The 142,354-nt window shown below is 39.8% G+C and overlaps 8 protein-coding genes across 13 annotated transcripts; 5 read left to right on the forward strand and 3 right to left on the reverse strand.

The window, feature by feature from the left end:
- Positions 1-1,655: 1,655 nt before the first annotated feature.
- Positions 1,656-29,464, forward strand: LOC102781217 (alanine and arginine rich domain containing protein). Of its 3 annotated transcripts, XM_087843282.1 has the most exons (45): positions 1,656-1,738; positions 1,985-2,950; positions 3,265-3,379; positions 3,491-3,664; positions 3,805-3,911; positions 4,016-4,153; positions 4,415-4,572; positions 4,690-4,716; positions 5,236-5,272; positions 5,361-5,430; positions 5,509-5,560; positions 5,918-8,049; positions 8,269-8,449; positions 11,470-11,531; positions 11,615-11,699; positions 11,949-12,053; positions 12,492-12,559; positions 12,644-12,713; positions 12,801-12,845; positions 13,461-13,727; positions 13,896-13,994; positions 14,078-14,148; positions 15,589-16,215; positions 17,206-17,381; positions 17,655-17,870; positions 18,506-18,536; positions 18,698-18,839; positions 19,005-19,218; positions 20,504-20,678; positions 21,173-21,319; positions 21,441-21,903; positions 22,183-22,688; positions 22,811-22,963; positions 23,089-23,264; positions 23,427-23,520; positions 23,628-23,654; positions 24,066-24,143; positions 24,304-24,438; positions 24,530-24,642; positions 25,113-25,254; positions 25,403-25,693; positions 26,000-26,235; positions 26,379-26,610; positions 28,550-28,595; positions 28,700-29,464. In XM_087843282.1, exons 2-45 carry the CDS (start codon positions 2,751-2,753, stop codon positions 28,825-28,827), a joined length of 8,811 nt encoding a protein of 2,936 aa, XP_087699408.1. In that variant the 5' UTR covers positions 1,656-1,738; positions 1,985-2,750; the 3' UTR covers positions 28,828-29,464. The 3 variants fall into 3 exon arrangements, with proteins under 3 accessions (XP_087699408.1, XP_087699406.1, XP_087699407.1); XM_087843280.1 differs by lacking the exons at positions 5,918-8,049; positions 23,628-23,654 and adding an exon at positions 5,638-5,837; XM_087843281.1 differs by lacking the exons at positions 5,918-8,049; positions 23,628-23,654 and adding an exon at positions 5,641-5,837.
- Positions 29,465-34,522: 5,058 nt separating this feature from the next.
- On the reverse strand, positions 34,523-38,857 carry LOC148102004 (uncharacterized). Of its 2 annotated transcripts, XM_087844387.1 has the most exons (5): positions 38,732-38,798; positions 38,345-38,443; positions 38,127-38,216; positions 37,635-37,871; positions 34,523-34,794 (listed from the first exon to the last, which is right to left on the reverse strand). In XM_087844387.1, the coding sequence occupies exons 1-5, from the start codon at positions 38,790-38,792 to the stop codon at positions 34,523-34,525; spliced, it is 759 nt and encodes a 252-aa protein (XP_087700513.1). In that variant the 5' UTR covers positions 38,793-38,798. The 2 variants fall into 2 exon arrangements, with proteins under 2 accessions (XP_087700513.1, XP_087700514.1); XM_087844388.1 differs by lacking the exon at positions 38,345-38,443 and having other exon boundaries at positions 38,732-38,857.
- Positions 38,858-41,578: 2,721 nt separating this feature from the next.
- Positions 41,579-52,226, reverse strand: LOC102780930 (forkhead box protein P2-like). Its single transcript, XM_006782469.2, has 15 exons — positions 52,059-52,226; positions 49,962-50,066; positions 48,742-48,822; positions 48,207-48,318; positions 47,785-47,962; positions 47,222-47,326; positions 46,447-46,534; positions 45,373-45,504; positions 44,451-44,634; positions 44,290-44,360; positions 42,946-43,047; positions 42,717-42,838; positions 42,014-42,083; positions 41,799-41,929; positions 41,579-41,708 (listed from the first exon to the last, which is right to left on the reverse strand). The coding sequence occupies exons 1-15, from the start codon at positions 52,224-52,226 to the stop codon at positions 41,579-41,581; spliced, it is 1,779 nt and encodes a 592-aa protein (XP_006782532.2).
- Positions 52,227-57,841: 5,615 nt separating this feature from the next.
- Positions 57,842-63,593, forward strand: ppp1r3ab (protein phosphatase 1, regulatory subunit 3Ab). The gene is made up of 4 exons (XM_006782468.2): positions 57,842-58,683; positions 59,220-59,284; positions 59,393-59,481; positions 60,224-63,593. Exons 1-4 carry the CDS (start codon positions 57,842-57,844, stop codon positions 63,134-63,136), a joined length of 3,909 nt encoding a protein of 1,302 aa, XP_006782531.2. The 3' UTR covers positions 63,137-63,593.
- Positions 63,594-66,855: 3,262 nt separating this feature from the next.
- Positions 66,856-73,703, forward strand: samtor (S-adenosylmethionine sensor upstream of mTORC1). 2 transcript variants are annotated; one of them, XM_006782466.3, is made up of 5 exons: positions 66,856-67,082; positions 69,626-69,767; positions 69,891-70,019; positions 70,353-70,467; positions 70,774-73,703. In XM_006782466.3, the coding sequence occupies exons 1-5, from the start codon at positions 66,923-66,925 to the stop codon at positions 71,404-71,406; spliced, it is 1,179 nt and encodes a 392-aa protein (XP_006782529.1). In that variant the 5' UTR covers positions 66,856-66,922; the 3' UTR covers positions 71,407-73,703. The 2 variants fall into 2 exon arrangements, with proteins under 2 accessions (XP_006782529.1, XP_006782530.1); XM_006782467.3 differs by lacking the exon at positions 66,856-67,082 and adding an exon at positions 67,622-67,756.
- A 1,482-nt stretch (positions 73,704-75,185) lies between these two features.
- tmem168b (transmembrane protein 168b) lies at positions 75,186-79,453 on the forward strand. Its single transcript, XM_006782465.3, has 4 exons — positions 75,186-76,706; positions 76,808-76,950; positions 77,098-77,372; positions 77,893-79,453. Exons 1-4 carry the CDS (start codon positions 75,573-75,575, stop codon positions 78,438-78,440), a joined length of 2,100 nt encoding a protein of 699 aa, XP_006782528.2. The 5' UTR covers positions 75,186-75,572; the 3' UTR covers positions 78,441-79,453.
- A 730-nt stretch (positions 79,454-80,183) lies between these two features.
- Positions 80,184-111,945, reverse strand: ptdss2 (phosphatidylserine synthase 2). 2 transcript variants are annotated; one of them, XM_035914618.2, is made up of 13 exons: positions 111,915-111,945; positions 110,900-111,233; positions 107,268-107,369; positions 98,490-98,572; positions 91,974-92,041; positions 91,184-91,318; positions 89,504-89,554; positions 89,142-89,255; positions 88,568-88,686; positions 88,358-88,472; positions 87,460-87,605; positions 86,382-86,567; positions 80,184-83,338 (listed from the first exon to the last, which is right to left on the reverse strand). In XM_035914618.2, the coding sequence occupies exons 2-13, from the start codon at positions 111,103-111,105 to the stop codon at positions 83,185-83,187; spliced, it is 1,479 nt and encodes a 492-aa protein (XP_035770511.1). In that variant the 5' UTR covers positions 111,106-111,233; positions 111,915-111,945; the 3' UTR covers positions 80,184-83,184. The 2 variants fall into 2 exon arrangements, with proteins under 2 accessions (XP_035770511.1, XP_035770509.1); XM_035914616.2 differs by lacking the exon at positions 111,915-111,945 and adding an exon at positions 111,737-111,907.
- A 6,595-nt stretch (positions 111,946-118,540) lies between these two features.
- LOC102778937 (cyclin-dependent kinase inhibitor 1C-like) lies at positions 118,541-120,910 on the forward strand. The gene is made up of 3 exons (XM_035915236.2): positions 118,541-119,235; positions 119,396-119,513; positions 120,071-120,910. The coding sequence occupies exons 1-2, from the start codon at positions 118,722-118,724 to the stop codon at positions 119,509-119,511; spliced, it is 630 nt and encodes a 209-aa protein (XP_035771129.2). The 5' UTR covers positions 118,541-118,721; the 3' UTR covers positions 119,512-119,513; positions 120,071-120,910.
- The last annotated feature ends 21,444 nt before the right edge of the window (positions 120,911-142,354 follow it).

The raw sequence follows: 142,354 nt of genomic DNA on the forward strand, positions 1-142,354 counted from the left end.
TTTATAAACGGATTTTGGCGGGATTTACTGTAATGGAGAACCCACGCCTGTGACGTCTAAAACAACCTGTTATGACATTAACTAAAAGCTAATACTATAAAAAATATTTCAGCAACTTCTAGTTTTTGTTTGAATTTCAGGACAGTTCTAATAGTCTAAGGTCGCTACGTCTATTAAAGACACCATAAAACGCACAACATACCATCAAAATAAGCAGTGAAGAACCTGACAGCATATCAGGGAAAACAACTTGTTGGTTTTTTATTTGATATATTAATATGCATATGATACAAAATATTCTCTTCGGACATTAATATATAACAAATATATTAAATGCATTTACTTTTTTATTACAATAAATTTCCGATACCATTTGATCATGAAAGGTTCATTCTTAAATGGAAAAAAAAAACTTAAAATAAGGTTCAGTTATAGATTTTTCAAAGGTTGGAAAGAAATGGTGTTGTCTTTAAAAAGAAAGATTAAAGCAAGAATATTATGTCAAACGACAGTATCCATTAATTTTTTTCTGAAAATGATAAATGACTGCCTTGCACTATAACGTGATGTGAGTGGAACTTTTTCTGATTTGAATAGTCATATTTTATCTGAAGTGTAACCTAGAGCATTGCTTTGCTGCCTTGACAAAATAAACCACTGTTTTACATCACTGAGGCATAATGGTTTCCAAATGCTACACTTCCAGCAGTGGTGTCACGGCATCTTCTGCTGGATGTAATAATTTTGAGAAGCTGTGCTTCAGTGGAGGTGAAAGAACTAATGTAAAGATTTTTATGCAAGTGGCCTGTATCGTTTTTTTGTATCATAATTGTTATCCAACTGTGATATTATCCAATGCCTGAAAAATGGCAGTCATCTGTGGTTCTTTCTAGATAGTCTGCTTTAAATAGTGTAAACACATACACTGGTAATTTTATAACTTTATACAGGTGTTCTTGATATAGCACTTACTCACTACAGGATCTAAGAATGTTATTGTATCCTAAATCATAACTGAAAATGCAGAGGCAGTAATGACTTGGGATACATTAAGATCGCCTTACATCTCACAATGAAAGGCATCCTCCGCATGTTTAGGGGTAGGATTTTCTTCCTTCTGCTTTTGAAATTGCTTCCATTGTCTCTTTCAGTATGCTCTTTTAATTTCACAAAGGACATCAAATTAGCTATGGCCTTCTACTTCTACTTCTAAAAGGATTTTTAGCTCCGAAACGTCTATCCCTCCTTACAACTCGTACTTTTTGGTTTCCCGACTGTTATGGGGGGGAAAGCAAAATATATAAATGGACCTGCCATAACAGAGACAACGAGGGGGAGGTGTGTGTGTGATTGATTTTAAAACTGTGTCTGCATTTTAGAAATTGGTATATGTATTATATATGCTGATTTAGCATGTTGCTGTTTTTTTGTAATGTAAGTCGTTTTGTTGAGATTAAACTGTGTGCAGCTGAGGTATTTTTGGAATAACTATATAACTTTAGGATTACAGTCAAATGTCTCCAGCAAGTGGTAAAACTCTGCTATTACACTATGGACTGTAATGACTCTCTTTGCTTTGTAAACCAACCTTGTGAACGAAGTTAAGAGGCCTATTGGCCCATCGTTGCACCCAGCTCATTTTTGATTGGTTACCTGAAAACCCCAACAACCAGCAAGGTTTTGTGAGCTGCTTCGCTTTCGTCTAGGTCTGTGATGGTTTGAGTCTGACAATCAACAGGTTAGTGTTTGACTTCGTGTGCTGTAGTTACACGCATGCTCGCATTAAGTAGGGTGTAATATCTTCAGATACATTATTCGTCTTCTTTGCTCTAGTTAACCAATTATCTACATCAGGTTTGATTTTCAGCGTCTTAGCTAATTAGCATTGTGTTAGCCGAGTTAAGGTTGAACCATAGTTTTTGAGTTGTATGCGTGCACAAGTGGGGTGTTTTTAAGCTGAAAATGGTCTTTATGTTTTTTTCAGACGTATAGCGACAATCCATGTTGTGCTCAACTCTACCACACATTCATTTTAAATGTGGCGGTTTGCATCAATGCTGAAGTGACGACGTGGGAGGCGCAGTAACGAGCCAGTTGAAGCTACATGCATATTTTTTTTTTTACAATAACTTCTTTTGAAGTGATAATACATGCAGTAATATAGCAGTATTACACAACTGCGCTACAAAAAATAGGTTTAGGCAATTTTGAACAGTAGTAAATTGGAAAACCTCAGCTACGTATCAATTGTACAGTCAGTTACCATGGCAACAGCTCTTAATCTCAAACGCTAGCTAAACGCCTGATAAAAAAAATCCCGGCGACCTCAACTAACGCTGTCTACTACAGGTTCTCTGCTTTATCGTAATCTCGTAAAAAGCAGCTTACTCACGATACCTTATCGTTAAAGGAATCCTCTGTGTAAGGTATGACTCAAAGAATGTCGTTAGCATGACAGCTAAGTTCTGCTGTCATCCAACACCGCGATGAAGTACTCGATGTTGCGTATTGCCTTCTGATATATGCACTCGATTATTATAGAGTAAACGTGCGAAAGCCACCTAATTCTGTATGTCGGTGGTTGCATTATACCTTATAATAAGCGACGCTGTAGTGCTTAGTACTGTTTCAAGGGCTTCTAATCCGCTTTGAACGTCTTATTTTAGGGATGGGAGTGTCGGCTGTGGTTGACCTCCAGATGAGTGGCAGGTAGCGACAGGTGCTAAAGTAATGTTTTAGTGCCATATACAATGAAGAAGATATTCAGCTTCACTAAAAAGAAAAAACACCCGTCCGACACCCCAGACAGTGCAAGCAGGCTTTCTGTTGGCTATGAAGTGAAAGACAAGGACCTCGGGAAGGTTCACAAGGCTGCCTTAGCGGGTGATTTGGCAAAGCTGAAGCAGTTGGCTAAGAAGAATGATGTCAATCAACTTGACAAGGAGAACAGGTAAGTGGGGATGAAAACACTAATAAATATTTTTGCATTTTCTGGATTTTGGCACTCACTTAAATGTTAGCATAACGCTGCCAGCTGCACCCATACATGACACTGCCTTTTTTTCTTTTCCACTTATGTGTCAAGGTAGGATCTAGTTACCATCTACAATTAGTAGGTGTCAGAAGGAAGTGAGTGAATTGAAAATGAATGTAGTTTGGCCTGAAGAAACAGCCAACCAAAGTTGTAAAACACCTATAATCTTGGTAAGGTCTGTTAGAACAACAGTGCTTGCATATGTAACACTCTTTTTATTACTGTTGCAGAACCGCACTGCATATTGCCTGTGCTAGTGGTCATGTCGAGGTGGTACACTTCCTCGTTGAGAGCAAAGCCAAGCTTAACCTATGTGACAATCAAAATAGATCTGCCTTAATGAAGGTAATCTTGGATGATGGCGCTTCAAGTTGGTGACTCTTAATAAATTGTAAAAATTAATTTTTCCTCACGTCTTGTTTTGGCCCGTTAATGTTAATTCTCATCTAATAACAGGCAGTTCAGGGCCAGCATGACAACTGTGTGAGCATACTGCTGGAAAATCATGCTGACCCTAATCTGATGGACATCAATGGCAATACGGCACTACATTTAGCGGCAAACATCCCATCCGTCCCCACTGCTGTCCTGCTGCTGCAACATGGGGCTCAAATCAATTCCCAGAACAAGGTGGCTTTTTTCTTTCTGTCCCCTACTTTGCAGTTTGTCTGCTTTAGGGTGAACATCAGGATACTCTTGAGTGCGTATGGAAAGCACTGTCCAGTGGGCAAGAATTTTAACTGTGATTTTAACTGTAATCTATATTTTAGGAGGGTTTCACGCCTTTGATAGTAGCAGTGCGAGAGAACCATATTGAGATGGCTCAGTTTCTCCTCAAGGAGACTGCTGATGTGAATTCTGTGGATCAAGATCAAAGGTTAAGCGATGACACCTTTGTGATTCACTTTGGATTATGTTAATGTGTGTTACTCATTATTTGGCATGGTTGAACATGTTGCTGCAATTGATTTTTACCTGCAGGTCCCCATTAATGATAGCTGCTGGAAATGGTGAAGTCTGTATGGTAAAGCTGCTCCTGCAGTTTGATGCAGATACCACACTAAAGGATACCAAAGGATGTTCAGCTGATAACTATGCAGGAATAAATGGGCATCACTCGTAAGCACACTTTTTCTAAAGAATATGTCTTTGTGCTTGTATATGGGTATTTCTTCTGTAATTTATACATTTATGTTGGATTTTAATACAGAAATGAAAGAAACTAAATAGCCAAAGCCCACAAATGGGTTGTAATAATTTATTTTTGATGTTATTTTATTTTAATAATTTATTATTGTTTCTCCTTAACTCTTAATTTGCTAAAGTTTCTCAGCAGTCATGACGTTATGACATTTTAGGTCTCTCCTCTCTTTTTGTCAGTTGTTCCCACCTAATCATAGAACATGATACCCAGCGTTCGGACAGGGCCTCCCTATCACATCAAGACCTGAGCAAGAAGAAGAAAAAAATGCTGAGCGCTCCTTCCCAAGATCTTGAAGCAGGCTTCTCTTTGGGAGGACCAGCCACTGACAGAGATGGTATGCAATTTATTTTATCACATCAAAGCGACTGAAAATCATTATTTTCATGTCTATTAATAATTGACTTTGGTCATTTTACTTATTCCTCATGCATTACCTCTTGACTGGCTCTAGAGCATGGAGCAGATGAAGCAGGGAAAGGTATTGCTTTCCTTAGCTAGACTTTGTTAGCAAAATCTGTCTGTTTTTTGTCCCCTTTTTAAAACCATTAACAGCTATGGGGATGATTATTAAATATAGGGAAATTTGTTTTGGAAATGCAATTTTTCCTGCTGCCTCTTAGGCTCGATTAAAAAATAAAATAGCAATACAGTGACAGCAAATATTTTAATAAATACAGGGACACTAACACTAACTAGGTTAGCCCATAAATTTCACTTTCTCACATCGCAGTTTCATGACTTTTCATGTTAGCTAGTATCAATGAAGAACAAAAACTCACTGGGGCAAATTAGAGGGATAACTGAATGATAATACATCTGCTGACACTGTTATGTGGTGAATAAATATATATATAATTTGTGTGTGTGTGTGTGTGTGTGCCAACATTTAAATCTTCTAAAGATTTCACCATTAAAAAGTTGTCTTATTGAAATATTACTTCAATAATTTGTTTCAGATCAGGCTGAGCTGAAAATATGTTTTCCTGCTTTCTTGCAGATTTTGAAGATAATTCTCAGTCAGAGTCACTAAGTCGGTGAGCTAATTTCTTAATGCTGTCTACAGTTTATACTTACAGCCGACTTCCTTGCTATGACCATTTTCTTCCTCCTCCTCTTCTTTAGTGTTTCAAAAAGGGCTGCAGATGATTGGCCATCATCAGATGATGATGATGAATCTGTTTTAATTGAAAAGGTTGGAACTACTCATTCTTCTTTTATATTGTATTATTGTAATTTTGCCCTGACTTTCATTTAATTTTCTGACTTGCAGAAACCTCTGAAAGTTGACCTCAGCAAAATAATTGCATCTAAAAAGGGAGAAGGTACCAAGAATCTTTCAGCCTTTTTTAATCCATAGTTTGTAGTTTTAGGTAGTAACCTTCTATCCCTCTTTGTCCAGTAGCTTCGGCACGAGCTGACACATCGTTGAGTGGCTCAGACTCTGAGCCAGAAAGTGAAAATAGAGTTCAGAGAATCCCATCCCTCCCAAAGGCTTTGTCATCCAGCAAAAGTCTTCAGCATCCAGTAGATCCCACTCCTATTACCTTCCTTACCAGTGCATCCCACATGACTTCCACTGCGCTTCCACACTACAGAAAGGTGAAAAATTTCTGTTGAACCTTTGTTACATGCTTGTGTCTGACAGATTTTTGTCTTTTTCCCTAAAATCTTAAAAGAAGCTGGCTGTGCAGCTGAACAGGGGAAAAGAAAACACTCTGAACAACCTCTAGGTACTAAATCAAGACCATTGTCTCAAGAAAGAAGTTCAGATGCAGATGACTCTGAAGAGGAGGATGGCGAAGAAGAGGGAGAGGAAGACGATGAAGAGGATGAAGAAGAGGAGTCTAATGAAGAGGAAGAAGATGATGAAGAAAGTGATGAAGGGGAAGAGGAGGAGGACGAGGAAGAAGAAGAAATAGAAGAAGAAGAAGAAGAAGGCTCTGAAGAGGAGGATCAGGAGGATGATAGCAACTGCGTGGCTAGCACTACAGAATTTAAAGCCCCTCAGATCACACATGATACTGGCATCACTTCAAAGAGTGAAACATTTCCTGGAGTTGTACGTGAGAGTGCAGATACCTCAGAGAAAAATACCAAAACAAAGACTTTAAGCACCAACCTCATGCACCCCGCTGGGACATCGAGCTTTGTTACTCCAGCCACATTACATATAGTGGAGGATTGCGTTGTGTCAGCCATAAGAGTAGAATCTAAGTTTTCAGATGAAGATGACAGCCTCGGAAAGAAATATTTGAGTTCATCGGATCAAAATGTAATTTCAGGCCAGGATTCAACACGACATTGTCTAGAAACTCATTCATCAGGCGAGGATATGAAGGAATGTGAGAGAGACACAGAAAAGGATGATGAAGACTCATGGGGCAATAAACAGAATCGTGGTGATATGGAGTGGAATGACAGTGATAATGAGGAGGACAAACATTTGCTTGCTAATCAAACAAATGTATTACCTGAAGTTGGCATAAAAAATACAGACAGTACTTCTGATGGTAAAGATGATTGTGGATCGCACAACAAAGTTTCCACAGGAGTGAAACTTAGGTCCTCATGGGGATCTTCATTAGAGGACAGTGATATTGACATACCTGAGGTAAGCAATGAGGTTTTTGATCAGAAAAGCACTGTTCAAGCACCAGAAGCATCATTATTGCATTTAAAAAACACATTGCTCCAGTCAAATGAAGAACATCCAGATAGACCATGGGATCCTTCATCACCAGTTGCATCTCCAAAATGTTTTACACTTAAGGAGGTTATAGACAACCACAAGTCACTGTCTGGTCTAGGTCCACAAACCTCTTCTCAGTCCAGAAACCAAGCAGTTGTAGATGAATCAGAGTGGGATTCCTCTGAAAATAAAGACCAAAATGATTTTGGCACTAACTCTAATTGTGAAGTGGTGTCACCAGTTTCCAAAGCAAATGAGACCGGAGAGATGCAATTAGAGTCTAAGGAAGAAGAGGTCAGAGAAAGTATTGAGAAAGAGTCAGATGACCCCTCACCAGTACTTTCATTGGCACTGGATGATGAAAACCAACTTTTGGGGAATGATGAAGTTGAAGAAGATGAAAGCTGTTGGGATGATGAAGATGAAAGCAATGGCTCAGAAAAGCAAGAGAAAATTGCAATGAATGACAGTGATGTTTTACACAGTGAGGATATTCTGAAGATACCCGGCTCAACCAAGCTGTTGTCTCCAAAATTGAAGTCCACAGCTACAGTACACAAGAAGGTGGCAGAAGACGCTAAAAGGGATAATCACCATGATGAAGATGGTGAATTGGTTCCTCAGTCAGTTATCGGTGAAAATGATATGCTTGCAGAAAATGTTGAACTGGAAGAAGAAAAGCTGGAGGTTGTTAAGAAATACAGTGTCCACAAAGATGATGAGACGAGTGAAGACTCTGACAGCAAGATCCAGAAGCTGCAGTACGATTTTGTCAATGCTACAGTTAAAATGTCCACAGTAGGAGACGATTCTGATAAAACTGTTGATGGAGGCCTTTGTGAAGGTATCGATGCAGATGATGAGCATGAAGCTAGATTAACTGCATACGTTCCATTTAAAAACCAAACTAGAGTGTTGTCAGAGGAGATTAATGAAAAACCAATAAAGGAAAAGACATTTTCATGCCCACCCATCAAACATCAAACCACAGCTTGTCGGCACAGTGATTCAGATGTGAACACATTTTCAGATGAAGCACTACCTCAGACTGACATTGATGACGTTGATGTAGACTCACCTGATGAGGCAGAAAACATATACATGATATGCTCTGGCATTCAGGTAAAATGGGAATATTTTTACTTGTGTTTGTCTCATTTAGTTTGGCTATTAATAGTCTGTCCTCTATAGCTAGGCCAAGACCTTTAAGACAGTTATATTTACGTCCTTGTTCCTAGCTTAGCTTGTATGTATATCAAAGGTGACCTGTGGATGCATACTCACAGAAAATGGGATTTACCATGCACAGTTTTGAATATTTCCATTTTTTCCTGCACACAGAAGGAAGATTCCACTGAGGATGAGGAAGAGGATGAGGGTGATGATGACAAAGAGGGGGAACAAGAGGAGGAGGAAGAAGGAGACGAATCAGCTGAGAATGATCAGCTTGAAGAAAGTGGAGAGTCTTGTGACGCCAATTCGCCTGCTCCTGCGGCCGAAGTTTCTAAAGAGAAGAAGAGGGGTAAGGAGGAGTTACTTTCTACAGAACCAGCAAATGCTCATACAGGAGTTAACAATACTAAAAACCATTGTGCAGAAGTGCTTATTGTAAGTGACTGTTGGATCGGTCGGAGGGTAGCTCTGTAATTGCTATTAATGTCTAATGTGAGTGTGGCTGTACTGTGCCTAGAACTCCGCCATGGCAATAAAACACCAGTCTACCAAAGATCAAAGACCTTATAGAAGCAAATCTGTAGTATAATCAGTCAGATCTGATTAAACTCCTCAAAACTGACACAATCTTTATTGTTGCAGGATTCTCCGATAGATTTCAATTCAGGATTCTTTTAGTGCCAGTCTCTCTCATGCCTGGGAAACTACTAGTGACTTCAAAGGCCACAGCATATGACTCACAAAATTTTCATACTTATTAGTGAACCCATGTGAGGGGACAATTTATAAATACTTTGTCATAGGTTAGAGGCCATCATTTATAAACTTCACGCTCTCTTTTTTAAAAGCTTTTCAAAGCATCATATTCTAGTGACCCATAGATATAGAGGAACCCCACGACGTAACGGTTCTACCATATCTCCTCACTAAATATATAAAGGCTAATTTACGCTATAGAGCCCTGCTCTTAAGAACTGACAGAGGTGTAACACTGCCTGTGAAGCTGAATTTATGAAATAAGTGCTTAAAATTAAAGTTTTTAAAACATGTTTAGCGCCATATTGTATCAGTACAGAATGGTACATCACTGGGTTGTTTGGTTGGTTGTGGTCAATAGACATATTAGTTTGTGTTAGCTAACTAGTAACAGAACCAGTAACCCAGGGGAGTATAAGGAGACTAAAACTAAAAATCAGTTTAAGGGGATCACCTTTGTGCTGCCCCTGGCTCCAACAATGAGTTTTATGTTAAAGTCAAGGATACTGTTCACTTTCACTGTCTGCCTTTTTAAGCAGGAGGTGGTTCCTTGTTGCTTGGCTAGCTGCATTGAAACGGGATGATCCACCTGTTAACCTAATGATGCTTTGTATCAAGCAATAAAAATCCTTGAAGTTTTCACCGTAAAATCCCGTACAAAATAAAAATGAGAGACTTAATCCATGACCTCTACATGTCTTTGCTTTAAAGCACATTATTAACAACTATCTGGACATTACAAAGTTTGCTCAATGAAAATGTCACCTCTCACAAAATACCTAATGAATAGAAAAAAATAGACAGTGTTTATATTGGCAACCTATTTTAAATACTTCAATTAAAAAAATTTCATTTATTTAAAAATGCTTTGCATTTTAGCTGTAGTGCGGTACAATTGAATGTTGCAGTCCAGTAATGTAGCACTGTCCACCAGCTATAACTCAAAAGTGAGATGCAGAGCTGCAAAGCTGTCACTCTTGCCAGACATGGTGTGTAAGAGACAGGCACCCCAGGGGGTTTGCCACTTTGAGCACAAAGAGGATGTAACATAGGCCAGCAGGTGAGCACTAATCACTGTTAGCCTAGTTCACAAGCAGGCCTTCTATAATTACTGGACATTAGTAGACGGATGTAAGCTAAACAGGTAAAAGAGTTTTAAGTCATGACCTTTACTTATTTCTTTGTTTCTTTTTTAGACACTATTTTGGCATCTTTTTCAGTCTAAAGTATGTATGGTTAATGGGAACTGTAATAGGATTAGTAGGATTCAGTAGATGCAGTAGCTAACTTGTCAGTAATTTGTCACGATTATTAATTGATTTTATTAACAGAAACACTTTTTATTGCACTTTCATGTAAATGTAACTCTGCTTTCACATCCTTGTGCTAAATTCCTGCTAATGTACAAATCTTTGCATCAAAATTCACTGTTTGTCTTAGAAGAAAAAAAAAACTTAAAACAGTTAAATCAAACAGTTAAATCAACAGGGTTTCACTTTTACATTATGCTACATTCCTTTTAGTTACAACTTAATGAAATGAAGGTGTTGAAATAGGGTCTCCTAAATACCATCACTTAGAAGCCAATACAGACTTTTTCTCTAGTCACTGTACCTGCATGGCAAATGTGAATGAAACTTGTTACAAAGTACATGACAGGTGTGAGATTCATACAATACAGGTATTTTCAATTTGAAAAAATAACCCTGTGTGGGGGCAACATCTTTTGTCCAGTAAGCTGAATATTTCCCAGAACCTTCATTACTCACTGTCTGTACTGGACAAATGTTTGGTGTTTGCGTTGGTGATTTTGGTGCGCCTTTGTGATCTGGACGAATATGCGGACGTGTTGCACAGGCTCACTTTGTTGACGACCTCTGAGTTGGTGTTGGGAGATTCACGTCAGCAGCCATTGCATTCTTTTCCTTGGCCTTCATGTATTAGTCATGCTAGAGTTAGTGGTGCGTGTTCAGGTGGCTGAATGAGTTACTTCTGTTGCTTTGCAGCACAGACAGAAGTGAGCACTCTTTGCGTATGATTTCATCTTGGTTATAATCTTGTGCTAAATTCAATGTGTTTCTAAACAACAGATGATGATCTTCAGCTTCTACTGTGGCAGACATTAGAAATTTGCAGTGTTTTAACATACTGTTCCTTGTTGAAGAAACCTCAGGCTGTGCGGCGCAGCAAAAAGCTGTAATTGACAAATGGTCAGGTGCTAATTTAAGGTGTACTTGATTTGCTTTACTTTGGTACAGCACGCATTTCCACTATTGTCTGATGAGATTCATGTTATTATGAGAGGCTAAAAATCTTGTATCTCATTCCTGGCTGAATAAAGGATGCATGGAAAAACAAAAACCCTTCCACATTGCAGTTTTAAAGAACATTTTTGCCATCATTTAGTCAGTTATTTGTTTAGCAATGCTCCACTTCTTCACAAAGTTTACCTTAAATAATCAGCCTAGCAAATTTGTTTTGTATAATTTTGTGGACAAACAAAACAACACTTAAACTATAGCTGTAATTACTAGACCCAGGATATGAAATAAGCTGTACTTAAAAGACTTTTTTCGTCCTGTTGCTAACCATCACTCTTAATGTTCTAAACAGATTTCCTGTCTGAGCTGGGTCTAGAGGGGGGTGAGGATGACCAGAGTTCATGGAGCTCTGAGGTACAGTAAAGATAAAGTTTTAAATGACATGCAGGATCCAATGTTTGCCAACCTGATTCTCACAGACCAGCCTCATTTTTCAGTCCCACTCAGAAAACCTGAATTTTGACGAGCAGAAACGAGGATTAAATAGTCAGAATGAAGGAGAGAGAGAAGAGATTAAAAAGAGTAAGTCTACTTTGTAAATTCCTTTATTTGTTTTGGATTTTTTTTTTCATATCATTTCAAGCACCATTTCATGCTGCAGAAACAGTGAGACTTTATTTGATCGTAAGTATAGAAAAGTGTGCTTTACTTTGTACATTTTCTCTGTCAGTTCTGGTTCAAGCTTTAATATGATGTGGAATGTGCAGTGCAATATAACTTGTGTCAATCAAAAAGCCTCCAACATTTTTTTTTTTTACATTTCTTTTGTAGACTTGTTATATTTTCCCTCATTTGTAAGAGGGGATAGAGGCAATAAGATGGCAGTGCTAGAGCCTCGGAGGAGTGTAGGCAGGCCAAGAGTCAGCCAGGGAGGGGGTATGAATATCTTGATTTATAGGTCAGAGGATCAGCATGCAAACCATACCAGAGGCCTGAACTTCACCTCATGATCACAATAATAGAATGCATGCAGTATACTGTACTTCATCCTGCCTGCTGCCCATAAACCCTATTTTGCCAGATTAAGTGGCCCCCAGGGTTGCACTAAGCTTGCTTGTTTTCCACAAGATTTTGGCTTAAATGTTATTCATATTGGCTGATGCTGAACTTGTTACCCAATGAAACTGTGCTGGGAGTTGAAATGCTTTTCTAAAGGCTAAGCATGTGTGTTCATACTAATTAACAATGAGCTCATTTGCATGGGAATGCTTTTTACAGAGTTCTGGCAAACTCATCCAGCTTCATCAATGTTGTTCGATTTTTCATAGACGTTGTGTTTTGGCAAATGTAAGTAAGTCATCTTGCCTCTTACAGTTGCCAGCAGCAGTAATGACGATCTTGAAGGTGAACCTGCTGATCAGTACAATAAAGTACAGAAAGAGGTAGGTTAAGCATTTTATTTTATAAAAAATAATATTATCTGTAATTCAGTTAAGTAAAATAATAATATTTTCCCTTTGTACTAGACCGAGAGGGAAAAATGGGCACCACCTAAGGTTTTGAGGAAGCCTGAAGGCGATGTCAGCCGAAAGACAGGTGAATTTATTCAAAATCAAATGAAATAATTTGTTACTGTGAAAACCTTTTTGATTTTTATCACCATGCTTTGCTCCGCTTTTCTAGATGTAATGGAAGAGCTTGGTCTGGGTGATGTTGATGATCTGGAAGGTAAGCTGTAACAAGGATTTTTAGATGATACATTGTAGAGTTTACTGAAAACGAAATAGTGTAATATGGAAAGCAAAGGTTCCATGGATCATAAAAGCAATAACTGGACTCAAGTTACAGTAACATATTTTTAGAACATTCTTGCATCAGATTTTGCTCCCTTTTCTCACTCCAGGCTCTCTCCTTTTTCTCCCATCTCTATCTAAGAGAACCATATAAGTCAAGCATAGCATCAAAAAACCTTGTCCCACCAAATTTGTAACCATTTGCATCATTACATATATGCTGCCTGCAGTTGTGCTGCACACCATCAGAAACTTTTTTTTAGGCTTGTGTTTAATACTGAGTTTTCTATCTTTTATTTTTCTCATTAAACCTTTTTAAGCTCAAAAAGCAGGTCAGTAAAGATAAATTAAGAAACTAAATAGCCATAAAAACAGTTTTGTAGCTGTGATTTCTTCCCTGAGACCCCAGTAGTAGTTTGGTGTAACAGCCCACCTCTGATCTTTTCCATTGCTGTGCATCAGTGTTCTCCCAGTGTAAACTCTAGTCTTCAGCAACAGATTAGGCTCATTTGGTTGAACTGATATAAAGCTTCCTGCATTAATTTGACAGATGCATCGGACTGGGATTCAGCCAGTACTGCCAGTATGGGAGCCCTGTGTGGTCACAGGGTTGCGTCCCCTGTAGTTGAGAAAATTCCAGAGTGCTCCAGTTCATCTGATAAGGACCAGGACAAAGATGATGTTGCCACAGCAACACTGACGCATCAGAAGAGCATCAGCCCAGACAAGAGACTGCCCAGCACACCCTCTCAAGCTGTTCCTCAGCCCCAACCTCGTACGCGGAAGACGGTCCCTCAGAAACTAGAGAGTGAAGAAGGTAACGCATAGCAAGAACTTTGATGTTCTTTCTTAAACATTGACTTGTTGTTATTATTATGATGATTATTATTATCATCTTTATTATTCACATGAATAATAATGATTAAAAAAGATATATTCCTAACCTATTTTTGGTGGTTTGCCTCTTTTATTTGTTCTAATTCAGAATCTGATTGGGAAACCGAAAACATAACATCTCGCAAAACAGCTGAAAATGACAATCCACTACAAAATATGGCTGAGCCTCAAGCAACGGTTAAACCAAGTAAGGTTCTTTGGTCTTTTTAGCCTTACCTTTTTATGAACTTGTGCCCTTTGCTTTGTCTGATGTCTCTGTTTCTTTATTAGGGTCTGCTGACCCCTCACTGATGGAGAAAGACAGTGAAATCATCACAGAATTTGAAGGGCAGCAACAAAAGGTGAGAAATAGTGGTAAAATGGCCATCCCTACTAAGTATTTCTCTTGATTTATTTTTGTTTCAGACATGGAAAATAAAACGTACCAAGGCATTCCTAATCAAAGGAATAAACAGCACAAAATGATATGTTCTGGTAAATTTGTTCACACATATTTATGACATTGCTTCATCATTAGATCATTTGTAATTCTGGTAGACAAAATAAACATGTTAACACCATTGGGCTGGCCTCAAATAAACCTCAAAATTACATCATGATATTTCAAGAAAAATCTAAATATTTTTTAAACCAAAATTAATGTTTTATTGATGTTTGCAGCATTTATAAGTGTAAGTCAATAAAGAGCATTTTCCATTCTTTTTATTTTATTTTATTTATTTTTTTATTTTTTTTTACTGTGGATAACACTGTGGATCTGTTGAATGAAGTTGCCAGCCGCAAACGCATTATAGTGCAATAGCAGTGACACAGTATCATATCCAGTGACACAGCATAAATGTAATGTACAAAAGTAGTCTAGGTAGTGTTTTCCCTGGACATGTAGGGTAAAAGTACAAAAAAACTTGTATTACCTTGTAACTCATCAGGAGCTACTCAGTATTGTCACATTTTGGGTCAAATTTTTTAAGCAGCTGCTTAAAGCCCTCAATTTCCTCCATGTAACCACATCTGGCATTTCAATCATTTTGCTTCTTGCCACATGGAGTGCATCTACTGAGTTCTCCATCAATACTTGGTGGAGTCTTTGTTTACACTCCATCAGCTGCTGGTATCTATTCCTTTGTGGTGCGTATTTGGCTCATGTTGAAAAACAAGTTATTTCTACATTTAGCAGCAGCAGTTTAAAAAAGTATAAGTGCTATGTTTTGTCAGAGGTTGTTGAAGTATCTCCCACATGCAGCTGTTTCTCTATAGCTACACTAGGGAACATAAATGTATGATGCTATTGCAATGATATGCAAAATGACATTTTTATATCTCATAAAAACATACTGGAATTATCATGGACAAATAAAATGACACAACCCCAAAAATGGAATTTATCCTATACTCTAAAGAAAGACCACTGCCTCTTTCAAGCTTGCAGGTGGCACACACATTATTATGTCTGACATCCTGATTTGAGCTGCTGATTCTATTTGACTGCATATGGTTTCCTGACAGCTTTAATATGTTTACTACTGGCATATTTACCATGCCAGAAATCACTCATTTCAGTCTAAAAAGGGTCAGTCAATATATCAAGTATGTTTTTTAATAATCATGTAAGTATATTTTTATGAACTTTTATGAAATAAGTATTTTCTATGATGAAAATATAGGAAGACGAATGAGAATGCACTGTTGCCTGAATATTTTCTCGAATATTTTATCAAGTCTCGGTTTTTGCATTTTTGTCTTGTCTGTTCTTTGTTTTATGTCCACTCATGCCATCAAAGGAGAAAGATGATGCAGTAGATAGAAGTGAGTTAGATCTAAATAAATCTGACAATAGAAAAAAGGATAACGAGTTTAGAGATCAGAGCAGTGCTGGAGAAAGCGGTGGTGTGCCATGGGAAAAACGTTATGAGAAGCTCTGGGTAGAGGTGGAGAAAAGAGAGGTAAAGTCCACCTTCAAGAGTGTTGCTGGTGAATTAAAAGAAAAGTTTGGAGAACTGTTTAAATCAAGACATGACATTAGAGAAGAACAGGCCACAGCTGGCTCCGCCTCTGCAGAGGAAGATTCAAGTGATGAAGAAGATGGGGAAGTCATTGAGCGTCCTACTGCGAGAGCAAGAAGCACTGCCCTTATCACCATACCTGAGCAGAGAGAGTCTGGACCAGAGGACTCTGCAGCTGAATCGAATGTAAACTCCTTATGCGAGGACAGGATGAAGGAGCAACCAGCTTGTGATGGCACCGTCACAAGCCGTGCTGATTTACGTCAAACTGAGGAGAATACTGCAAGTTCAGAAGACGATCTCAACGAATTTGGTATAAGTCAGCCTCCCTTCAGATGTTCAGCACCTGTTCCCGGTGTTTCTGGTGAAAAGTTGGAAGAGGACATGGAAAAGTTTAAACTTGAGGTAGGGATGCTGAAGGTTGTCTTCCTCGATATGGAGAAAGAAAAAGCCCAACTTCAGAAAGAGGTAGAGGATGGCCGCCCCATCCATAATTCCTTTTGTCCGCCTCGCTTTCTCTTTTTCTCATGTCATTCATATACTTCATTTCCTTCTTTTACTCACCTGTTTCCAAGGGCTCAAAGTGGCCGTTCATCATAGGTGTGTGTGCATATGTGTTTGGGGGGGCTGTAAGATTTTCCATGTCATATATGTTGTCTGTAGATCTCATTTCAAGTAGAAGTGAGGTTGCATGTTTCTCAGTGAATATTTGTGTCTTTAACACACCTTAAAAAAGGTAGAATTGAAGATTTGTTTGAAATTCATTTTCAGTACACCCACCCATCTGGTACCATTTTGTCGATTGTCCTTCTTGATTGCACTTTGACATTACACAAAGGGCAGTCTTGTGTTTTCTTTTGTCATGTCTAGCTTTCTGCTTTGCATGAGTTTTGCATGTATTGTTACATTGGTGTTGTATGAATTCTCTGTTTTTAGGTTTTGTATGAGGTTTGAATAAATAGAGGCCTTCTTGGCTCTAAAAAGAATCACTATAGTGATGATATAAATGTGTTGTTGTTTATTGTCTTTTTATGCATGCAATGCTTCAGTTTTTCTTTGTGCTTGTCTTTATTAAGAGGTATGAGGATTGTATTTTGGTCAGCCTTTTGAGTTAGTTAGTTTTTCTGTGGAAACTGATACGAACTTTAACTCTTTATTTAAAGTTGATGACATTTTCTCATTTTAGTTTCCAAGCATTGCAGTGCATGGAAAATATGTCCTTGTAATTACATTAAAGGTGTTAGGTCTCCAAAGGGAAGGGTGGCACTAAATTATGTATGACAAAGTGAACAAGTACCAACTCCAAAATGGATCTTAAAAGGCTGGACCAAACCTGTTACAGTTAGAGTAAATGTCTAAAGGCCAGCTATCAAATATTTACCTTTTTTTCCTCAGATTGGAGAAGGGAGAACAGAAATCGAGGTTGAGGTACAAAAATCAAGTACTTCCCAGGTTACTAGTGGAATAGCATTGGAGGAAACTGGTATGGGGAAACCTGAGACCAGCTTAGGATGCATGTCAAATCAAGCTGAAGCACTTGACCAGGAGCAGCAGCCCGAGGCCGCCATGAGGTATGTGCAGTTTGCTTTGTAGATTCACAGTTATCGTCAGTAGATGTTAATGATTGCTCCCTTTATTTCAAAGCAACACGTGCACAATCTTCTAATCAGATGTTGGGCTTTTGATATTTTTTTTTCTTTTAACAGAGAGAGTCCAGTTTTAATTTGTTTTTGTTTTGTGATGTCTCAATGTTTTTTTTTCGTTTCTTTTCCATTAAAAATTTATACATTGTTGCATTTAAAAAGCCACATGTTGCTGATTATCAGATTTATTGCTCTCTGTAGCACCAACAGGGCTCCAGTGCAATTGCATCTCCCAGTCCAGCTAACCTGCATTAGCAACAAACAAGAGAAGCAAGCTGTAGTGGAGACTTTACAGTCAGAGTTGGTCCGAGGGGCCCGGGGCAGCAGAGCCCCTCAGACCAACACACATATTAATGGAGATCCTCTCTGTGTGTTTGACGATGGCACTTTAAGTGAAGTGTCGGATGATGAAGGAAGGTATATATACAGTATGCCCTCATATGTATCAGTTCTACCTCTCTGTCACTAACCCGTAAGGTATGTTCAGACTGAACGCAAAATAAATTATACACGCAGCACAAATCTGTATATAGCCAGAGGAAAGTATTGAATAGGTTTGATATGTCAAATATTCAGTCTAGGTGCAGAAACTGAAGGTTTTTTGGATGGTTTTTGTAAAACTTGCACTACTTAATATAATAAACCTTGTATATTTGTACATTTTATACAAGAAACATAAAAATAAAAAGGAGAGGCACGTTATTATTGACACGTTATAAGATCATGTTTGAGCATTAATGATTTGTTAGAAATAAACCCAGATAATTTTGTATCACTGAAGTGGTAAAATTTGCTTGAATAAAAAAACCCAGGTGACAAACATTTTGCCTTAAGTCTGAGCAAAGCTTTACAATGTTGGATCTTGCTGATGATTAGCATGCATTTGTTCTTTATTCTTTTCACTCTTTAAACTAACTGCTACCTTCCTATAACTGGATCGTATACTGCATTATACCAAATACACTTCCAATAACTTGTCTCAGAATTAAGGAACATCCACATTATTTTTCTGAATGACATGATTTTCTTCTTCTTTGCGTTGCTTCGCTCAGTTTGGCAGCCAGTGGACCAAAGAAAGATAAGGTAAGACACCAGTTCATACCTTGAAATGAAAGTTTGAACACAGTGAACAGAAAATGAGAGAAAGAAAATAAAAATCCTTATACACAGAACCCTTGTACATAAACTGATGCTAAATGTGAAAAACAAGTAACAATAATGTTACTTATTGTTTTGATATTCAGGACCGTGAAGAGGTGGGAATGGCAGAAGATTTTGATGAACTCACTCAGTCCTCAGACACAGCCACAGATGATACTGATTCACCCGCTACAGGCTACAGTCACGCCTCCCTCCTCATTAAGAAACTTGACTCAGCTACTTTGGGTACTGATTCACCTTTTTCCACACATAAGTTAACTAATAAGTCTTGCTTTTTAGGAGTTTGTGACACAAGTTGTTTATATGTAACCTACCTTTGAAAGCAAGACCTTCTGTGTGCCGTGAACATAATGAAACTCCCATCCAGCCTCCATCTGCTGTGTGTCACAGACTCAACATGTGTAGTGAAGCTGCAGAACATTTTCCATGAATATGAGCGCTCCATCAAGAAGGGAAAGGATCGGCATAAGTACTTGACTGATAAAGTGGTCCTGCTGGAAACTGAGAGACGAGACTTGAAGAGCTCTTTGGAGGACATTAAAGATACCAAGTCTGCCATGGAGCGGGTGCAGTTGGAATTACAGACTGAAGTTACAAATCTCAAGTAATAAATAAGTCCATTTATTTTATTTTATTTATTTTCAAAAAACTGGAGCACTCTGTAGCCATTGCTTTACAGCTTCCTATCTACTGTTTTGCCCCTTTCAGCTTTTCAGAATAAATTTAGACTCAATTAATTGGTCAGTGCTAGAGGTGGGTTTTAATAATGGATTTTCTGATTTAAAATCGATTTTAGCTTAAATAACGCAATATCAATTCATTAAATCTGAATCTTTTTTAAATATAAATCTATTTTCCCCAACACTCAGACTCTCAGGTTAAACCTAACAAAACTATGTCAACAACCACCAAACAGCTGAAACAGTAAATGAGAGCAGGAATCTGCAAAAAGATGTAAATACAAAGCGCGCACCCAATGCATCAAAACCAGTGAGATGTCAGCTTTCTCACCTGACGGGACGCCCCGTACACAGACATGCTGTCGGTGCTGGACGCCGACATCTGACAGATTCTGATGCTGCAGGTTTTGTCGCTCTCTGACTAAAATTCACTGAATCAGCAGCAAAAGAAGAACAAAACTACGCTTCACATTTCGCTTCACGTAAACATCATCGTCAATTCCTTCTTTTGCTGTTTTGGCACAGCTCTTTCTCTCTCTGTGTAATTTAAGGACAGTTTACCATCTCAAATTTTTGTTTTCTGCATTATTCGCTTGCTTTTTGCCCACCAGTCTACTGTTGTTTACAGCACTGTCAGCCGCAGTTTTTTTTTTTATTTTTAATTTATTTATTTATTTAAATGACTTCTGATAAGACTGTCTGAGGCAAAGTTGAATCGAATCGTGGACTGAATCGGGACCTTGTGAATCAGAATCGAATTAATTCTAGAAATCAGTAACAATACCCAGTCCTAGTCAGTGCCATCTCAGCTCATGGGGTTGCTGACAGAGAAACAAACCCCCCCACACACACACTTTTTTCCATCCAGATAATCACCTACAGAAAAATATAAATCACCTTCATTGGCATGTAAAGAAGCATTTTAATAAACTTTCATAAACGTCCAATGTAAATTAAAAACAAACAAACAAACAAAACAAAAACAAAACTGGTGTTGAGGCAATATTGTACCACAATTGAATTGTATAAGGCACACAAGGCAGGCGAGGTTCAAAGTCAGGATCAGATTGTATACTACATGCTAAGGGTGAACTTCAGCAGGTAGTCTTGACCATAGAACAACATGAACAGCTTTGTCGATCTTTTTAATGTTCTTACTGTTTATTTTGATAATACTGACTTGAACTTTATGACTGACACATTGTGCAGATTTCAGCTGAAACAAGAACAGGAGAATCACCGCCACACCACCATGAAGTACAGTACCGCTGCCGATAAGATGAGGAGGATGGATGAGGAACATCAGAAAGAAATTCAGGAAATGCAGAAGGTTCACATGAACCTCGAGCTAGAGATTAAAAGACTCGTTAACAACATGAAACAGGTAAATTTCTTAAATTCCTTTTTTTTGTGTGAAAGTAAAACTGTGAAAATGTGTTTTTTATTTTATTATAATTATTGTATTGTATTTACTACCGTTGTCATTGTATTAACTGTTTAAGCCATAATTCAATCATGTGAAAAAAAAAAGTACACACTGTTTCAGGTTTGACATATCAGGATATAGCAAACATGAATTTGTCCTTACAAGGTTTTAAAATTAGTATTAAATATCTAATTAAAAAACAACACATGACATATTGCACCATATTATTATTTATTTAGGCGGTAAATTGTGAGCGGTAGTTCTTAGTATTTCTTTTGTTTTAGTTTTGTTTCAGATCTACTTTTATTTTCACATGATTATGTAATTGGCATGGTATTATTTTTAATACTAATTAATAACATTTTTTTTAAATTAATGTTGATGTAATAATGACTTTCAGTATTTTACGTTATTGGTGTATTTATTTATTGTCTGACACGTCATCTGTCTAGCTTGAACAGGCCCACAATGAGACGCAGAGACTGCTGGCTCAGGAGCGCAGTGCACGCACCCTTCAGGAGAATCTTCTGAGCAGCCATCTGAGGAAGAACCAGGAGATAGAGGAGGAAAACAAAAGAAACATGATCAAAAGCAGTGAAGTAATCATCATTTTAGAACTTTTTTTTTGTTGCCTTTAGGTTTTGAAAATTTAGTTTAAATGTCTTAAGGATTTAAAAAAATTTCAATTTTTAATACATTTGGAAATCCTGACGTCCACAGGTCTTATCTCAGCTCACTGAAGCCAGTGACAGGGAGCGAGAGTTACTGCAGCAGACCGCTTCCTTACAGGAGCAGCTCACCCTCCTGAAGACAGACTTTGAGCGTTTGCAGACTCAAAGCCGTCTGAACGAGAGCCACCTTACAGAGGCGAGGGAGATACTGAAAGAAGAGCTTGAAGAGGTACGACGGGAATCCCAGCTTAACAATGAAACCATGGCCCAAGTTGTGTTCAACTGCAAAAACCAGGTTACAACCCTTAAATCTGAACTGGCAATAACAACGTCCCGTCTGGAAAACGAACGTCAGATTCGCGAAAAACTGGAGGAGGAGGTTGAATTGAGTCGTGCTCGTCTGGCTGCAGCTGTAAAGGATGCCGAGCTTTGTCTCGCATCTAAGTCAGAAACTGAGAAGGCTCTGCTCCGGGAGAAAGAGGAACTTCAGCGTCTCAAAGACAGATTCACTGGTTAGTTGGACCATCAATATCACCAAGCAACAGAATTTTATAAATCAGATTTTTTTTTAAAACACACACTTAGTCAACTAGGCAAGTATTTTATGCTTTCTGTCAGACTCATTCTGTTCCTGGAACCATGTGAACCACTCTTATGGCACACCCGTTTGCAATAGCAGAATATGAATATGTCAGGTTTTATTTAGAGACAGCTGTTTCAATTAATCTACACCAGTTATAGGATTCGCTCACTAGGTATTTTGAATTTGTCTCTTGGATTTATTCCTAAAGGTGAATCAGCCAGTCAGCGTGAGGAAGTCAGTAGCCTGTCCCAGAAGTTGGCCACGGCAGAGTCCCACGCAAACAGCATGGAAAATGAAGTTCATCGTAACACCATGCAGCTGACGGAGAAGTGCGTACTGCTGGAAGTTCTACAGCGGGAAAAGGACCAGGCAGTCGCTCGTGTCAAGGAGCTAGAAAAGGCTCTGCAGACTCACAGGGAGGAGGTCAGCTGTAACAAAGCACGTCAAGAAGCTACACAAGAGCGGCTAGTTCAAGCGCAGAGTGAAGCCATGTTACTAAGACAACAGCTAGAAGAGGCCCAAAACAAAGGTGCTGCAAAGGAGCGTGCTGTGACAGATGCCCAAGAGCGCTTTAGTGACATTTTGTCCAAGCTGCGCTCTGACTGTGAAGAGAGGGTACAGTTACTGGAGGACAGAAATAAGGAGCTCGCCAGTAAGGCGGTGGATCTCCGCGATCAGGTCTACAAGTTGGAGGAAGACAAGAATGAAAGAGAGGTAAGACTGAGAATAAGAAAGATTACCTTACTGCTTCTCCAGAACCACTTTTAGCCTTTCTTCCACATATCATTTAAAGCATCCCTTCAAAACCTCCCTTTCTCTGAATTCTGCGTGCACAGACTAGTCTGAGGCAGCTGCAGCAGGAACTCGCCGACTCACTCAAAAAGTTGTCAATGAGCGAAGCCTCTCTGGAGGTTAACACGCGCTATCGCAATGACCTGGAGGAAGAGAAGACTCGGCTGCTCAAAGACCTGGACAGACTCAAAGGAAAGGTATTAGTGGGAAATGAGGCCAACTCAACTTTGACTTAAATTAGATGGTTTATTATCTATATTTTTAGGGTATAGGGCAATGGTGTGGTAATGCTGATGATGTGGATGTGGTTTCTGTCATGCAGCTAGAGGAAAGTGAGGATGAGTATGTACAGGCAGAGAGACGTATTAACAGCCTAAAGAGCAGTTTGGAAGAAAGGGAAAAGGAACTCTCCACTGCTGCTCAGAAACTCCAGGAGGCGCTGTCTACTTCAGCTGCTTCTGACACCACGATCAAACAGCTGGAGGATGCTGTGCAGAGGTACCTACCAACACATGTTATCCAGATATACATTTGAGTTTTCAGTAGATACCACATATACAAACATTAAATATAACATAGTTGGTATTATAGAACAAGCCAACCTTATCACACATAAATAAATATATATTATAATTTAATCAGCCATATCTTTTATGTCAGGCTGGAGATTGAGAATGCCAGACTAGAAGCTGCTGCGAAGCAACAGTCCAACAAAATTGATGCACTGCAGAAAGGAGCTCAGGAAGCTGCCGCGGTGAGTAGTCAAAGTCCTGACACACACAGGGTGTTCATAATTTGCCATATCTACTAGTTTTTGCAGTGGATCATTATTGTATTTTAAGGTTTGCAATCTTTTTCCAGCTATCTGGCTGCTCACCTGGAGGAGGGGTTGGTATTGTGGATGTAGACTTAGCTTTTCCTGTGTGGGATTACATTTTATAGTTTCCAAAATAATATAAGTAATGAAATCAGACTGTATTTGGATGAAGTTTTTTTGGTGCTTAATGAGGATTCCTGCTACACCAGGAATCCAAAAATAAGCAAATAGAGAAGAAATATCTTTGGTTTTGTTGAGTTCTTCTTGTTGTCTGAAAAACAAATGCTAATGCAAAATGTTCTCACTTTACTCTGATCTCGGTGTGTGGGGTTTTCCACTCTGTGTATTCTTGGGTTGCATGGTGCATGTTACTTCCTTTAGTTTTCTCCTTTCCAAAATAATGAAGAAAAGTGTAACAGCGTCACTAAAAAACCAAAATCCATCGTTAGTGTCCATTTAAGAAGCTTTTCTCATTTCTGTAGGTTCGAAGTCACTTGGAGGACATGGTTACGAACCTCCAAAGCAGTAAGATGACCTTGGAAGACCAACTGAATAGAGAGGTTGGTGGCATATTCTGTTTCCTCACTATTAAAACAGTTGCTTTCAATTTCTTACTCTATTCCTCTTTTAAAGCCTTTATGTACGTACGTACAGGAGCTCCCATCTAAAAATTTCCTGTTTAATAGATATATATATTTTTTGTCTTTTTTATTTCTTCAGGTCCAGAAGCAGAGCTTGCTCTCTCACACAGCCCAGGACTCTCGGGCCTTGTGGGAGGAGGAGCTAAAGGGCCGCTCTAAGTTGGGAGTACGATTGGCAGAACTTGAAAAGGAAAAAGGAGAACTGAACAGCCTGGTCAGCAAGCTTACACCTCTGTACACAGCCTAATGTTATGAAAACTGAGATCTAGGACTCGTGAGTTATCTGGCTGTTGTTTGTGTTGCAGATGGAGATCGAAAAGAAGAAAGCCAAGAAAATAGCAGAGCAGAAGAAAGCTGTTGATACTCGTCTGGATCAGGAGATAAAGAGAAACACGGAGCTTCAAAAAGAAATGTACAGGTGACCCCTAACTTTCTCCTCATGCCTTCCTTACCTTTGGCAGTGCCTTGTTGTGCTGTTTAGGTACACCTAGGATCCAGTAGATTGCAGCCTTTCCTTGCTTTTGTGACTGTGGTGCACCAGTGTCTGTATCCGGAGTAAGGATGTGCTTTTTTTTTTTAATTTCCAGACAAAATTTTTGTTTATAACAAGACTTTCTCTTTAACTGATGATTTATGATTTGTATTTGAGTTTGTATTAAACATCTCTGTTTTTTGTGGGATACAGTTACCTTAACTTTGTTGTATGATAACTGGCCTGATTTTAAAAAAGAAAATCACAACTTAAATGACTTACTAATGAAGTTTATGCTTTAATTGATGTTTGTAGTCATTTTCAGTTTTAGGTCAGATCATTGGATTGGTTTGTTTTGATAAATGCTTTGTCTTTATTTCTCTATGTGAAATTGACTTTGTGTTTATGGATTTAAGGCTGCGAACCTTATTGAAGACTGCAAAAAAGAAAGTGCGAGATCAAGATGCTGGAGGTGCTGAGTTTGGCTCTCCTATGAGCAGCATGCGGATGGATCTGGGCAGACACACTGAGGGGCACTTTGGGCGAATGAAAGACAGGGTTTGTCCATCTGACACAGCAGATTTAAACCTTTCCAGTATTACCCAATATCTTACAGAATGTGCTATGGCTCTAGCGTCAGTCTCCTACATGTAGCTTTATACATCAGCTGTCAAACATTGGCCTCAAGCATTCCCTTTGTCCTCAGGTGGACGATTTGCAGGTGCAGTTGGAGAAGGAAGCATCTCTTCGCAGACAGCTAGAGAAGGTGAACGAGGAGCTCAAGGATCAGGTGACTTCCTTGAAGAGCATGAGCCACAGTAATGATTTGCTTGAGAGGAGTAAGAGGCAGTTGGAGGAAGAGGTACTGGACCTAAGACGCCGAATGGAGACTGCTCAGGTTGAGCAGAGCCACGTGGAGCAGTACCGCCGCGATGCAGAGGAAAGGGCTCGGCAAGAAGTACAACAGAAGCTGGAGCAGGTTAACCTGTTCCTCCAGGTACCAAGCTACAGCATGCGCAACACATATACAAAAAACCTAAAATAAATACATTTTAAAAATGAGCATAATACAATTAGAATGAGTGATAATGATAATGTAGCTGGTGTGTGAATGACATATGTACATGGTTTCTGTGATTACTGTCCTGTCCTGTCCATTGTAACCAGTTTCCATAAAAAGTGAAACTCTATGCAAATAAAGAATGATATAGTTATTATTTAATATATATTATTTAATCATATATTTAATTAAAAATAGTAAAAAGACATGGCCTAGAGATCTGATTTTATGTTTTTGTTCCAGTCCCAGGCTGCATCACAGGAAGCTCTCGATCAGATTAAAGCTGCCAATGAAGCTAGCCTGCGCTCTCAGCTGGAGCAGCGAATCCGGGAGCTGGAGGGGGAATTGGGCCGGGCCCGCACTTCCCAGCAGGAAAGCGTTAACCAACGCGAGTCCACACGCACAGAGCTTGAGAGATTCCGCCAACTATATACAGAAGAACTGCACCTACGCAAGTCTCTGGCTGCTAAATTAGAGAGGTCAGAACATCTTACCAGATGTTCCATGTGATACTTTCAAAATCAGTGCTTGTGTCTAAAGCTGAATATGTCATTAAATCAGTAGATGCAGTCAGCTGGTGTGATCAGGCAGGGAGTTTGAATTTGTTGTTTTCCATCCGCAGGGCCAACAGTCGGCTTGCAGAAGCCAATTCCAAGTTGCTCAAAGAACGCAGCAGGTCACTGATCACAAATGGCAGCCTTGGAGCGCCATCACTTGACTTTAGCTCTTTGGCTTCACCAGCCAACTATGGAGCCTCACTTGGGCCCCTCAACAGGAATCTTGGTCTGGGATTCTCTCTCCTCAACCCTGTGGCTGAGGGACAGAACAGCAGGGTGGAGGACTACTTAGCCAAGGTCGGCATTAATCTGCGCGCTCACTCACTCATGACGATTGCAGGAAATTGTTTTTTTCTGTAGACTAGTTATCTATATTGAGCCAATTTATTTTCATAGTAATGGCATCCATGGTGTTATTTTGTAACTAGCGGCATTCAGAAATGTTGCTTTTTCCCATGTTAGTGTGTTGTTATGTTGTCATAACTGCAGAGAACATCTCTGGCTGTTTAGGTGTTTTATCTCAAGTATTTTAGATTGAGAGAAAACATTCATATAGATCTAAAGCTATTTTAATTTTTTTCTTTTCTCCTCCTTTCTGTCCTTTTCCTCCTCTTGCACAGTTTCTGTCTCTAGCTACTATGAAAGTACTTTACATCTAATCTTCTTTTATTTCTCACTGTTTTAGCTTCTAGCTCAAAAGTCTGTCTCTCACCTCTCCTCTCTTCAAAAAGACTCATAATAAGGTGTGTAGATGTGTTTAGCTCAGTCCAGTTGGCTACTGTTTTCCTCTATCTTGCTCATGGGATTACTATGGTTCTTTTTCCCAGCAAACATTAATGTTTGGGATCAGCACAGGGGGAAATGGATTTTAAAAAAACATCAAATCCGCTGAGATTTCTGTCTCTGTCCCTTACCCAGTTAAGGGTTATTTGGAAAGGTAAAAGAAAATTAAGGTATTTATAAATACCTTAATATAAAATATGTTATGTTATGTCAAATGTAAGTATTTTTTTATAGCATTAAAATAATAAAACAAAAAATATTACCAGGGTTAATGGTTAACTATAAAAATGTGTTGGGGTTTCAAAAATGTGAAGAAAAAAATTACTAAAAAAAAAAAATCATAGAAATCGTTTAATTTGACCTGTGAGCTGTGACTGTGTAGTAAGTCAGTATGCCAGCAGACATCTTAAACGTCTTTGCTTTCAGTGGACTTCTCTTTGCTCTTTATTTGTTTAGTAGATTAGAGATAATGTGGCTCTTTGTTTCATACTCGTATAATATTATATGAGTATATTTTGCTTTGAAACCCAAATGATCTGTATTTATCATACAGCGCCTTATTCCAAGCATGTGATAAAGGACAGAAACAGCCGATTAAGATACAAAGAATCATAAAGATCATGATCAAATGAAAAATCACTCACAATAAGATGTGCCAATTTGTTGTCTGACACAACAACACACTAACTATTGTATTTGCATTCTGATGAGGTAGGACAGGCATAAATATTACCAGCATATATCCAACCCTGGTCAGTATAAAACAAAGATGTAGCCCCTGGGTCAGAAAAATTAAGCCAATTAAGAAGTGCCTTAAATTCTATCTAAAGGCTACAAGATGGCGATAGCGTGCCGTTTCTCAATTCCCTCCCTCCTCATCACATTCGTATTTTTGCAAAATGTTGAGAATCCAGTGGTTGGCGTCACAGAAGCTACATCAGTCTTTTTTTTAAATAAAAAAAAAAAAAAATTATACGAAGTATGGATACGAGAACTTAAAGGTTTTATGTGCTTTTGACTTTCAGGCTACAAAAAAGTAGCCAAAAAGCTTCATTTAATTAAAAAAAATTTGTTGTTTAAATTTATAATTTACTCTTTGTATCATTGATATCAATATTATTACACAGCACTGCACTTAAAGCACCAGTCACACAAGCACAGACAACAGTTAGTGGCCACCATGGGGGGAAAATGTTTGCTCTCCAACAGCTTTGAGATGTTAGAGGATCAGCTGTGTGACTGCGGCTGAAGGTGCAGCTTGCATGGTTGGCATGTTCTGCTGTGTTTCATTTACGTGTACTGACTTTCTTGCAGTGTTTTTCCACTATTTAATGTTTGTAATATTGAATCATTGTGCAAAATGTTATTCATGTGTCTGCTGTTTCTTAAAATGTCTTAATACTTAATGTTAAGACCATATTTATTTTCTAACTACAGCTTTCTCTTTTTTCAGATGCAGAGTGAGTTGGATAGAAGCATAACAAAGGAATTAAACAATGGTGAGCGCTGTGAAACTAGAGAGATGACAAAAGCACAGTGGCATTGTCTCTTATGAACCAGAACCTGCATGTAGATGTAACTGTGATCTGTCTTTGGTCCTCAGCCACAGCAGAGCTGGATGTTGCCTCCGCCCGTATGTCACCTGTGGGATCTCCCAGAAGGGAGTTGGACCCAGTTAGCAGAGCAACGCAACAGTACTTGGAGGTACTGAAGAAGAACAGTATGATCTGACTGTCATCTCGTTTCAATCAGACACATTATTTCAGCCAATAAAAACACCTGAATGTTGTAAATCTCTTCTCAGTCCTCTTTTATAGAAACATAAATAATGCACATTGCACTTAACACCTCAGGATCAAAGGACGAGTCATATATGTGATAAGATTTATATATCTTGAAGCATGAAAAGTATTTGAAACACAGTTTAGTTTTTATTTTGTTTGTGCATATTTTGGCATTCATAAGTGTGTATTTGCAAATGTGCTTGTAAGCATGATTAAGATATTTGCCATGATATTACATTTTTGGTACATGCCATCAAATGGTGCAATATCTCTCTTATTTTAGTGCTGTGTTTATTTTATTTATTCTTTTTTCTTTTTTTAATGAACGCGATATACTTGAACAAGACGAGCTGGAATACTCTCCGGTTATAGAAACAGGGTCACTACGCTTCAGCTTTTTGTTGGCTTGTTTTTAAAAGTCACTAAGAGTAAGCTTTTTCCCGTTACTTGTATATGTTGTAACAAAGATGGAATAACTAATGTATAGAGATCATATTCTGTCTAAAGATGTTCACGTAATATTTTGTAATTGGAGCGACTGTGTAGTATTTTTGTGAACTATTATTAAAAATCTTCCCAGTTTACAGTGTTATGAATCATTTCATTCAAATGCTGTCAGACCCTTAAGCAGTACTGCAAATCATTTTCTTTGCTTATGATTCTGAACTGGTAATATTTTAGCTTTTTGGGTAGATGCTGTTAGAGTATTTTTACAGTGTCTGCATTCAGTGAGTGTAAATATTTATTATAATTTCATTTTATAAATATGTTGTGCAGCTAGTTTTAATCCAGTGATGCAACAATTTACCTTTAGAAAATGAATACACGTATTTTCAGTGGTGGTTTGTTTGGGTAAAAGAGGAATGCAGTATGATTGTTGTCCACAATGTACGTATATATATATATATATATATATATATATATATATATATATATATATATATAATTTTTTTTTATTTATTTATATATTTATATTTTTTAAAAACCCTCAAAATCCATCAAATTGACCAGCAAAGACAAATAATATTCAAATATACTGATAAACTTACCTTTAATGTTAACATTTCATATAACAATATTACTTATCGCCAAAACCATAAAATAAGCCTAAATTTGGGTTTTTCTAAATATATATTTATGTGTGTGTTTGTGTGTGTGTGTGTGTGTGTGTGTGTGTACTTAAACTGTGTATTTAATTGTTTTTTTATTTCTTCAAAATGTTTAAATTTCATGTATCTTACATCCAAAATAATAATACCGCTTGTCATCAATTCTTTATACCTATCTATTTTAAACCCAACCCTCATTAGCTATGTTTTGATTTAATTCACTGCTCTCCTGCCTCTCACACTCCGAGCGCATGGGAGTGATGGTATGCGCCGGTTTAGAAACCATTTCCCTCACTTATTAAAATGAGAAAATGTGTTTATGATTGCCCCCCTATGGCACGTCTCTCTTCCCTTTGATCTATCCTCTCTGTGTCAGCATCAAATGTTAGATATTCAAATCTCGTTACATTTATTTTTGTTTCCTTTACAGCAGACGGGCACATCTGACAGACTATTAAGTGTTATTATTTCCCCTTTTTTCACAATAGACTCCACAGCAAACACTACACAGGAACCACAATGATTGAGGAGGTTACAACCATTGTCATGAAGCTTTGGAGGCAGGCGAGAGAATACAAACAGACAGATTCAGATTTTTTTTTTTTTTATTTTAAAGGAAGTGTTGAAAGACTTGTTTTTGAATAGCGACTCAGGATTAAAACAAACTGCTCCACACTGGGTCATCTTCCATCTGTGATGCCCAGTCTTGTTATCTCAGGCTGCCAGTCCAACAACTGTTAAGAAAAACAAGGTGTCGGTTTGAAACCTCGAGTCTCCAGCGCGTGACGAGGTTGTCAACTAAACAGGCCAATCTATTTATAAATCACACCGCTACGGTTCGAATGTGCGAATAACATCTCAGAAACTTTGATTGCGAAGCAAATGAAAACATGACACTCATAATGAATATGTTTGCTCCTCTAAGAAAAAAGTAAAGTCTCAAGTAAGTGTTATGTTGTTTAATTATTAATTTATGTTTTCTGTGGGTTTTTTAAAAGTATTTTCTACAATAAAGATTTTAAATTAAGTATGTCCAACTTTAAGAGTGGCTGACAATTCATCCATCCATCCTTTTTTCTTCCACTTATCCGAGGCCAGGTCGTCAGATGCCTGAACCATCTCGACTGGCTCCTTTCGATGTGGAGGAGTAGCTTCCACATTGTAGATCTTCTTGAACTTTGTACCTTTTTTTTGCTTCTGTTAATTGACAATTCACAGTAACAGATAATTTGACCAGCGGTTCATGGCACTCTGCATAGATCCATTCTCAACACTTTGTTTCTGTGTGGCAGGAGCCCACGGCAATCTGACAATATGAGCTGTTTTTTTGTGGAGGGAGGCATCAGCTGTGGGTAAAGGGTATAACAAATCAAGGGGGACAAGTGGAACAAGCCAGGGTGTTTATCTGATGCTGTGTACTCGCCATGCTCTAAATTAGACGTCACCACTGTTTCTTGTCACGAACAGAATCCAAATGTGCTGTGGGCAAAAGAGATACTTAAATGCGATTTACTTGCTCTAACATGATTTAAATGAGCCTCTTGGCTCGCCCGGACAGATTGACAGCGTTGTCTTTATCGCCACTTTGTTTTATTTTTGGCTGTTTACTTTGCCTCTCTGCTGTCATCTCGTACTACCACTTTAAAAGAGCCTGCTTAGATCTTTAGAGATCTGGAGACAATAAGCATCCTTTTATGTTCTAAGTGCTTCATATGACAAATATGAAAAGGGAGCCAAGAAAGAGCTGACAATTTTTGCGTCGCCCCATTCCTCAGCTGCACAGAGCTTTTCAGGGAGAAGTCAAGCCTGCAATCTTTTAACATTAGAAACCTTGCAAAGAGATAGACCCCTCTCATTCAGGGTCTTGCTGGGTCAACGTCATTAAATGGAACTTTATGTACAAACAAAAAGCATTTCTGTGGAATAAAGCCTGAATCTTGAATACTCTGTTTGCGCACAGTGCAGTGTGAGTCTTTTTGTGCATTTTGTGTTTATGAAAAAGAGATCATTTGTGTAGTAGGAATCACATTATTAGATTATTGTGTTCCCCACTGTTTTCTGCTGACTAATTGAGGATAGGCCTTGAAGGTTTTTTGTAATAAATTCTAATGTTGTAATCTGTTGTGCACAAACCACTCTCAAGATAAATAACTAAGCTAGTCAGTTTTTTTTTAATCAGTAGGCTTGCAGTGAAGTGAGATGCATAGCAGTTGTTTGACATATTACCAAAGAGATGTACTATATTTAAGTGCTATTAACCTAGGGAGATGTTGATTGGACTAGACCAGTGATGACAAACAGTTTGACAGTGTGGGAAAGTGGAAGTGATAAGCTTAGATTAAGCTGACAGCACCTGGGAGCGGACAAATGCGAGGCCATAGATCTATCTATCTGAACTTGCACATGAGCTTCATTAGTTTTTTTGTTACTGGACACTTTATTAGCCGCAGCTTCCGACTACCCGGCTGGACTAGTTGGACCCTTCTCCTTTGGCTTAATTCTTTAACATGCAGATTCAAGAAGGTGTTTGAAACATTCCTTAGAGATTTTGATCCATATTAACACTCACCAGACCAGGCAATACTTTTACATTGTCCACTCTCTTCTATTGTAGAATTTGATGAGCTCTTGTGATTTGCACCCTTAGTTTATTGCTCTTAGCTGACAGAAGCGGTTTTCTGCTGCTGATGTGATTAAGGTTCAATGTGTTATGTATTCAAAGATGCTCTTTTGCATACCTTTGTTGTAACAAGGAGTTAACAAGTTCCTGTTTCCTTCCCATCCACTTAAAGCTGTGTGGCCATTTTTCACATTTTTCACAAGGCACAAACAGCAAATGGAGATTTTCTCTTTTTCAGATAATTTTCTAAATTGTAGAAGTGTTTGCGTGGGAAAAATCACAGTAAATCAGCAGTAATACAAGATCTTCTGGCATTAAGAACCATGCCAAGTTCAAAGCCACTCAAATCACCTCTGTTCCTCACTCTGATACTAAGCTTGAACTTTGTGTTGACCGTGTCTACATGCAATGAATTGCTGCCATGCGTTTGGTTGAGGGTGTGTGTTGGATATGTCACAGATAGAGCAAAGATAGCAGTCCCTCTCCCAAGCTAAGCTAACTATTTCCTCATCTCTTTATATGTAATGAATAAAAACTTTGTCAAACAAAATATTTGAAGAAAAATTCACAGCATTGCAGACAATACTTTTACATTGTCCACCTACTTCTATTGTAGAATTTGGTGAGCCCTTGTGATTTGCGCTGCTATAACACTGTCGGACTAACACTGTACAATTTTTTTTAGAAAGATGCGCCGTCTCTCGAAGCGAATCAGGCATTCTGTCATTTTAATTTCATGACCTGTGCCGTCAACCAAGTTTGGTCAGAAATTATAATATGCTGTGCTAGTAGTAGCTAACAGGTCAGTAACTGCTTACTGTAATGACATTGCAGTTCTCACTAACAATATTAAACTATTATATTACAATTAAAATTTTGTTGTTACTTGCATTACAAATGTCCTTCGGTCATCTGAACTAGTGCTACAGTCAATTTCATTTCGGGTCAGGGGGTCAAAATGGTGGAGTAGTTGAGGAGTGGAGATATGAACATGGATTTTATTTTTATTTCAAGAAAGGATAAGAGCATTAGGGACATGCAAACTGAGTTCAGGACAGAAACAGCAGCAAAAATATTGATACAAGAACTTCAGGTCTTTGCAACCTGCTGCAGACCGGATGTTAACACAAAGCTAGCAAAAAAAAAAAAAAAACCCAGCAGGATGTTAAAGACTTCTTTCTACCTGCTCATGTTTCTAAAGCAGACTCGCTTCGGGGATCGCTCTGAGTTTTCAACTTTGCTTTCTGTTGTTGTATCTCAGTCCTCATTAGGATTGGTGTTGGTGTGTTTGTGTTAGTGTGCGGTTTATATTGTTAACTTGTCGTTATGTTGCAAAATGCGTAATGTCATTTTACAAAGAATTAGGAAAGTAATGTAACGACTAGTGTAACACATTACTTCCTACAGCAAGGACTAGGTAACATTAATGCAGCTTTAGGGAAAGGTTATATGTAATGTATTGCATTAGTTACAACCCCAACACTGGCAGTGGTAGTGTCCAAGATCTGTACAAAGTCGTTGAAGGAGTTCCCTTTTAAATGTGGCCAGCAGCCATGCTGGTGTCCCCTAAATTTCAGTCTTTATGCCAGCCTAAGCTAAAGGACTCTTGGGTCTTTTTCATTGATTCAACTTCTAATATATCATGAAGAAACCCATTTTTACTGTTGTTTTTCCCCAATTGCACAACTGTTGTTGTTGTTTTGTTTTTTTTATCTGGCATACCAAGAATATTTCATTCGCTTAAGACGAGCAGCTTCAAATCAAAGAAAAAATATTGACTCATCACATCTCACATTTACTCATATGTTTACATCACGGTTAATAAAATGATAGTTAATCAAAACCAACATCAGTATACTAATAAATCCCACATTAGTGTTACTTTCTCTTATTGGCCCACAGTCTTTAGTGTCCTAGCTGCGATGGCAGATCTCGCAACACTCCACACAAAACTCGAGACACTCGGTTGGCTCGCAGCAGGACTTGAACAAGACGGAGTGGCAGTGGGCGTGGCAGTTGAGCTCCTCCACGGGAACCTCCTGAACAGCTGAACAGCAGCGGGTGCACGCGTGGCAGCAGGAGGAGCAGAGGGCGTGAAGGCATGACGAGCAAGCCTCCAGGAGACCCAGGAGCAGCACGGAGCAGTGGCACCACAGGCACGCCAGCAGCAGGTGAAAGCACGTGTCTGCAAAGAACACACGCAAAATCAGACACAAAACAGATTCAGCAACGTTCATCACGTGAGGTCAAACATGTTGTGTTCTAAGAGCTTGCCGCATCCCATCACAAACTGGGATTAACGACTCTATTAACCCTAAATTAATCTCTCACATGTTTGTTTGCAGTGGCAGCTGAAAGTTGAAAGATAAACTATTGTGCCGCAATGATCAAGTGTGATTGTGTTTACTTAATCACAGAGCTTTGTTCAGTCCTCGGGGGAAAATAAAAAAGGCCGCAGAGGGCTTCCAGTGATGAACAACAACTAGGAAGATGCTGTCACATGATAATTGTGCCGCTTCCTAAATTAGGTGCAGATGAAATTGCATACATTAACCCCACCAGTGGGTTACAGGGCGTCTCTCGCGATCCCAACAGTTGTATTGTTACGAAGCTAATGTTTTCATCCTCACACGGACTGGATAGCATGTGATATCATGCAAATCAAGCTGTTTTATCCTGTTTACTGAAGGAAATAAATGAAAAGGAGGCGGCAGAATTCCCTGGGGAGTGAGGTTGAGCGTTTTCCTGCTTAGCCGCCCGAATTATACACCCCCCACCTATAACTCATGGTAATACTTGTGCGTAGATGAAAACGGAGCATTATCTGTGGCTACTGTATTGATTTAATGAGTAACTTCATAGAGATAACAACATGAACACAATGATAAACAAGGAGTGGCCCATTGCACACTTGGAGAAAACAAGAGAAAGTGCAGCTTTAAAGTCTTTCAGCAAAACTTGAAACAGCTAAATTTGTATAGAAAGAGTCACTTTTATCTTCTTTGGTAACTCATTTGAATGTAAGCTATATTGCCAAAAGTATTCACTCAGCTGCCTTCACACACATACGAACCTGACTGCCATCCCTTTCTTCAACCATAGGGTTTAATGTGATGTAGGCCCACCCTTTGCAGCTATAACAGCTTCAACTCCACTGGGAAGGCTGTCCACAAGGTTTAGGAGAGGGTTTATGGGAATTTTGGGCCATTCTTTCATTCTTCCCTGTATTTGTGAGGTCAGACACTGATGCTGGATGAGAAGGCCTGGCTCCACTCTTAAATCATCCCAAACAAAGGTGCTTAAACATTAAGAGCTTCTTAGAGCGAGCCATTCTTTCACAAATGTTTGTAGAAGCAGTCTGCATACCTAGCTGCTTGACTTTATACACCTGTGACCAGAGACTGGGAGTCTGGTTACTTTTTTCAAGTAATGAGCAAAGTATTACTATTACTATTGCAAAAAACTAATTACATTACTCTTGCTTTCCTGTAAGCAAAAATGTTTTTGTCAAAAAAATGACAAAAACATTATTGTCGGCTGTACATGTGGGAAGAAAACCTCTTTCTGCAGAAAAAAATTAAACTTCAAATCTGAGCAAGCACCTAGCACGCTGAATGTGAAATTCATAGAGAAAGCCCTGGATCCTCCCACTGACATGACTGTTGTAGCACCTGGCAAACCTCTACTGGCCCCACTCCTGCTAAACAGGTGAAAATAGACTTAGTGCTGCTGAATCTTTGATTTAATTTATTTTTTGGTGTGTTTTGCTTGCATCTATTTGAAAGAATGAGTGTAAACACAAAAAATTATTTTATTTTAGATGCTGGAATATACAGAAAATAGGTTTAAATGTTAAACAAGTTTCTTCCAGTCAAAGGATGTTTCATATAATTTAATTTTTGCTTGATGTAATGTGCATAAAGTTAAAAGATTAAAACTAATAAAACAAGTTTTAAAAACAGACTTTTTCATTTGATTACATTTTATATGATGGATTATGCAGAAAAGAAAAGAACTGGACTGAAAGGTCTATTGCTTTATAAAGTATTCAGGTTGTGTATCATCTTTTTAAAAAGTAACTGAGTAATAAAGTAACTAATTACTTTAGAAAATAAGTAATCAGTAAAGTAAGGGGATCACTTTCTGGGAGAAGTAATCAGTAACTAATTACTATTTTCAAGTAACTTGACCAACACTTCCTGTGACCATGGAGGGTTACAGGTGAATTTAATCATTTGGAAGGGTGAGTGAATACTCACTTGGTAATAGTAAGTAGGTAAGTAAATAAAGTTTATATACAGGGTGGGCCATTTATATAGATACACCGTAATAACATGGGAATGGTTGGTGATAAAGTCCTGTTTGTGGCACTAAAGATGGGTGGTGACTATGGTGGCCATTTAGAAGTCGGCCATCTTGGATACAACTTTTGTTTTTTTCAATAGGAAGAGGGCCATGTGACACATCAAACTTATTGGTAATGTCACAAGAAAAACAATGGTGTGCTTGGTTGGCCAACTTCTAAATGGCCACCATGGTCACCACCCATCTTGAGGAGTTTGCCCCCTCACATATACTAATGTGCCACAAACAGGACTTTAATATCACCAACCATTCCCATGTTATTACGGTGTATCCATATAAATGGCCCACCCTGTATATTGTGTCTATCAATCTCCTCCTGACTTAACTGTATGTTCTCAGTTTATTAGCTTAATCAATTCCTCAGATTAAAAGTGAGAACAGACAGATGTCACAATATAGCCATATAGAAGCAGTAATATAGAAAAATATGAATATTTTTACTGTGTAATAACTTTTGATATTGTGTATGTTAATATCACAGTTAAAATTGTCTTAGTCCAGAAATACAGAACTTGCCTTGTCTTGGAAAGGAACATTGATCTGCTAGCGTATTAAAATTGCTTACTGTGTGCATCAAAATAACCGTTACAGTTTGTACTTTCTGTTCACATCGTCATTGTTCTTTACATTATGTAAATCAAGTCATACTGTAGAACTTACCAGCAGGTGTAGCCGCAGTTTGGTGTGATCCAGCTGCAGCACCTGTCTCCCTTCTCCTTTTACTGCTTCTGCTGCCGCTGTGCACTGACAACCTGGAGCCCGGCAGTCTGTCATCTGGAGCTGTGAGGCCACACCGTGGACACACGGGCTTCTGCTGGTGGTCATATGTACGTTTCTTAAACGCTGCTGCCTCCTGTGAGGCCTCTGCTGGTGGAGAAACAGCAGGCAGAGGCTGAGCTGGAAATGGAAGGATCAGCTCGTGAGATCGTTGCAACTAAATGCTGGATGAAACAGTTTTCTGGCACATGTCGTTATATGTCTGTCTTCATCATTAGTTATAATTTGATTAAGTATTTCAATGATTAATTACAATGTGAATTAAACAGGAAATTTCTTAGTTTACACCTTCTAAATAACCTGATCAGTCAGAGTAACAATGAATTTTTGTTACTGTATTAATAATGCTTCGCAGGTCTCTTTGTTTCCACTTACAGCTGATAAGATCAGTGGTGATGGTATTTCCTCTGCTAACAGGGTCACCCACTGAAAGGATTTCCTGGGCTGATTTTAGAGACGTGCTACCTTGAGACACAAAAAGAAAGACAAGTTAGATGTTGAGTTGGTAAAAAGGCAAGAAGCTCTATCGTGAATGCACTCAGCTCTTATATATTTGCCAGAATATTGCGATATTTAACAAATATAAAGGAGACCTCTTAAGTCGCGAGCTCTTATTGCTGCCCCATGTTGCTTTATTGTGTCCAAAAAGCTTTTGACCCTTTGCCCATTTTCTTGTGGAGAAACACTAAAACCTTTAAATACGGAAAAAATAGAAATCCTTACAAATAGTGAACAGAGAAACCAAATGTTGGTCCTTATTTCTGTATTGGTTGAGAAAACCTATAAAACCTTGCACCTCCACCCTCACACCCACCCATTTCTCGTGATTTCTTAAAAATGACACCATTGTTTACATATGCTAATTAGGAAAAAGAGCGAGACTTTTGTCAATGTCCATCAAATAATCCGTCCTTAATCCTATTAACATAACTCTAAGTTAGTTGAATTATTTGTTTTTACATCACATCATCTGCACTTACCTTTAGTCTGGCTTGTTTTTTGCTCCTCCCCATCCACAGATAAGTGCTCTCCTGGTAACATGTCTGGTGTACATGACTGCTCAGGATCCTTCTTACGCTTTGTTCACTCGATCTCCTCCTTCACCCTCTGGCTTCTGTCCACACCAAAGGGTCAGGAAACCTCCACCAACACCCAACATGCCGACATGAGTCACCACTCAGGAGGCTTTTAGCTGTGCTTTTTGTGTGTGTGTGTTTTGTTGTGAGTTAATAACAATCCCCTTCCCAACAGAGCGGCTGTGCCAAACATTGCTGATCACAGAGCACAAAGAAGGCCGAGGCCTTGCTGAGTGACTTCAAATTGCTTTCTCTGTTCTGCTTTTAGTCACCTAACACAATGGAGACACATACCCCATGAGTGTGTCAGCTGAATATTGTGTATGTTCTCTTCCCTCTTTCTCACACAAGCCAAACCGATAAAAGTTGTCTGCTGTCTAGCTTTTAGTATGCATAACATAGTAATATTTCCCATGTGAAATGAGAAGATGCCACTAATTTCAAGAAAAGTCATATTTTTATGTGTGCCATGAAGCAGGATATTTTCCTGTTTTGTCCATTACTCTGTTTGCCTTTCACAATTGTTCAAATACCTTAAAATGTAAAAAGAACAGAGTAAAAAGTCAACATTTGTCATTGACGAGCCAACATTCAGTCCTGAGCCTGACATGCTTGGTTTTAATCCTAAGAGCTTCTGTGGAGAAACAGAGCGTTAAAGCTGCCAGCTTTGTTTTTCTTTTTTAATCTCCAATCATTCATTTCATCAGGACCAGGGGTTTTAATAATTACCAATAAGGTGGTTACGCCAAGAAGCTGCTCGGAACGTTTTTATGACGTTAAGTTTCTTTTTAATGACTTTAGATGCAATCAGTGTGTAAAATCAGTGTGTAAATGTCTGGCATCATTTCTGAATTGTGATTTTTTTTTTTCAGTTTCTGGTATGTAAAGATTTGCCACATCATTGCATCGTTGGATTTAAAAGATGAAATCAGTAATAAGTAGTTTAAATACATTTAAATCTTTGTATGTGGAGATATTGTTTTTTCTGCAGAAGAGAACTTAGCGAACAGAACGAGCACATGTACGACAGCATCATCATTACCCACTGATGAGAAGATGAACAGAGACCGGCCTTTTTGGAGGGGCTGTTGATTAAGTGCTGTCAAAAGTGCTACATTAAAAAACATGCTGACTGGCCCGCCTCGCAGTGAGTATATGGCACATCAAAGCAACACATAAGTGAAGCTGTTGAAGTTGTCTAGCACCATGCTAACTTTCAGTCAGTACGCACACGGCACGGAGGCAATGAGAAGAAAATGTCATCTAATAGGCTGACAGCAAATCAAAGCAAGACCCGAGAAGGAACAGCAAACCTAAAGTTAACATGTTATCAGCAAAGACAATTACTGACAATAGTCAAAACAGGGAGCTGAAAAACCTTTTGTTCTGTGTTTGGTTGTGAAGTCTACAGTCACAGCTTCACTTCAGGGTGTGTATCAGTTGATGACACAATGTTGGAAGTGTTTATTTTATTATTTTAATTTGTAATAATTTAACAGGGATTGTAGCTGAGACCTCTTATCGGTGATCTTTAGGAGACCATAAAGAAAAAAAGTAAAATATAATATAATATATTCATATAGTAATATAGAAAATACTTATTTCAGGGTATGGTAGCATGATGTAAGTGAATGCAGAAGTTATTTTACTGTGTTTATGGAAATTTAATTAGCTTTATCTCATTTTGAAACAGTTAGCAGTACTGTGAAATTTATGTAAAAATTAAAGTGTAATGTTAAAATGTTATGGTTGTACTGACAGGGGCTGCAGACGTTTTTTGAAACAATGGTTTGGAGAAACCTCAGAGTGTTTAGGTTACAAGTACATGCACCATGTAAAACAAATCCAAACATGACACTACAAATTTGCCTTTTTTTTTTTACTTTGTATAAATCAGCATTAAAAATACCCGACGCATGGGTGTTACATTTTTAAGTATGCAAGTTGATAACTGAAGGAAAAAGCACAATGTTGCACAGCCTTATAAATACAACATTAAACTATTATATATATATATATTATTGTTAAATGTTGGACACAAGCCTACAGACTGACACATCTTTACACACATTATACAGACCGTGTTCTCAATAACAAAAACAGAACCTTTATTTCAGTATACAGACCCTCATTTTTTTTTTAAAAACTGACCTGTGAAAATCCCATATTTTCTATCAATAATCATAACAGAGAAAACAGAAGAAACAGTGCACAACGAATGCTTTTCAGTTATTTAAAAGTGTCTTTGAGACACAAACTATTAACAAACATTATCAACAAACATTATCTATATCATCATAAATAATTAATACAAAAGCGTACGGGTTGTTTTTGGTGAAAAATCACAAATTGTTCTAAATTGTTGCCATTTTCTTGGCAAGATGTCCGTTAGAAAGTGAAACAAAACAAACAAACAAACAAACAAAAAATACTATTATCCTAAGAAATGCGACTAATCTCAGTCACCTTTAAATGCTAGTCAACTTGTTACATGTCTGTTTGATATTTGAATAATAACTGTTATTAAGATATACAGTGCAATATTTAAATATTTGATAAAAGTATTCCCAGTACAGAGACCAGAAGTGGCACTATATTCTTTCTTTTGCTGTTTGGCTGAAATTGAGGAGAAATTGAGGCTGCTCTAATCTGTCTCAAAGCTGAATTTACTTTATTACATTTGCCGATGAATAGAAAATATTCTAAATGGTTTTAATGCTGATTTTACTGCTTTTATTAACAGTCAAAGAGTCATTCAAGGTCAAACAAATGCCTTCCATCATTTTCACTCATGTCTGGCTGCAAACTGACTGGTTTCACTGTCTGTATCAGACATCCTTGGTCATTCACCTTCAGCTCTTTGTCTTCAAGGAAAAGCGGCCTGTAAGAGGTTAAATAGAAAAGACATCAAACTTCAGAGTTATATCGCTGAATTTTTTTGGAGTGAATTTTATATCAAAGCTAAACTCACGTCTGGACACGAGGAGAGAAGTTTTGGATTCTGTGGCTGTCAGCCATGCTGCTCTTTTGTATTTGACTCTTTGAATTTCCTCTTACGTTGTCTTTCTTGAGTCCTGGCAGTGACGCCTCTGCCAGTGCGGTCTGAAAAGAAAAGTGAGCATAAATGAAAGAGTGGCCACGCCCCCAACCTGTTAGCACTCCTGCGTTGAGAATGCATTGGCTCACCTGCAAGCCAGAATTCATTAGGGTTCCATAACCTGCACTGGAGGAAATACTTTTCATCAGTGATGGATTTCTGCAGATAATAGAAAATAACAGATAACAGCAATGAAAATTCATAAAGTAAAGGGCCTCTACTGAATGGAATTTTTCCAACCACATTTATCTATATTTTAAAGTTTTTTGAGAATTTTTTCTCAAAGTCAACATTACCATCGTCGGATTTGAGTGATAAAGGAGAGCGATCAGATTGGAATTTATGGATTGATTTCAACTTAAATTTCAAAGCCGTGATTCCTGGAAATGCTAAAAATCTAACTTTTGTCTCGATTAATATTGCACCTTATATTTCACAGCAATTTTCAGTGAGACTCAGTTTTAAATAAATCACCTGCAGAGATGTCTGTCTTTAAAATAAGGAAACTAAACCTTTCCTTTTGGTTTTTATAATATAGATGATACTTAGCACTGTAGACCATAAAGTTGTGTAACACTGATAACAGTGTTACACAACCACACAACAGTGTTAATAACTATAAATTTGTGAATTTACAAACAGCAGAAGTTTGTGGTGGCTCATGCTAAAGCTGTGTTTTGTGATTAAAATGTGATATTTTGATTATTGTGTAATTAATTATCATTATATTTATGAAATATGTACAGATACCCTGATGGCGGCACTGCGATAAACAAGGAGGATCTACTGTACCCTGTGATCTTCTGGGATCGCCTCCTCTGGTATTCCACCTCATCCACAGTCCACACTGCACCTTTCACATTCTCCACGCGCACGAAACACTTGTGCAGGCTCAAGTTGTGTCGAACTGCATTCTGATCCAGATGAAATCAGAGTGAGGAAGATATTTCTGAATGCATGCTGCATGCATCGGGTATGACACACAGTGGGATACAGAGTTAATTATCTGCAGGTGGGATACCTTCCATGTGGCGGCGTTGCGTCGGAAATAAGCAAATGTCCTTGTGAACCAGTTGTATATCTCGTTGAGGGTTAGTTGCATGTCTGATGCTTCCATGATAGCCTGTAGATGGAAAGGAAATAATACACTGTAGCACAATACAGGATCAAATTAAAGCCTTCACTAGTTTATCGAAGGCAAGGAACAAAGATACGGCTTTTGTGTTTGTTTTAATTTAAGGAATCACCAATTCTGCAAAAATAATGCAATAGTAGAAACAGATGCATGTTTTTGTATCATGATTCACACTTTGCTACGAAAATGTTGAAAAAAAATCAATTACAGATATTTCACAACCCTGCAGGTGAGCATGTATCTGGACCAGAAGGAGACTCCTGACATTTACTGCTTCCAGATGTTTTTGAAGCACCCTGTGATCTATTAGATGTCTCACATGGTTACAAAGTATGAGCTGCTATGACTGCTCGGATTCTCTGGCATGAGTCTGCTAGTTGCTCCAAAGCGCAGGACGCAATGCCTTTGGTGAGGGAACTTTTATACTCCAAGCTCCAAACAGAAATGTAAAACCGACCTTTAATTGGACTCTTAATTGAAGTAGGCAACTACTTCCTTCTTTTTATTTACTTACTTTGTTGTATTTTTTATTGTGCTTAATAGTTTCTATCCAGTTTTTTTTACTCAGTTAATGATTCTTCTTCACACTTATTTTATCGACGTAGTTAAAGTGTACTTGCACAGTTTTTACATTTTGTGCAACAGCAAAACAACATATAACACACATGAGACATCAAAAATGTAAATGAATTGGTTAACTACATACACATATATGAAATCTAATATACAAACATCAACCTAATACAATCTTTTACACACACACACAAACAGAACAAAATTTCTAAACTTGCATATACAAACCGAGGTTAAATATATAAAAGATATAAAAAGAAAAACACAAACAAGCACATTTTTTGATGTCAGGTGGATAAAAATATTGAAAATTAAATTTTTTATTCTGTTTTATAACATTATTCTGTCTTATAGTTAACTAGTGAGTCATGTGCAAACTATTTTTACTTATTAATCAGTTGTAAAAAGACCTCGTGTCAGTTTTTTCCATATTCACGCTCTAAAACCAGCTGACTGCTAAAACAACAGGAAAACATTTATATTTAACTTGATAAAAACTTCAAACACTGATTGAAAATTGTATCACTTCAATCAAGTTATTCAAATTAATATGCAACATAGAGATTCCATGAAAACGTTGTTTATCCATTAATATGGGACCAGCAAATACAAAATAAAAGAAGGCGAATAGAAAGTTTAAAAAAAAACCTGTCATACCTGTCGAATCAGTGTGGCATAGGTGAAAGGTGGTCTGAGATCAGTGTTTTTGTAAAGCTCATATTCATTTTCTGAAACAAGAAGAAAGCAGAATAAAGAAAAAGCAAAGTAAAAAATCTGGAACGAGCTGCTGTGTGTCAAGTGGCCAGGTTACACTTCACCTGAAGACAGCGAGTAGACCAGAGGGTGATTACGACGTCTCATAGGCCCAACGCCTGACGTGTGAGAGGGGAACTCTTTCTCACACCCCTGGGATGGAGTGCCAACAGGATCTAGAGGTCGAGGGGACACCTGGGCTGGGTCTGATGGTCTCAGCGAGGGCAAGCTGTTGGTGACTGAAGTGAGCTGAGAGTGACAAAAGCATGAAGTTAACAAAGGATCGAGAGCAGCGAACACTCTGACAGGGAAACAAAACAGAGTGGGAGATTCATAACAGGGCGTAACGGAGCGATTGGATTCACCTCCTCAGAGGTGATTCCTCTAATATCACAATAAGGAGGAAGCCAATTATTGTTAATTATAGGGTGAAATTGTTTGGTGGGTGTTGTGATTATGGCGCAATATTTGCAAGATTAACAAATGATTAGCTCCCACATTATCACAGCACGTCTGTGCCAACAGCTGGACACGGAGAGGAGAGAGGGCACTCTGTACATTTAGCGTCCTCGCTTTGAAAAAGCACCGAGGGCTCCGCAAAGTAAAAGAGCAAAGATCAAATTAGAGCCATAGTCAAAAGGTGCTTTGTAAACTTTTTCAAAAAATGAATTTGTGTTTCAATTTGAAAAAATATTTCTTACCAGGACCCTCATCCCACATAGCATTGCCTCAGAGCTGTGTTTTGGGGTTTTTTTTGTTCCTAAGGAAATGTCAGCTTGCTTTTGCAACTCATTCAACTGTAAAAGTTCAACAAGTCAATTACAGCCTAGCAGTATCTTCATCAGCACTAGAAGAGATGAGGGTGAAGCCAGATGTGCTGTTTTCTCCACATATTTGGAGTCCCCCCCCCCCCCGTGAAGCCGTAAATATCACGGCTCATTTACTCAACCTGTGTTGTTCGCGCAGCTATTACTGAACGCTGCCTACCTGCGGGCCGCACGGGTCAGCAGCCGTGTCGGACTGTGGCGACTGTGCAGGCGCCGAGAGCGATTGAGCTTCTAAAGATGGCAGATGCAGGTGAGCCATCATTGCCTGCAGACGCTGCCGTTCTTTGCAGAGCTGCAAGAGGAGATGAAGAAAGGAAGCGGAAATTGTAGTGGATGGTGTCACATTGTAATCACCAGACAGAGGTTATTGAAATGGAAGGCTGTGAACCTGACAGATCTCTGGAAGAAAGCGTTCGTTCTGTGTCAAACACCAGGAAAAGCACAGCAGGGGCTGAATGTTGCATGAGGATTTAGCATAAACAGAAAGGTTTCTAGACAGTCGAGCATTGGAGAAATTAATCAAGTGTTTCTTGTTTGAAGTGACTGCAGACAAGCCTTGCTCCAAATATAAACTTTTTTTTTTCTTGGTTGGGTTGGGCATATATAAAGTATATAGAAAAATCCTCTTATCTCATGCATAATATCAGGTATCACCCATGTTTTAAATTATGACTGTATCATCATCTCAGTTCATCATTCAGTCTATAGAATATTACACATTTTGATGACGTAGCAACTAATCCCCCACATGATCCATAACAATTTAGAGGTTATTGTAACATGCGAAGCACCGAAAGAACGCTCTGAAAGTCAAGTCAAAGTTTATTTCTAGAGCACATTTTAAAAAAAAACTCAGCTCACCAAAGTGCACAGGTTATACAAAATGTAACAGTCACCAAATACATACTATAAATCATCAAATACAATCAATTAAGTATAAAAGCTAAGGTTCTCTGCTCAACTAGAACTGAAAGCAAGAATAAGTAGGTTTTCAACAGAGACGTGGGCAGCTGAAACACTGCTGAAAGGCTCTAGCTCCTCTGCTTTAAGCCTGGATTTATGAACACTCGTGCTTCTGGTTTGTAGACCTCAGTTGGAAATTGCACATAAAATGATAAAATCAATGCTGACCTTGAGAACATCTTAACACTGTGCAAGTTTCAATAAATCGGACATAATTCAAGCATCGCTGCTTCCTTTTCTGTCAGTGATACTTATAAGTTAGATTCCCTACCTGAAGCTCAAGCTGCTGAACCACCTGCATCTGGACTCTGCACTGGGCTGTACTTCTGTCATCCAGAGTATGTTCACTGTTTATGTGCCTGAAACATATAGAGCAAATATGTTAGGAGATTTTTTTAAATGTAGAAGTAGAGGAAGAATCTTTCATCTCTTATCAAATACTGTGGATAAAACAACATTTAGATCCACACTGATGATGAAGTGAATGTTATGGGCTATAACAACAGCAGTAAGTATCTAAACAAAAATAAATCAAACCCAAATCAGCTGTGTGGAAGTAAAGGATTTTACAATATTTGCAGAAAGAAAAATTAAGTTTAAGTTTATTTATATTGTTATTCTCATGTCTCAATGTTCGTTTTGGTTTTGAGTGAACAGTAAACAAACAAACAAGCAACACAAACAATAAAATAGTGTTAATTTCTAATTTTAGTTTTAAATAACTAGATTTTTTTTCACAAAGTAACATAACTAACATAATAATTAACATATTTAACTATAAGCTGATCAAAATCATAATTTTAAAATTGTAAAGTTTGAAAGAAGTAATCAAAATGAAAAAAGCAAATCCATAACAGTGGACAACTATTATCTAATTATGTGTCTTTTCAAATGTAATCCATTTCATTAAAAAAAAATGTGATTACATAATTCACATATTATCCATTACTATCTGAAGATGAGGTTAAGAGATGTCAGTTATTCTGCTGCTTTGTTTTCACTGCTATATGTCAAAAATTAAAAGTGTGAAGATTGTTTAAACCTACTTGATAAACTGGCTGAAGTTTTCACAGACGGACTCACAACCGGGCCAATTACACACGCCGTGACCGAAGAGGGCGTGTTTGGCAGCGTGATCACCTTTAACAGTGCTGATCGAGAGAGAGAGAGAGAGAGAGAGAGAAGGGCCTGTCAAGATTAAAGAAACCACAGCAGGCAAACAACAAAACAGCAATAAAACAGATATAAGAGTGTTTTGTTTTCTTTTCAGGTAGCAGAAATGACAGGAGAGAGGTGGCAGGGAGCACTGACAAAAAAGCACAAAAAACAGGATAACTATTTACTTTTGATTCAGGACGTGTACTGCAGTTACGTAAACTTTTTCTTTGCTGATCCACTTCAGGTGGCAGAACACAAAGCAAACAAACAATACAAAATACATCGTCCCCAAGGGGAATTAGAAGTGAAGTCTCAAAAGCAAACATCTCCTCACCCGCACCTTGAGAGAAAAAAAAAATGTCTACAGATGACAAGTCTTTGATGTTAACAGAAAAAAGGCAGTGTCACCTGAGCACTCCTGCTGCTTACAGCGAGAACAGACGGCTCTTACCTTTCAGCTCTGTGAGGACAGGCAGACTGCAGGTCATCGGCTTGTCTCCTTGGGACTTTTGCTGACATTATTTTGCCAGCGGAAGATTCTCGATTCTCTTTTATTGTGGTTTTATCTTCAGTCATTCCAATTGTGAGCTCTTTCCATACTTGCTGCATCTCTGCAGGACTGAGACAAGCTAAAAGATGATTGAAAACACAAAGTCTATCAATACTCCTGCAAATAGCAAAGTAGCTGTGGTGTATTTTTCTAGCGATGTAGCATTTGTTATTCAATGTACATTAATTATACAGTGCCCCTGCTGTTCCTTCAATCTCGAAATGATGACTTAAAACACATAGTATACACAAAATGAAAGAGTTGATTTGAAGAAACTTTTTTTTTAATGTATAACTTTGGAAATAGATGTAAAGAGGAGTGACCTGGAGAGAGGGTGGGAGAGGACAGCGCTGGTCTGTGCGCCCGGAGGAGCTGCTGCTGTTGCTGCTGCTGGAGTTGGATGAGCTGCTGGAAGACGAGCTGGGGAGAGGAGAGCTGGAGGATGGGGAAAGAAAGCATTTCTACTGAGGTAGTAAACACTGCCCTCACTCTCTTTTGCCATACCAGAGTGAGACCAGTCAGTCCATTAAGGGTCACATCTGGTAGATGTTTAGATATTGATTTTGGGCTTTTAAGTCAGGTGATATCACCATTTAATAATAACTTTTAATGACTTCATCAGATACTGAAATGATTTTAAAATAAAAGGCCAAATCCACATACTATTTCTGTTCAAGCTCAGATGTCAAAATTCTTTCAAAATAAAAGCCCAAATCCATTCATTATTTCACTTTAATCTCTACAACCAGAGAAAGGAAAAGAAATAAATATTTATTTTTTATATGTGTATCAATCTTCAACAATAGGATATCCTCCAAAAATATATAGGTGTGTAATATTCTAGCCTGAGACTCTTACCTCTTTGATTTTCTTACTGGACTGTTGCTGAAGCAGCTGAATCTGTTGTTGCTGCTTCTTGTAGAACTCTTTCAGGTGATGCTATCAAAAAATGTAGCATTATCACGATCATTTAGACACTTATAACTGCTACTGGTAGAAATATTTGTTTGTTTTATTTATTTTAGGCTGCCTCACGTTTGCCAATCTTAGGTGTGTGGTACAATTTCAGTATTTGGTATATTACAGAAGGTGGAAAGAATGACAAAAAGGTTTTTACTGAAGATAGAGATTTACAGACACACTAGCTGGGTATAGGCTGTCTGATATTAAACCTGTTCAAAGACTGCGTGCTTAAGCATTAAAACACTTTAACCCAGGCAAAATCTTTATAAAAATCATGATTCTTTGTTGTTTCCCTGCTACAAGAGGAGAATAAAGAACAACAAAGCAACAACAACAGAAACCACAGCAGAAAGGGGTCATAGGCTAACATTGTCATTTTAAACACTGACATCTTGGTGATATGATGGTACTAAGCCAAAATTAATACATTCTATTTAATGAGATGGAGTTAAACCTTAGTGGAGAAAGTCTAGGTAAGTCAAAAGGTTGAGTTAAAATCCAGAAGTGCAGGCCCTTTTATTTATTTTTTAATAATTATACCTTTTGGTTCTCCAAGTCATAATGTGCTAGCACTAGCACTTTTGCACTTTATCTAATGTTAAATATGTATTATGACATTTAGTAAGCTGCTGTGTTATTGTATTATTATTATTATTATTATTATTATTATTATTATTATTATTATTATTATTATTATTATTATACATATTGGTTGACTTTGGAACACCAGTTTGCTTTGGAATGACTAACTTACAAATTAGCTCACCTTGATAGCTTTTAAGCTCATGTTAATCATGGCCTCAGTCTAAATCATTTTGCAGTAACATTAACTCAAATATCTAACCTTATAACAACAATGTATTCTCATTGTCATAAGTTCCCATTGATAAGAATTTTGTAGTTTTTTAACGCTTGCTAGCTAAGTGACTTCTCTTAGCTAGTAAACTAGGCTAAATTAACAACAATCATAATAATAATTATATGTATATGCAAATAATAAATAAACAAATAAATAGTTGTTAAAGTAGCCAATTTACAAACTTTGCTGTGTTATGTAAGTCATGTTTATCAAACACCACCACCCTGACATGTATATATGTTAACTGTGCATATACCTGCTGAAGCAGAAGGGCTTGCTGCTTCTGGTGGATCAGAGCCTGCAGCTGGCTGGGAGCCAGAAACTGCTGAATCTGCTGAGGGGCCATCATAGCAAGAAAGACCTCAAAGAAGAAGAGGAAGGACAACATTTTAAAAGACAGTCGGGAGTGCAGTCAAAACAATAACTGAGACAGAGTGTCAGGTGATAAACAGTAATAACCATCAAATGGGAATCTTTCCAATTACACAACAGTGTTGTCAACCTTTTGTGAACATCATCATGCTGGATTGTGTCACTGACCCAAAATGAGACTGGAGATAGGCTGACCAGTTAATTAGCAACACAATTTCAAGCTTGTTGTGGCTCCTAATAGAAGTGTATGGGTATTAATAAAGGCAAACACTCCCAGAATAATAACTGATCTGCGCTGTCACTGATAGGGTGACAAATAACAGGGCGATTGTCTCCCTTTGTAGTCACACAGAGCCTACAGCAATTACCATGACTGCATTAGGAAACAACAACATGCATATTCCACATGTTGTATTACAAACAACACATAAAAAAGGTGCTACTAAATGATTGTTGGGGAAAATATAATTTATTTGAATTTTGCAGTATGTGGTCTCCTTATCTATATATAAAACATCAACCGTCAACCAAGACTAAGGCTGCTCTTTGGGTTTGGTAAAGCTGTCATATTGAAGTAATATCTCAGCAGCCTGTAGGATGTAATGAAAGAATCACCAAGGACCTCAAGTTTGTAATTTTTCCACCCATCAGTCCATTGAGATGTTGCCCCCTGTGTTCAACCAGACTGAGAAAGTTAAGAGCAATAGGCATTACATGAAGAACAAGGAAGGAAGGAGGTGCAGTGGTCTTATTTAGTGCTGAAACAGCTGGCCTTTTAATTTACTGGTTGATTGGCAGAAGTTAAATCAACCATCAAGATTATGTAGACATACTTTCTCAAAAACCAGGGGGAGGACAAAGACGCTTTACCAAAATTAGCAAAGAAAAAAAAAGCTTTAAAAAAGTTCAACTACCACTGTTAACAAAAGCAACACCCCCAAAAAAACACAAACCACACGGTGGTTATGCCACGTTTTTAAAAATATAAAAGTTTAAGACAAGACTGACAAATATATGTGTCAAACTTTTTTTGTTCTCCCTGAATGTTCTTTTGCATGTAGGTGCAGCTGGCTTCATTATCGCGCTTTACAAATCCCCGTGCATCCATTTGCTGCGTGCAGCCTGGATACAGGTAAGAAAGAAATGCATTAAAGATGACGGTCCCTGCCTTTTATTATCAAAGAAAAAAAACAGTTTTCTACATGAATAGTCCTTATTTGTAATATTTTTAGGGTTTTCAGATTGAAAAAAAATATTCATATCACAAGTCATTATTAAATTCTGAAGACCAGAATCACACTCTGGCAGACAGACAATGTTGCAACAGGATAAAGTTATTATGTCAGCTGAAAATACCCCCCATCTGCCCCCCCCCCCCCCCCCCCCCCCCCAACCAAAAAATAGGATCTTTAAATATTAACACCATGCAGTTGAGTGCTGGCACAAGTTGAAGTCCAGATTTAGAAAGTGAATTAGGAGAATAGAACAGAACAAAAGTGACAAGATGACAGGACGGACTGGAGGAAGCGCTGTTGCTGGCCGCTAATTATCTCGGTTGTTTCATTGATCCCTTAGATTAAGATTACCAGGGATGGAATTGCAAGAGACAACCATAAAATTGTGTTGGGCCATGCTTATTTGCCGTTCACTTGCATCTGTTTGACCTAGGTCTGTGCACAATTATTCCTCCCTGGCTCTGACTCACAAACTAATAATGAAGGACAAACAAGAATTCTGTGTCTCAACTCCCCGCTCCCCTCAGATCTCATATGAAATCTTTGTCACTGTCAACAGAGCCGCGAGCTCTGGGTTTCGTGTCCTGCCAGAGGATATCCAATATGAGGCCATGGGGTATTTCTCTCTTGACATCTGTTTGAGGAAGAGTGTTCTGTTTTCCACTTATGAAGGAGAGGAAAGAGCTGAAGGATGAAGAAAAGGAGGATGAGGGGCACGATGAAGGAGTAGCAGGACACACACATACCTGTTTATGCTGAAGAGTCTGCCAGTCGTCGCCACTCAGAGCGCCAGCGTTCCCATTAGCGACTCTTTCCCCTCCACTACTGTCTGTGTGACTGAGGAGGCTGCTGGCTGGGTTTTGACGGGCTGTTGTGGGACTGAGAGGGGACTCTGGCATCTCAGCTAACATCATAAAAGAAGCTGGTTATCAAAGATGGAAGCTGCAAACTTCTACTGCTATTTGAAAAAAAGAAAATCTCAAAGACAGCATGTGACTAAATGAGGATAAAGAAACTCTAATTAAAAAATATTCTTACAACCAAAACAAAAATAAAATGTTTCAAGAAAGGCCTAAAATAGGCTGAAAGATGCTGCAGATAATATTTAGAGGACTGCTGACCAAAAAATATAGATACATTTTTGACTTTCAAGTAAAGATTTCAACTATTTTAATGAATGCCAATCATAAAAAACATTGGTGCATGCTTTTTTTGAACTGTTATTGACTTCCTAACATTTAAACGATAATACCCTGTAAGATTTAATCATTTAATACCATCAAAAAGCAGAATGATTGATTGTAACCGGATGTATCCAGAAAATCGATCTGTAGATTATAACATGTACAGGCATTAAAGAAAATTAGTCAACATATCTTACCACTGCACAAAGGCAAAGCTAATAAAAAGCTTCCTAACAATAGTTTAAACACATATCCTGTTACATAAAACATGGCTTTAAGTTTTCATATAAAGTCCTAAAATGCACAGGAAGTACAATCTAAGCTCTCCTACTGAAAACGAACAAAAGCTTCGTACCGTTAAGGTGAACAGCTGAATTCAGAGCAGCCAAGAAGAGTTGGTGTCTTCAACTAGGCAGTTTGGAGTGTGGATGAGAGATAACTGATGGAGTTGTGTGACTACCTCGAGGGGAGGAGTCACAGCACTGTGAGCAGGAAAAACAATATTATCAAATCAGCAATAAAAGGCAGGGACCTGCAATGTTAAAAAGCTCCTCTAAAAATTTGAATTGATTAATGTTATTTACATTGTAAGAATACACACATTTATAGAACATGTATTATTCACATTAGTGCATACAGCACACACAGTGTTGTGCTTCCTAGCTACCTGTTTTTTTTGGGGGTTTTTTAAATCCTGACACTATTTTTCTTTGAGATATTCATAGATGTACACAGTGCAATAAGCAAAACGCCCCCTAACACACATCATTTATTGTCTTAAATGAAAAACAAAGAGTCCTTTTTAAATTTCTTAGAGAAGACAAGTATAGTTTTACTTTATTTAGATATTCAGTATCTAAGACGTCTGAAAAAAGGGCTCTCTAACCACACAACTGTCAAACTCTTATCAAAGAGCTATTTACAGTTGCGTCTGCACATTTGAAAAAAAAAACAACAAAAAAACACAGCAGTACATAAAAACAAATAGAAGTGTTTAATTTAGCCTGCTGATGAATGCAGTATACCCTAGAGTGCAGACACGCAGCTGACAAACTGACAAATAACACCCTGAATAACTCTCGACATGTCTGAGACAAAATAAACTTTGTGGAAGACAGTTCTGCACAATCATTATGGATTTATTTTAAAAAATGTTTACTTTCAGCGTGCCACCTTTATCATATAAACGTCCTCGACGAGGGTGAGGACTAAAGACTAAAAGCCACGTCCTTGTAATTTATCTCTTGTTGGTATGAGGGATCACAAGGAAAGGCTCAGAAACCTTTAGTTTTCCCTCAAATAATCCAGACAAAGAATTAATGTGTTAGCTTAAAAAATATTTATAGCAATAATGCACGATAAAACGTGTTAAAAAGAAGCCTTTTACATCGTGTACATTCACAGAAGTAACAGCTGAGGGAAATGGACTTCTTCACAAAAAGTACAAGATTAGACTTCATAGCAGGTAATGACTGACTTGTGTATATTGTTACCAAGGTAACTTTCTGCCACCTACTGGATTAATATTTACCTGCCTTCCAATTTGGATGAAAAAGGTAATAATGTGTTTTTTATATATAGGCACCTTTCAAGACACTCAAGGACACCTTACAAGCAATTAAGTATCAAAATCACAATATGGATATAATAACAGTTGGAAAACACCATCGAATTAAAAGTCAATACATCATTAAATACTACTAGTGTTGTGTGTATTCACATCTTATATTTTTTCTGCCTCCAGCTTGTTCTGTTTCATTATAAAATTATTTAGGGATTTGAAATGAGTTCTTTTATTTGTTTTTGTTTTTCTAAACTCTTTTACTGTTTCACTCTTTCACAGCTGGAGACTGGAAACCTAAAGGGTTACAGTGGTGGTGTCCTAGCCTTGATTGTGTGTGACTCTCTTTCAGTTCAGCAACCAACCCACTGTGATGCTCTAAGGCTCATAATGTGATGAGGTCCCCTCATTTTATTCCTCTACGTGTCCTGCAGACAGCATTGTGGCTCCACCTGAGCCAAGGACTCGGTTCACAAACCAGTCGTTGTGCTCGTTGCTGTTCCTCCAAACAGGACCGGGGTTCCTGAGGTAGAGAAACCTCAGGTTGAGTTTCTGGGAGGGGGGAGACAGGGTGGCTTTGGCAATCAGAGCAACACCACAGAGTAAGAGCTTAGACAAGGTCTATGTGTGCTCAGAAGATTTAGGAAGAGTTAGTAAGGATGCTGGAAAAGGTTCTAACAGCATTTGTTGCAGTTATTACTGCCGCCAAGGAGGTTATACACCAAACAGAGCTCGAAAAGGTTTGAATGAATTTTGAGTGGGGTCATATTAATAACCCATTAAAATTTCACTTCCATCCACCAAGGTCTTTCAGGTCAACCTCACGGATTATTGATTTAAAATGCCAAAACAAAAAGCCTTATGAATTAGAAACTATCATTCTTATAAGTGTAATGTGTATTATCAGCATATAGAAAGTACCTTGTAAAGATGAAAATAAATAATAATAATAGATAATAAAAAAATAAATTATGTGAGAAACTATGTTTTCTAAATATTCCCTATATGCCTATATTGACTACATATAAGCATATAGGGAATGATATATGGGAATTCTAAATATCGCTTTACTGGGAACGTCTGGCCAATTCTTCAGAGTCAAATAAGGTCAAAGTTTCATAACTTTTATCTTTAAAACTGCACTTAAAATTCTACTGCCTTTGTATTGGTGACATTTAGGAAATGATACTGCTATATGAGGACTCTAAATATCACACTATAGTCTACACTGAAATATCATGTGACGCTTGACCTCTGACCTCATTACTTTTCTCATCTGCCTTTCTTTCAAGTTGACCTCAAAAAGATTTCTAGCTATTAATAAAAGTATGATCAAGAGAAAGAACATGAGCTGCCTAGTTATTTTGAAATATAATGTAGTATAATATTATCTACATTCATTTACAAATCACTACCTATTATCCATTACCTACTGATACATAATGTTTACAGTAAACATCTGTCATGCTGCCCTTATCGGATGTTTACTGAGTTACAAATTCTTAGAGCATGTTTAAAAGGAACAAAGAAAAAGAAATGAATGCATACAAAATACAATACTTGTCTTAAAAGTAAATACTGCTTCATGTTTTGTTCTATAATGATGCTGCTCTCCTCTGTCTCAGGTACATGTTTAAAATCACTTCCTGCTTTTTTTTTTCTTCTATATTGTAAAAAGTGTCAATAATATGTAGCACGAAGCTTCCTTCCTCTGTATTCATGGTTTATTTTTACCCTACCTTCCACGACGGAGCACTGCAATAAAAGTATTCTGTCTGCATCACATCCTCTAACAGCCTGGACGAAAGCCTTGTCTCATACGAATCAATCAAGTGCTTACCATTCATTCTTATTCATTGTTAAACATGTTTTACTCACTAATACTAAGCGCTCACCACTTTTTTGGCAATTATGCAAATTTGTCACCTGTAAGATAAATACAGGAAATATTACACACTAGAGCCATAAACTGTATCATGGTATCTGCCAATGTGATAGGTGGATAATAGATAAATCTAGTGTGGAATGACTGTTTCTCACCTTGAGACTTTCACAGCTATTAAATTATCAGATATTTACAAATTGGAAATTATTTTAAACAGGATGCAAGTGCAATGGAGCCCGTTGTCAAAGGAGCTTGCAAAGAAAAGCGTCTGGACTTCTTTAAGTTACTTGAAGACGTTTCACCTCTCATCCGAGAGGCTTCTTCAGTTCTAAGGTCAAATGGTGGGGAGTCCCAGATATAAACCTGGTGGGAGTGTCCCCCCACAGAGGGACAAAAGGACCCCCTGATGTTCCTCTAATCGCCTGAGCCAAGGTGTGGAACTGGGTGTGGGTCCCAATCAGCCAGAGTTTCGGGTGAGTTCATTGTGAAACCTGGCCCCACCTTATCATGCGAATTCCTGAGGTCAGATGGCCCAGGATGTGAGTGGGCCTTAAGGCATCTGGGAAGGGATCTCAAAACTGGATTATAGATGGCAGAGAGTTGGTGTCGTAAACCACCGCCTCTGTTCAAAGATGGTCGCTCACAGTGGACATAGATGGCTTCTTTCACTCCTCTTTCAAACCATCTGTCCTCTCTGTCCAAAATGTGAACATTGGCATCCTCGAAAGAGTGTCCTTTATCCTTAAGATGCAGATGGACAGCTGAATCTTGTCCTGTGGAGGTGGCTCTTCTGTGTTGTGCCATGCGCTTGTGAAGTGGCTGTTTGGTCTCTCCAATGTAGAGGTCTGGGCATTCCTCGCTGCACTGTACAGCATACACCACATTGTTAAGTCTGTGTTTTGGCGTTTTGTCTTTCGGGTGAACCAGTTTTTGTCTGAGTGTGTTGCTGGGTCTGTACTTCAGACCCAGCAAGATTCAGCTGTCCATCTGCATCTTAAGGATAAAGGACACTCTTTCGAGGATGCCAATGTTCACATTTTGGACAGAGAGGACAGATGGTTTGAAAGAGGAGTGAAAGAAGCCATCTATGTCCACTGTGAGCGACCATCTTTGAACAGAGGCGGTGGTTTACGACACCAACTCTCTGCCATCTATAATCCAGTTTTGAGATCCCTTCCCAGACGCCTTAAGGCCCACTCACATCCTGGGCCATCTGACCTCAGGAATTCGCATGATAAGGTGGGGCCAGGTTTCACAATGAACTCACCCGAAACTCTGGCTGATTGGGACCCACACCCAGTTCCACACCTTGGCTCAGGCGATTAGAGGAACATCAGGGGGTCCTTTTGTCCCTCTGTGGGGGGACACTCCCACCAGGTTTATATCTGGGACTCCCCACCATTTGACCTTAGAACTGAAGAAGCCTCTCGGATGAGAGGTGAAACGTCTTCAAGTAACTTAAAGAAGTCCAGACGCTTTTCTTTGCAAGCTCCTTTGACTACGATGACCTGGATGACTGAGAACCTTCACAGACAATGGAGCCCGTTGTGGGCCAGAAGTAACAAAACATAAATAGTTACCATGGTAAATCCCATGTGCCTGTAAAAATAACATAACTCCCTTGGGAGTCATGGATTCTACAAAGATGTCCACAAAGTATTTAGACTTTGGGGTGGTTTGTAATAAGAAACTTAGATGATTATCAACTTATAGTTTAGATTAGGTCATACAAGCCCTCAAAAAAACAAAAAAACAAATACTGCACTGGGTCATACATTCTCTTCAGGAGAAGACTAAGACTACTGCACATAGTTTAAGTCCCTTCTGGCCTATTTATAGTGTTGGCCCTCGCAACAATGTCATCTGTAATTTGACTCCATCTGTTAAGTCAGAGCATGAATGTCAGTTGCCAGAAGCAGCGCAGTTCATTTTCACGCTGAGTCTCTCACAGAGAGCTTCATGGATTTTTGGGGACAGCCAAGAGGATCTGGGGCCTGTAACTTCTTAGGAGTCCCAGTCCTCAGCTCCTGGGATGTGGACGATGATGAGGGCGAGGTGGTCATTGGCATCAGGCCTAAATCCTCTCCTCTCCCACGGAGAAAGAGCTCTGTGTCTGATGAGGACTCGGAGCCTGAGCCTCTCATGTGTGGCTCCAGGAGAGTTTCCTTCGCAGATGCCAAAGGCCTCAATTTGGTTCAAGTGAAGGAGTTTGACACGTGGGATGTGCCCAAACTGCCAAGATACGACACATCTGATGGGGAAGGCAATGATGAAGATGAATACATTCTTTCACCTCTTAATTTTTCTCTCCCGTTATTAGCCGAGGAGCTACTGACCAAGGTCCAGGAGCAGAAAGTAGAGCTGGAAAAAATTGAGTTACTTCCAGGGACCACAATAGCAAAAGGGGTGGTGCGCGTCCTCAACATCTCCTTTACTAAGGCGATATATGTTCGAACAACTTTGGACTGCTGGTCCAGCCACTTTGACCTCCTGGCTGAGTACATCCCTGGTTCCAGCGATGGGCTGACGGACTGTTTCTCATTCACGCTCACTTTGTGGCCTCCATTTCGGGACGAGGGGGCCAGAGTTGACTTTTGTCTGCGGTATGAAACACCTGTTGGAACGTTCTGGGCCAACAACGCCAACAAGAACTACGTGCTGTCATGTTTCCGCAGAACAAAGGAAAACGATCAGCCACAGAAGGAAAACGTGAACAAGAAAAGCTGCCTCAAGACAGCCAGGTGAGAATACAAAGTGATTTCATAAAACATTTTTTAAGCACATTTTTTAGGTTTATTTAATTATAGGAATTGTGCATGGTCAGGGGAATGTCCATTATGCTTGTTATGGAAGATTGTAAAGGCCATTTCCTGCCTTGATTTAAATATCGACTATTCATTAAAAATGTCCTTTGCTAGTTAGTTTTGTAACTTAAGTTTATTTTGGTGACGACTATGTGAGGTCTATAATTTGAATAACTCATATAAATAGAAGAAATATGCTTCTTCTTCTTTCTTTTTTTTTTACATTATAACCAATCTAGACTTTGTGAAATGGACAACAGTCACAGTTAGAAAATACATAATTTCACATCTCACACATATAAATTCTTACAAGTTTTTAATAATTTAACACTTTTTAATCAAAACAATTTGTGTATCTCAGCACTGTCACCTTACGTGCTTTGTTGATTGACGATAATCACCTGAAGCTACATGAAAAAGAAAAGTGAATTAACCCTGACTGATCGCATTTTTAATTAATTAACTTATTACAGTTCGAACTCCAGCGTGGAAAACAGTTCAGGAAAGGAGTCGTCAACACAGGGAAATATTGCAGCAGGTGAAAATTTACCTTTTCTCCACTGTGAAATGAAGAAATGACCTGAAATTGAAGAAAACTGCTTTGATAGCCCAGCAGGATCATAGATAAAATGTTTCTTGTCTCCAGATGTGTCCAACAGTGGACTAGAGGGTGACACTTTGAAATCTAAGAATGATCAGTCAGGAATGTCAGAGGAACATGGACAGAAATTACTGGTGAGTGGGAAAAAAAATGTTGCCGATATGACTGATGACGCAACAGTTTCAATTCTGTCCCGACATTGTAAATCCTCACATGCAAAATGTTGTAAAGCAGGGGTGTCAAACATACGTCCCAGGGGCCACAATCGGCCCAGCAAAGACTCCTATCCTTTTTTTGTCATTCTGAACATTCGTTACAACCCAACAGATTATTTTCATTTTACAGCAATGTTTCTTTATTATGTAGAAAAAATGAGATGTATTATTAATATTGTACCCTTTTTTTAATAATATCTCAGGGATTAAACATGTAGTTCACTGGTCCGGCCCACGAAACACTGAAGTGGGCCATAATGTAAGATGAGTTGAAATCCCTGTTGTAGACTGTGTTAGGTTTTCTACATATATGATGTATTATTAGCAGTGTAAGGGCATTTAAAGGATCGGTATGACTGTGAGGTGCAGGAGGATCAGAGAGCTTAACATGACCCTGGTGCACTTTTTCAGAGAGGGTCACATAACTGGAGTTGGGTACCACCAGTATAACATAATGCGCTGTGCACCTAAAAAAACAAAAATAAGAAGTGATACTTGCAGTTTGTGCTTTCTCACAGTTTCAGTTACATTTAGTCAGACATGTTTTTTTTTTTTTTTTTAATGTCTTCTTGTTGTGAGAAATGCAACTTTAAATTTTACCTCACTTGGTTTTCTTTAAGGGGCATGTTGTTGAAATGAATCTATCTGTGTTGGTGGACAGATTGAGAGCGGAGTAAACAACAGCCAAAGGAGTCGCAGAAAGGCTGCACGGATGGCCCGGGTGAGGGACTACTTTGCTCAAAGAAACGGAGACGCCAACAACGCAGATAGAGACGAATCGCCTCCAGGGGTAACACAGGCAGCTCGAGAAGAAACCCCAAAGGAAAGGCATACAGATGTGCAACTGTTTGCTGAGAGCAACCGCAAACCAGAAGGTTCCCAAGCAAAGTGCAGCAAACCCCTCCTCAGTGTTTCACATGTTATGTCACCAGCACTTGACCGAAAGTCTGAGAACAAGCCAGAGAAATCTGAGAGCATTGCTTTGGCTGCCTCAGTCACATTAGCAGAAGGTGAGAGTGCCACGGACATCCAAGATGACCTGTTTGATAATTTTGCTCAAGCAGAACAGCAACATACCAAATCTCAGGACAGTAGTCAGGAGGCAGACATGGGTCATGAATACATTAGCAGAACAGCAGTGAGAAATGAAAGCCTTGTTGGCCAGACCAGCAGCTTCACATTTGGCACTGTGGTGGCTCCGCTGTATCACCAGGTGTTTGGCAGAGTGGGAAGTGAAAGTCAGAGAGGAGCTGGCTGGGAAAATCCTGCACGGGCTACACTGAATATCGGAGGCTTACATCCTCACACTGGCATGAGACAGATTAGTTGCACTGTTTCAACAGATATTAAAAGTAACAATAGTAAAGCACTTCGAAATGTGATTAATAACCAGAAATCAAACCAGGAATGCACAGACATAGCACCATGCAATAATCGTGTTGAAGAAGAAGCAAGTTTAAGTCTGACATTAAATGCAGAGACTCTGCAGGTTCTGGCTGGGACTGAAAATACAGACCGGAGATGCACAAGCACACTTAAGGGTTCACGAACTTGTTTAGAAGACACATTAAGCTGTCCTGAGACTGTAAACATTTTATCGCAAGCAGATTTGTTGAATCCACAAATACCGGCTGAGAGTTTACATCCCTGGGGAGAAGCACAGGAAGACAGTGTAACACATGACCCCCAAGGCCAAATTACAGCAGAAACAACACAGCGTCCACTCCCAGAGAATCCATGTACACATGATAAAACTAATCTGGATGAAACGCACGCAAAAAGCGATACACATGAAGTCAGGACCAGTCCGCAAACATCATTTGTAAAACTTGAAACCTCTGGGGACCTGCTGGGACATGTTAATGAAGGACCTGACCAACAGAGCGGCGGCTTAGAAGTAAAACGCCATGAATGTGAGTTAATCAAAGCTCTGTGTCCTGGTAACGCATCTTTTAGTGAGGTTAAACCATGTGAAGACTTGCATAAGTTGAATTTGCACCACAATGACAATTCAGTTACAAAAGCAACTGTTCCTAATTGCAAACTTGTGGAGAAATCAGATTTCACAACACCCAAGACACTTCTGGAAGCTCGAGGAGAAACTAACAACATGGGAGAAGGCAGTAAAATGACACACGGCTCACTCAAAGATGAATCAAAATCCTCTGGTGAAACTAAGGTAACAGGGGAGTTGGCTGAATGCGTGACTACAGAGACACAGGAGAAAACAGAGCATTGCAAAATCAAAGCTAAGGAGGAGGGTCTCTGTTTAGGAGAAATCACTGAAGTGAAGGACTGGGAAATGATGGTTAAAGAAGAAGAAAACAACATTTTAATACACGAAGAAGAAAAGGAGATAGTATATTTAAATCCGGGCGTCTGTGAAGTAAGAGAAAAAGAAATTGCAAATGAGGAATTTGTCAAGGGGAGGGCAGTGACAGGAGTAGAAGAGGACAGCGAAACAATCGGAGAGGCTGTCTCTGGAGAAGATGGTGCCAGTACTGAGGTGGAATGTGCTCAAGTCATAAAGATGAACAAAACAGGTGGAAGGGAAGAATTAACTGAGGAGAACCAAGTACAAGAAACAGAGGGACCAGTAGAGACAGAGCTGCACACAAAAAAACACTTTGCAGGAAAAGAGGTCAGTATTGAATGGGCACACATCCAAGAAAATGAGGAGATAAAGGGAGATGGGAAAATAAACTTGAATAAGGAAGGTGAAGGCGGAGCAGACCGGGAGAAAGAACCAAAGGAGGGAAACGGAGAGGAGCTGGATCCACATTACGAATTCCTAAATTACAGAGCAGTAGAGGCGGAGCTTGTAGAATCACATTCATGTGTGGCGAAACAGGAACAAAAAGATCCAGAACTGTGTTTGGAAGAGAAGTTAGAAATTACAGGAAGCAAGGATGGAGAGGTTTTATCTGCTCTGGTGAACAGCAGGCAGGAGGGTGGCGACGAGAGCGTACCAGTGAAAGAAAGTATAGGAGAAGAGCAAAGTGCACACATTCAAACTGAAAAACAATGTCTTCACACCACAAAAGCTCAGTCAGAAGATGGAAATGGTTGTGCCGCTGCAGAGGGGGGCGCTTTAACGGATGAACCTGAAAGTGATCAAACAAGCCAGGACAGCGCTTCGGCAGAGTCGGACTCGGGCGATGAGGTGGAGCTGTACATGCACTGCCTGAGGGCCGTCGGCACAGGAGGATGGTCCCACGAAGACAAGAGCACTGTGAGCAAAAGGCCCCGTCTAAGCAGAACCAAACTGCTGTCTGCCACTATGCCACCCATCACTGAATATCAGGATGAAGAACAACACCTCAGTCGCCTTCAGGAGAAGCTTGAAGACGGCAAGATTGCCGACAATGCCGCTGTATCCCTGGCAGAGGAGCGCATGGGTCAGAGTGTTTTGTCCTGGACAGACACGTTTTCCTGTGGCAATATTGCAAAATCACTGCTATATGCAACCCTGCTGGTGGTGTTTTTAGTTGTGGCATACCATTATGACTTTTTTGCCTGTTTGGGCCTCTACTTGATATCTGTGGTTTGGCTCTGCTGCCGAGAAGAGAAGTAACCAGTTAAAAACGACAACACAATGGGCTGAATTAAAATGTAATAATAATTTAAAAAAACAATCTGTTTGATTTTAAAGGTTTTCAGAGTGTACATGGTACTGATGTGATACCCAATTCTTCTTTTCTATAACCAATGATGACTAATGCATGATTTAGACTGATTTTTGCAGGAGATCTATGCTGTTACTTATGCTGTAAACTCCTTTAACCCTGCACCATAACCTTCCGCGCAACCTGCTGCAAGCCCACCGAAATGTAACTACATGTCGGGGTGTCGCAGCATCGACTCGAACAGCGTGGATGGATGTGGTGTAGGGGGAAAAGGGGCTTCCAGTTACGTCACGAGTTAGGAAGTAGATTTCCAGCAGAAGTCCAAATTAAGCTCAAGAAGACACAGTTAGGCAGATATCACACACGTCAGAATAAATGTTGTCTCTTCCCTGTGGGAGGATGTTACCTGTTTGCTGTCATAAGTCATTATTCTCAATGCTTCACTGTACATAAAACCTACATTACAATGGTTACATTGATCAGTTCTGCAGCTTTTTCAGGGTGAAATACACTACTCACTGTGCTCTGTGTGTGTGTGTGTGTGTGTGACTGCCACAAAAACTCATAGTGCTGCTATTATGATACAATAATAGGTGGTGAAGCTAATGAGGATGTTTAATTTTAATTTTAATTTTTCGATCATGCCTTAAAAAATGAAATATTTTTTGTGTTATACTACATTTATTTTTTAGTGTAGATGTCATGTGCATGTTTTTTGTTTTTTTTTAGGTGTAGCCTTAAAATCAGTATCCATGTGCAGATTCATCCAGGTCAGGGTAGTCTTGAGAGACTAAGGAACGGAAGGAAATTGGAGTTCTTTGGGTTTGTGATGATGTTTTTCTAATCATCCAAGAGGCTTCTTCGGTTCTAAAAAATGGTAGAGGGTCCAAGTATTTAGACTCCGGTAAAAGGCATGAGTCATTACTGTTACCAGGGATTAAGGGCTGAAACCACTATGAGACCTTTCCCCAATCCATCATGTGACCGACTGAGGTCACCTGAGGTGAGGTAAATGGTAAATGGTGCTTTTCTGCTCAAGCTATCAAAACACCGTATGCCACACCCATTCACACACACACACATGATACTGAGATACATCACTTTTTTCCTGCATCTAAGTGCTTTTTAACTAACATTTACAGTCCAGTAAACGCACCGGGAGCAACTCAGGGTTTAGTATCTTCTTTGGCCAGGTCACACTCACCCCAATGGTTTGAGTGGGGTCATTGAAGTTCCTGGGATGAATGAATAAACCCAGATAGAAATCAAGTCACTTGGACCCGTAACTTTTGTTTTCAACTTTGACTTTTAGCTGTGCAAGCTGAACACAGCTGCTGTATGACTTCAGGGAAAAAAGGATTAGCGTTCTCTTTTAAAAAGAAACACCATAACATTTATAAGCCGGACACACAAAAGGTATAAACAGGGGCTTCTTTTTGATTTCAAGTGTTTCTAAATAAAGACGGGATGTTTCCGAGGTATCATGTGAAACACGTTGTAATGCTGTCTTTTGTCTGGAAGCTCACTGACTTTGTTTAGTTTGCAGCCATGAAAATACCCAGTTAGTTTACCTAAAAAGGTGTTTCTCTCAGAAGTAAACCCTTTAGAGCAATAGCAATGCAGTTTTATTAGCCCGGTTGGCATGTTGACTAAACCCTATACCTCTTGGATTGTTTAATAACTTTTACAAAGTGAAGTCAGGCAACTGTCGTCTTTGCCAGACTAACAGGTGCCTATCTGACCTCTTTTTAGATGTTTTTACTCGGATACAATGATAAATCAAATGTGCCGTGAGAATGGGGATAATGCATTTTTAAAAGTTCGTTTCATTATAAATACTAGCATGAAAAATTTATGATTTATATTGTGTATTGTGTGAGCCACACTTTATGAAGCATAGAATTGCTTTAGAAGCAAGGGGAAATCAAATTGATACAATAAAAATCATTTAAACCGAGATGAGATGCAATTTAATAAATTGTAACTCATAGGGCAATTTTTTTCTCCACCAAAATATTAGTACATGTCTCGGGTTCCACAGTACATCTAATAAGCATATCTCCAGCTAAATAAACAGTGCCTTAGCCACCATGTGATGTGTGATATTTTGGGAGAGAGAAATACTTCACTGTCACAGGGTTTAAGAATTTATAACTTCAACAAACGTTTAAATAAAGCTACAGCTGTCCTCACTTCACATGAAATCTGTGTTTAAACTGCAAATAAATAGACACCCTCTCCAAACACTTCATAAAGTACACTGTACTAAAATCAGGTTGGACTCCCCTTATCCCTTCAGAGCTGCCTCAATTCACAGATTCAACAAGGTGCTGGAAACACTGCTCAGATATTTTGGTCCCTATTAACATAGCATCACACAGTTAGTGTGGATTTGTTGGCTGCACATCTATGATGTGAATATTCTGTTGCACGCTCTATTGGACATAGATCTGGTAACTATGGACGCCATCTGAGGTCAGTGAACTGTAAGGCATTACCTCATATTCTGAAATGACTGAACATGCAGTTAATAATAGATGTTGTCCTGCAATCAGCATTGACATATATGGTATTTAACTTTTTCCCCTGTTGTTCAGACAGTGGCAGTTTGTTTTCATTAGCCAGAGTCAAATTACCATCTCAGACTATAATGCTCTCCATCAGCATTTTCCAAGCCAATTTCCAGAAACAATAACCATGGATTGGCATCACTTGTGGGTTTTCAAATTCTTAGCCTATTTTAGAAAACATTGCATCATCTTTTCAAAGGTTTAATATCTGTACAGCTTTAGAAATGCTCCTTCTCAGACTATCCCATTTAACAGGACAGAACATCCTCTCCAGTCACCCTGTCTTAAATCATGATGGGGGTTGGAGGCGGGGGACTAGATCCTATATATGGGTCTGTTATAATATAAAAATCATTTGGCTTCATACAAAGAAGGGAAATTATATATAAGGATGGCACGTTGAACTGTGTTCACAGAGAGATATTTCTGGAAGTGCTCCTGAGCTCGTGCAGTGATTTACATGACAGTGCTGCCATAGGGCATCCACTTTTGATTTTCAGCCTCTTTCCTTGCACACAGAGATTTCTCCAGAGTCTCATCACCTGTTGGTGATACTGTGTATTGTGATGATGATGACGTTGATGTCATTTTGCATAATATACAGTGTCCCAACTTTTTCAGAACAAGGTTTGTATAACATAATGCTAACAACTTTATTTTACAGGAAGTGCTTCCAGTAGTTTCTTCAACACATGTCCAATATTTTAATTGGAGAACTAATAAAAGAAAGCAAACAAGACAAAAACACACAAAAAGTTATTCAGTTCAGTGGGATATTGTCTAAGAACATACATTTTTTGTAATTTACTATCTTTGAATAGTTTTAGGGTTTAAACGAATAAATCAGTTGGCTAAAAAGTTTAGTTTTCTTTTGTAGATAAAAACTTTTGCAAAACACAAAACTACACTGTCTGATGTGTTGTTTACGATTTTTCAGCAATTTACAGATTTCCAAATGCACCTGAACGCTTCGCAGCACGCACGCCAGCTCGAGAATGCTTCCACGCCTGTGATTGGATGACGCGCTGTCAGTTTATGACGCGTGTATGCTCCAGGTAGCCAATCGGCTTCCCTGTTGTTGGCTCGTGCGCCGGTTCGCCGGTCGGGTTGCAGCCTGGAAAAGGGGAAACGACTGGTGGAGGGTAACATCGGTGGTACGGTGCTATGGACCCCAGGGACAATGTCGAGACCGGGGAGACGGAAAACCAGTCGGAGCTATTCTACGTGCCAATTCCAAGTGAAGCACCGTGCAAGAAGGAGCAGGAGAAACTGTCGGGAGTCGTCAAAAACGTCCACAGAAAACTGCGTAGGAAATACAGGGAGGGTAAGCAGCCTCAGTGGGCCCCTCTATTTCTCTGTGGCCCTGCAGCCTATGGGCTGATACTGTTAGTTATCTCACAAATGTTGAAGTAACGTTAAAAAGTTAGCGGTTAATCCGGTAATCACGGATTTGTAAGTTTTTTTTTAATTTTTACTTCTGGTTAGCTGTTGTGGTGGCAGACTTCAGTCGACAGCAGCGGGTTGCACCAAGCAAGCGAGGCCTTGATTAAAGCTCCTTAGAAATAAATTGTGGCAGCTTACACAAGGCTGTTCTGCAAATAACATCTTATCTCTCTCTCTCTCTCAAACCTAGTCAACACACATCTTAATATGTGACTGGTGAAAGAAAAAGAGTAACTTCCGATTGGCTCCCGGGTGTCAATAAAAGATAACTCTGTAGACTGAGCAAACAGTTGCCGCAACTTAGACAACCTAATTAGTGTTGTTTCTGAGATTTGCTACCGTTCAGAGCCAGACAGCGAAAAATAATTTAATTAAAAGACACATTGTGATAGGCCAGAACTCCCCCCCCCCCCCCCCCCCCCCCCTTTCTAGTGGAGGTTTAACTGTGTCTTGAAGGATAAAAAAGCCAAAGGAGATCTTCAACTGCGGAGCTGAGATTGGGGAAAAGAACTTCGTCTTACTTTTTGCCAGGAGAAAAACCACAAAGACGACACAGTAGGTTAAATTCTGTCTGTAGCTGTTGCTTCCTGCTGTTTCTTTGCACACACTCATGTAAAGAAGGAAGTTTGTGCAAGTTTGTGGAAGGTGAATCATTCACTTTCTTTAAATTATTGGGGCCACTACATATGAGAGACAAACGTGAGTCTTCTCCTTTTTTATTTTTTTGATAAATATTCTCATTTTGGTCACAAGGGAAAACACTGTCTCTAATGGAACTTTGTTTACCACTCTAATGAGTTTTATTTCAGGCAATTTGCTATTTGGGGATGATTCAAGTAGCAAGAAAGTGTCTGTTTAATAGGAGATTACTGTGATTTCTTTGATTTGTTAATTTAGTGGGTATTAATGTCTCTTTGTTTGGCAAGCCTTAAAACAACATACAAATAAAATTACCAAATCATTATTGGCCCTTTTTATGCAAAACACAATGCAACCACATGCTCTGATGTTTGTGTTCAAGTAGATGAAATGGGAGGAGGTAATGGATCTTTTAGTTGCAATCACTGTATCAGTTCATAAGCATCCAACCATCTTGCTTCAATTAAAAAAAAGGGAAGTTGGGAAAACCCCGATCTCAGCTCATCAGCATGCATACCTGTAGCATCTGTTGTCTTATTTTACAGCCCAATCAGTGCGGTTAACTCCATGTTTGAGTTAGCAGTTGAAAGATATATTGATGAAAGATGTATTTTTTAACGTCCTCTGAATTTTAAATTTAGCTACAAATCCTACAGAAGCTAGGATTTGTTCTGGTGATGACGTTGTGCTGTGCATAGTGAGGGAGTCCATGTGGGAGGAGTGCACAAGAGGTAAATTTAAAATATCTAGAGGAAATAAATCTTTGGATGAGTCAATGGCCAGGACACAATGGTTTGCAAGATTTCTTTATTTTTTCTTCTTCCAGTATAAACTAAGAATATGAATTAATCTCCTGCTTGAATGCATGGCTAGTTTGTTTCATTTGAATGGCTCTGAATCAAAATTATACAGTTGGCCATTTCACTGCTCAGAAATATGAAAGAAATCCTGGAAAGTTTTTTTTTTTGAATAGTTAAAATAGTGTCATAGTAAAATGCAGGCATATTAAAATGTCAAGTCTTGGTGTTATTTGTGTATGCGCTGCCCTACTTTACCACCATAAAACACTGCATAACCCTGGTAGTGTATTTAAAATGAGCTTGGATTAATTTGTGGTTTGAATAAGACCTCAGCACTGGAGAGAGTAGCTGCTTGTTTTGGAGCCTAGAAGAGCATAAAGAAGTCATCCTGCGAGCAGATCTCATGATTGGTTAATAAGTGAAGCATGATCTGGTAGGCTTGGCATGGAATCACAGTGGTCATGTTTTGAAAGCACTGCTGTTTACCACCAACTCCTCTTGTTGTCCTTTCATTTCTGCAAATCAGATATAGTTTTCTTTTCTCCCTTCTGGTCATGGGATTTTTCCCTTGTTGGCATGTTTGCTTGTGCTATGGGCTGTCAACGTCTGAGCAGCTGCAAATGGAAAATTTTGTGGACATAACTTTTATTGTGAAATGACTGTTTTGAGGGTGGGTTTGTTTTATTTTTATTTATTTATTTTTTTTAGATGCACAGTTCTGCTTCTGTGCAAGCAGAAACAAGTGAGACATAGGCAATATTGAAGTACCAGCAGTGACCTGAGATTTTTCAGCAGTTTTTTTTCCCCCCTTTTTTTCTAAGATCCGGTTTTGGTGATTTAGCGGATAACCAAAACTTGCAAGTAGGTTGTGAATGTTTTTATGTCGTCATACAAGAGTAAGACTTGAAGTACTTGAAGCTGTTTTTTGCCATGTTTTGGTTATTTCTGACCTTATTTTTAAGGGGGGTTTGATTTTCTCACTTAGTGGGCGACTTTGACAAGATCTGGCGTGAGCACTGCGAGGATGAGCAGACACTGAGTGAGTACGCCCTCGCCATGAAGAATCTTGCTGACAACCATTGGACCAAAAAGTTTGAAGGAGAGGGCCGGATTGAATGGTGTCGCAGGTATGAACGCCCCCAAAGGTCTTCGGGCATCTTTTAGGTTTTATAGAGCCTGGTGAAATCGGACTAATCTTAGCCTGTAAAATGAGCTTCTGTAAACGCAGTGTTTTGATGCCACTTCCACAGCGTCTGTCAAGAGTACTTTTTGGATGGTGGAATGAAAAGAGTGTTAGAGAAGGATCAGAAAAGTGCCACGCTTGCTATGGGTGTGGGTACAGCATCTACGAGTGCCCAGCCGTACAGCACCATCCCCAGGTAAGATGAAGTAAGAGTGTTATCTGTCATGAGTTAACAGTATATCATAAAGTCCAAAAAACAAGAAAAATGAATTGGTACGACCTGTCCTCACTCTATAGTAATAATAATGTGCAATAAAATGCACTGATTCTTCTTTTTATTACTTAAGTTACTGTGTTGTGTCGTGTCGTGTCGTACGTAGTGGCGATGTGGGACAGTTTTCCAATTTCATTGTACTATTGTACTATGATTGACTGTGCAATTACAAAGAGTTATCTTATAGTGCATGTAATGCATATGATTTTGTGTATTATACTCATCAGGCATTGCATGTTGTTGTTTGTGCTACAGTTCGATCTCTCAGCTGGGGAAAATGCGCCTTCTTGATGTGGGAAGCTGCTTTAACCCTTTCTTGAAGTTTGACGAGTTCCTCACAGTCGGTATTGATATAGTGCCTGCGGTTGAGGTACGAGTGCATATTAATTCTGTTTTACATTTTAATTGACCATGTGCTTTTATACCATTTGTTTATTCACATGAAATGGATACAGTTTTACACTTGGGTGTTTGCGTTATAAAGCAAAAACAACACCAGAAATGAGTCATGTCCTTTGCCAGTGCTGTGGTTAGACTACGTGAAGAAAGTCAGCAGAACACAGAAAAAATGACGCCCAACAGCTGCAAGTCATGAAAACAAACGAGCTGTGTAGAAATGTTTGCTGGCATAGATCAAGTTTGAACCCTGATTTGTGTTAAATTTCTGCTTTTTCAGAGTGTGTACAAGTGTGACTTCCTCAACCTCCAGCTTCAGCAGCCGCTCCAGCTGGCGGGTGATGCAGTCGAGGCTTTCCTCCGCCAGCTCCATAACCCCATCGATGCTCTGCCCGCTCAGCTTTTCCACGTGGTGGTCTTCTCCCTGCTTTTGTCCTACTTCCCCTCGCCATACCAGCGCTGGATCTGCTGCAAGAAGGCCCATGAGCTGCTGGAGCTGCATGGCCTGCTGCTCATCATCACGCCTGACTCTTCTCACCAAAACCGCCACGCCCTCATGATGCGCAGCTGGCGTGTCGCGGTAGAGTCGCTGGGCTTCAAGCGCTACAAATATGTCAAGTATTCTCACATGCATCTCATCGCCTTCCGAAAGGTGTCTCTGGCCACCACCAGTGACCTGGTGTCACACAACTACCCTGAGATGCTTTACATCCCTCAGGACTTTAATTCCAATGAGGAGGAAGATTGTGAAGACATCACAATGCAGGCGCGCTCCGAGTTTGAGGATGACCAGCTAGCTTGGGGCTTCACGGAGCTACCGGACACACCCTATGATTCCGATTCTGGGGAGAGCCAGAGCAGCTCCGTCCCCGGCTTTCATGAGTTAGAGGATCCCATCTTGCTCCAGAGCTAGGCTAAACCAGCAACCCTTCCCGCCCTTTTCACCACCTAAGCCCCTTTCAGACATGGAAAGTATAACATCGCTGGCTTCAAAAGTCTGTAAAAGCGATGGAATTATATTTAGTTAATATTCCTAATGCTTTAAATCAAATATACCCCTGACAGTGAGAGAGAAGGCTACAGTACAAGCATGAGGTTTGCCACACAGTATTATCAGTGTCAGCTTTTAGAAGTGTAACCACGCTTTTGAAAGTTAAAGGAGGCTCTCCCACTCAAACTCTGAGAGAGGGAGAGAGACAGGGGGAGGGATCTCTCTTCTGTAATGGGAATAGAAATGGGTCACAGAGGTTAGTACTCTCATATGAGACATATTTAAGTCCATGTTATTGCTGTTTAATGCATCCTCTGGTCAGCTGAGCAGCTCACAATGAAGCACGGGACACATGCAGACTTGTGCCGTGCCCGCGCTAATGTTTCAAGGCTTGACCTAGTAAGATTGGCATTGCCGAAGAGCGACCAGGATGCTGATTGAGACGTGAAGCCGACACATTTCGATGCTGCCAGGTTACCGTAAATGGAGAGCGTGTCTGAAAAGGGCTTAATTGTCGTCTCCCCTCCAACTGCTGCGCTGCCAAATTTAATCAGCTGCATTCTTACCCCACTTCTACTCCTTCTTAAAACAATGCAGTTTGCACAGTGTGAAAGAGAAAAGTTTACAGATTATTTTCTCATATCCACACTCCTTTCAGAGTGTGCACGCACACACACACACACAAACACAGACACACACACACACACTAAGATGGATATATTTTGATAAATAGTTAGGTTTTTTAAGAGTTGGAAATCGAATGCCCGCAAGATCTCTGAACTCCCCGCTCCTCTTAATATCAAAAGTCAGCTTGTCTACATTCTTTACTCAGTCTCTGTTTGAAATAAGCTAGAGTCACAGGCTGCTGTGTACAAAAAAAGCCAAATACAGCAAACCTAAGCAGCGTGAAGGGGGTTTGATTGCACTGGTGAGACAGAGATGGAATAAGTAGACGGGCGTGTTTGCTTCTGGCACATACAGCTCAACTTTCTGAAAACTTTTTTGATGTTCATTTTAGGTTTCCAAGACACAAAAAAAATTGTTTGGAAATAGATATCCATAGTCAAAGAGTCAAACATTGGTGTTGTAAATTGTGGTAATGCCTTGGTAACTTGGCATTCTATGAATGATTTTGTGTATCTTTTACCAAAAAAACCCAACAAAAAAATGGTATTTGTAGCATTTGAAACATTTTCAGAACCATACAGTAGTATTAGTAGGTTTACTAATGTGAAACGTTAACTGTTTACTTATTGTGTTTAAAAAGGTACAAGTGCATAGTAGGTACAAGGTTTTTGTCTTGCTCTTCTCTTAAAGACTGACTTCATTCTGAATTATCTTTTTCCTGCTGTTGCATTTAATCTTTTTTTTTTTTTTTGTCTTAAGCAGCAGATTGGTACAACACTGCATGTCAGTGACTTTACACCAGTTTTCTTTGACACAGTTTTACAACTTTGATGTGAAAATACAGCACTCCACAAAAGCAGATGCAGAGTTCCTTAGAAAAATCACAGAGAGAAATGTACACTCACTTTTGTAAAAAAGGTGAAATATTGTAAAATTTAGAAAGCGAGGTCAGATCTGAAAATGCTGTATGCTGCAGGGAGGTTTTAGCTAAGACACTACCAGGTGAAATGTTATTGTGTGTTCCTGCTGGTTCCTGAATAGACTAAATGTGTGGGTGTGGCTTAGACTGTGTGACTGAAGGAGTGAATTTCTAGTGTGTAGATCTTTTTTTTTTTTTGAGGGGGGGGGGGGGGGGGGTTGTTTTTGTCAGTGGCACTTTATCATTGATCCCAAAGGGTGTCACAAAATGTTGTTTCTTTTCACAATTTTACAACCAATGTGATAGGCCCACAAAACGTTACCGATAATAACTATAAGGTGCCTTCTGTGTTTTTGTTTTGTCCATCATATTAGTGGATATGTGTTTATGTAATGCAGTGTGTGTTTGCCATTTCCATATCATTTTCTGGTTAATGCATATCTCTGCTGTTTTGTTTTTGTTTTTTCTTCCTAATTTTTAACAGGAGAAAAAAAATTCACAGTACATATTCAGACTTTAAAGGAGCGTGTTTTGTGATTTTTGTCTTCCAGTGTTTCTTTTGGCCTATTTGCATGATATGGATCATCTTCATTATCAGCATTTTCAACAGTGCAGAACAATGTGTGCTTACAGTACCATTGTATTTCTCTTTTATAAATGAATGTAAATATAAGGTGGCGGTGTGTGTTCCTTCTTTTGTGCTAAGATTTTTATATTTTTAAAAATTCAGTTGTTTACAACTTAGAACGTTATGAAGAGTCTGCGACTCTGTTTTACAAGTTGATCAGAAGTTCTTCATCTTCTTCTGATAGTACTATACAGAAATGTTTTTGTTTTTTTTAAAAACATTCAAACCCCATGGCCGCATAGTTTTTAATTAATAATATTAAAAAAGGAGTGTTAGTATTTTTGTAAGGAAGGGATGTCATATTTATTTTTACATTGTGGTACAGCCCACTTTGATGGGGCTAGACCGTCGAGTAGGCCAGAGCAGTGAAACTCCCCTTTCTGTCAGAGCAGACACATTTAACTAAACTTTTAATCCCTGAGATTATGATAATATAAGAAAAAAGTGCAATTTCATGATAGATGTGTAAAATAACAAAAGGTTCTTGTATCTTATTACCCAGATTTATAAAATCTAAAATTATCAAGTTTATAAAATTTAACAACTTTATAAAGTCTTGTTTGGTTAATTCAGATTTTTCTTTCAGACCCACTTTAGAAAAACTAACATTTCTTTAGTAGATGGTGAAGAAATTGGTGACGTGATGGAATTTTTGGTAATTTCATTGTTTAATTATTACATGCACCACACAAAGATAAACTCTTATGAACTCCTTCAAAGCCATCCAGTTATTGTCTTTGCCAGGCTGGTTCTGACCCTCGCACCGTATGTTTGACTCCCCTGTAAAGTGATGGGAGACCTCTAATCTCTAAAGGGTTATCTAAACACATATATGCGGTCAAAAGAGTAGCTGGTAGGGTCTCACACTGAGCCCACACAGAAATCAGAACAACTTAAGTGTGCTTTAAACAATGCTCATCCACAGTCTCTAAAGTTGTAGTGAAGAGAAGCAGAAATGTAATTGTTCATCTGGTGTTTTAATAATAGTAGCAGAGTGCACTGACTGGCACATTGGTCCAAAGTCTTCCATAAGCGTTCAACTAGGGTTAAAATTTTGAGAATATGAAGCTATGCCACTCACATAATTTTCATGCTCGTCAAACCATTTACCGACCCCTCGTGCCCTGAGGATAGAAGTAAAATCATGGAAGAGACCGCTTCCATGTCCACAGGAAAAAGGCGATTACTAAAAAAAATTAAAGTGTAAATATCTACAAGGGAAAATGTAGGCCTAAACCATGTTTTCAGGGGAAAACGGCAACAACCTGGATTTTCTAAATGCAGGGGTCAAATAATCGGATCTTCCTTGAATGTGTAACTTGTTAGTTACTGCCAGCACGGAGAAAGTTTACTGTTTTTGTCTTTGTTTTGTTTTTTGTTTTGGCGGCGGGGGGTCTTATCTTAGTGTAACTGAGGGAACTCATTAAATAAATGAATAAATAAATAAAAGAAAAAAACTGCATCAACAATACGGTTTGGACGTTTGAACTTTTCAACACCAGTTCTGACCCTTTATGCTTACCGTAGTCTTAGCACAATCATGGCGACTGTCATCTGACTGAAAAGTTTTGATGTGAAACTTTTTGAACTGATGTCTTTCACAGTCCCGCTGGCTGGCGTCAGAATAACCCAACTGCGATCGTTTATAATCGTGCCAAACGTCAGATGGAAGAATACAAACAAGTGACATCCAAGATGTGAGTGTTTTGACCGCTGACACTAACCGTCCTGAAGATGTGCCGCTGAGGAGCTAACGCCAGCTAAGCTAGCTACTTTCAACAAGTTAGCCCGCTGGCTAAACAGAGTTTGAATGTCGCGGGATTTCAGATGTCACAGCGGACAGCAGACCGGGTAATATCTGACTTAAATGCCATTTTTTGGTTTCAGGTTGTTGGTATTTAATTTAAAAGGAAAATGTGTCGTTTTCTACGTTACTGTGTCAGTCACTGCCTTCACGCAGCGATGACCCGGCTGGAGGAAGTCAACGGAGAGATGAGCATGTGGTCATCAGTCCGGTGGCTAGGCTACTTGTCCGGGCTTAACCTGCTCGTGGCCCTGTGCATAGGTCTCTATGTCCGGTGGGAAACAAGCGCGGAGTCCGCTCTTCTTGTCATTTTTGTTTTGGCCCTGGTTGTCCTCGGAATAGCTATTGGCTTCTACTACTTCAGTATGGAGAAGATGAGCCTCAGCATCCTCCACCTGTGGTTCGGTTTTTTGCTGGGTCTCCTGTGTTTCCTCAACTCCCCCGCCCTGGACGTCGACGTCAGGGAGCAGGTTACCAACTACCTGCTGCTGGCCAGCGTGGCTCTGAGGACACTGTGGGCGCTGCTGGAGAGACTGGTTGGATGTGCTAGGTATCGCCCTGCCTTCTTAACCTCCGCGGAGCGCCTGGAGCTAGCTGGCTTTGCGATCGCCAGCACCGCGCTGCTCATTCAGAAGTCCCTGAGCGTGATGGTGCTCGTGGTCGCTCTGGGCACGGTCATGGTGGCGCTGCGGATGAAGGCTCTCCTGGCGCTCGCCAACCTGGCATGCTTCGCTGTCATCACTGCCGTGCTGTTCTTTAAGTCTCTGAACATTACCACCAACCCGTTCGCCCTCTCCTGCTTCTTCAGCCAGCTCATCTGCGACCCGCTGCTCGATGTCTACTTCAGCGGTCTCTCTGTGACCGAGCGCTGGCAACCGTTTCTGGTGTGGAGGGGGCTGTGGCGCCGGGTCTCCCTCCTGCCCCTGCTGGCGGTGGAGGTGAGCTTCATCGTCCTTTCTGCTGGGAGACTCTCAGACCTGGAACAGTGGTACCGCACGATCCCAGCCTTCGTGGTGTGTGCGCTCTTCTGGGGTATTTGCCACATGGTGTTTGTCATCACTGTGTGGGGTTTTCACTCTAAGCTCAGCGAATGCCAGAGGCTGTGCTGGTCCCAGGGGTCGGAGGTCAGCGGCCTGGACAAGGTGATGGCCTCCAAAGGCATGCGACATTTCTGCCTCATCTCTGAACGCCTGGTGTTCTTTACTCTGGTGTCCACGGTAGCTGTGGGTGCTCTGTGCTGGCAGGTAGGTCTGTCTCAAAAATGCTTTACTGCTGCAGCAGACGGGTTATTCTGTTTCCTGTTTCATTTTTTCCTTTACATGACTCTTGTAAATTTGCTCGGCAGGCCAAAAACAGTTTGTTTGTGAGCACTTTCCTGCTCATTCTGCCCCTGGAGTCTCTGTTCCATGGACTCTTCCATGAGCTCGGGAACACCCTGGGAGGAACATGCGTGGGCTATGCAGTGGTCATTCCCACCAACTACTGCAGGTAGAGGTCCAGCATTGTATCTGAGAATTAGAAACATCTTCAATTTAGACCACATTCAGATTCATGTTTGGATTTACATCATTGATATTCTGTGCGCTCAAATGAAATGGAATTCTGAAAGTGGCATAATTCTCCTTCCTGTTACAGTCCTGATGGTCAGCCAATGCTGCTGCCTCCAGGCCAGGTGCACGAGTTGAACAAGCGCTCTACGGGTATGTTGAACAGCGTGCAGCGCTTCTTTGCCCACCACCTGATTGAGACGTTTGGCTGTGACTATTCCACTAGCGGGGTAACCCTGGAGGCTCTACAGTCCAAGATGAAATCCTTTCTGGACCTCCGCACCCCAGACGGCCCACGCCACGACACCTACGTAATCTTCTACAGTGGCCATACGCATCGCACTGGCGAGTGGGCGCTGGCAGGTGAGAGAGGCTTTAAGTTGAAGCAGTCATGATTGGGACTCGCTTTTTTCTAAACCTGCGTATGTATTTGTGTATATATATATATTTTTTTTTTGCATTATCCTACTGCCAGGGTTTTTGCTGGTTCAAAATTGGCCTCTGGGTGGAGTACCTACAGACATATGCATGACTGATTGTACATTTAGGATGTAGTATGCATTAATATGCATTTTCCTAATATTTCTGGCTATTTAATAAACAAAACAGCATTTTATACTCAAATAAATTAAACTTCAATTCAATATTTGGTTAAAAATATATGTTTTTACAACAACCCGGGTCATGTTTCAAAAAAGGAAACATGGCCTCTCCCAGGCCTCTGGCAGAGGACCCGAGCTTGAAGGATTAACCGCCCACAAGGGCGAGTGGGGAATTTTTTTATATATATATATATAATTTTTTTTTTCCCCAATTGAACTGAGAATGTGTGCCATTATTTTGGAATCATCTGTAATCAGCTGTTTCATGCGCACATCTTTAGGTGGAGACACTCTACATCTGGATCACATCTTGGAGTGGTGGAGGGAAAAGAACACCAACTTCTGTTCCCGCCTTGTTGTGGTGCTCGACTGTGACAACTCTCTGCCATGGGTGAAGGCGGTTACGAAGGTGGAAAACCTGTATGTTGCCGTCCAGGGAGCGACGCTCTCCAGAGCAGCAGACGTCGAGCTGCATGACCTGCCGCAGCTCGGAGACTTCACCTCCGAGTGGGTGGAGTACAACTGCAACTCAAACAGCAACATCCAGTGGTCAGAGAGGGGCAGGGCAGTTTCTGCTGCTTACGGCATCTCCAAACACTGGGGCGACTACACGCTGCACCTACCAACAGGAAGCGACGTCACCAATCACTGGAGTATGTACTTCCCCCGGGTGACCTATCCCGTGGTCCAGCTGGCGCTGTGGTGTGGCAGCCTGAACCTGCTGTGGACCTGCAGTGCCTGTCTGCGATGTCTCAAGAGACTCAAGCTCAACTGGTTTCCACCAGCAATACTGGACACAGGGCAGGGCTTCAAACTGGTCAGATCATAGAAATATGTGTGAACCTGTTTTTATTTGAAGAATATATTTCTAAAAAATATTTTCTAAAGTTGATTTTTTTGTTGTTGTTAGGTTTGGGGTTTTTATTTTGTTTTTTGTTTTTTTTATTCTTTTTGTATCCCAAAGACGGGCAGCTGTTGGATTATAAGATTGTTAACCAGAATCTTTTCAAGTTACTTTAAAATAAGCCAGTTACTGATTGGGATGTTGACAAAGTTAGTATTTAAAGTGTCTGAAAAGCAGTTCTGTTAATGTGTGGCTGGATTCGAAGGTCTTATTCTTTCTTCCCCAGACATTAGACAAATATACAATGCAAGGTGAGACTGAACGTGGACTCTATTTTGCACATTTTAGCACCGTATTGACTGTTAGATCTGAGCCACCTCGGTTTTCTGCACATTCACACAGGTGCCTTTTAGCTTCACCAAAACTCAAACTTGCTAGGCTGATTGTTTTTAACCTTAAACCAAAGAGTCGACGGTACGTTTTCAGAGGAGGATCTCAGGCATAAAAGCTGTTCTCTGCACTCTTCAGCTGCAGGTTTTGCTATTATTATTCTGTTATGATGAAATGATTCCTCGTACATTTTTCTGCACTCCTACAAATATTTTGTCACTCGTTGCTTACTGTATGCTTGAATGCACTGCTTTGTCTGTTCTAAACAATATTTTAGAATGCCTTTTACCAGGTGATCTTTAAATCCACTCCTGCTGCTTCAGGGAGTCCTCGAAGACTTTTAATTGTACCAATGCGCTACAAGCCAGGTACCGGAAGACCTGCAGTCTCTCTTGTAATGGGCCACAGGAATTTGTTTTCTTCCTGGGGGTTTACTACAGTTCACTGAACTATGCAACTGTATGCCAATAGGCTGTGTGTGTGTATAGAAAGGGATTCATGGGAAGAAAACCTGTTGGAGCTATGCAATAAAAAGTCAAATATCACTCCAATGTATGAACTTGCTGATCTCCTTATATTATTTTTTACAAAGGGGTATCATTTCATCCATCTCCTTAGTCTCTTATCCAGTTCAAAGTTGCACAGGTGCTGTTACTCATCAGTGCCATTGAGTCCGCTTGGATTCTGCTTATTTATCAGTTCTGATTACTGAGCTACCACTGTTGTTCTTTCCCAAAAGGAACTGATCTAGTCGTCAGGATATTTTATTCTGGTGGATTGGATAGTTTGGAACTGACAAATGTTGAAGACTTCTTTTTTGCAAGACCACTATCTTGTGATAATTTGGCAGCAGCGCAATGGTGATACTATTTATTTGCAATGTTTATCTTATGTAAAATCCATAATCACAACTTTATAGAAAACTCAGGAATCTGGAAAGCTGGCAACATTTCAAACTTCAGAAGAGGAAAAAAAAGTGTGTATGCCACAGATGTGTGACAAAGCATTTTAGTAGTTACTTCCTAAGTTTTGTGGCAGTTTCCCCTTGTAGACGCACATGTCCAGCCCGTCTAACAAGTACATCAAGAGCAAAACAGATAAAGATTTGATGGAATTTGTTTCCATGGTGACACTGTATACAAACTTATCAAGCAAACTTTCTGCCCTTACAACAAAAATAACAAAACTGAAATTCTGGAATAGATATTACAAAGGACACAATACTTACCTATAGTATTACTGATGGGTGGTCACTGTAACTGCATTGAAGCACCAACAGTTAATTCAATTTGAATTAAAACATGTCACCTGATTTATTCAGAAAAAGACTGTGCAAAGTTCAGTTTTTATTATTTTATTGAAAACATTATAAAAGTATGTGTTGCAGCAGCATATTCACTTTTTATGATCAACATTTTCACATTTACACAATCCAAGTTGAAAATGGCATTTACAGCAAGCAGTCAATGATCAATCTCCAGGAGACATGACTGCACAGGGTAGAGATAACGAGGCATCTACTGCCCCCATGAGGCTGCAAGTGAAACTAAACTGAACCGCAAACACTGAAGTTCCTGTTTTTGTTGTTTTGTTTTTTATTCCACTTTGATCCACACTGCTTCTACATGTTCAAGTTATTTTTTTATAATTCACTTGTTTCTAATGCAGAGCTGATGTGCAAATTCATAACTTGGGTTTAAGTTTTCAGTTACTTCAAACAAAAAACAGTTTTGACCAATTCGAGGCACGAACACAGGTACACAGTGGATACCCAGCCCGTGTCTGAAAGTATTTGATAGAGAAAAGGAAAGAAAAGAAAAAACCCTCAAGCAGCCGAATTAGCACAGCACAGGTTAAACAAGCACAAAATCTGAAATATCAGCTAAACATTAGTTTGAAATTCACACAGAAATCGCTGCAGTCAGAGCAAGAGCCACAACACTCAAACCACTGACAGGTGAAGTGATTAACATCGGTCACGTTACAAGGCAATTGTCTGCTGGGAAACCCTTGAGTCCATCCATAAGTAACTCCATCATGTACTTCCCAACTAAACATTTCCCCCATAAACAGGGGCCTCCCTCAGAAGGTCAAACTGGAGGACCCACTGCAAATAACCCACAAGACTAAAAGAAGACCTTATTAGCATCCCAGTGCCAGACACCAAAGAGCTCCCCTGGAGGCCCTTTGGCTGAGCCCTGTGTGGTCACAGCTACCCAGGCAGGCAGGTGGTTTAAATGTTGCAGCAGGAGGTGCAGCCTTGCAGAATCAATGTTCAGCTTAGTGTTTGTGACCCTCTAATCTGAACATCTGAATCTGCTGGATTACATTCACGAGAAAACGACTGCAGCCTCACTAAAACAGACCAGAATTTGGATCTCATTTCACAGATATCATTTACGTAGCACAGAGTCACCGGGACACGGCGAGGAACACAGATTTAACTGAACCCCAATAGTCACAGGACACGGACGCAATGTTTTGGTAACAGTGAAAGTTTGGAGTGAAACTGGAACATGCTGATATTTCCAGCTTTTTCAGTTTGACCACCTAAATAATTTTAATGTAAAGCTTATTTTTATTTTGAAACACTTTCATGTTTCACTAGAGCAGCAATTAACACTTGTGTTCATCATCAGATTAATCTGCTGATCATTTTAAGAAAATGTGTAAGCAAGTAGTGATTGGATGTTTTCAGGATGAATTCATTATCAGCTGACTAATCGTGGCAGCTCTACATTTAGCAGCTGTCACCGACACAGATCAAAAGCAACTAAGACAATTCCTCATAATTAGGACGTTTTAGCTGTAATCGTGGCTGTACAGGTGAATTTGGTTTTAGCCGCCTGACCTCCAGGTGACCTTTTGTAACACTAACTAGACGCAGACACTGACGACGCCGAAACTCAGAAAGAATCAAAACGAGCAGTTTGAGGTGCATGGTACCTCATGGTGGATGGTACTTATGGCTTTAGCAAGAACCAGATCTTAAGCTTTGGCTGATTGCATGTGCAATATGGTGACCCCCGCAAAGCTGAGAGAAAAAAAAAAAAAATCATAAAAACCCCCAAAAAGTAAAACTGGAAGAATGTTTGGCATAAAAGGAATCGAATATTAAATTCTAAAGTGACAAATGGTAAAAAGTGTAGAGGAACACCCACATCTCTGCCATTTATCCTTTTTTGTTGCAGGGAACAAACACGTCACAGTCTGAGGAAAACTGAGCACAGCTTCCCCTCAATGCGACTGTTGTGGATGTTAGTGTTGCAGGTTTCTCTGAACCTCATTTCACAAAAAAGGAATCTAGTGTTTAGCATTGATTTACCCTAAAGAAATAACTGTGATAAGAAAACAGCTACAAAAAAACCCCACTCAAACTATATCCCAGACACCATGTATATTATTTCCACCAGTTAAATAACTAGAATATAGTACATCTTGATTTTATTCTTGTCGTTCTTGTCAAAAACAAAGCTTGAGAGGAAAGAAAGGCTTTGACCAGTTTTCCTCTCTTGTGTGTGACTAAAGGAGGATCCTGAGCAAGAACCCTCAAGGCTCAGTGCTTCCAGGAATGAACGCTGAATTGTAAATGAAAAAAAAAAAAAGAAGCTTAAATTGTCTTCCACATGTAAACAATACATCATGTACCTGGGACTAAACCTAGTGTAAGCTGTCAGAATGAATCAGGAATCAGCTGGTAAAGTAAGTGTCACTTAAACTAAACTGAACAGCCATGTATTGTTATCATTACTTGCGCCCAGTTTGATACTGAAGATTGCATAGTAGTGGATACTAAAACAGAATCCAGATCAGTCATTACACCTTCAGAAACTCCTCTAAATGCTCTCCTATTTCTCACCTGCACTGATATGACTGCACAACACAGGGTTAAGCATATTTACAGTGGCAGATATGTTCCTCCTCCATTCCCATCCATTCTTCTTCTCTCGCTTTTTTGTTTTTAAAGACAAAGTGCAGTTGAGAAAATGGAAAAATTATTGGTCACATCTACTTTCCGATTCTGTACTGATTCACCTTATCACCAAACATTCAAAAAATATATATATTACTAATGCAAAACTATCTTGTCTGTTAATCCACCAAATGTTCTTTGAAACAGAATGAGGTAAATACCGGAAGTAGGACAATAACTACACATACACCGAATGAAAATTGCCCCCTTCACCCCCTTGCCTGTGTTATATAACTACTTGGTTCATGTAGGCACAAGAACAGTATGTGTCCATCCTCTAAGTGTCTTCTTGTGTTACATTTCTCCTCAACTCCTCTCACTGTCCCCCTTCATTCGCTGCAGACAGCGTGACTGACCAGCTTCCTCTCAGGACTTCCGCTGCCTCAGCGTCTCGGAGCTACCGTTCAGTTTGCTGCGCCCGGAGGGGGTGGCTGTGCTGCCGTTGCCCAGCGGGCGGTCCCAGTCAGCGGGAGCTTCCTGTTTACGCCGGCGCGTCTCTTTGTAGCGGAGTGTGATGTCACTGTGAGAAGACAGAAGGAAAGAGCACACGCATTATTTATAGTGCGTCATCCCTGAGGGTCATGTCTTCCCAGATGGTTTCTGGTCCACTAACTTTTCTCACAGAATGTTTATTTGTTATAATTCCTACGGCTACACTATACACTGGATTATATTAAAAGAAAAACAAACAAACAAAACAGCTGATAACTTTAACAAACATCACAAACAGAAGATAAAGCTCTGCTCTCAAAGTCTCACGTGAGCTGCATTTCTTACTTTTTGAAAATAAGAAAAATTCCTAGTTTCTCTTTGTTAAATAAATCCATCACTACAGGAATCGATTAGTCAGTCTGTATGAAATCCCTGCTTTTAGGAAGGTCAAGGGGAAAAATGAATAAAACAGAAGACCACCAACAGAGAAAACCAAATCAAACGACCCCTTTTAAACAAGCACTTGGTGACAGTGGGAAGGAACTGGAAGGTAGATCCAGGCTCAGGGATGGGCAGACATCTGCCACCACTGGTTGGGGGTGAGGGCAGGGACCTTTTGTGTATTTGACAAAAAAATGTCATTTGTGTGTCCCAAAATAAGCTGGATGCCATTCTAACAATAATAATATACTTTTTTCATTATATACGCTACTACTTGGCCACATTATACAGTGAAATAACATTTTGTTTCACTGCTATGTTGATAACCCACTGTTCCATTTCCCAGTAAGGTTCAACAAGTTTCATCAACCTTACAAACTATTTAACCAACATCAAGAAACAGATATGTGCATTTAAAAACATATTATTATTATTATTATTAAAAATTTTAACTCCAATAAAACAAAAATTCTTAGATCTGGGTTGGACAGCTTGCATCCAAGTACCAACTTTATCAGTTTACCAAGTTGCCAGAAATCTGGGTGTGTTGTTTGATTTTAATCTCATTTTTTAGGAATAGTGCGAGGATACGATCAACACTTTCAGTGACATTCATTTTCAGTTTTACCTTCTCTCTGTTACCTGTTAAGAAACTATTGCAATAACCAATCAGAAATCAATACACAGACTTCTGCTTGTGCTCAGATTGTGCAGCAACACGACTTCCTACAAGAACCAGGAAAAGTGAACATATTACTCCAACCCTAATGACTCTACGCTGGCTGTCCATGACTTTTAGAATCGATTTTAAGATTTACTTATTTCTTTTAAAGCATTTCATCGCCTGACTCCAGAATATGTACTTCAACTGCTGCATAGCAACCGGGTCACGGTCTGAGATCCCTTGGCAGGAACCCATTAACTGTGTCCATCTCATGCTTAAAGATGAAAGGCGATCGCTTCAGCTCTTTATCTTAGTTTTCTTTTGATACTGAACTTATTTTAAATGATATATAAATACATTTTAACATTTCTTTTCGTGTACGTTTATTCTGTTTCTGGGAAGCACTTCACAAAAACATACAAAAAGTACTTATTATTGATACTATGTTTATTGTAAACATTAATATTATTTTGAATGCTCCTCATGAGGAGTTACCTCTGTAACACTTAATGGAAGAGCACCAAGCAGTTACACACCTCAAAACAAAACATGCACTCAGCACTTGCCTCGGTCCACTCATACTAAATGAAGCATATTAGGTAACAGACTGGGAGTGTACAATAGGGTCAAACAGTGCTTGCAAATTCTTAAGGTTCTCGGTTAAAAAAATAAAATAAATAAAAAAATCACTTTGATCAGAATAACTGGACAATGGCACCCTTTTGTCTTTAGTCGACCAGAAGAAGTGGTTGAGCTGATCTCATTGCTCTTGTCACGTGATGGTTAGTGTGTGGGTGTGTCTGTGTGCGTGTGTGTGGGGGGTATCAGTTCCTCTGGGTTTCACTGTCCTGACTCACTTAAACAGTGTCAGCACAAACTGAATGCCCTCTAGCGTCACTAAACTGACTGGAACTGAGAGTAAAAATGATGTGAAGGGAAATGAAGATGATAAAATTCACCACAGAAAAGATTCCAATAAGTGCCATGCAGGAGATGGATCCATGAAGAGCATTAACTACGTTCTCTAGAAGATCCCATAGATCCTTCAATAATGATTATAGATCCAAATGGTGATGTGGTAGAAGAGTGGAAACAAACAAACAAAGAAAATAAAAACCCTACACTTTTCCTATACCTAGGACATTACTGCATTACTGCTGAGCACGAGCAGGAAGTAGTAAGGAAGGGGAGGGAAAAGGCAAGGGGAGGGGGAGGAGGAAAACAGACAACAAGCTTAACATGCCAGGGCAGGCTGCACCTAACAACACAGAAAAGATAAGGCAGCTCAAAAAAATTGAATTACATTTCAAAAAAGAAAAAAGAAAAGAAAAAGAACACACTCCATGAGCTCATGAGGAATAACTAAATCAAATACAGGAGCACACTGGATGGAGTCTCACACGTGTGAAGAGATCTTTCTTAAACTGTAATTAAACTGTATTTCCTCACCATGAACAGTGCATTTAAAGCAAAAGTGCAAAACAGCAGCATGGAAACAGATTGTCATCTTTTCCTGCATGAGTGTATAAAGTTCATTTGGAAAACAGCTGCTTTTTGCCGATTCCCAACTTCCCTTTCTATAATTAGCATGTAAGATGTCTCTACAGATCCATAACTGGACTCTATATGAAACAGACCAGTGGAAAACCCACAGAAAGCTGACACACACAAAAACAATAACTTACTTAAAGAGAAGAGCGACCCAAAGGCAGACTGGACCTGTCTCAAATAGACTGCACGATGTCCAGTGAACCAAAATAGAAAAACAGAGCGATACTTTGGACTTTGGTCCCAATGTAGTTATTGTGTTTACTAGACACAAGCTAGAAATGGTTAAGAAGCTGAAATCTTTCCTCCTTACAGCCTAGTTGTTTTTACACGAAGAGCACAGACTTTCATTACCTTTCAACAAACATTGTCTGTCACCCTCAGCTCCCCCCCCCCCCCCCCCCCCAAAAAAAAAAAACCCAAAACAACCACAACAACAATTAAATAAATAAATAAAATAACTCATCCCACTACTTACCGGATGAAAAACCGCCACACGGTCCATATAAGTATGAGGAGGATTCCTAAAAACCAGCACTGAATGATAAGAGAAGGAATGGGCAGCATGATGGTGTGGGGGTCATACTTGACCACTATTAGGAACTCCGTTACTGTGATTGCTGATACCAGCCACGCCTGCTGGCCGAGCTTCTTGTGGAACTTCCTGTTGGGAAAATGAAACAATGTTATTATGGAAAAATTATTCAATAGGGAGGATACATTTACTTTTTTAGGTTTATTTTTAATATTTACTGGTTACATGTATGCCTGTGATGTAACACCGTAATGCACAGCACTATATCACTACCCATGCATGTGAATAGTCAACAGTTAAATGATGCTTCCATTTCTAGTCTACCAGAAATATTACAGTCTAAGTAATTATACGAATTTTGTTAGTGGACAACACTGGTTAAACAGAACTAGTACAGTACTGCAGTACTTAGCTATAGCAAATGAATGGATGTATGTAGGCTGGTCTACAATGAACTGGAATGCAATCAGAGTAATTCCTAACAACATTCTGCACAGCAGCTGTGATGACGTTAACCTGCAAGTAAACTAATGCTAGTCATACTTGGCAAACTAATCTGACACTGTGCGTGAGCGCCACACATTTCCCTTCATTTGGTATTTAAACAGTTAAAAATGGCTTTTATATACATGTGGAATACATGGACATATTTAATTGAGTTTATTTTTAATGAGACTATAATCCCTCAGGTTTAATCAGTTAATCACTAGAAATATCTCCCACCAGTGACCCAACACTGCAGAAAAATAGCAGAAAACTAAACATTTCTGTCTGTTTCTGTTACTAGTAACCATATTCTTATCAATGCACATTTCTTCACTGCTGTGCTTATCTAGTTTTCTGATTTCGATTTGCACTACGATAACCAGTTTAAAACTCAAGAGCAAACACTTGACTAAACTGAATCAGTGCTGAATGTCAACAAGTTCTTTATTCGGTGTGTATAAAACACATAGTCTTTTATTATACACTCGGTCAAACTGTCCAACTCCCAAAAGAAAAGCTGCACATTGCTACTCACGGGTCATCCATGAAGTCGTAGATCTCCCTCATGGCTACGCCCCCCACGTTGACAAAAAAGACAAGGCGAAGCAGCACCAAGTAGTGTTCAGGAGGCATCCACAACACAAATTTCAGGTAGAAGGTGTTCAGCTCTGCCAACAAAAACTGGCAAGATAGGAGATAAAATATCTTTATTTAGAAGCACCGAGAACACAAAAACAACACAGAAAAGAAGAAAAAGTTACAACAATCAGTCCATGTTGGGCACGTCTTTCTTTTCCATTAGCTAACAAGAACTAGCCTTTTACATTTAGTGAACTAATTCAGGTGTCAGACAGGGAACCAAAAACAGAAATAGGGCCCCACATAACTACGCCCATATTTGATGAATTACAAATCTGATATTTTTTCCTCTCTCCTCGATTCATGAAACACATTTCCTATGCGTCTGTTATGTGCAGTTATTTGAGAGTCCTTTCTAAGATGACAGGACAGTGCTGTTTAAGCTTAATGCTGATTGATTGTCACAAGTTGTGGATTTGATGTTTATGCTCCACCCGCCACTGCTCACATCGGGTGGTTGTCATGTTTTCAGCGTTACAATGTGTTGCTAACAGGGAAGTAGCAGAGTGGCATCTGGCGGACAAACTAAGCAACGCCAACATTCAAAACATGGTTGAAGGGTGTTACTATGATCTCTTCTTTTACTCTTTCCAGTTTATCCATAGTCACAAATCCAGATAGAGATATATCAGCAATATATTAATCAATATAATGGTTAGGCCAGTCCATGAACATATATTATCTATATATCAGAGTCTAAATACATTACGCTTTCTGTGCATTGTTATTGCATGGTGATGTCATCTTTTTTTGCAGTGAGACAAATGCTTTCCCTTCATGTTAGCATTTCTTACCATAAAGATGATGCCTAACACAGCAAGCCAGCGGCGAAGGTTTGAAGCAGGCTTCCACTCAAACTTGACCCAGCTGTAAGGTGTGAACTGGAATGCTATACGCTTTATCTTCCCCCTGCCAAGTACAGACAGAGATATCATTAAATATAAACAAATACAGAAGCCCAACATTAAAATGTTTGCAAAGAAATGTCTTTCATAAAGTCATACTTGTATGTAGGAATGTTCCAGAGGCCCTGCCACTGATACGGTTTCATTGACAACCAGGCCAGGGTCTTCATGCCACAGTAGATCCCCAAACCATTGCACACCAACACATCCATGATCCACTAGATGGAGAAACAATTAAAAAAAAAGGGGTAAGTGAGGTGCAGTAATCCTCCAAACCAACAATCACACACCTCTCCTCCACCTTGAATATAATTTACATTTACTATGACTAAGGTGTTTTTGTGTGTAACAAGTAGCAACAGCAACCGCAGTATAGTAGTTTGGTTCAAAGAAACTTCTTGTCTAATATGGACACATTTGAAAAGTATGTCCACATTAGGAAGGATTATATCTGCAGTAAACACTGTTACACTTTAAAGAGAAGACATCTTGATCTTATGTTCATTTCTCTTCAATGTGCCAAGCATTTTTTTTTTAGATATTGTTCATTCTTACCATTTGTGCCTTATTACAAAAGACTCACTCAGAAAACTTAGACAAAACAACCAAAATAACCTCAACGTGTGTCACACAGTTTTTTGTAATTAGAAGAAAACAGCACAAATGTACGTACATGGTCCCACCAGCACTCTGAGAAATTAGGCAACTGGTGCTCCAGGCTATACTCCAAGAACTCAAACATGACGCTGATTATCATACACATCCACCAATCCCGAATCATTAGAGTCTGGAGGGAAAATAGAGTGTGAGGAGGTCAGCAAGATAACAGACAATAAACAATAAAAAAGGTGAAACTTTATTTGTCAATAAATGATCACACTAGAATGGGAATGACCTCACTTGGCACTTACTGACTAGGTGCTCTGTAATCATTGCAAAGTCAAACCATTTAAATCTGTGATGTGTACATAACAGCGAGGACAGCACGCTCAACTGCTTTTATGAAACATGTCAGACAGCTAATTCCAAACCTACCTTGATATACCATCCGAGAAAGTGAGCTGGCACGAACCCATCCATCTTGTCCTGCAGAGACAAATGATGTTTAACAGCAAGCCCAACTACAATTTTGCCCCTAAATCTTAGGGAATGAATGAAAAGCCCTTTCATTAAACTGTTGATCGTGTTTAATGATCGTGTTATTGCATTTCTTAAGTTGGGTGCCGACAAATACCCCCTCAGCCTTTTACGACTGAGGGGTAAAAATAACTCTTTTTTTTAGGGTCAACTGGAAAGAAAAACAGATGTGAAATGTAAAAGTGAGATCAGAAATCAAATGTGACATAATCGGATGCAAACTATAAAGTGACATTTAGAATATGCAAATATATCATTCCTAGTAAGCCTATATGTTGTCAATACAAACAATTATTAATCACTCCAAGCCTGTATATTGACTGCTCTCCATTTATCTACACATAAATACAATGCACTGTAAGAAACTGCACACAGCTGCTCCTTCAGTGTTTTATATCCCAGCAGCCACATGTAGGCACCAGAACCCTGATCTTGATAACCATGCAGCCGCTGATTTGTGAAATTCCACATCTGAGTGCAGTGCCAACCATCCACCATATTTACTGCAAAGTAGCCCATTTAACAGGGAGATGTGTTGCATTACACTGGTAGCGGATTATGATAAGCATCCTATGGTTTCTAACTTTCCATTAAAACACAGATCTGTGACTGTCTGCGCATTTCTTAACATTTCCAAACTGCATTTCAGTTCATTGAGCACTGTTTTAAGTTTCACTGCTCCACTAATATTAACCAAAACAGCAAGTGTGCTTGGAGACACACACAGCCTGTGCTCTAAAAAGTCCTGCTGCTTTCTATTTGTGCTCGGACAGATAAAATAAGACCATCTGTGTTCAAAGAAAGCATCGCATCTAGTTCACACTGGAAACAGGAAGAAATGAGCACAGAGAGTACTGGGTCAATGAACAGGACAAAGCCTCTTTGGGCATCACAAAGCACAAATAAAATGCAATTAAACACACAGTTCCACCCTTACTATTTGGATCATATAATTTCTGCTTAGTAACCCAGCACATTTTTATGTATTAATTTCTTAGCTTGACTTTTCACATGCAACTTCCTACAACCGAAGTAAAGTTTATTGATAAATATGTGGCTTTAATTTGACATTTTAAAAAGTCTATTCACAGAAATGGGGTTTTAGAGGCTAAAAATCAGACTATTAGTGGAGGTGGGCTCTGGGTCATGGCAGCAGAGAGAGGAAGGCCTGGTTCTATTGATGGACTGTAATCTGCCCCAGACTCAAGCTGCTGCACACCTCCACAGTAACTGTATTCTTGTGTGTGTTTGAGAATGAAAGAGAGATAAAGCAGAAGAAAAAGAGATAAGAGAAGTTTTACTTTAACACAAAAGGCCATACACAGATTCATCTAAGCTGCCATATTTCTTTTCTGTATCTGGGCCACTTCCTTATAGCAATAATTGAGGACAATATGCACAAAATTATAAATGCATAACTGGACAAGAAATTTTACTTTTAGGAAGGTGGCCTGTTTCTTACTCAGTTGTTTTCAACAACATAATACTATCAAAAATTCAAGTCTTACAAACATTCCTACCTGCAAAGATACACAGGAGAGAAAAGTAACATAAAAAGCAAAAAATTCACTCTCTCACCCAAATGTTGTGGAAAGGGTCTGTAGTGTTTCCAGGGTCATAAATGAGGCAGTTTCCCCCATAATCGCGCTCAGGGAGAGGAACCCCCAATTTGGGGTCAATGTACTTCATGAACTGTCGTCCATCGTGCACCGTCTGGATAAAAGAGGATAAGAATAAGAGCAAGTACCACCAGAACTTACATTTCTACACAGGCTACATCAGATGGTGTCCTCCTTCAGTTAACGGCAGATTTCTGTGGCATAAAAGTAAAATTTTATTGCTTTTTACCTAGCAACAACTTAAAATTATCCTTGTACAAACAGGAAGTAGATGGTTAAATATACCCCCCCCCCCCCCCCCCCCCTTTATTCTTCTTCTTTTACAGTGTCCAGGGCAGTCTGAAGAGCCTGGCTCAGTGACAATTTAATTAAATTGGGAGAGTGAAAAGAGGCTTCCAGGGATCACAGCAGAAAAAGCACCAGAGACTGGAACAGACATGTCATAGTGGGAGGGGGAAAAAAAGCCCGATATTTTGCCCAGGCTTGACTACACTTTTAAGAAGTACTTATGGACTCCATCTGGCCTTCTTTTTGGAGACCACGATTATAATTAAATGTCAAAGCAAACGTCCAGAAAACCCATCTCATCAAAATCACTGAGTAGAAAACTCAAAAAGAGAAGTTTGATGTGGGAGAGAAAATTGTCATGTGATTGTGTACAGAGTTCCCATGAGCTAAGAATTTGCATTGCACGTGTTGATCTGACGTGTTTTAGCCTTTCCAGGCAGCAAAATTCTCACCACACCAACCTGAAACAGGATGAAGATGAGGAACAGTTCATAGACGACAGTGACGCAGAGCCAGAAACGCCAGTAAGCTAGAGTGAGAGAGAGAGAAATCACTTACACTGAATACAAACTAAATTAGTACTGTGTTTTTTAAAGACAATGAAAAAACAAACAATAACAACGTTACATGACAATTTCCTATTTGTGCTGAACATTCCACGTTCCAAATCTAACTACTTATATTCCCTGCAGTTATAAACATTTGACACTCAGTCCAGACTAATATTTTACTGCCCGGTTACATAACTCCAACGTTGCTGCCCCAAGTTTGACATTTAGTTCCCACTAGTTTTCCAACAAAAACACCATAAATAAACGCATAATGTGGGTTTTGGTTAAAGACATTTAAAAAGAGCACCTGACGACACACACAGAAATGAGCTGCTAGGGGTCCTGGTTAGGGATGGGTATTGATAAGATTTTCACGATTCCGATTCTATTTTCGATTCTGTTTAACGATTCGATTCTCTTATCGATTCGTTTTAAAAAAGGAGAACACTAAGGTCGATTAGCTTAGAACTTTGTTTTATATCTTCTCTTTGAACAAGATAGAAATTTAGGAGTAACATGGCCTTACAAACCCAACAGTGAGATCTTAAGAGATCCACAGCCTATGGCTCTTCAATGGGGTGTCACAGGGTCCCCAGGAAAAAAAAATTGTAAATGTAAAATAATAAAATAAATATTCTTCTGTAGCAATAACAAAGTATAACATAAATTATTCAGTAGCAATTACACAAGAATATCCAGTAATGTCCCTGCCTACAATTAAACACATTCACTTACTGAAAATCGGGGGCATCTGCTGTGGCAAATGGGTGCAAGCCTTTGACCACAAACTTAGTCACTGCTCGGTGACATTCGTCTATCCTGGCCTGAAAGGAGACGCTACCGGTAGACTGCAGCGACAACTGCCAGCATCTGAGCCAGACTCTGTCTCTCTCATCATGGTCACCTAAATGCACATAATGGCAGGTTTTGTAATAAGGCAGATCGCGCTAACATAATATGCACTGTTAGTTGATTATTTACCTGCCGCATTAACGGGAGAGGACGCGCAAACATTATCGCTGCTGCTGGGTTGAGATTCACGAGTCCGGAGCGGAATTAAAAACACGACATTCATTTAAGGTTATCGCGTGTTTTGTGAGCAAATGCTTTTGCATATTCGTAGTGTTTCCTCCCTTAAATGAAATATCTACTTTGCAAGTATTGCAAGTTGACCTGTTGTCATCCGTTCTCGTAAAGTATAACCAAACTTTTGAGCGTTTGAGCCGCCATGTTTCCTGCCAGGTAAATGACGCTCCGCAACGTGGTGACGGCATTCGGGGCGACTGGAATCGATAAGGGAATCGTTTGCAAAAATGGCAAACGATTCCAAGGAATTGAAACAGTGGGAACCGGTTCTCAACAAGAACCAGTTTTTGATACCCATCCCTAGTCCTGGTATTTGGTTCAACCCCAAATCATTAGCTCATTTCCACTAATAAACATCTGCCTGAATTACCTCAGTATACACATAATGTTATAATGTGTTTCTGAAGATTTAAGACAGAGATCCTGATTTTCATTAAGAAATAAAACATCAAGTAAAAGAACTGATATATAGTGTGGTAAACACCAATCTTAGTCCTAAAGTCCCACATGAGGAGTGCTTTTATTTCAACTGCTATTGAGCTGAATTATTGTGGTGATTCACATTCACAAGTTCAGTTTCCTTTGACACACCCAGCCCGTGATTCAGCAGGAGCTACAGGTTTTAAATCTGAAGGAGGAAAAAAAAAACCCTACTGGGTCTTTTTCCCATGATGGTAGTCTATGGAGAGCCAACTGTAAGGTGGCAATGTGAATAACACCAGAACCTACCCTGCTGGATTAATAATAATGGATTGGATTTATATAGCGCTTTTCAAGGCACCCAAAGCGCTTTACAATGCCATTATTCATTCACTCTCACATTCACACACTGGTGGAGGCAAGCTACGGTTGTAGCCACAGCTGCCCTGGGGCAGACTGACAGAAGAGAGGCTGCCATATCGCGCCATCGGCCCCTCTGGCCAACACCAGTAGGCGTTAGGGTAAAGTGTCTTGCCCAAGGACACAACGACCAGGACAGAGAGCCCGGGGATCGAACCGGTGACCTTCCGGTTACAGATACGCTTCCCAACCCCCTGAGCCACGGATTAACAAGCAAAAGACTGAAGCAATTGCATACACACACAACCACATCCCTCGATCAGCCCACAAAGGTGCGAGTAATGCAGTCAAATACTCGCTCGACCACTTCACGCCTACCTACAACCGACAGTATTGAGCATGTCGCTGCATCTGCCTTCCACGCCCTGTTTTCCCTCCTTCCTTCCTCCCTCTCCCTCTGGAGTTAGCTGTTGTGTGTGTTGTGTGGGAGATGTTAAGTGTTTTCTGCATGAAAGCTCTGTTTAAAAAGCTGTGAGTGCTCTTATTTAAATAGTAGCACCTTTTACAAACTGCATCAGATTTAAAGAAGGAAAAGATTCTGTTAGGATGCAAGTTTACAAAAGCATTAGAGCAGAAATCCAACTGCCACAGCTTACGTGCTGCAGTCAGGCACGTAGATTGTTCTACCTGAGCAACAGGTTTTAGTACAAGCATAATCAACACTTGCTTTTCACATGTCCTACAACAGCTCTGCATTTCAGTGTCATATAATGCAGACAAGTAACAGATTACTCTTTCTCTCCCTTTTCCCATGCATATGCCCTGAAAACCCTGCATGTGTATTGTAATGAAATGTCATCTCTTTCCATCCTCTCCCGCTTGGATGACAAGATCAAAGATGTTTCATATACAAGGCTCGCAAAATTTCAAAATCTCTGGTAGCCCTTCAGGCAGGCATTCTTCAGTTTTTGGTAGCCCAAAATAAATTTAAGTAGCCCGAATAAAAAAAGAGAGCAATTTTTTTATGTTTTGTTTCCTTTACAATATTATACATTAAAGTATAATATTGTAACGGAAACAAAAATTAATCAAAAAAATTGTTAAAATGCAAATCACAACAACTGTATAAAAATTACAACCATCAACTCAAATACTTGGTTCAAATTGAACAGAAATTTCTATGAACTTGTAAGAACTGTGTAGAACATGAATCAGTCTGTGTCAGATCCTGAATTTGAAATTTCCACTGAAGTCACGGGTAAGAGGCAAGTGGAACCAAGATCGAGGCCATTTGCTTTTTGAAGTTTGCAAAGACTGCTAAATTTTGCCAATGGTAGTTCACTCTTTGCAACATAGTACGCTGTTCTAAACAGCTTTTTCAGGAGTTCTTGTTGTGCTTGGTTTATTTTTAGTATGTTTTTTTTGCAATTGCTGTTTGTTCTGGGAAAGATACTGCAGACTGGGCAATAATGCATTTCTTGCATTTCTCATGGGTTCTGATGGGGTCTTTCTTAAAATTACTGGTCCCAGTAACAAAGGCGCTTGTCGACTCAGAAATCAAATGAAACTCACAACACACCTGGCAGAACATCATGTTATTTAGCTCGTCATATTCCAGCCACAGAAATTCTTTTATCCATGAAACCAAAAAAGCTGCGCTTTCTTTTTGCCTCATAGTCCGATTTGTCATAACTTTTCCGTTTTGTGGTAAGCTTTTCTTTGGCTGTCCCTTCTTCACCCTGACCCGTCTTATTTAGCTGAGCAGAACTAAAATACCAGCGTAAATCCTGCTGCTTTTACACACGTACTTACATAACGGTCAGCGATTCTTTGCGCACTCAACCTCTCACGTGTTTAAGCTTGCTGCGAGAGATTTCACTTGTCGCGTTTGAATAGTAAGCTAATGAGTGATAAAACGATGTCATTGGAATTGGTGCGCAATTAATCGTCACTCACCAATCAGTGCTGCTGCTCTCTACACACCGTTGGCGCGATCGCAAAATGAAAGTGAAAGCAAAAAGCAAGCGCAAATTCAAACGCGATTTCAATATGTCACACCTTGAAAGTGGCTCATCGATGCCAATGACATAATTACTCAGCTACATTGGCGAAAGAATGCAAAAGCATAGACATACAGTGGGGCAAAAAAGTATTTAGTCAGCCACCGATTGTGCAAGTTCCCCCACTTAAAATGATGACAGAGGTCAGTAATTTGCACCAGAGGTACACTTCAACTGTGAGAGACAGAATGTGAAAAAAAAATCCATGAATTCACATGGTAGGATTTGTAAAGAATTTATTCGTAAATCAGGGTGGAAAATAAGTATTTGGTCACCTCAAACAAGGAAAATCCCTGGCTCTCACAGACCTGTAATGTCTTCTGTAAGAAGCTTTTCTGTCCCCCACTCGTTACCTGTATGAATGGCACCTGTTTGACCTCATCATCTGTATAAAAGACACCTGTCCACAGCCTCAACCAGTCAGACTCCAAACTCCGCCATGGCCAAGACCAAAGAGCTTTCGAAGGACACCAGGAAAAGAATTGTAGACCTGCACCAGACTGGGAAGAGTGAATCTACAATAGGCAAGCAGCTTGGTGTGAAAAAATCAACTGTGGGAGCAATCATCAGAAAATGGAAGACATACAAGACCACTGATAATCTCCCTCGATCTGGGGCTCCACGCAAGATCTCATCCCGTGGGGTCAAAATGATCATGAGAACGGTGAGCAAAGATCCCAGAACCACACGGGGGGACCTGGTGAATGACCTGCAGAGAGCTGGGACCAAAGTAACAAAGGTCACCATCAGTAACACACTACAACGGCAGGGAATCAAATCCCGCAGTGCCAGACGTGTTCCGCTGCTGAAGCCAGTGCATGTCCAGGCCCGTCTGAAGTTTGCCAGAGAGCACATGGATGATACAGCAGAGGATTGGGAGAATGTCATGTGGTCAGATGAAACCAAAGTAGAACTTTTTGGTATAAACTCAACTCGTCGTGTTTGGAGGAAGAAGAATACTGAGTTGCATCCCAAGAACACCATACCTACTGTGAAGCATGGGGGTGGAAACATCATGCTATGGGGCTGTTTTTCTGCCAAGGGGACAGGACGACTGATCCGTGTTAAGGACAGAATGAATGGGGCCAAGTATCGTGAGATTTTGAGCCAAAACCTCCTTCCATCAGTGAGAACTTTGAAGATGAAACGAGGCTGGGTCTTCCAACATGACAATGATCCAAAACACACCGCCCGGGCAACAAAGGAGTGGCTCCGTAAGAAGCATTTGAATGTCCTGGAGTGGCCTAGCCAGTCTCCAGACCTCAACCCCATAGAAAATCTGTGGCGGGAGTTGAAAGTCCGTGTTGCTCGGCGACAGCTCCAAAACATCACTTCTCTTGAGAAGATCTGCATGGAGGAATGGGCCAAAATACCAGCTACTGTGTGTGCAAACCTGGTAAAGACCTATAGTAAACGTTTGACCTCTTTTATTGCCAACAAAGGTTATGTTACAAAGTATTGAGTTGTATTTTTGTTATTGACCAAATACTTATTTTCCACCCTGATTTACGAATAAATTCTTTACAAATCCTACCATGTGAATTCATGGATTTTTTTTTCACATTCTGTCTCTCACAGTTGAAGTGTACCTCTGGTGCAAATTACTGACCTCTGTCATCATTTTAAGTGGGGGAACTTGCACAATCGGTGGCTGACTAAATACTTTTTTGCCCCACTGTATTTTCCTTCCTATGATAGCCCAACGGGCAGGGCTGAGTTAGATTTTGGTAGCCCGACTGGAAAAATCGCTAGCCTCGGGACGTCGGGCTAGCGATTTTGCGAGCCCTGATATAAATTCATTTGCATGGCACAAGCAAAAGCCTCTTTGTGGAGACCTTACTAACAGTTTGATTACATTAAAAGGTAAAAAACTGTATCAGATGCAAGCTTGTTACAAACTGCCATTTTCAGTGGTCACTGACTAATGCCACTGCAATGCCTAAAGCACTGTTTATTTACTAGAACCATACAGTCCATTATAAATTAGTCACTGAGCTTTAAAGCCTCATAAAAATGAATGATTTGGGATTGTCTGTACTGTCTGCAAACTCATTTAAATTGATGACCGTCTTCAATCAGCTGCTGATTCTAACCAGGATGTGTATTTTCCATTAGGAGGATGAGAATGTTATTACTACCGACTGAACTGCTGACGCAACTGTCAGCTGCTTTTAATGCAAACATATTTTTTATATATTCAGTTTTCACAATCCCCTTTCAACCTTTGTTTTAAAGCATTTCAATCATTTCACTTATCTGGAAGCTTTAAGAGGCCAAACAAATGTCAAACTGGCATATCCTGGATGTTGTCCAGTATTTAATGAAAAGTAATAAAACAGACCAGGGTTCAATAAAAAGAGCACTACATGGCTTTAATATGAACCTAAACTCGCATTTCCAAGTGCCAACTTGGAAGTGTTAACTTATGCTATATTCTCAATATAAAAAGAGAGATCTGACATGAATTACTTTAACCTGGTGATAAATGTGCTTTTCATACCTGGATGCGGTCTGGTGAAAGGTCCATCTTTGGCCTGTGTCACTCCAAAACAGAGGAACACCAGGATGCTGGCCACAATACCCCTAGAGGACACACATTTGGGAATTCATTGGAATCACAAAGACTTCTGTATTGACTCCTCATATAATGTGTTCTTACTGAACCACCAACAAACAAACAGCCTATTTTCATGTCTTTACACTAGGACAAAAGTGAACCTCTATGCTAACTACTTCTCCAAAAACCTGGAATCCAGCATTCAAATTACAGATATGAGACTGGAATGTGGGTAAACAGAAAAAACTGTTTGTCCCGTGTAACAAAAAGGGTCCAGCTCTGTATTTGAAGGAAAAACAAAAGGACAGTACAACAACATTTAACAGTTTGGAAAGTGTCGACCCAAAACAAATTAGTATGTGAGAAAAATTTAATCTTGTCCTTAACCCAATTGAGATGTCAGGCAATGCCTTAAACAGGCTTTTTAAAGCAATCAGAAATATTGATGAACTCACAGCATTGTAGGAAGAATGGCCTACAATTCCACCACATCACTGTTCAAGACTCAGAAGTAGCTACAGGACACATCTAAGGGCGAGGGCTCAACATGTTCACCCAGCGTGTTCAATAAAGACATGAAGTTCACCTGTTTGTGTTTATTAGCTCAGTCAAATTGTGTTTGTCCATTACTGTAACTTCAATTAAAATAAGTATGCATTTCAAAGGGGCCGGAAGGCTTTTATTACAGCTACACATACAAGTCTCAGCATTTCAACCCCGTAAACCTTTAAGATCTGTGATGTCATATCAATCAGACAAGGCATGAATGGGAGCATAATGGCTTGGAGAATTAATAATTAAATAACTTGAATCTGGAGGTCTGGTCTACTGCTTCTATTTCAATATTACAACTTCATTTGTGTTTATTAAGAACCAGACCAGCTGGGGGTCACGTGACGTCAATGGCGGAGTAGCTGTGTTTCTCGCCCGCTCCCGCAGCTTGGCATTTGTTTAGGCCTTTATATATGTCTTATTTGGTTAAAGTCTCTGTTTATTTCGACTTTTAAACTTCGTACGATGCCAAGCACCCAGAAGAAGCTCAACCTCGGGTCAAAACCGGGCAAATCCGGAGAAAATCACCCTCCGCTCAGCGACCATGCTGCAGCGGTAATGGCGGAGGCCCAGTCGTCCCCACTTCCCGGCCAAATGGACGTCGACAAATTGGTGGAGAGGATATCGGCGGAGGTGCTGAAGGCTGTGGAGGCCTCCTTTGAGAAGAAGATTGACCCAGTTCTGAAAAGACTGGAAACATGCGCAGCTAACATCTCTGCATTGGAGGTTAAAATGAAGGAGGCAGGGGCGCGTATATCAACGCAGGAAGATGTTACAGCGGGATATGGCGCCAAGATTTCTGAAGTGGAGCTTAAGCTGGAGGCCGCTTTGGATAAGATTGATGACTTGGAGAACAGGAGCCGGCGGTGTAACATACGTGTTATTGGGCTACCCGAAGGCAGTGAAGGTACCAACCCTGTGTCTTTTTTCAAAACGTGGTTACCGGAGTTGGTGGCTGTGAGTTTCAAGGGCGGCGCTGTTAAAATTGATCGCTGCCACCGGGTGCTTGCACGCCTCCCTTCCAGTGCCCAGCGGCCCCGCGCGGTCATCATAAAGCTCCACAACTTCCAGGATAAAGCACGGATCATGCAAGCGGCTAGGAGGAAGCAGTCCTTATTTCATAACGGCATTCCTATTATGATATTCGAGGACTTCTCCGCCGCTGTTCTGAAGAAACGCCAGGGATTCTACCACGTCAAACAACGCCTCAGGGAAATGGGTGTCCCCTTCGCCATGATGTACCCGGCTGTCCTTAGGATCAAGATCGATGGCCAGGAGAAATCTTTTAGATCTCCAGAAGCAGTCTCAGCTTACCTGGATAACGTGCCTCAAGGGGCGGGACCGCGCTCATCCTCAGTGGCTCCAGCGGACTGTTGATCTGTGCTCCGGTCCCATACGTGAGGCATTCGCCAATCCCTCGTCTCCTCCTTTCCTTTTTTCCTGTTTATTATTATTGTTATTTTTTCTGTTTGTTTTCTTTTTTCTTTTCGGGTCTGCACGGAGATAATAACCCTATACATATAGACTATTTTATTTAGCCATTTATAATCCGAATCCTTGTTTTAGCTGCGGGTGGGCAGCTATTTCACGTTACTGATTAAGAAAAGACTCGTACTCTGGTCCAGCATCTTTCTATGTCCAAGTTGGAAAGTTTGCTTGCGCCCCCTGCTGGGCGTTGGAGACCTTTGTCTGACCTCCATACTCATTGGTTTCTTGACGGTTCTGTTTCTTGTGAATAGTTTTTTGTTAATTGTTAGCAAAGCAGGACGTTTATTTTTCTATGTGTATTTTACTTGCCACTGGTGTTGTGGAGCAGTGTTTGGGAGCCCTACATATCAGCTATGCTTTGGTCACCTGAGCGTGGTTCCATGCTTATTTCAAATATTGTATGATAAGTGATAATTCAGTGTTAAATGTTTGTTCCTGGAATGTAGGAGGTATACATAACCCTATCAAACGGAAAAAAATATTGAGTTTTCTTAAGAGGGAGAATGTCCATGTTGCCTTGTTGCAAGAAACTCACCTGTCTCCTCAGGAGCATCTAAAACTGAAACGTGATTGGGTCGGTCAAGTTTTTAGTTCCTCCTTTACGAGTAAGAGCCGCGGTGTATCCATTTTAATACATAAACACCTACCGCTGATAGTTGACCAAACAATTTGTGATAAGTCTGGTAGATATGTTTCCTTAAAGGGCACCCTAGGTGGTCAAGCGGTGTCATTTCTGAATATTTACTTTCCACCGGTACAGTCTAACGACTTTATTGCTCTTACTTTTTCTTCCTTTTCTGACTGGGTTTGTGATAATTCTGTGATAGCCGGTGATTTTAACTGTTATTTTTCTACAACTAAGGACAGATCCCCTCCTAAACAAATTCAAATGTCTACGAGGGCCAAAGCACTTTTAGATACTTGTAATGAACTTGATCTGGTTGATACCTGGCGGACCCTTCATCCTAACGATAAAGAATTTACTTTTTTTTCCGGTGTTCATAGAACAAGTAGTAGAATCGACCTCGTCTTCACCCCCAAACAATCGTTGGGAAACATTTTGAGATGTACAATAGGCGATATTATTATATCAGATCATGCGCCGGTTTTTGTTCAGCTAAGTGATCTAAATCCTGTCCCTCGGTCTCATACCTGGAGATTTAACAATTTTTTGATTCACGACCCAAAATTCGAAATATTTTTAAATGATCAGCTTGAACATTTTTTAAAGGTTAATGCAACCCCTGAAGTTTCTCCAGGCCTGCTTTGGGACACCCTGAAGGCTTACACCCGTGGGCTGATTATATCATATTCAGCAGGCCAGAAGCGGAAAAATCAGATGGAACAACGGAAATTAGAACTGGAATTGCACAAACTGCAAGCTGAACATAATGAATCACCTTCAGAGCAATTAAGGAATGAAATTCAGGTGGTTAAAACAGCTTTGGAGGCACTATTGACAAGAAAGGCTGAGAAATCTCTTTTCTTCATGAGGCAGAGGTTATATGAGTTTGCTAATAAACCTAACCGCTATCTGGCCAATCTTCTTCATAATAAGGGTGCTGGTTGTAATATCCCATGTGTTAGAGACTCATCTGGTTTACCTAAATATGACAATTTAATTATTAATGATACTTTTAAAACTTTTTATAAGCAGTTATATACCTCCCAGTTTAAATCAACATTGGAACAAGGTATGCATCACTTCTTCTTAGGACTAAATTTACCTAAAGTTACTGAAATCCAAAGGGATGATTTATGTAAACCTATAACGCAAAGTGAAATTCTGAAAGTTATTCAGATGCTTCCAAATAACAAAGCCCCGGGTCCAGACGGGTTCACGGGGGAATTTTTTAAGAAATTTAGTAAGATTCTGACTTCCCCACTGTATAAGATGCTTCTGTCCTCTTTTGAGGCAGGCACTCTCCCCCCCTCCTTAATGGAGGCTAATATTTCGCTAATTTTGAAGAAGGGGAAACCTCCTGAAGAATGCGCTTCTTATAGGCCTATATCTGTTTTAAATCTTGATTTGAAGATACTTGCTAAGGTCCTAGCTATACGTCTTGAGCCAATACTACCTTCGATCGTTAAGAATGATCAAACTGGTTTTATACGGGGGCGGTATTCCGCACATAGCGTGAGGCGCCTACTTAACATTATTCAGCACTCATCTTTGTTTAACCCTGAGGCTCTAGTCATCTCACTTGATGCTGAAAAGGCCTTTGACCGTCTGGAATGGCCGTTTCTTCTTTTCACACTTCAAGAATTTGGTTTAGGTGACAACTTTGTTAAATGGATCCAGATCCTTTATACTTCTCCTCTTTCGGCAGTGATTACCAATGGTTATAGGTCGGACAATTTCAGTATTGAACGTGGCAGTCGGCAGGGCTGTCCGCTGAGCCCTTTGTTATTCGCCCTGGCTATGGAACCCCTTGCCACAGCCATTAGGAAGGATGCTGCTATTGAAGGACTCTGTTTGAACAATTCTCAACATAAGATTTCACTTTATGCAGATGACGTCTTAATTTTTCTAAATTCTCCTGCTCACTCAATTCCTAGATTAGTTGCGTTAATTTCCCAATACGGCTCCTTCTCAGGCTACAAGATCAATTTTTCTAAAAGTGAGGCTATGCCCCTCTCTGTTCTGAATGAGGTTGATCCAAACATTTCTCAGCCTTTTCGTTGGTCTCCCTCCGGTTTCACTTATTTAGGAGTAAAGATTTCACCGAATCTAAAAGAAATGTATAGTCTGAACTACACCCCTTTAATTCAGACCATCAATCGCGATTTGGATAGGTGGTGCAGCCTCCCTCTGTCTCTCTTAGGTCGTATTCATCTGGTCAAGATGAATATCCTCCCTCGCCTCTTGTATTTATTCCAGATGTTACCGCTTGCTCTGTCCAAAAAGGTTTTGTCGAAATTAAATGGTTCAATTATTTCTTTTATATGGCGTAAGAAAAGACCTAGGCTGAGATACAGTTTTCTGTGTTTGCCTGTTCAGAGAGGCGGTCTTGCCGCTCCCTCCTTCCTACAATACCTCTTGGCTGCACAGTTTAAATTTCTTACAGAATGGTTTATGGACGATCAGGATTCCATTTACCTCAGCGCTGAGTCCACTTCTTTAAAGGGTCTTCCGTTGCGGAACCTGCTATATATTTCCTCAGGTAAAGCCACAGTTCTAACACGAGACAATATGGTGCTAAAGAATATGCTCATTATTTGGCGCAAAGTCAGGCGCCTGGAAGGATATTATAATTGTTTCTCCCTTCTTACTCCTATTCATGAAAACCCTGACTTCTTACCTGGTCTTCGGGCTGGTTTTGCGGACTGGTCTCAAAAAGGGATTAATACAGTGGGTGATCTTGTTCATGAGAACTCTCTTCTTACTTTTACTCAACTGAAAAGCAAGTTTGGTCTGACCAATAAGGATTTTTTGAAGTACTTTCAGGTAAAGCACTATATTACTTCTAAATTGAAGGATTTTAATGGAGGGTTTGGTCTTTCTCCTATAGAATCACTCATGGTAAAAACTACCCAACTAAAATGTATCACTAAAAAGATTTATAACATTCTGTCTGATCTTAGAATGGATAACTCTAACAAAATCAAGGGCCAATGGGAATCAGACGTAGGCGCTATAGATGCTGAAGCTTGGGATGAGTTGTGCTGTCGTCCTTTTAAAGCCTTGGCATCTAATTCTATTTGGGAAAGGCAGTTTAAACTTATAAATAGGCTTTATATTACACCTGAGAAGAGACACAGAATGTTTCCAGCTTTGCCTAATCTCTGTAACAAATGTCAGTCTGCTGTTGGTTCCTTTTTTCATTGTCTGTGGAGCTGCCCTGTTATTCTACAGTTTTGGAGATCACTCATAGATAAGCTATGTACTATATTTAATTGCCGACTGCATCTGGGTCCAAGGACTTGCCTGTTAGGACTAAATGATGAGCTACCTGCCGGCTTTCGCAGCAAAGATCTCCTTCACATACTGCTACACTATGCTCGAAAGTGCATTATGGTACTGTGGATTTCTGATAAGGCTCCATCTGTCAACCAGTGGCTACAGTCTGTGATATGTACTGTGCCAATGGAAGCCTTCTCTACAGCACTTAAGGACAAATCTTTCCTTTTCTATCGCATATGGGACCCTTTTTTGGCCCATCTGGACACTCCCTCTGCTCAGAGGTTGAAATCGGGCTTACGGGATTTAGCCTGGCAACAAAGGGACGATTGTTAACCTTTTTTCATTGTTTATTGCTATTGCTGTTGGCTTTTTCTTTCTGCCTCCCACGTCCTGCTATACATGTGGATGCATCTTTGTCCTGTGTATGTATATGCTGGTAACTGCTGTTTTCCTGCTTTGCAATTAAAAGTTCAATAAAAAAAAAAAAAAAAAAAAAAAAAAAGAACCAGACCAGCTAAGTTGAGCTTAAGTTGCTGCTGATTTAAGCTCTGAAAACCGGATGACCAGACGAGGACACTGTCCTGACCTTACAAGTAAACAGAGCAGGCTTAAAAGACTGAGCATACAATGGGATTACAGTGCGTGCTAGCCAACAAGCGTAGGGGCATAGGCATGTGAGATTTAGGGATCAATTTCTTCGCTGTGTGAGTCTGGAATCAAATTAATGTGTGTTCAAAGAATACAACACACAAAGTGAAGTTGTGTGTGAACTAGTGAGAGTGGTCTCGGATTGCAGGGTTGACTGGGAGTCTAGGAGTAACCAAGCAGTGCCTGAGAGTGAGTTCCACTTCCAGGGTGAAGCTCTTAGGGTATTTATCCCAAGGAGCCGGACTACGCTGATGGCAGCAAATCCTGTTAAGGAGCATCCACACAAACGCAACCTACAAAATCACCCCATCTGTCGCAAACACACATCATTGATAAAGCCTGTTTTGTGCCTGAACTTCTCAATAGACCTCCTAAGTACAAAGTAAAAACAACTAACTATAACCCTGCTTTGTTTCACAGATTTTTAGCTGTAACACACGTAAATGGAAGTTTTAAGCCACATGCAAACTTGCCTTGACTAAATCTCACTGTTTGAAATACAAGAAGTTATAACAAACACTATTAGGGACAGGTCTGATCATTTCCATATTTATTCAGCAGCATGGCAACAGCTCCAAAAAAAACTTTAGCCACAAGAAAAACAAGTTCTGCAACAGCTTATGTATTCCCATAGGAACACTGCTTTGGTGCAACCAGCCTGCAGAGCACTTTGAAACTCAACTGCACCTCATACTTACTGCCTTTTCCTACCAGGAAGCACAAAGTAGCTGGTACAACTTCCAGCAGTCGCTCTGCAACTTTCTGTAGTTTGCAGTAATAAAAGAAACTGAAATAATTTGGCATTTATCCAAGTCTCTGTGGTTTAATAAACGTGATAAAGTTGGATGTATATTTCTCTCCAAAGTTTAAATAAAACCCATTAAATCTACTTGCTAAATGCTCAACTCGTATTTATAGTGTTCTTTTCATGGCCAAGACGGTTTTATACATGGCCTTGTAAGCTCAAGGTGAGTGTGACTGTAAAGGCTAGTGACTCATCTCAAATGGTGACTTTTGCTCCTTGCCCATGTTTATAGGAAATAAGTGGTTTATTCCAAATGTTGTTTAAAAAAAAAAATCAGAGTAGCTACTGGTTGGTTGGTTGCATTGCGGCATTACCCCCACATTTAGATTTGATCTATTCTCCAAGTGTGTCGTGACAAAAAAAACTGAGCAATAAAATGTGCTGTCCCTCACGAAGCAGATGAACTCAAACCTCAGCAGTCTGCAACTGCTGCTGTTCCAGTTAGACTGTCTGACTCGTAGCCCATCTCCAGAGCAGAAGAAGAGCTGCTGCTGCCAGTTGCAGTCTATAACGATGGAGATAAAAGTATGTAAGAGATGCCCTCTGCAGAAGCAGCAGAATGACATGGAGGATGACCACAATAGCAACTTAGTTCAAGACCCAGCCAGAAGGGAAAAAGAAGGACAGTAGCTAGCTGGTTAGCTGGAACTGTATTCCCAAGACTTTCAGCCAGTAAAGCTTAAATGAGTTGATAAATATACATGGGCCGACACAATGGTAAAGTTCCATATAATATCCCACATTATATGGAACTTCACTTTGGAGATTGTACTAGGTCCAAATAATCCTGAGACTTGGTTTTGCAGAACATCACCTTGACATTGCCTTGTGGCACGGCCCTATCCAGATCAGTCAATTGTGCCATGAAGACACCAACAGACCGCTGTAGCACGATGCATTATTGGCATCTGATTAGCAGCATCCGGCGTTCAAAACAAGATTCAGTAGCAGAATAAGCTGTCTGGGATTGGCAGAGAAGATTGGCATGTTTTTTTTACCATGGTCACAACCCGCATATTTAACTCAGCTGCTCAACCCACAAATGGTTGTTGCTTCAAATTGTGGCACCATTTAAGGGGAAACAAACAGTATAAGATGCATTGTCAACAAAGATTGTTACAACAAAATGACCAAACACAAATTTCCTAATGCTAGTTACCAATAAAATAATCTCTCTCTCTCTCTACATAAACTGGTGCAAAAATGATATCATGAAGCTTCAGTTTAAAAGCCTCCTGGGGTTAAAGTCGATTTTTGGGTGCCTCAGTTTTGGAGTGTTTTGGCTTTGGTGACACTGAGGAAATGAGAAATGCAACCTACTGACCTTTTAGTGTTGTAGGCCGTGTCCTGAGGAGTCTCCTCCAACAGCGTGACGTAGACCAGAGCGCAGGTCAGAATGAACAGCACTGTGACAGTATGGGCTCGCCTGCAGGGAAAGTGGGGGAAAGGACAGAGAGAAGGATGATAGTACCATTTGTAGAACAGGAAAGTCAAATACCAGTCAGCACAGGACAAAAAAACAACAACCAAAAAAACCCTAGATTGGCTGATGTTGTCTGACATCACCATGGGGCAACGTTGAGCAACACTGAGATAACACTACAACATTGGAACGGTCTAAACAAATCAGAACGTAAATCTGCTCGTTGCTAAAAACATCTTTGTTGCCTCCAAATATCAAAAGGCATATATAGGGGTAAATCAAGGACAAAATAGGAGATGAAATCTGTTGGGAAACTGTGTTGCTATAACTAAAAATAGTTACAAAGTGTGTGATAAGCTTCAGTTCAAACCTTTCTTTAACTTGAAGTCAAAAATAGCTTTTGCATCAAATGTCTTGTGCCTGACAGTCGATGGAAAAGCTTTATATCAGGTTTGTTTAAACAACAGAATTTGTATGCTCTGGCAGACAAGGTGAGCTGGAGTTTGATAGCCATGTTGTTGGCTACAAGCCCAAGCTGTATCTTCCATCACCCCATGTCAGCAAACATACTTTGGCCTCTGTGGTGTGACATTCTAGCTGTTTAGATATACGTCCACGCAACCTGAGGTATTTACCTCAGCTGACAGGGCAAAGTTTTACGATAATGTCAGGGTCAAGAGAATACACGCTATATAATGGGAGATTTCTCGATTAGAAATAGACAAAAGGACCTGAATGGTATTTGGAATGCTGACAAGTGCATAACAGTTGATAAGTTCTAGAAAGACAAATGGGGTGACTGCTGAGAACAGTGGCAGAGTCACCGAGTTTCCTTATCACTCCTGGAATGTTGACGCTGATCAGGCTGCAGGTAGACTGAGCCAGTATTCATTAGGGAGGAGGGATTTCTGGGAATAAACCTAATCCAGATATTTTTAAAACTAATTTTGTCTGTTGGTTAAAACCCCAAAGTAATGGGTTATATACCCTGACACCAAGTAGCATCCAAACATGCAACAAGTAGGTGAACTGTTAAGCTTAAGTAAATAGAAAACAATCAACACTGGTGTCGACCTGTTTCCATGACAGTGTGTACCAATGACTGATCTGAGTGTTACTCGTACTAGTTACAAAGCACTTACAGGAAACATTTGTACGATACCTTTTTTGTTACTTAACCATTATGTGAATACCTAAATATCTGTAATAAGCTAAGACAAAACCGTGTGACAACCAAATGTCAACCATAACACATCTTACATGACAGATGCCATCACGCCTCAAGTTTATAAATCTATCTAATCTAAAACTACAGAGGCAATGTGCTGCTCTGAGAATTCAGATTAAAAGAAAAAATAATTAAAGGGCACCTGAAAGTGAGGTATAGCAATTCTGTAAGAAGCTTTTTTTTTTAAATAATAAAGTGCCAACTTTGAATGACATTTCTTTTGGCTTCAAGCTTGATGTGAAAGACAGCACACCAGGTATTGTCAGCCTTTTTCCTGTTCCACCTCCTTATCCAACCTGTTTGGCTGGAGCCACTGGGGGAGGACATGGTTTCTCTCTTTGCTGACAACGATACACCACCACCAAGAGTGGAAAGGTGCAGCGGAAATACTGGTTTTGTGCAACAGAGCAACGAGCTAAGCTTAGAAACAAAGTGCACCTCTAAGCTTGAAGTTAAGATTTAAAAAAAAAAAACAGAAGAAAAGATTCTGCTTCATGCCAGCCTCATGACTAATCAGAGTCTAGATTTAAGGATGAAATTGGATTAAAATAGCCTTCGACTTTAATGACAAGCAGACATACTAACAATTTAATACAATGCGTCTCCATGTCAGTTTCATCTAATTAAACATTTGCCGAAACCAGTGTGAACAAAATGAAATCCCTCAGCACTAAATCAGTTTAAGGGAGAATAAAAGTGGAACGCCAGCACAATCACATTTAATAAGTCCGAGTTCTTTATAAGGCATATTAAAACTTTACCAAAAAAAAAAAAAAAAAGAGTTTGGCGTTGTCAGTTCCTTCCTGTGCCAGTGATGCAGGCTGAATATCATGTGCATACCATTTTTAACCAAAAGCTGCTGCCATACAGCTTTCTACTATGAACTCTGAACCCTTGGGAGACACACCGAGTCCATGTGGTGCCCTACCACCTACACACTTGGACATACACCAACTGCCATCTTTTTCCTAACCTGCTTCATACATGCAGGTTTATCATCTGCAGTCAGCACTTGAAAATGTTCCACAAAAAAGGTTCAATCGTACAAATAACTGCAGAATGTAAATTCAAATGACTCACAGGAAGAACCACTTTCCGTTCTTGTCTTTTAATGCGTTCATGTATGTAATACTAGACGGCAAAAATTCACGATGCAATCAACAACACCCACAGACTGTTGTTATGTTGACCCCTAAAGCAAACAGCTAAAAAGCCCTAGAAGCCAGCTCTAAACTTTACAATGCTACGTCGTAAGACTGCATCTGGATGACTGCTGACACATTTAATTGCCACATAAGTGGGTAAAACCTGGTTTAGGTTCAGTCTAATACAGCAACCCTGCCCTCATGTATTTGTCAATATTGTTCTGGACAAGTGACCCTGATTATTAATCCACATAAAACAAGATTCTTGTATTTTCATAACTTCAACAGACAAAGGTATTTTAGCTCCTGATAACACCTCACTACAGAAATCTGATGCCAAGGCTGTACCACAGTAATGAGAAATTCTCATTAAGGTCCCCACTGGGAGGACCAGTCTCCTCTGCTGTCAATGATATTGGATAGCTTAGCAGTTTCTTATTCAATCCATATTTTTTTTTGTACACAAAGCAGAAATGAAAACCGCACACACACACTCAGAGAAGCTTAAATATTCCTCGAGTGACAGGCTGGAAAGCTAACGTAGCTATAAATTAAAAAGGGCTGCAGAAGAGAATGCCACTTTTCCAAACTAGCTGCATAGCATGTCATAACGAAACCTGTGTCTTGCAACATGCGTGTGGTATTCCCATTGTGCATGCTTTTTTCTTTTTTAGTTGGCTCATACATACTTTTATTTACGTAGTGAGAAATAAAACATGTGGTGTTAGGAAAGGCAAATGAAGTATGTGCTCATTTCTACACTTTTCAGGACAGGTATTATACCTGGCACACCTTCAGATCTGTCCTGAATGTCAAAGAATCTCTCAAGTGTCATATCTGAGCACTGAGCTTGGATGTGCAATGTGAGCATCCATGACAACACTGCAAACCCCACAACACCTTCAGAAGTGACATTTAGTGGATCATGTTTACTGGAATAGTTGCACCAGGATGGAAAAACAACAACAAACATTTCAGTTTGACCTGGCATTTACAGCAAGGTCACATTATCTGCTGTCATTAATGGAGGTCGCTCTGGGCCTGTCTTTCAGTTCACCTTGAAACACATATTACACCCTGCTGTCAACTAACAAATGCTTCCTCCCCTTCTGTCTCTGCAGGAGCCGTGAACTTGCACTGACACCGACACAAACACTCACCAGAAAAAGGTGTTGGTTCCGTCGTCGTAGACTTCGCACTCTGTGTTTCTCCGGTGCAGATTTTCCCTGGAGGTCTGCTTCATCACCTTGGCTTTGATCGCTGTGCTCTGATCCGGACACGCTGGATCCACGGAGCCGTTGTTAACCTGCTCGCCGACGCTCTTGCCCGCAGCCACGCCGCTTTTCTTCGACTCCGGCTTGGTCATGGTTCTCACCGACCAGTCGCCCTGCGCTGCTTTAAAAAAAACTGATCCCGTGCGCTTTGGTTTATCCCTGAGCTTTCCTCCCGTCTACTGTCATCCGCGTCAGCCCCACCCAAGTGGCTGTCAGCATCCTGTGGTGGTCGGGGGAAATGAACGTTACCAGGGCGACACTTGAAGGGTGGGGAGAATAACCTGAAAATCACGCCCTGCTGCTGAGCTGACCTGCCCGGCACGGACAGCCGCACTCACATGCAGATGAGAAATGCAACTGAGTCAGGTTTGACACCGCCTACTTATTTTAAAGCATTTCTACATAACCTTCAGAGTAACACTTCTATGTGTCAGCAATGGCGACCACTTTCCCACATGCCCACTGGGGAGAGGAGGGGTTGGGGGGTATTACACGGTAAACAAAATCACTGTGCCTGCACTTCGATGGGTGCGTAGCGTTGATATAAGGCAGCCTGGTGAACTGCGTTAGCTATTTGTAGCAGTTTGACCTTGCCAGCGAGACTGCGTTGACCGACAAGCTCCTTATCAATTAACCAATCAAGGCAAAACCGTAATTACTTATGCCATTATTGATTAGCTACCTATTCCTTGCCGGGAAAATAATCAAGCTAACATTACTTACCAGCTGAATTTATGGGCTTACTGACCGGAGTCCGAATGTATTTTGCAATTAGAAAAAGCTACATTTGTATAAAAGTAAAAGAACCCGAGGAACAAATGAAGTATACGGGTGTATTACTGTAGTCCGTAGCCCGTCTTTATTGATACTAGTAACAGATAAACCGCATATGCTACCTTACCGTCTACGCTCGTCACGTGGGCATAGCGAAAGAGCCGGTGTGTGGTTGAGCAATCAAGCCGCTTCCGGTTTATTCGTTTCACAACAAAGTTCTCTACGATGCGCTACATTGACGCACCTTTATTTTGAAATACACATATTTCATTCGGAAGTTGAACTCTCACTACTTACCGTAAATTTAACACATTGATAGCCTGACCTATTTGGCGGGTTTAGTTAAGGATCATCCGTTTACATGTAATATGGATAAGTAAATGGTAAGTTTTAGAAATTTCGCAGTAACAGTAAGTTTTAATGCAAGTAACTGCAAAAAACGGCACTGTTAACTTGGTTAGACTATAAAATTCTATTATTAAAACCGCATTGTTTTGGCTAGTGCTATATATGGGTATTTGGTATGTCGTCATTTCCGCCTAGTTTAAAAGTCTGACATTATTTGCATACAGAAATGGTTAAATAATAGTTAAATATAAATAAACAAAATGGTATTGTACTTATTATTTAAAGCAAACTTTTTTGAGTTTTGTTTTTCATATGACAAAAGGATATGCGTAATTGTTTCAGAGAGCATACAAAAGCATTGCCAGGTTATTCAGTAAAACTCAACTGCGCTGACTTTCTGATGACGTGAAGCATTACATTCATAAAGTCAGTGAAAAACATAAATATAGCACAAAATCCAAACAACTTTCCACAATTTCCACAAATAGTGTTTATAGTACTCACCTTTGACGTTAATAGTCAGTTACTTATTAAACCATATGTTTCCTTTTTTTGGCCTTCTTGAAATTGCAGGTTTACTATCCGATATCTCATACTTTTATTGATTATTATTACTTATTATTACTTATTGTTTCCCAATTAAATAAAAATATTTAATTGGGACCTTTAGCGCCTGATACACAAGATCTTGTCTCTACTAATCAATGTGGTGTAAACGTACCCAATGTTCCTAGATGGAGCAATCTGCCAAGATGTTAACATGTGCCCGTACTGTCTGTTCTCTGACAGCTGTTACAGAAACTTTTAAAAGTTTGCCACAGTGAGGTTGGTATAATATTTGCTAAAACGTCCCCACCGAGTTTATTTAGTTCACGATCTTAACAGAAGCTCCTCCTTAAGACGTCCCTCTGAACATACCTGACTGCACATGGCAGCTATTATTATGTGTTGTGTAACTACAGATCTTGCCAAAGGTGAAAAAGCAAGGTGGGAAAGCTGTTCTGAACTTTATGTTTTCAGTTATTATCAAAACTAAACTAACAATCCCTCTATTTTGTATATATTCTTTTTTTCTTTATTCTTTTTAAACATACTTTAATACGTTTGTGAAGCCGTAAAAATCAGATAAGGGTAGCATGAAAAATACTTACAGTGGTTACACAAACATTATGCAGGGGTTAGTAATGGGTAAAAGGTACTGACTTGTAAATAAGAGGACCTGAATAATTTAGCTTATTATATAATATTATGCAACAGGATATTTCAAACTAACTAGGCAGCTCATTCTTTGTTTTGACGACACTTTCTTTAAAGATATAAAACATTGTGGGTTCAACTTGAAAGAAAGTTAGATGTGAGATGTAAACATGAGGTCAGAGGTCAAATATGATATGATATTTGGATGCAAAATATAAGGTGATATTTAGAATACCCATATATCATTGCCTATAATCCTATATGTTCTCAGTACAAACAATGGCAGTAATAAATCTGTATAACATTATACAAAGCTAGTTAAAACTTGCTTATTTTGACCTTCAGCTCAGTCTATTGGCTTTGAAGGAGAGGTCAGAGGACAAATATGACATATTTTAAATATTTGTATGGTACTTGGTATTTGTTGATAAATTGACAACACACACTACACTTGTAAGAATCATAGTTTCTAATTTATAAGGCTTTTTGTCAATATAGGGCATTAAACCATTAAGTTGACTTTGAAGACCTTGGTAGATGTAAGCCAAATTTTAATGGGTTGTTAACACGAACTCACTCTACACGTCTACAAAGTTTCATTGGAATTCATTCAAACCTTTTTGAGCTATACAACTACCAGTTGTATGTTTATAGTTTTCAGTGTAAGGTTTAGTGTGGCATCACTGTTTCTAAAGACCTCACTGCCCCAAGTAGCCATCATATGAGTGCAGTGACTCATATGAGTGAAGCATGTGTTTGGCTTTTGTTTTCATAACGGGAATAAATGGTGTAGCCCGAAGCTTTAAGCATTTCTTGGAAACAGTTTGATTGGCTGGCTTTTAAAAACAGTAGCATTAAAGTATATATATTGCTTTAAATAGAGCATTCCTCTGCCTCTCTATGATTAAGAACATGGCATGTTGCACTTTAACCATAGTTATAATAAAACTTTTAAAATTATAAAACACAACATAAATCAAGGAAGTAAAGCCCCTTGCAGCTAAAGTAATTGAGAGGCAGGGTTCAAAAAACGTTCAGGGGTCATGTAGATGAACTATAAAGTCTTTTGCCTGAAGAGAAATAGAACAAGTCAGCCGCAAACCGCAGCCCATTTTAGATATTTACTCATGCATAAGTGCTATAAAAACACTGAAAGCACTATTTTAACTTCTGAACAAACAGCTCGGCACAGAATGTTTTAAATGACTGGACACAGGCTTATATAATTACAGCTCACAATTTGGCAGAAATGTACCATCAAGTTGGATGGTAGCTGGTGGATTAACTAAGCAAATGAAGCATGTACTCCTTCAATTTTCTGTCAGAAAAAGAAGTTAATTTTGTGACATAACATTTTCATTTTCAAGTTTGTTTTCTTTTGCTGACATGTAATAAGGCAATAGTCAGTAATGGGTAGTATTTTCAAGGTCCTGACAGCAATGCACAACTTTAAAAATAACATATGCAGATGTTTGCTTATGTCGTGCTGTTGCGAATGATTGCATCAGTAGCACAGAAGTTTGAAGTGTCTCTATATTTGCATTTCTCTTTGTATTGTAGAATATGCATTTCTTGTAAAAGGTCTGATGGTCTTAAATGTCGTTTGACAGAGTGGCTCATCACTCATGGAGTGGGTCGTCATGGGTGTGTCACATGTTTGCCAGCTTCAGTCTTCAGAGAAAGCATGCAGACAAAACAGTTTTATAGCTGTCATGTGGAACAGCGGGCCTCGATGACCGTATATTCATCTGCTAAAACTCCCAGCGGTGATGCCTGCAGACACTCTGCAGGATCAAAAGGATCAGTTTGTTCAGGTGAGGGGTCTGCGTGTGTGTGCTTTTTAGTTACTCAAGAGCCGCGACAATAAAAACAGAGCACAAACAATGTGTTTGCACAGTCAACCTGAAAAACACAGAAGTCCCTAGTTAAATACATCAATTGGGATTAATGCACTCAAGACCATAGCTGTTGGCCTCTTTTTTTTCTCCTATACTACATATATGCACATTTGTTTCACTGCTTTAACGTGACCAGTGGAAAGGAAACACGTTAAAACAAATAAAATCCAATCCAAAAACCTACTGCTCATATGCACTTTTTAATTGTTTAAATGTTTTATTTGAGTTCAGTTTCATTTCACATTCTGTTCTATTTGGTTCAAGGCCTTCCTTTGATTAATCAAGTGTTTGACAATAGCTTAAACACAGTTAGAGCTCAACCCTCTTTGTCTGTTCCATCAATCAACATATTGCCCACAGTCTAGTGAGCCTCCGGGGTCTTTTATTTATTTATTTTTTTTACTTGGATTGGGCCCTCTGGATATTTCCATTCAAGTCAAAGAGCAAGTTTAGTCATCTGTAGCGTGTGTGTGTGTGTGTGTGTGTGTGTGTGTGTGTGTGTGTGTGTGTGTGTGTGTGTGTGTGTGTGTGTGTGTGTGTGTAAAGATGAAAGAATCATACTCCTGCATGTGTCAGCTAAATGAGTCAGGCTACATAGCTGACTGACCACTCCTGATGAAAGAGATTATTTTCCCCTTTGAAAAACTAATGAATCCAGACTTTCTCTTTGCACTTTAATTGACTTGAAACCATCAGGTGATAGTATCAGCTGGTGGAGTACGCCCAAGGAGCAGAAGAGTTATTCCCACAATCAAAGAATTGTGAAGCAAATCTGTAACCAGCTTGGGACTGAGCAAAGTGATGAGATAAGTTAGCACTGGTTAGCACTGAGTTATATGTAAATAATCAGCAGCAGAGGCACTGATCAACCTTATCTGTGATCTGCTTAGGAGGGTGTTGTGTGTGCAGTTAATTGGTTACCATCAGTTTAAGCAAAATAAAACTGATTATTGTGTTTATTAATTTACATTGACTTTACATGGCTTCAAATTAGGTTCACCAGCTGGGTCAAATTTTAGTAAACGTGTATTACCAGCAGGGGGCGGCAAAAGACAACAGTGAGATTTCTGCCTGCTTATACGTTCATTTTCACTTTAACCCTCAAGTGACCATGCTGTTTTTGTGAGTGGACTGATTTGTGGTTTACACACACACACACACACACACACACACACACACACACACACACACACACACACACAAACAATCTTAGCTATGACTGCAAACAATACAGTGTAGTGAAGAGAAACTGAAAATTCCACTAAACATTGAACAAATACCTGTAAAATTTTCAGGAGTAGACTGACAAATTTGTGCTATGCAGCATGTTTATTAAACAAAATCACTAAATCACATTTCATCTAACCAGGATGGCCACTTCAAGGTTAAAAGACTCAAAAACAAATATTTTTGTTGTTGTTGAAGAGCATTGTTCAAGCATGCGTGCTTTAAATGCTTCTTCTTAATAGACAATTAATTGTTCTTGTAAAAAGAAAGCTAATTATTTTCAAAATCATTTAAAAAAAACCTCTAATGAACGTTACACCCTTATAATATCGTTTCAGTCCTCATGGATTCAGTTTACAGTCCCGAATCAGGAAAAATGTGTCACATATTACTGTCGCTGTCACATGAGACCACTTGACCTTTACTGGAAGTGTTTTAGGAAGCCTGCACACATGGCCAGACCCTGTGTCTCTCTGTCTTCTTCATGCTGCTTTGATGACGCTCACATGTAAACCTCTTGACCTTAAGCTTGCATTCATCGCCCTTTTCAGGATGAATGTGGATAAAATTATTTTATAGAGATTTTCCCCTGAATATGTTGCCAGTGTCACTTAAAAAAATATCTATGTGCACATGTGTAAACTAGGAGGTGATACACTGTAAGTCTTGCTCCTTTATTTTCTTCTGGGGATGATGATTGCGTTTAGTTTAAGGTTTGAGCTGCAGTATCAGACTGGAACCTCTACGGGACGCCATGCACCCATCATTGCTTGCAAAAAGGCGTTGCCCGTCTCCCGTGACTGTTTCCCTGCTTGTTAAGACAGCCGGTACCCTGAAGTCAAACGTATGGAAGTTGTGCTTCCAGTGCCTGACTGTCAGCACGACTATGCACGAGAAAAATAAAATAAAATAAAAAATAAATAAATACAGCGGAATTTGGGGAAACTCGTTTGTGTGGTGAAACACTGGCAGCTGAAGCACTCAGTACATTTTGGTGTGGTTCCGGATCATTTTCTTCAAAATTGCCAAATGGTGCATTGTCTTCGGCGGTGAATAAGCTCCCCGAGTCTCCCCTTATAATAAAGCTTGCTATGATATTTAAAACGTAAATCCTGTATTGTAGTAAATGCTACTGTACATATTTTGAAGTTATTCATAAGTAACAATGACTATTTACCAGTAACAATCCCGCACACATTAGTGGTAACAGGCGGATTGTGACCTGCGTGATTTATGCCTTTGTGAGTGGATAGACGTACATTTTTAATTGCCAAAAATAACACGGCGTGGTGCTTAAATTCTCGATTTGCTATATTATATATTAAGGTAAAAAAAAAAATGCAACAAAACGCATTTAGAAAAGAAAAATTGATTTCGAAAAGTTGCCTTGCTTTATTAAGTAAATGAGAAAAGACATTTAAGAAACTGCTTAAATTGTGGTTTATTGAGGTCTCACTAATGTTTACGTTGCTTCTGTACTGCAGACAGAGTTGCTCACTGTGGGGCAAATCCCCGCAGACTGGAATCGCTGTTATTGCGATCGGCGACAAAAAAATAAATAAACGAAAACGTGAAGAAATTGAAAAGTGGGTGGATTTATGTGCCGGGTGACATGGCAGGGTCAAACATCAGTTAAGTGGTTAGATCGGGTTTCAGCATTTGTTTTTCTTTCCTTACATATTAAAGAATAACACACTGAAGCTGTTCAACTGCTGAACACTAAATATGAAGTATGAAAATAATGCGATGGTGCGTTTTTACGCCCTTGGTCGGAGGCATTTACAATTAAACACGGAAGACAAAACCAAAAACCAAGGTGTCCGAAAATAGAATCAGATACACAAATGCGAAGTAAAACACATTCCTGCTGACACGAGAAAAAAAACTGCTCCGTTTTCCCGAGGGTTGACACTCAGAGAGAGAAAAAATCAAAACGCTGCGCTCTGGTCGGCACGAAGCCAATAGGTACAACGGGAAATGGGAAATCAGGGTGGGGGTTTTGGAGAGGGCTGGACTTCCAGGCAACCAATGAGAAGAGCGATCAAGGTGCCCGTTAGGAGGTTATATACTCCAAAGACTTACTATGAAAGCTGTACATTTAAACGGAACGGTGCGGCGTGCATAGGCACGAGCGTAAGAATTAGGATACACATACAAACGCACTTCGGGCTGAACAACAACAACATTTATCAACATACAACCTCAGCAGGGATCAGTCTATCACTTTGGATTCTTTTTTTTCCAGGGGAAATTTGTTTTTGGAGATGTCCCACGTCCAATTATCAACCACGCTAGAGAGGCTGGTGGCCAGGAAGACCTTCCCTCTCCAGAGGCGCACCGGAGTCTGTCGAAACCTCTTCGGACCGGTGGATCACGACGAGCTGAACCGGGAGATGAAAGAAAAATTGCGAGAGATCTCCGAACGGGACCAGCAGAGATGGAACTTTAATTTCGAGGCCAACACCCCGTTGGAAGGGGATTACGAGTGGGAGGCGGTGACTGCGGATAAGACCCCGGTGTTTTACCAGGACTCTGTGCAGGACGGCAAAATCCGAGTGCCCGTGCAGTCACCCTCGGATTCTGCTCTCCCGGAGAGCCCTCGTGCGGACGCATTGGATCGCCTGGCCGTGCCAGAGAGCAGCAGCTCTCCTTTCGCGGGGGAGATCAACCAGGAGAACCGCATAGACAAGATCAACTCAGGGAAAGCGACCACCAGGCAGCTCCCGTGTGTCAGGCGCAAGAGAACGGCCGCTCCTGACAACAACACACACATCACAGGTAAATTCAGCGGCTTTCGTATTTTGAAAGTCGAGCCTGCTATTGGCTCCTAGACCAGCATCCACACCATCCTCCTATCCTCCCGCTGTGCGCAGCGCATCATTTCACAACGGCTCATAAATCCAAATTCATTTTTCACTATTGTTGTTTCTTTTGTCAGACTTCTACGTGAAACGAAAGAGGCCTGCTGATATAAAACCGAGTGACATGACCGCCTGTCTCCTCTCCAAGTCTCCAATCCAGGTGGAACAAACTCCGCGGAAGAGGATCCGTTGAAGGTATTTTCTAAACGAATCAAAATTGTTTTCTTTTACACACTCGGAGGAGACAATGAAGCTTTATTATAAAGAGAGTAACAGATTCTCATGTATAGTATCCTCGGGGTTTTTTTTTTTTTTTTTTGGGGGGGGGGGGGGGGGTGTCTTTGTGTGTTTGTTATGGTTTTTACGTTTTAATTATTGCAGCGGATTACGTGAGCCAAAAGGCACAGACAGCCTTATCTGTGTGTGTGTGTGTGTGTGTCGGTGGTGGTGGTGGTGGTGGTGGGGGGGGGGGGGGGGGGGGGTGATGGGGCGAGACTGCGGTGGTGAAATCGCAGTAGTAGTGATAGTAGTTGATGTAGTAACACCAGCGGTTGGGGGAGGGGAGGGAGGGGTGTTCGTGCGTCACGATGTGGCGGGAAAAAGGGCTCCGGCAAAGGGTGACGCCTTCTGCTGAATGCGAGTCTCAGGTTTCCTCAGAAAGCTGACTCGCCGTCTTTCTTAGGAATGGCAGGGTTTTTTTTTTCCTCTTCTTCTTTTCTCAGAAAACTTATTGCGTTATGTTTCTTCCTCAGGTGTTTTTTGTTCGTTTTGCACTATTTTCCTGCGCATTTTGAGGATCACGGGAGACTGTTTCTCCACCACCCCGTCGACCGACCCATCCACTCAAGCAACTGAAACGCAGGAGAGAGAGAAGAGGACGGTGTTGGGGGGACAAAGAAGTCCGAACGGTCGGCTGTGGCTCGATGCGCCCCGGCGGAGCGCAATCCGAGCTCCTGACCAGGCTCAGGACTCTGAACGGTTTGGGGGTGGGGTGGGAGGGGGGGCAGGAGAAAAGGAAAGAGAGAGGAGATTTCTCCGAATGACTTCTATCCAGTACAAATGTAGCATTTCATTGTTGCTTTTGCATACAGCCACTCGACAGTGTTAAATGTTTTAACATCTGTGCAATTATAAAAAAAATTCTTTAAAAGAATCGTCTACACTGGCCAAAAGTGTACAGCTTTATAGAGACAATACCTTATAAATGTTTATTTCTGTTCTCGTTTGTGCGTGCGTGTTTATTATTATTTGTTTTCCCTTTGTTCGGTAAAATGTATATTTTTTTAAGTCTATTCTAACTTATAATTTATTTATGTTCGTTCATATTTGATAAATGCCTTGTTGATTTAGCCAAAGGGCATATTTTGTAATTTTAATTTTATTATTTACATTTTTCTTTTGAAATTTTGTGGGTTGTTTCTTTTTTTGGTTTGTTGTTCTTAACTTTCGCAATCATGTAGCTTCCTCATATTAGTCCCACACTTGAAAAAATAGTTTTCTTTGTATCTCTGAGCCGGTTTCATTTTGTGTGTATTTTTCTATACAAGTGACCTAATTATGTCTTGCGAATGACGTGAATAAAAATTTCTTTCTTACACTTTAATTTTAAACACATTTGTTTGTGTGTTTTGTTATGAGAGTAACAAGAAAAGGGAAATTGAAACAGAGATAGGAGGCAGATGACGTCTTTGTGTGGTTGCCACAAAGCTGCCATCATCAGCGGCCGGGTTACTTGTGAAACTGCGTCGTGCTCCTCGATCACTCTGAGATTGGGTCACTCAGTTGCAAAGTTACACAAGAAACCCTGCGAAGAACACAAGAACACACATGCTGTTGTGACAGACATGTCTACCTGATTTCACCTTCCCCCCGGTGGAAGTGTGTCCTCTTCACGCAGACTCTTGCGGGAGGAAAACGCATTGAGTCGCAGCCGTATGCTGCTTGGCAGCTGCGGGATATAAGGCGAGGATTTAAAGGCCCTTTCGCTCCCTAAAAGAAGCAGCAGCTGCCTTTGGATCCCGCTTTGTCTGCCACGAAGACACCCCCACATCCACCCGCACTCGACAAGCCCCTCTAAAGACCCACTCTCTCTCTCACACACACACACGCACACACACTGTTTACCCCGGCGTAGATACACCGGGCGTGGAGGCCACCTGCCAGAGCTGGAAAAAGAAAACTACTAGTCTTTGTAATTGTCCTCGTCTATTGAAACAAACCATTCAGCAGGTCATACTTGCAAGTTTACCCTTAATTGAAAGAAGCCAAATGCTGCGTCTGTGTGAATGCGCTCCGGGCCCTTTGGGCTGTTTTCACAAGTAAATAAAGCCACATTTCATAATTTTCCACAAGTTTCTCCATTCGTTTGAGCAGCTTTGACTGCGTGACACGAGTGTTTCTGACAAAAAAAAAAAAAAAAGGAGACTTTTGATGGCCAGAGTGACTTTGTCATTTCCATGCAGCCATAAGCTCTGACGGAGCTTGTTCTGATTTCCAACACAAAGCGCTCTCCGGCTCCATTCTTTCTTTTTTGTTGCCATATGGCAAATCCATGTAGACATAGCCAAGACCTATTCAGTCAGCCACAGAATGTCCTGCATCACGGAACAAAAGACACTTTGTCTGCCTGGTCTATTGATACGAATGGGCGAAAAAATATTATAATTAATCTATGGCTATATCCAGCTAATTAACGCCCATATGCCCACGGGGAGCTGCGGGGGCCATTCAGCCGCAGTTTTAAATTCTCAATAGTTTACATGTTAAAGACAACAGCTGTTTATGTGTTACTTTAATGAAGTCCCAATGTTGGAGACTGGACACATTCTGGGGGCTCCAATACCCCACCGTGCTAAAAAGGCTCATCTTCCTTTATTTGTCTCTGCAGCTGTGTAACTATATAAAATTTGTCGCAGTAAATAGAACTTAAATTCGTATTCGTCTTTTTAAACAGCTATTGAACTGGATCCATTATGGGAGAGGTCACGGGTTAAAGCCTGAAAATCAACTGGTAGACTTCCGTTTAAGCAGAAATAATTATTAAAGTAATAATTAGTTGTATTTGGAGTATATATATAGAACATCAAAATAATTTTATCCGACTACACATAAATAATAAGCTGTATTATATCACCTTTCATTCATCAGCTTCAAGGTCAACGCCTAAAACTGTGTTAGTGGATATTTTAAGGTTTGAGCTTCACAGAAATTGCTGTTTGGCAGTTATGACTTCATTCAATTGAGCCCAGATATGATGGACATAAAGGAAAGAGATGACAGCGAACATACAGACCCCATTAACATGAATATCATTAAACAGCCAGCTGCTGATGGAGAGAATCAGCCTCAAGGGCCCTACACTCTCCCGTCTGACCTTTAGCTCACATCAGATACATTTGCCTCAGTCACGAGCAAAACAGTACGCATGTGCTTCTTTAGGCCCCACAATACACGGATAAAAATGTAGCTTTCTTTTTACATTAGCTATGAGCTACGTGATTATGTGATATAGCAGACTTTCGATCATTACACAAAAAAATAAAAAATAAAAATACTATAGCCATTTCTTGCGATGTTGTTATATGTTGAGCATTACAATTTATATTACGACTTATCATCATTTTCTCAAATCTTTAAAGAAATAAAAGTAGATCTTACTGTCATTTACCATATTACAATTACGATTCAAAAAAACACCTCTCCCCAACAAACGAAAAAGGAATACATTTTATTCGTCCTTTAATGTGACACTAGACAATGAAAATATGTAAGTTGGCAAAAAGAAAGTTGTAAGTCTGACTCTTATTTGATGTTTTTTGATTAATTAAGATAAGTCAAGTTTTATAAAATTGAAGGTTTGGTGGGCATACGGGTTAGAATTTCGCGTTCGTGACTTTGTTATGAACTATATGTTATAAAATGCGTCGGTGTTTTGTTTAAAACGCCCTGCCCTATTGTTTTCTATCTATGTGCTTCTTTAGTAGGCCTATATCTTATTGGTTTCGAGCAATGTAGCAACCAAAAATATAATTCCAGAGAGCACATTTTCCACTCAAAACACACAATTAACGGGGCAGTCTACAAAGACTGCAATTAAATATAGAAAGGAGGAAAATCAGTCAGGGGGAATTAGCATTTTCCATGACCATCTGGCATCGGCGCAGGCGACAGGGAACAAAGGCAAGCTGGATGGAGAGGAGAGGCGAGTGTGCCATCGCATTGACCTGCAAATGAGGCTTTGTCACCGAGTTAAAGCTCCCTGACCCCCTTTACCCCCCTCCCGTACAAAACACTTTAAAAAAAACCTATAGTGTGACGAATGGGGCCCTAAGTCCAGGCCTGTGTATGTTTAAGAGCTGCAGACCAAAACTGTCAAAAGAAGGAGTTATTGAGAAAGTGCAAACAGTGCAATATTGCAGGTCTTTATCATTAAAATCTGCGTGTATTTCAAAGAAAACACAAGTTCAAATTAGTAGTACAGCTGTGTTTATTTTCCCTGCTACAAAATAATTATAATTATTGAACAAACACGAGGCTTCTTGGTTTATGTGTAGATAGAAATGCAAAAAGAAAAAAAAAGAGTGACTCTCGATAAGCTCTGATATATCTTTAGGCCTTGTCAAACTTTACTCATGAGTAACTCTTTAAGGAGTCTCTGCATGTTCTCCTGCGCATGATGCGATTGCTATATATATATATATATATATATATATATATATATATATATATATATATATATATATATATATATATATATATATATATATATATATATATATGTGTGTGTGTGTGTGTGTGTGTGTGTGTGTATATGTGTTTTTAATATGATTAAATGTCATGTATGTGTGTATGTGTGTGTGTGTGTGTGTGTGTGTGTGTTTTCCCGGAAGCTTGCACCCTGTTGTCTTCCGTGCGATCAATAGCAGGAGTGCTCTGTGCAGAACGTATCTGGGGGATGAATAAGACTTGGACAGCTAGCTGGGACACCTGTCCTCCTCCACTGAGTGCGGATGAGTGGAGTGGGTAGACACGCATGTGAAAGGTGATTGTATTGTTGTATAGGGCAAATTGGCTGTTTGTGTGTATGTGTGTGCACGTTGTGTGTGGGGGTTAAAGCTAAAGTAAGTCTTAAACACAATGCTCGCACAGTTAGAACAAGCAGTGGTTCTTCGTGGACCGTTTAAGTCACAAAACATCACGCACACGGTGAGATGAAAACAGCCTGTTGGATTGCATCAAAAATCAGAGGCCTTTAACTAAGTTAAAAATTAATGTTGAGACAGTTTCACGGGTTTAAAGGAGAAAATTCACGTGAGTATTCTCACGATGATACCATTCAAAAAACAAATACCAAATAATATCAGGGCTGTAGTGTTATGTCATGCATATGGTGACGACACCACAAGGAATTTCCGTATATTAAAGTACAACAAGAGAATTCGCAGAAAAATGTAAGTCATGTGATTTTTAATTTGGATTCTACCATATGCAGACATATCCGTGTTTCCCCCTTTCCTCCCTCCTGTCCCTGGCCTCCCCCCCTTTACATCCACTCAGTATTCATGCCTGTAGATAACAAAGAGCACGGCTCAATCCACGCAGGAGGCGGTGTGACAGGGAACTCGTGGCAGCTTTTCAAATATCTTCTTTCTGTGTCTCGTTCTCTTTTCTCTCTCTCTCTCTCTCTCTCCTTTTTGCATCACGACTTTGGTCTCCGGTGGAGCAGGCGGAGGGAGGTGAGGGTAGAGGATGGGGTGGGAGTGGGGTGTGACTCGGGCTGGCACCTCAATCTCTAATTCACTTTCCTCTCCGCACGCATCAAGGGGATCGGATTTAGTGCTGCGCAGAAAAATAAAGGCTCCTCCTTCGCAATGTTTCACAGCAAGAAAGAGGGAGTGGCTCGCATAGGTTTTGGTCTAGAGTCTGGAGACATGTGCAGCACATTATATAGATGATATCAGTTTGATAAATATATGATTTTTGTAGCTAATCCCAATTTAGGAATTTTGTAGCTCAAGGCCAGTTTTAAGTGTGTACAGGAAGTACAAGTTCGGCACAATTCAAGTAACCAAAAAAAAAGTCCTAATCACTATAATAAAGTTTAATATGTGATTTTTATCATAAATGTTATTTTTTAAAAAAAAATCTTGTCAAATTGAATATTTTCTTCTTTCCTTCCTTCTTTTTTTGTAGGCTTGACAAAAAGGTCTTAATTTTGGTATATTTATATAAACGTCCCATATGATGCTTCTCTGACTAGAGCCCACTGTGGGTTGTAATTTTAAAGGTAAACATTATACAAGACAAAAATAGTGTAAAATGTCTAAGGTCTAAGTTAAAGCCTCTCTATTTAAATAAAAGGTGGCTTGTTTTTCCCCTGAAAAGGTGAAAAGGTCCACCACGTCTGGCACAACAACAAACCGTCTTCATTCCACCACTGAAAGGCTCAAAATTAGTCACCGTGTTTCTCACCGCATGCCTGTCTCAACCTAAATAAAAGCCAAATCTCTATTTGTCTTGAGTTTGTCTTCAGGCGCTTATGTTAGGTGCACACAGATCAGGCCTCTATATAACATGTGTCTTAAAGACTTGGAGAAAACAGCAGCTGGATTTGCCCAGCAGGAAAAGCAAGTGTAACTAATAACATTAACAATGGCACAGTACCATTAAAGTGTCCCTGTCAGCCATAAGAATGACTGAGGCACCTCAGTACAATACCAGGATTCTTGTACTGGCTGAAAAATTAGAATGGAGGCATAACTGATGTTATTAGCTACACCAAAGTCACATTACTCCTGCGTATTTGTACTGTTGCTTCTAATTTCTAAAGTAAATAACAAACAATTGACACTAGTGTTTTATGTTTGCCTACTACACTGTGTTATCATTTTTCCTGATTGCTTAATTCCTTTAATAATAATTAATTCAGTAGTGTTATTATCAATAGTACGCAGCTACAATCTGCTAGGTTGTGCTAAAACTTAGATCATGGACGTGTGATGTAGTTTCCATTATTTGTTTCCATTCCATTATTTCCAAGAACAGTGTTAAAGCTGAGCTTGGCCACCATAACCAACACTGCAGTAATGATTAATCACTTTTGGCCTCTGTTCAAGTTCAGGGCTGTCAAAACATTAGTTACAGTGACAATAAATGAGAAACTTTCCATGACACAAAATGTATCTTGTCATGCACAGTCAAAGTTTTAGCATAGCATAAGAGATTGTTACAGTTAAGTCAGGAATACTAAAATCTATTAACAATGTTTAATTTAAGCAGCGACCTCTTACTTACTTACTAAATCCATCCATTTCCTTAATGGGGCCAGCAGACTACACCCCCCACCCCCACATACACACAACACGGTGGGGGTGGGGGGTGGTGTCGGGGGCTGTAGTCTATCTCAGCTGTCATAGGGTGAAAGGCAGGGTGCACCCTGGATAAGTCGCCAGTTTATCACAGGGCTAACACAGAAGGAGCCACACAAACGCACACCCTTACATCTACATCTAAGCCCAATTTAGAATCACCAATTATCCTGACAAGCATGCAGAAAGATCGCACACAGGACCAGAACCGTCTTGCTGTGAGGCGACAGTGCAAAACATTGTACCGCTGTGCCCCCTGACACTCAGAATAAACAGTCTGATGTAACTTGCTGCCTCAAGTTTTCTCAGGCCTTAAGTAAAGCTCACCTAAACTTGACAGTGTATGTTTGTACATATTTGCAGCATTCCACAACTTTAAAAATGTCTAGTCAAGTGCTATGTGGTGACCTCTCAACCTTTTGTGAAAACTATTGTTTGCTTCTTTTGCTTTTTTTTTAATCAACACAACTGTCAGAAATGTAATTTGTAATTTTTAATATGATTAAATGTCCTTTTAAAAATAATTAAATAAAGCAAAGGGCAACATGGCTGTGGTTAACTGCACAAAGCATCAGTCTCTGTGGAACCATGACAGATTACCATGAACATATGGCATATGTTGCGTTCCCACACAGGACACACACCAGTGATGCTGTGTGAGTATCAAGTGCCTCTACAACATGAATGACACATGGGAATGTTTGGAGTACTTACTTGTTATCTGGCAGCAGCTTCATTAGACATCAAGCAGCAACCTGTTGAACCTGGACTTTGTTGTATCCTCGAATCAAAATAGTATTACCATCAATCAGTTGGCGGGTAGATAGTATACAGTGTTGGGGAGTAACGGAATACATGTACCGCCGTTACGTATTTAAAATACAAAATATGAGTAACTGTATTCCGTTACAGTTACCGTTTAAAAAGGTGGTATTTAGAATACAGTTACTTTGTTGAAATAAATGGATTACATGGCGGTACTTCCCTGTTGTCGCGGGTCAGGCCTGTTTGGGTTTTGTTTGACTGCTACGTTCTGTTGTTCCAGGTGGCACGTTACGGTTGCCATGGTTACAGGGTAACGCTCTCTCTCTGCGTGTTTCCTGGGTGAGAGAGGCCTTTTTGTTGTTGTTGTGCTAAGCTAATAGGCAGAATGCTACAGGTATAGCTCTAAAGAATGTAGCATCATAGGCAGTGTAGTCCGTGCTGCAGGGAGAATGGACTGCCATACCCGTTATGTGTCTGTGAGCGAGGGAGGGAGAAAAAGGAAAAGTACGAGCTGTCATCGAGCAAAAACGTGAGCTGGGAGCATGTAAATATAATAATAACCACTGCAGCCAAGAAGAGTGCCTGACGAGCCCAGTTGTAAGTAAGCTATTAAGACTCGAATGTACACTGTGTTCGTGTTTTCCTCTGAAACAATAAGTTCCTCTCTCTGTCTCTCGCTAGCAAAGTTGACCCAGACAACAAAGTAAAGCTAGTTTTCAGCTACAAGCCCGACACGGAACCCACCGTATTAGCCAGAGGTCCCTTTACTACGGTTCACAGCCGCGGATCTTCAGTAACAGTAATAAATCACAGCAATAGTACATTCATGTAGTTGTAAACAGCATGATAATATATTAAGTAATCCAAAGTATTCAGAATACGTTACTCTCATTGAGTAACGTAACGGAATAAGTAACAGAATACATTTTGGGGCATGTATTCTGTATTCTGTAGTGGAATATATTTTAAAAGTAACCTTCCCAACACTGATAGTATATCTTTATTATCTACCTTACTGTCAGTCATCCTAACAAAAAGCAAACATACTTACATACCCGAGGTGGGACTCATCAGAAACCCCATGATACGATTTTATCACAATGCATCACTCAGCACCGTCACTAAAACCTGTCGTAAATGTACAAATGCTGGCATAAGACTGCTATCAGCGGCTCTGTGATTGAATGGGATCAAGTTGGCACTTACATGCAATCGCTTTCTGATAATCCAGCAGGTAAGTGTAACAAATAGTCAGAAATCACATGCGTTGCTGTCTACATAAATTGACAATGAATTACTCCCTTTGTGTGCAGCAACATTTCTGTTCTACAGTAACCAGGCGACAGCCAGTTAAACCGAGTCCCCTTAGGTTGCACATGTTAACTCTTTCAGATGGAAAAATGCCAGAAATCTGTTTGCATTTATAAATTATAAAGTAGACAGCAGTTAGTTTTAAACCTTAAAAAATCTGTCCGAGAGTGATTGAAGTCAGTCTGAGTCAGACTGCAACTGTTTGGAGAAAGGTTGCCTCCTCTCAGTTCAATTCAATTGTATTTATATAACACCAAATCACAACAACAGTCACCTCAAGGTGCTTTATATTGCAAGGTAAAGACCCAACAATAATACAGAGAAAACCCCAATAATCAGATGACCCCCTAAGAACAAGCATTTTGGCAAAAGTGGAAAATAAAAGTGTCCTTTTAACAGGAAGAAACCTCTGGCACAACTAGGCTCACGGAGGGGCAGCCATCTGTTGGGGGTGAGGGGAGGGAAACAGGACAAAAGCCATGCTATCAGGTGAGATGAGACCTTGTGATTGTACTGTGTATTATAATATTAACAGTTGTTGCTCCTAATATCCTAATATCACAATGCAAAATATTGCAATTCTTTGCTGTATTGATTCTTCTCCCCCAGCTCTAATACATATGCAGAAGATTAGAGAGACTTAGAGACTTAGAGCTTTTTATTGTCATTATGCAGTTTCTTGCACAGCGAAATTGGGTAGCTGAACCACAAAGGCGCTAAAGTAAGAAGAAGAGAAACCAATATACAACGAAGGCGGAAAATAAATAAATAATTAAATAAATAGAATAAAATAAAAAACAGTGTATATGTATACATATGTGAGTGGAACTATATACATGGTGTATGTGTAGAAAACATTGAAACAGACTGGGACCAAAATAATTGCACATGAGCCAAAAATATTGCACAGAACATGGAAAGACTGAGATATTGCACATAGGTGATCAACAGCAGTGTCAGGGTGGATGTGTTGGGGAAGTCTTTACACACTCTTAGTTTGCATTAAGACTTCTGACAGCCCACAGGAAGAAGCTGCTCTTTAGTCTGTTGGTTTTGCACCTGATGGATCTGAGCCTTTTTCCAGAGGGCAGGATGTTGAAGAGGTGGTGGTTAGGATGGAGGTGGTCCTTTATAATTGCCCTGAAGATACTTTAATCCTACTCAGTTGTCGTAGTCTGTGATAGTGTTTTCCATGTTAGCATTCCAAACACATCGTGTTAACAAGAGTGTCCCAGCGGCCGCTCATGCTAGGTCTAACAACAACCTACTGAGGCCCTTTGAGCTTTGCACATACTGTACATATCAAAAAGTGCATAGCTTTTCTTGGGAGTGATGGCCTTACAACCAGAGAGCCATATGCAGCTCCACGGGAAGAGGTCTGCTTCATTGTGACAGTAATTAGACAGAGAGGAGAGAGGAGGAGACACAGATAGTGTGATGACACTTGAGAAATGAGATCTAACTCCATCCCAGCGCCAGTCCTGACAGACAGAGTCCTCCACCTCCATTCTTTTCCTTTGTCCCTTTGTGCGAATCCCTTTCAGTGCGTCTCAAGCAAACCTGTTACCCTTCACATCCCTTCTTCCTCGGGATGTGAGTCCTCTGTTGAGCGGCTGCTGTCTACGTTTTATCTGTCCATCCATCCATCTCTGAGGCCTCTCCTCCCTGCTCCTCTCTTCCCCGGTCCTCTCTATTGGACGTGCTGTTCTCTTCTCCTTCAATCATCTTGGCTCATAAAACTTAGGGAGGAGGGCTAGCAGGCTGTGTTTTCAGGGCTGGCTACACTGCTATGGGTGCACTGACTTGGACTAATGCTATTCACGCCTCACATTTGCTCACCAGGTCCAATGAAAAGGGATGGCTGTGGAAGCCTTTATGGGACACGTAACAAAGGGCCATCATTCATCAGGCAGCAAAGCACCCAGCGGTGGCAGAATTTGGGTTCATCCCGCTAGCACTCAGCCGCTCGCTTTAGCCAACATCGTGTTCAGGCATGGGTGTCTTTCCTCTAATCTTCCGCACTCTTTCATGGCTCTTTTATCTCTTTTTTTTTTGAAGGCATTACACACAGATTCAAACATCTCAGGTGTAGGTATTTTAAAAAAGAACGAACCATACATGCATTAATAAATTAATGTTGATTCTGAGAAAGTGCAGCGTGTAGTCTTAATTCTTCAAGGCTATTTCTTTAAATTAAAAATAAAGCATCTTGCAAAGTGTTAAAAGCTTATTTTTTGTTTGCACAAAGTCTGTTCTGTGCTGAACTTTCACATTATGTGCGTGTGTGAATGTGTCTGGTGTCGATATAGATCTACAGCCATGCTCCCAGGTCACCAAGCCACTATTAATCTTCACCTTTCCTTTGGCTGCCCTTTCATACAAGATCTGAAGTCTTGGAGGGCTGTTGGCAGCTCATAACAATATCCAGAATGCCTCAGGGTCTTGTCAGCCTGTCCTAATTTGTGGCTGTGGTCCTGGGGTTGAATTCAGCCATTGCTGGCTGCTTGACCTGGCGGATTAGCAACATCTTTTACTCTTCTCGCTGGGCAGCAGAAATGGGTTGATACGCAGTCTGCAATTACACAGCAGGAAAGGCCTGCTTAGACACGCACCCATATGCAAGTGTGTACACACACACACACACACACACACACGCACACACATAAACTGTATGGATGGAAAGAAGGATGGATGAATAGCTGGCTAAGAAGGAAAAAAGAAGCAGGTGATGTGACGGAAGGCTGCTTTGAAGAAGAATTGAGAAAGGGAGAGGGCAACTGAATTGAAAGGGAAACTGTCTCAGTGTGTGTTTTGGTGCTTTGTACTTACACAGTGGGAATTCAGCCTACATTGTGTACATGGAAATCAATGTATCAAGGAGCTGAGCAACAGCTTATCTTCATAGCGACCACGCTTTAACCCCAAAGAGGATCAGAATGTCAAATATGAAAATGTTGTGTTTTCCTCAGCAGCCAAGATTGGAGCAATGTAACAACAGTAAATGTTTTTGATCATTATTGTTTGTTTGAATTTTAGAATTGATCATATGCCAGTCGCTCATAAACTGATTATGGATTTTTTTTTTTCACACATACTTCTAGCACAGGGGTGTCAAACATAAGTCCTGGGGGCCAGAATTGGCCCAATGAGTACTCCAGTCTGGCTTTGGAAAATATAACTCAAGGAGGATTTTATTTTTTATTTTTTTTGTAGTTTTAAATGTATTTAACACACATTTTACAGCTTTGATAAAGAGCTCCCCCATGGTCATTCATACCACACCAAAGTAAGCAAGTTCTAGATTTCTGTAACTTTACACATAAGCCCAAAGAGTCGTGCTGATTTCTGATTTCTGATTTCTTCATCGTGCAGAAAAACTCGGACATATTGCTGAAATTGCACTTTTCCCCCCTTATGTTAAGATTCATCAGGGATTATATGTAATGATTATATGTAAGACACTGACACAAAGAGAGTTTCATGGGTCCAGCCTGTATGTGGTAATCGACCTGAAACGAGTTTGACATAGTCTCTTTAAGCATTGCTTTTTTTCAGGCACTTTCACAAAATAAAACAATTCCTCCTGCTGTTGTTTTTCTCTCTCTTTAGCTTTCAGCCCACAGATGATGTGTGGTTGAGGGCTGTTGACATACCCTGTCAAATTGAAGCCACAAGACAGGTAGTTTGTGCAACACAGCCTGCTGAATTAATTAATTAATTTTTTTGACGTAGAAGGTCATTTTCACATACTTTGTGGTCTCCCCTCCCCACTTATTAACATCCTTTTTGCTAATCAAGGAAGAAATTACAATGCACAGAAAGGCCCGATGTGTCACAGTGTGATGCGTCATAGTTCTCAGCATCCTGCATGAACGGACAGAAAAAAAAGGGAACCGCTGCAACACAGTACATTTTGAGAAATTAATTCTAAAGAATTACTGCACATCTTCAGTTTGTTTTCATTTATTCATTTAGCTTGGCCCCTCCCTTGGACTGTTTTGCATTCTTTATCTCTTGGAATTCAGAGATAATTATTACCAACTTTTATGTATTACCAATTATTACCAACTCCTGCAGTCGGCAACTTTGTTAATTCATTACAAAAGTTGTTTTAAGTGAGGTCGATATTATGGAAGTAGCAGAGGTTGATGTCCAAGAAGTAGTAAATATTGTATCTGCATTTAAGAAAAGAAAAAATTTGCAAAATACAACACGTCTCCAGAACTATATACACAGATGCATTTGCAGAGCTTGAGCAAAACAAAAGAGTAGACCTAGATAACAACAGGCAGATACACAGCAGGTCAAGCGCAGATCAGAATTGGCAGTGGCGCAGAGCATCTTACAATGTGCACAAAGCCCTCGACGATGGGAACAGGGAAATTGGCAAACCTAACATGGTATCCTGCCATCATCCCTCCCTCCCTCCCTCTGTTTCACAACAGATGCTATGTTCCATGAAGACACTGTCAGCTGCACAAGAATGGGCCCAAAATTTGTCGACAATGACAGCGGACAAAAAAAAAGAAAAAAAAAGAAGAAAAACAAAACACACACACACACACACACACGCACACACACACACACACACACACACACACACACACACAAAGAAGCATTCTCAAAGTCAGCATCCAGGGTTAACAATAACCACACCGCACCACGGAGGAGGGCACCGTCCAAGTGTATGCACAGACCTCTCTCTAGGAATAGGACCTATCGCTATGGAAACACGCCCCTACCCCTACTCCTACCCCTCCCCACTACTATTACTATAGTATACACATACACTCACACACTTGTCAGCTGCAGTCCAGGCGCTGTCTGAGCCCAGATGGTGGTGAACTGCATAACTCACTTATCTGTCTCTGGCCTCTAAAGGAATGCTTAAAGGCCTCTTCAATTCCCAGTGGACGTCACCAAAAGAGAGAGCGAGCGGGAGAGGCACGCCATCTGCTCCCAGATATGGTGGGCACCCCCCTTTCCTGTCTGTCCCCCAAATTCACCCCCACGCCCATTTTATTCTATTTTTTTACCTTTCACCCCTTCAAACCTGCGTATGATCCCTGATCTGTTCCTAGAGAGTGGTTGAGGATGGGAGAGCAGCATGGACAGGGAACAGCTTTCTTTGATTTGTGCAGTGAATAAATGCACCTGGACTTTTAACTTGCGCTTTTGTTCTTTAGCTTATTAATTTACACCTTTATGTTCCATCCCGTGCTCTATGATCTCAGGACTCTGGCCTTCTAAAGGTTCCTAGAGCCAGAAAAAAGACAACTGGAGAGCGTGCTTTTTCTTTTTGTGCCCCATTTTTGGGGAACAACCTCCCTCAATATGTTAGGCAGGCATGCTTTGTGGAGGTTTTTAAAACTAAATTGAAGACACATTTGTTCACCCTATCTTACATGTCTTAATTCTATGCCTTTTTAAAATTTTTACTGTTTTTATTGCTATGTATCACTTTTATTTATTTGTCTTTTCAGTTTCAAATAGCTGTACAGCACTTTGTTTGAAAGCGCTTTATAAATAAAGTTATTATTATTATTATTATTAATAATAATAATAATAATAATAATAATAATAATAATAATAATAATAATAATAATAATAATAATAATAATAATAATAATAATAATAATAATTAAAAATAAACAAAACACCCCAAATAACATATTAGCAATCACTGTATAGATCGGTGATTTCCAGACTTTTTATTGTACTTATTTAAAATTAAGGATTAGCGATGGTTGTTTTCTACATTTCTGTGGATCTTTTTTTTTTTTAAATGTTGACCCACAATTATTATTTCACAGCGCTGAAAAAAAAAAGTACTCAGACATTTAAACGTTAGACATGATTCTGGTGAGGATATTGGGAAATTTACATTGCACGAGTCTTTGCTTTCCATGTCGTGTATGCAAAATATAACCTGACACACTACTCTTTTCATAGAAATATGTTCAACTGTCACTGTTTTTATACTCTGAGAGCAGGTCAGTGAGGAACCAGGACAACAACACCTTGCATACTTTGCTTAGGGGCTTTACAAATTATAATTCTTTCTACCTACCTGTGCAACTTTCTGTATGGGAATCTTCTTGCTGCTCGAGATGTGCACAGTTGCTGCACACGATCTTTGTAAACATGTTGTTTAAAAAGGAGCATTATTTTTGGAGGTTTGGAGAATACAAGCTTGATTTTATTTTACATTATAAGTTGATATTTATAAAGCTTTATTATGCCAGGAGCAAAGACAAAGATGTAAGTACCCAAGACTTTTTGAGAGATTGCAAACCTCGTTACAAAGTGTGAAGGTACCGATATGTTTTATCAAGATGCCAACTCTTCACTCTTACTCTTTCAGCCCTATGTTAAGGAGCTCTCCCATTCAGTTCACATTGTTCCGCATTGTGCCGAATAGTTCTGCTCTGTTTAACGAGGTGAAATGTGGTGATCTCTTCACCACCCACTGAGCCAAACGTGGCTCAGGTGTGTGTTCACCACATGTTGCTTACGAGCGTGCTGGTGTGTGGTCCAGTTCGTTTAAGCATAATCAGATGCTTTTCTTGGTCTTCTGCACCCCTGCATGTGCACGCAGAGAGAACAATAAATACTGGAAACTTTTTCAAAGGCAATAATGTGTGATGTAGTTGCTTTGTCCTATAGCTTAACAGAGATATCAAAAAAGGATAAAGTAAGCTGGAAATTAAGTCATCCACCAATGCATCTTTTGCCACTTGTCCAGATCTTTAAAGACCTGTCAGCCTCCTTATTCCAACTTGGTTTGTTTTGTTCTTGAGGGTATTATGAATTTAGGCATCTTGGAAAGTCACTGATAAAAGACAAAGTTAGAAAAATAGGGTAAAGTATCACGACATTTGTGTCCTGGTGTCAAGAACCCAATTTTGGTTGCACTCATCAATCTCCAGAACCACATTGAAAAGTAGTGTTCAGCTCAGTAGTCTAGTGTTGGTCCTCAGTAGTTAAGAGTCATTCACACATAGGATTTGTAACATTTATGACTTTATCAATGTGTTATTCAGAGGTCAGTTTCACATTAATATTTTACACATCTGCATTCAGATGTAACCAAAACTGTTGCAGAGACACACACGATTCACTGGGTTCTTAGTGCAGATTTCGCACATGCACTGCAGCCCTGTTTTTGAGGTGGGTCAGACAGATGGGACATTAAACGCACTTTATACTGCCGGCTCTCTAACACAATTCTGAGTGTTGTTCACTCGCACCCATGTGAGAATAGCACAGGTAATTGTCCAGTGAATGACAGTTTAACTCCTGATTTAGACTTCTGCAGGAAATCAGATCCTCACTGTCTGCCATGGAATGATATGAGATATTCGAGGTTAATAAAGAGCAACACATTAGTTTAACTACTGAGTAGCTCTTTAGAGGTCACAACCTTAGCTGGTTGGTAGTGTTCAGTTTGACTCTGAGATAAGTTAAATGTACATGATGTTTATCAGTCCCCTGTGATAGCCCAAAGTCACCTGAGATAGACTCCACCCCTCATTATGACTCTGAATCAGGTGAGTAGTTAAAAAAATGACTGACGGATGAATGGAATATCAGTTTTCAAATGCTGAGCGCTCAAAATATCTTTATACTGATTTAGCTGACGTTTTGTTTAAATCTTAAGTGATCACATAAGTCTTTAACAAGCGGGGACGAGGCTTTCATCACCAGCCTTAAGCAGATAAAAAGTGTGAAACAAATGGCAGCAGTCAAATAGAGAGGCAATAAGGCGAGGGGGCCCTCTGTGAAGTGTGTATGCACAAGTCGGTGTGAGTGTATGTGTGTAGGCAGGAGCGTGTGTGCGTTGATGAAGTGTACCCAAGCAGACAGGACGTGGTGTGTGTGGATTTTGCAGAGTGAATGGTGATTGTGGATTTTCAAAAGAGAGGGGGTGTCGCCCTGTGTGAGAGTGAATGTCGGAGCCCTCGGTGAGTGAGGGCGTGTGTTTGTGTGTGCGAGCTTGTGTGCATATGTCACAACAGGCCGGAGAGGGTGAGAAAAAGCGGTCTGCTGGTTCAAGTATGCCCCCGTGTGATAGTTGGGAGAAGTAAAGGGTCAAAGCAGGAGGAAGGCAGGCTTTTTTGTACTTTCTTTTTCTTCTTTTTTAAAAAAAAATAACATGTCAGTGTTGATTCTGGGTTTTGGAAGCCTTTTGTCATTTCTGATCTTCTGTATCTATAATCTAATTTTAATCTGTGTAGCCTTCCTTTTAGTCAAAGCTTTTTTCCTCTAGTTATTTGCTCTGATTCCACCTTCACTTTCTGAATCTCACACTTCCATCTGTTATCACTCACTGTGATGATTGTGGGTAGATTTACCGTTGACTGACCCAGCTCATTGTGCAACTTCGGCGGAAGGGGGGGATTTTTATGAGCAACATTATTTGTGGAATCACTGTTGAGCTTCTTTTTTCTACAATTGAAAACAATGTAGCCAAATCATTATGACCAAGGTACACTTTGCAAAATCAATCTTAATCTCTAGCGTGGCTGTCACCTTGGAAGTGGTCCCAACAAGCCCAGAATCCAAACATGTCAGGGCATGTTTGTGTATCATTGCCCCACCCTACCATCATGTTAGTCATTAAGGTCATGCGGGTCAGGTGTAAATGGCAGTTAAATTACCCGGGAAAAAATCTCAGGTGTGTGTTATAGGTTGCTGATAGCTGGTGAGGTAGGCCCCCACCTTTGTTCACTGTTAGCATATCTCATACGTTGAAGCTTTTGTTATATGTAACCATGCAACATTTTACCTTCATATTGTGAACATTTTTCATGACATGCATAAGTGTGGGTACAAATTTTAGCGTTTTTTCATTTGACTTATTTTTCCAGTAACTCTGGTCCTTTATAATTTCCCAAGTACGGGACGTAGGAATTTTTCAGTTAAAACCCAAGGAAATCTAAAGTTCCAGAACATTTTATTATGTGCAACATTTTATTTATTTATTTTTTGCCTTTATTATTCGTCAGCATGTCAGTACAGCAGATCAAAAAAAGGAAGAAGAGAACACGGAGGGAAATGAGATGCAGGAAGTGGCCTCAGGCAGAATCGAAACCAGGCCCTTTTAGACATATGGGTCGCTTACTTAACCTGGTGACCATAATGGCAGCCCTAGGTACAGCTTTGAGCATCAGTGGAGTCAATGTAATGGGATACATCATAGCTTGAAACCAATTTAATGTCTATAATAAGCACTGAGCCCTGGATATTTGATCTGCTTTTCTGATTTGTGGAAGAAAAATTGAAAAACTGCTTTCGGGTTATCCTATGTGGGATAAATGGCTGGTCAAAACATGTTATAGCATCTTAAATATGACATTAGTGTGGAACTAGTCTTCCAACAAACTGATGCACTGTAGAAAGACGAGCGGGGCGTGATTATATATAGAATGAGCTTTATCTAACATCTTCTGTTGTTCTATTTTTTCATTTTTATTTGGTTATCTCAGATAGAGGTTAGACTGTAAAAACAGAAATAACAATAGCAATGAAAAATGCAGCTGAATTTTAATGTGAAAAGACAAGCTCTATAGCTTTAGCTTGCATTTCCTTTGTCTGTCCCACAACTTAACAGCCCCTACATAAATTCATATAAATATATGAAGTTGTCCAGGATGTACCTTGCCCTACCCAGTATTATCTGGAACAGGCTCACAGGACCTGTTCTGTTCCAGGACACTAGTTGTATAACTGGTTAAGAAATTGGATTTATGCTATTACAAATAAACAATAAAAAAAAAATACATTTTTTTATAGTAATTGTAATTAAAATACTTTATTGTTTGCAAAAAATTACAATGGCCCATATCAGATGCTGACAGGTGAAGTAAACTCCTCATCCTGTGGTATACTCCCGTCAGCAAACTAGCGAGTGGACCAGATCATGTCTTTTCACTGTGGATCAGAAGGCTTCATTTGCAGTTGAGAAGCTTGTTGGTCATCTCATTAACTGACACAATCCCTACTTTTACTGCATCCAAGAGGATTTTCACCCCTTTGATTAGAACCCCCTCCCACCCCACCCGAAAAACACTGTCAGCCTTAAGAGACACTTGCAGCACAGCTCAGAGGGGGGGCAAGCAAACCAAGCAAACAAACCCACTGGGACTTAGATGTTGTGTGTTTGTCTTTTGTCTTGAAAACACAAATCAGCCCTTTTTGTTGAGCTTTTTTCTCCTTTTTTATCAGATGTCTGTAATGAGCTGCCTTCTGAATAGTTCAATAATAGGTCTTGTGATCAGAGGGGGCTCTTATCGTCAACAGAAAACTTCAAACTGAACAACAACAAACATTTTAAAAGCCATCTGAATCCGAGGAGCCGGCCTCTTTTATCTGCCTCCCTCCCATCCGCTCTTAACGTGGAGATTGCGGAAAGCTTGTTGTTATCGAACCATTACGGTTAAGATTATTGCCAGTTATTTCATCTTTTCTTCTACCAGATCACCGCTCACTCCTTGCTTCCCTTGATGGAAAAAGAAATGCGCCTACTAAACTCTTTCATCTGCCCACAGCGTCACATCTGGGCTGGGCTCTGACATCAGTGAGGAGGCCCGTGTCAGATGTGGGTCCCAATTAGCCAACGTTGCCTCACCACCCTACACCTCAGACAGAAAATCCAACAGACAGGCCTACATGAAAAGGGCATTAGGTGCTGGGTAGCTGGACTGCAGTGTAAATACACAACTAATTGGCTGATCTTTATGTAGTTGGAAGCCATGTTATGTGGTATGACACCCACGTCTTCCACTCTACAGTCACAGAGAGGCGACAACTACACACTATAAACACCACTCCAGCTGGATTTGTGGTCGCTGCGATCAAAGCAACAAATTGGGATGATAAGCCCTAGGCTGCATGTGTGCAAGCTTGTGTCAGAGAGAAGGTAATGTATGGGTTCACGAGTTGTAATTCTTTATGACTGTAGCTGCTGTACAGGTTGATGAGCGAACATTACGCTAACATGCTAACCTCTCTGCGTGTGTTTGTAAAAGGCTTGTAAAAGTTTGTGCTTTGAAAGTTACGCATGCATACTGACTTTGATAATTAAATTCACATCTACCAGACCCCAGCAGATACTAACAGACTTACAAGTGCAGAATGTGTACTAGAGTCACTGGTGAAGCATCCATGATGCTTTTTTCATGTTGAAAATATAAGCTCATTTCCTACACTGGAAAAAAAGAAAATAGTAACAATACACTACAATGTCCCATTTTAAAAGCATCAAACAATCAGATGCTTTTCCAGATTTTTTAACCAAACATTGAGTTTTACTATTCACAGTTTCTGGAAAGTCCCATAAATGCCATTAAAAAAGTATTACATGTAATGTATAAGCATGTCTGTTAAGCAGAAAGACTTAAGTGTCCACACTCAACCAGTGCTAGGAAGAAGACTGAAGAAAGGTATAGGCTTATGTGTCCATGTTTCCAACAATAGGGAATGCATGTCAATAAATTTTGCTAACAAAGTGTTTCAAAGCAAACTGAGACTGTAGCAATTAGAAATTAGCTTTGTAAAGATTTCAGTGTTGCAGAGCTTGAAAATGGTGAATCCATGAATTTTAGACTGTGGAAAGGACGTCTGATGATGTGATGTGAATTGATTGAAAGCAATACTGCTTAACTGTTGAGCTAAGGAGAGGCAACATTTTCTGAATCAGTGATAACCAGACTAATTTATGCTCCTCACTGAGTAATCTAAGGACTTGCCTCTTCTGAGACCAAATTGTGTTCAGTCCCAGGTTTTTAAGCCCTAGTGGGAGTTTTCCCTTTAGAGGGTCATTGACCTACAATCGATCATGTGCCTCATCACATGAGCTAAGGTGTGAAAAAGGCTGTGGAGGTTTTAGGTGAAACCATTGTGAGACCTTGCCTCACCCTGTCATGGTGCTTATTTAGATCAACTGAAACAAGTTGTGAGTGGGCCTCAAGGTGCCTCAAAACACTGACTGTAAGTGGCAGACAGCTGGTGTTGTAAGCCACCCCCTCTGTTCAAAGATGACCTTTCACAGTGGACATACATGACTTCTTTCACTCCTGTTTCAAACTTCTCTGTCAAAAATGTGAACGTTGGCCTCCTGGAAAGAGTGACCTTTCACCTTTAGATACACATGTACACCTGAGTCTTGACCTCTTGATGTGGCTCTTTTATTCTGTTTGGTCTTAGAAGTGAAGAAGCTTCTCAGATGAGAAGTGAAACATCTTCAAGAAACTTAAACAAGTCCAGTCTCTGTAGATGACCATGACCTGGATGGCTGAGAACCTACACAGACATTTCACTAAGACGAATAGAAACAGTCATTTTTGATTGTTGTTGGTTGTTCTTTCTAAAACGTATGTAAGGTACAAGGCATTCAAAACATAATTTGGCTGATTTCTTAAACTAATTACTTTTCATGTTTTGCTTTACAATAGTACAAAAGGAAATGTGAGAGCTTTCAGAAATGTGATCAGCGCTTCCTCATCCTTATACACACACTTTATGCACTTTTTGGCATTTTCCTCTTTTTTTTTCCTTCTTCCTGTTCCCCCCTGTATTGTTCTTTGTGTTTTCTCCACCTCTTTCTTTCCTAATATTTATATATATATTTATATTATATTTCCTTTTCTGATTTTATCGCCTATCTTTTTTTGTTCCCGTTCTCTGTGTTTATTACACAGTACATGGCAGTCTTTATGTTTTATTCCTTTTCTTCCCCCCTTCTCCTAGCCGAGAGGCTTCTCGTTCTCTGTCCTCTCCATTTATTATCGCCAGCTGAGAAAAACAGAGGAGTCTCTTGGTGCCGAGCCAGGGCAAACACTGATATCCAACCAGACGCCCCTCCCTCCTCCTTCCACTGGCAGCTGTCCATATAACTAAACGCACAATGTAACAGAAAAGACAAGCACACACACTCCCTGGAGTGTCCACTGTAGCTGTTTGACATGCTCTACTATAATTGCAGTGGTCTGTATGGTATACTATAGCCTGCAGCTGTGGACCTCTCCAAAGCTTACAGTGCAGTCAACCAGAAACAGAAACAAACTCTGAACAGGCGGAAAATAAACAGACACTTTAGTCTTTAGCTTGGCTTCTCCAGTCATTTTTCATAGGATTGCCAGATTTTTCATAGCACATAAAGGGAAGGGTTTTTTTCAGTAAATAGTTTTTGTGCCTTGTTTATTCGAGCAGCGCGCAAACATAGCAGCTGCTCGTTGCGACAGTATCATTGCCACCATGGGCTTTCATTATAGCCTCACAGTCACACTCTTATTGGTCCTGTCATGGCTGTTTTCTTATTTTTGGATGCCTGTGTTATTTGTTATTTATTTATTTGCAATTTTCTTTGTTCCTTTTACTGTTTTGTGTTTCCAGAAGTGCTTTCTGGTGGACCTAAAATGCTAAAATACAGAAATAATTAAGAAAAAAACTGAATAAATTCATATGCCGTTAATGTTCCTGTATATATTTACATCTTAAGTAATTCCTCTATTATATATTCAATAACATTTCCCATTAAAAATGTAATAGATTATTTTCTTTTTATAATTCTTTGTGTGTTTCCTCTTCCTT

This window comes from Neolamprologus brichardi, chromosome 7, assembly GCF_056152115.1.
Source record: "Neolamprologus brichardi isolate AB-2024 chromosome 7, ASM5615211v1, whole genome shotgun sequence".
NCBI classification, from domain to species: Eukaryota; Metazoa; Chordata; class Actinopteri; order Cichliformes; family Cichlidae; genus Neolamprologus; species Neolamprologus brichardi.

Bases quoted from the DNA above. Each gene is read 5' to 3' on its own strand.
- LOC102780930 (XM_006782469.2), bottom strand. From the start codon at position 52,226: ATGATGTTAGCTGAGATGCCAGAGTCCCCTCTCAGTCCCACAACAGCC. The intron at 47,963-48,206 runs GTCACTCCTCTT...ATCATCTTTTAG, and splicing joins CTCTCCCACCCTCTCTCCAG to CTTGTCTCAGTCCTGCAGAG. The intron at 44,635-45,372 runs GTAGGCAGCGTT...TGTCACTCTCAG, and splicing joins CTGACCCGTGCGGCCCGCAG to CTCACTTCAGTCACCAACAG.
- samtor (XM_006782466.3), top strand. From the start codon at position 66,923: ATGGACCCCAGGGACAATGTCGAGACCGGGGAGACGGAAAACCAGTCG. The intron at 69,768-69,890 runs GTATGAACGCCC...CCACTTCCACAG, and splicing joins CGGATTGAATGGTGTCGCAG to CGTCTGTCAAGAGTACTTTT. The intron at 70,468-70,773 runs GTACGAGTGCAT...CTGCTTTTTCAG, and splicing joins ATATAGTGCCTGCGGTTGAG to AGTGTGTACAAGTGTGACTT.
- ptdss2 (XM_035914618.2), bottom strand. From the start codon at position 111,105: ATGACCAAGCCGGAGTCGAAGAAAAGCGGCGTGGCTGCGGGCAAGAGC. The intron at 92,042-98,489 runs GTATGAAAAGCA...CTCTCACTCTAG, and splicing joins TTTCACCAGACCGCATCCAG to CTTACTGGCGTTTCTGGCTC. The intron at 87,606-88,357 runs GTAAGAAATGCT...CTATCTTGCCAG, and splicing joins TGTTAGGCATCATCTTTATG to TTTTTGTTGGCAGAGCTGAA.
- LOC102778937 (XM_035915236.2), top strand. From the start codon at position 118,722: ATGTCCCACGTCCAATTATCAACCACGCTAGAGAGGCTGGTGGCCAGG. The intron at 119,236-119,395 runs GTAAATTCAGCG...TTCTTTTGTCAG, and splicing joins CAACAACACACACATCACAG to ACTTCTACGTGAAACGAAAG.
- ppp1r3ab (XM_006782468.2), top strand. From the start codon at position 57,842: ATGTCAGTTGCCAGAAGCAGCGCAGTTCATTTTCACGCTGAGTCTCTC. The intron at 58,684-59,219 runs GTGAGAATACAA...AACTTATTACAG, and splicing joins AGCTGCCTCAAGACAGCCAG to TTCGAACTCCAGCGTGGAAA. The intron at 59,285-59,392 runs GTGAAAATTTAC...TCTTGTCTCCAG, and splicing joins ACAGGGAAATATTGCAGCAG to ATGTGTCCAACAGTGGACTA.
- LOC102781217 (XM_087843282.1), top strand. From the start codon at position 2,751: ATGAAGAAGATATTCAGCTTCACTAAAAAGAAAAAACACCCGTCCGAC. The intron at 5,273-5,360 runs GTGAGCTAATTT...CCTCTTCTTTAG, and splicing joins CAGTCAGAGTCACTAAGTCG to TGTTTCAAAAAGGGCTGCAG. The intron at 17,382-17,654 runs GTATGTGCAGTT...TGCTCTCTGTAG, and splicing joins CAGCCCGAGGCCGCCATGAG to CACCAACAGGGCTCCAGTGC.
- tmem168b (XM_006782465.3), top strand. From the start codon at position 75,573: ATGTGTCGTTTTCTACGTTACTGTGTCAGTCACTGCCTTCACGCAGCG. The intron at 76,707-76,807 runs GTAGGTCTGTCT...TTTGCTCGGCAG, and splicing joins TGGGTGCTCTGTGCTGGCAG to GCCAAAAACAGTTTGTTTGT. The intron at 77,373-77,892 runs GTGAGAGAGGCT...GCACATCTTTAG, and splicing joins TGGCGAGTGGGCGCTGGCAG to GTGGAGACACTCTACATCTG.
- LOC148102004 (XM_087844387.1), bottom strand. From the start codon at position 38,792: ATGTTACCAGGAGAGCACTTATCTGTGGATGGGGAGGAGCAAAAAACA. The intron at 38,444-38,731 runs GTAAGTGCAGAT...CCGTATTTAAAG, and splicing joins AAAAACAAGCCAGACTAAAG to GTTTTAGTGTTTCTCCACAA. The intron at 37,872-38,126 runs GTAAGTGGAAAC...TTCCATTTCCAG, and splicing joins CACCACTGATCTTATCAGCT to CTCAGCCTCTGCCTGCTGTT.